This window comes from Drosophila eugracilis, unplaced genomic scaffold (assembly GCF_018153835.1).
Source record: "Drosophila eugracilis isolate 14026-0451.02 unplaced genomic scaffold, ASM1815383v1 contig_513, whole genome shotgun sequence".
Taxonomy (NCBI): domain Eukaryota; kingdom Metazoa; phylum Arthropoda; class Insecta; order Diptera; family Drosophilidae; genus Drosophila; species Drosophila eugracilis.
Window position 1 is genome coordinate 364,877 of NW_024573387.1, and position 138,626 is coordinate 503,502.

Below are 138,626 nucleotides of genomic sequence, written 5' to 3' on the forward strand. Positions count from 1 at the left end.
TAAATATTTAAAAAAGACAAGATGTCTCTTCATAGAACTCGTTTCGAGTCGATGAAGGCGCTGCTGGTTATACCGAAAAGAGACTATTTGGCCTGTTTCAAGTGAATTTTATCGGGTGTGGATTACTTTAAAGGAAATAAATTTGATTTATAAAAATATTATCCTTACTTTTTGCCCACAACAGTCAATGTTACAATGGCTTCATGGTTTTTCCTAATAGCAAAAGTGAATCCAAAAATCTTATCAAAATCTTTCCCCATTTGTATCTGAATTCGCCCCACGCGTTGTATGTCTTTGCGTCTCGCAGAATCAACACGGCGGGCAGGTGAAAGAACAGCAGCTGGATTTTTGAGATTTTCCACAATTGACAAATATTTGAGCTTGGCAAACGTCGGCGCTGTCTTTTAATTGTTTCTAATTTCTAATGTTGACTTGGCGGCTCTAGAGGTGGCCGGCACCCAAGACATCTGTCCTAGGAAGCCGCTTCTAGGTTGCCGCCGACATCCAGCGCTATCATCTGTTGACACACACCCACATGTGGAGGATGCGGCGATCCAGTTTAGCGGAATCATTTCCCACTGTTGACTTTGGGTGCTGCTCACGCTTCATATTTCTGAGCGGAGATCAACATTTTAATTAACTAGAAAATGGGAGCAGAGATTGGGATCTTTAAAGACGCCGCCGGTTAAGAACTAACCGTTTTTTGGTTCAAAGTGATTTGGCTGCAAAGTTTGTTTAAAGAATATCTTAGGGATGGGATTAGTTTGCTTTGGGATTTCTTTGTAATTAACTTTTGATACTTATAAATGTGTTCTATTGTTTGAGATACATTACTGTTTAAGGTGTCCAAAGGCAATCCCTTTCATCTTCCGCGCTTTAGAAAGTGTGTAAAGACTCTTCAGAGGTGTTTCTTCTCAAATTATTATAAATATAATAAATCCAACCTTTTTTATATCCCACTTAACCTTAAAAGCTTGTAAAAATTTATAATTTTGGCTATTATTATCCACTTGAAAAGCCTGTCATTATAAGTGACCCGTCACTAGAATCAGTTCCTAAAATGGTTTAACTAGCTTCACGTTCAGGTCACTGAATTTAAGCAAAAACAAACAAAAATCTACCAAAAATATGTTAGTAAAGTGAACTTCGAACGGCTTTGGGCCAACTCACGCAGTTCGTCTCGATTCGATGGCCAGATAAGATCTCAAAATCGATCTATAGCCAAGCTCTGTTGGTCATAACCCATAGAACCATCAGTGTCAGTTCGGCCGTCGAGTTAGTAGCTACAAGTAACAAGTTACGTCATGGATCACTCCCGCATTCTGAGAGCCACAAATGTAGTGCTTTTACTCACGGGTTACCAGATGCATTGGTTCGAGAAGAAGACGCAGCGGTTCCGGTTGTCCTTGCCCGGAGTAGTCTTTATATTCGTCCTCGGTTGCATCTATGCCGCGTGCTTTGCCCAACACTTTGACTCCTCGTCATCTCTCCTGAAAGTTCTGAGAGATGTGTCACCATTTCTGTTCGGACTGACCAGGATGCAGCTCTTGTTGGGAGCAAAAGTACTCGCCTATGCGGTCTACTGTACGGTCAAGTCAGTGGGAGCTGTGAACTCACTGGTGGAATCTCTAACAAGCAGGGATTCCGGTCTGAAAAAAGATGAGGTCATAGCCTACGTGTTGCTGGGTTCAACCTTTGCTATACTTTTCGGCTTTGTGCTTTACATATCCTTTGAAATGAAATTCGAGCTGCCCCCGTTGCAAGATGCCATGGTCGGAATGGCTCTGTTTCTGCCTCATCTGATTCTTGCTGGATCCATGAGGTTGTTCATAGTTCTGGCTTGGCTGAGTCGCGGACAATTGAAGCAGCTAAAGAAAAATGCTGAGGAGGAGTTAAGTGCCCATTTGAGCAAAGATGAGGACAATATCGCTTCCACGTCCTTCACTATTTCCACGAAAAGCTCAAGCGTGGAATCTTTGGAAAACCTGAAGAGAAAACTGGAGGTTCTTGGAACCAATTTTGGCTGTTTCACCCAGTCATTGCAACACTCTTTGATATTCCTGTTTGCCTTGAATGGAAACTGTCTTCTGGGAGGAATTTATTCGTTAACTTACTACTGGAACACTTGGCACGTCATCTTCGAGGAACGCAAGCGAAGGATCTTCTACGCGGCCAATGCATCCATTTATGCCTGCATTGCCAGTGACTACGTCTGCCTGATGTGGGTTCTTTTTACGATGGAGAAGGAGGTAAAGTACCATATACGATATATTATTAAAATATCTAAAAACGTAATGCCTTCTGTCCACAGCGGTTGAACTTTATTAAGTGCTTAGATTACTTTCTGGCCCAGAGGAGTTCACTAGCGAAGAAGATGCGACCTCTTACGAAAGATATCAAGAGCGTTCTCAAAAGAACTTTCTACTTCAAGTTCCACTCCCTCATCAGGTTCGATCTCTGTTACGTGGTTTTGGTAAGTTTTTCCTATTGATCAAGGAAACATTCCTTAAAGGATATTTTACAGATGGTATCCGCTCAACTGCTGATAATTTCCTTAGTCGTGATTTTCCACTATCTGAACGATGAAATTCTGCTGCTGAGAGAAGAGTTGGACAGCAAGAACGAGGAATAACTTTAGATAATATTTACTTGCTGTGGTCTCCATGTTTCGCAACCAATGATGTGCTGTGTATATCTTCCGGCTCTCCTCCGTCCGCTCTGCCTCCCCGGTAACAACTTCATATTAATTACCATCATATGCAAACTTCATCCATAAATTTATCCGTTTGCCAGAGCCAAACAGAACGGAGCAACAAATCACGATTAAGTTGCTAATAAAATGGTGCCCCAATCAAAGTAAAATGAGTGCGTTTTCTCCAGAGATGAACTAACTCCTTGAGAATATTGATTTTGGAATAAGTTTTAAAACCAATTTTAAGGAACCTTGAACAAATTTCTGATTTAGAAGACTTTTTGTGCAAAATTAACCAAGCTATCTCAACATATTTACTTCGAAATTCTTAAACCTAATAAACATTTACTTATGTTATAGAAAACTCTAAAAACATATATAATTCTTACTTGAAAAACACCCATCTCAAATGTGTTCTGAAAGATACCACACTGTGGACAATTTTCCTCACTGGTTTTTCATAAACTTTTCGCCCAAGCAGAGTCTTCCACTGTGGGATAACAACACGCAGAATGGCGGCAAATGAACATAATTCGTGTTAGGAAATCTACATAATATTTACTGTGATGCCAACACCCACCCATCTGAACATCCAACCATCCTCCCACTCACATCCTGGGCGGTGCACAGGCCATGGCCATGCATGCAAGTCTGTGGAGATGCTGATGAGCAGATAAATTCATTAGGCAAACCCATGTAATTGTTCCACCAGGGCGACGACGATGCTTGGGACAGATGGAGGGTGGGGCACCAGGATGCGGCGGACATTTGGCTCAGCTGGCGGAGCAGGCGGCAACGGCAAGCCAGACGACCGCAGATCTTAAGTTTTACCCCGGAGGATGGAGTTGGGAAGTCACGTAGTCGGAGTTGCCAGGCGAAGCGTTACTAAATACAAATTAAACAAATCCATAAATAATGTTTAATAATATTAACAAGGATATTAGCAGGGACTACAAACATATACGCACACTCCCCCAACTTGGGAGCTGCAGATGCGCTCACTTACTGCATCCAGTCGTAGTTGTTGCTGCTCCTGGAGCCCAGACTCCCAGACTCCAACTGCATTCCTTTGGGCGTGGTCGTTGTGGTTTATGGACATGTCGCCTCTGCCACCTGGCTGTTTGCCTGCTCAGAAAATGGGTACATGGATGTTTACACGGCACAGGAATTTATCAATCCTATTTAGCTTATAAGCTGCGGCTGTAGGGTCTCTGATTTAGACTTGATTCAAGTCAACTTGATAGTAGAAACATTCTTATAGTTGGTAAATAAGTTTTAGGAGTTTGATATAAAACTTCTACATTTAACGTTAATATCATAAACTTGAGTTTATTAGAGAGCCTTATTTGAAGTGATTATGATTAAAAAGCCTTCCTTCGCTGCCTCTTCTTCTCAGCGATTTGCTCCTCCACTCGTAGGATTTTCATCAGCAAGTACTTCTGTCGAGATCTTATCCTTTTGTAGGAACTATCCAAGGGGCTTCTGCACTTCTTGGGGGCACTGGGAATAACTTGCAACCGATTTTGAGCCGGAGTACATGAGGAAAACCGCTTTCGAGAGTTTGATCGACGTCTTGGAGTACAATTTTCTGAATAATTCGAAGATTTTAGTGTGCGCGAGAAATGCTTTTCCTCATTTCTTGATGGATATTTTTCCAATGTTCTGAATGACCGTGAGCTGGGTTTCCTACGTCGCCTGTTTCTGGTATCTGATTCAGATGAAGACAAGAACTCCTCCGAGCTTTCGGTGGTTGATTTATAGCTAGACGAATCAGAGGAGTCACTAAAATCGGGACTAGTGCTGTCTCTGAAACGTTTCGGTTCAGGACGTACGACGGTGGAACAGATAGTCGGACCGCGTGGCGGACCTCTTTTGTTTCTGTAAGAGGACCTTGGAGGGCTTGGAGAACGATGCCGTTTAATGGAGCACTTGCACGGCTTTGAAGGCGCTTCTGTTGCCCGATTAGCCGAACGTATATGCTTGGTGTACCTGGGCGTCCTTAAGGGAGGAGAGCTCAAGGGTGACTCCTGCATAGTCGTAGAGGGTGAACTACTGCTTAGGCGACTCTCCCACATTATGGGCTTTGGTTTCGAGGAAGTCGGAAGCTTCTGCGCTGAACGGTGTTCCGAACGCGACTTCGGATACTTCTGCGCCATCAAGAGTTCTCTGAATGTGGGTGTGGGCAGCAGAGGACTGCGATCCTGCACCTCTGTCTGGTTCGGCGAGTAATAGGGATCGTTGTCCATGTCGTTCAAGCCCGGGCTGCGTGGCTTCCGCCTCAGTTTTTCCCCTAGTGTCATTTCGAAGGCGTGGCCACTGGGTACGATATACGCTGGCCAAGCTAGTTCTTTAGTTTAAAATTGATTAATAAATTAATATTTGGATCAATTTTCTTATAATCAATATGTTTTTATCGGACTCACCTGTTGAGACCAAAATCTTATTTTGAAGCATAACATTTTTGCCCTTGTTGGTCGCCTTTGGATGACGGAAGCGACACATTTTGCCCCAGTGGCAGGTGTTAGTGACGTGAAAACGACAGATTGGCGTGTCACTATCCTCTTCTTCGGTCACATTCCTTGGGACTTCCACATCATCGCCGGATACTTCACCATCTTCCAGATCATCAAATCGAAGACGATCTCGACGCTCTTCCAAAGTTGAGTCCTCGCTTAACTCACCGGGCTCGAGCATATTGCTCCTTTCGATATCCTCTAAGGTACCTTTTCCTTTATAAATTATATTCCTAACCTGGCATAACGACTTTTCTTGCGGCATATCGTTTGGTGCATCATCTTCGTCAGATAGTTCGCCATATTCCACATCTGACGGTTGATTGCTAGTTTCGGATAACTCCCCAGATTCTAATGTGTCATTGTGTTTCCCTTTGGCTGAGGTCTTTTTAAGACCATTGGGACTGCTTTTGGTGTCCCCACTATTTTGTCCTTGACAGTTCATCGCATCCTTGCTCTTTTTGAAAGCCTTTGAATCTAAGGCGTTGTTAGCAGAACAGTCAATGTCTTCCAATGTGGTATTTTTAGATAGTTTTCCAGATTCCAAAAGTGTGTTCGATTCATTCTTCTGAAATTTCTGGTTACGTTTATCTTTACCAACAGTTTCCGTTAATTCTTTGGGGTTTCCTTTATTAGCTGGATAATTAAACGGATCTCTTTCGACATTTCCCAAATCTGAGGTCTTATCTTTAAAGCTATTTACCTTGGAGTCCAGCAATATATCGCCATCGATCCCCTTATCATCAATTGACTTAAGCCCTTCAGTGTTTTTAGTAGGATTTCCCGAACTTTTTATGTAACTATTTTCCCTAATAGAGTCTGAATTGCTGAATTCAGAAGCATCTACTAGAAATGCGGGAACCATGTTCTCTGGGTTACTCATAGTGGAGCAAAATAATTCAGCTAGATCGGCGTTTCTTTCTAGAGTAGCATCCCAATTTTCTGACTGGGAAGTTCCAGGACTTTTGATCGGATCGGCACTGGGATGTGCCTTGGCATTTACAGATAATTTTGAACTTTTTTTAGTTGTGATATCGAAAGTAGCATTTAATTTAATAAAAGAGGAAGTGTCAACTTTAGATTCTGATATGTCTTCTTTCCCTGAACAAACGGTCGATTCTTCTAAGAATTTTAAGTTAGGAAGGTTTTTGGGAAAAAACTTAGGGCTTACCAAAATCCGTAAGGCCATGGAGCGTATAGTCAAAAGGTTTGTATACAAAACTGGTTCGAGAGGAAGGAGTTTCTGAGACTTTGTTTGCCACTCTTAATAAAAGTTATAAGATTAGTAAAGGCTTCACGAAAATTAAAATAAACAAACCTCGTCTTGTTGGCGCTCTTATATGAGGTAATTGAGGGTGGATCATCTGGAAACAAAGAGAATTAATATAAGTTTATTAGAAATTTGAATATGTACTTTCTTACTTTCTTTAGATTCTTCGTTGGTTGACGAGTTATTTATATTCGATAGGGCGTTAGTAAATCCCTCTAATGAAACTTGCCTGGGAACGACAGTTGATGTTGCAGCGTCTGTTGATACAAAGGTATACCCCTTTTATTAATTCCGTTCACCTTAGTTATATATCTTACTGATACCTGCATTCCCATGGCGACTTTTGTAGAGTTCTTCTTTTCCATTTCCTTCATCCATCTGTGAATGTTGAAAGACAATTGTATCTGGATTGGTGTAAGGAGGCACCAACTTGTTGTTTCCAGGATCTGCTGGCATTCTACCTCAGCGTCTATTTTTAAGCAGCACAAACAACTTTACAGAGAATTTACATACCAAGAAATTAACTTACCTTAAAACTGTAATTTTAGATTCACGTTCCTCAGATTCAGGTCCTCTTTGAGCTGATCAACTCAGTAATACACATTTAATTTAATAATATTCTTTTTCATTCGCAAAATGATACAACGGGCACAATATTTTTTTGCCATCAAAGCTTGCTAGCTCTGCCAGAGTTGCCAGAGTTGCAGAGTTACCACGCTTCAAAATTGTAGTAAAAATAATGGAAATTAAGGATGGGAATACTATTGAGGTATAGTATAGTAAACCTGATAGTATATTAGAGATATTGCATACACCTTTTAAATTAAAAATATATAAATATACAATAAGTAAAATTTATAAAATAAATTAAAATATCTAGAAAAACCCAAAGATATAGATTATAAGGTATGTATTTTTATCTTAATAGGGGTATTCATAAAAAATAACGACCAACGAAAAATAATCTTGACTTAATTAATTTCTATTGAAACATTTAAGGTTTTTTAACAGAGTTTGCTATTAACTTTATTACAAGAGACTAACAGACTGGTCTAATACGACCCTTGGCATAATTGTATAAATCTTGCCCTGCAAAACTCAGTTCATCTATATGCTAATAATGTCAAATCAAACATCGGTGGGGTGAACTAAAAGCGAGAACACCCTTTGTACATTCAAATGAGTATTGAAATGCAGGTTGGCCGGGATAAAAATTAGACACAGACAATTCCCTCAGCCCCTAGCCAACAGCCGGGAGCAACAGCATCAATTTCCACAAAATTGCGCCACTAAATTACCATAACGGTTGGGCAACCTGCACACCATGCCCACCCTAAAGAACACCCAAAACTAACGGAAACATATTAGGGCAACTCCAGAATCCTAACAAAGGCGACAAGTGAGAGACGAGAAGCAGACGAGTCGAGAGACAAATGCCGAGGCCGCAAACAAAGAAAACGGCGCGAAAAACGCAAACATCAGCGCAATGCGGCAATGGAGAATGGAGTTACCTGGTGGCAGGTGAGTGGGGCGGGGCTGGGCTCAAGTGGGCGGGGATGTCCCACAGGACTTGTAAATAGCAACATGGCAAACAAGTTAAAAAGTTTTCCTCTTGTTCTTTGGCATTTCTTTATGCCCGGGTCGCGGCCCAAACATAATCGTTTCTCATTTCAATGCTGGCGGAGTCTTCTTCCTGGGCGCCACTCCCGTCCGCTCGAAATACACTAAAAGAATTTTGAACTGATAGAGGTAAACCACTCTTTGATTCGAAATCTTTCAAAATATTAACATTATTAATATTAAACAAACAGGCTTTTCAACTTTATGCATAACAAAGACATACATTTTACCCCATTTCGAAATTAAAAGTTATGATTTTTCCAAGTGCACTCATTGCCTCCTGGTTACACTTGCTCACCTTTCCCTCGGCCCTGGTCCGCAATTTAGTTTTGAGCGTAATTTCTTTTAATAGCGCCAGCCGACAGATAAAATTCCGCTGAAGTAGAGACCCGAACCCCACGAAGATGTCGCGCGTCCTGACACTGACATTGTAGTCTTCTCGTCCAACTCCATCGCGGGTCAAAGGGGCGTCCCCTTTGCTGGCGGATATCGCAAGTAAATTGCTTAATTTTGGCCATGTCTCGAGCTCTGGGGTTAGGCGTCTCTTCGGTTTGTTTTATTGGAGGTAAGGTCGTTTTTGGAGGGGGGAAAGGGCCCCTAAGGCCGCTCAGGCCGTTCAGGTTGACGTTTTCTGGGCCATGACGATTTCATTTGCATTTTATGATAATTGAACTTCATAAATATGTCACGGCAGCATCTTAAAAGTGCCAGAGGTAAGCACCCACACACACACTCACAGCGGAGCCAAACATCCGGTTCCTTTTCCGGTGCAGGACTCCTCCCATTCCGGGCGCCATGTGCTTCATAATTATTTTGAAGTGTCGCCATTAATTTGAAATACTTATGGTCGTGTGGGGCCGGACCATAAACTGCTGAGCAAAAGTGGATAACGACGGTTGCAATTTAAATATGTTAAATACATTTTATGTACAGGGTAAGACAGGGTCGTTAGGATGTGGATACTTTGTGGTGATGATGAGGAGGAGGTAATTCACTACTAGGGTAAGTACTTTCACTTTGCAAAGTATTTATCTTAAAAATGATTCTATATTTGAAGTCTAAAATTTCATCTAACTTAGCTTTTTTCGTTTAATAGGACTAATTTGGAATAAACCCCAAAGCCAAGTTGACATAAAGTACATAAACATCCTGTGAATCTCCACCAAGGAGTCAGAGCCAACTGAGATTCCTGCCCAATAACTCACCTAGTCAGCAAGTTGGCTTATTCACCCTTTCAGAGCTCGAAGAAAAAATGAACATTTAACGCCTCATTAGAATCAGGACATCCAACCATCCAACAAGCCGACGACGACGTCGACGCATCCATCTCCGGGTTGGGAAGACGACCACACAACTACCCAACAACACACTGAACAAGTCAACAACAGGACGGAGGCGATGAATAAACTCCGGCATAAACAGGATATATGGCCGCAAAATCCCAGCAGCGCCTTGCAGCAGCGGCAATGAATATTAATGAGATGTCATCAGTCTTTCGTCAAATTAAAACGCACAGCGCCAGCGGGCCAGAACGGTGAGCTGGGATAGGATACATCTCAGGATGGAGATGGCGATGGAGACGGAGTCCTGACAGGAGCAGACACATCTTGTGGGGTGTTGTGCGCGCACATCCTGCGGTAACTTTTCTAATTGTTGGCAACACAACGCGAATAAATCAGCAGGAACTAGCTGAAGGCCTTGAGGAATTTCGGCAATTTGTTTTCCACTAGTTGAGTGGAGTATTCCGAGATGGGGTTGCTTTAGGTGGGCTAGATAGGTAGGAAGGTACATGCATAGGTCGGCACTTAACCCTTTTGGGCAATGCGTCAACGGCAGTCACCGTCATCGTCACACGTCAGCGCACTATCATCAGCTTGTTTACACGCATAATTATGTGTGCCGGATTCCAGGAAATGTTCCAGTCTACAGTCGACTCACCCACTCCTACTCCTCGCCCTGTTATCCTTGCGGCTTTTGGGGTCTGCCGCGGCAGACGATTTAATGCCTCGTGACAGATTTCTCACTTGAACTTAAGATGACGGGCAGCGTCACAATTTGATGCTGATAATATGCTAATGAGGTTTGTTTATTTGATTTATATTCTCCTCGTCATGGCTGCCACGAGAAGGTGTCGAAGCTGCTCGGCAAACAGTGGGGTCAGGACCTTGAGCTTCACTCGAATCACAGGTAAGTGGAAGTTAATCGCCTGTCGCAGAGTTTTTGCCTCTAAATTGCATAAATTTGGATGCATTGATAGGGCCAACTGCTCGCCTGTGCTCAAGGAGATGAGGGAAGATGGATCTGGTTGGCAAGGTTAGTTACTTAACTTTTTCCCATTAAAACTGAATAATTAAAAAGCTTTTATTTATTTACGTTTTGTAGAACAAACAGCAATGGCCGGTATTATTTCAGCAGCTAGTGCTGTACAAAATAAAGGGAATACCAGGTCCCAATCCTGGGCCTCAACTAAGTCATTTTCCTGATGATAATCGGGATAAATCGGATGAGAGCACAAGTGACGGCGAATACCACCAGGTTGGCACGGACCTCCTCCTTGGATCGGTCCTCGACTCTATTCGGCTCAAGAGACAGTGTGCGAAACATCTCAACTGCGGCTGGACACAGGCTATTAGATGCAGTTCCCCAATATTTTAAACATTATACTTACATTGCTAACAAAATTTGGAACAAGTTGACGTTTGAAAAAGTAATGTGATAAACCCGCCTAGAACGATTTGTGAATAGTCTTGTGAACGAAATCTGTTTAATGACAGGCCTACAAAACTATAAAAAGAAAATCAAGGATAGGATGATGTTTCATATACTAGGGATCCTTTTGTTTCGGATAGAGTAAGACCTTGCTACGTTTGCAGTCAATATAATTTCTTTGTAAAGGAAATCATCCAAAAGATATTAACAAAAGATGGGAAAATGATCCTTTGTCCCTTAAAGTGAAAAAAGATTACATTGACTATGTTCTGAGTTAACTTATTTAAGTATGATCGTTACCCCACGATGGAGCATCGAACCTGGGACTTTAGGCTGCAGTTCCATTTCGGCTAGCATACTTTTGGGAGTTGGCTAAGTACAGGCCGAGCCGCTGGACTGGGCCTAAGTCAAATACCGTGTTGTGCGGCCATTAGTCCGGGTAGATTCCGGTGCACATTATTTCTGGCCACGGCACGTGTTTGAACCGCAAACAGATGAATTTCTGCAGTGCCGAGCTCCGCTCCGATGAGGACAACGAATTATGAGCAGGCGGCAGCCACTCAGGGCAGTTTGCGCATTCCAAGTCTCGGTTCAGGAGCAGGAGCAGGAACAGGAGCCCGAGGAGCACTGCAATTCGTCCTCGGGGTCTTTTTTGTGTTAATAATAAATAAACGGACGGGCCTTGCAGCCGGAGTCCGGAGTGGAAGCCCTGCTTGTGTTTTGGACACACCGGAGCGCATTTTAATGGACGAATGCAGCAGCGGAGTGGAAGTGGGAAATGGGTAGTGGACCCAAAAACCCATAACCCGTAGACGTAGCACACCTTTTCCCGGGTGCATGTGTGACACCCGGCCACCGTCCAACCCCCCTCCCCCCGTTCTTCGCCTGAAATACGGCATTTGCTCGTCCATCTTTTGATTTAGCACCGACATAAAAATGATTTATCAGTGACATTAAAATAATGCACACTGTGGCGCATTTTATGTGCGAATGGATTTTCGCGCCTTTTTGTTCTCGTTTTGTGAAGGGAGAAGGGGCTAGGGGCAGGGTGGTGCAGTCGCATTTACCCCCTTCCAGCAGTAGAGACCGACCCGAACCGACCCGAGGCGAACCCCATGAGGGTACAGTACATCGTATACGGTTCTCCCAAACAGCTATCCGTCCGTTCGTCCGTCCTCTGGTCCGCATCAGACTTTGTGTGCCGCCGTCAGCCGAATGTTTTACGGCGAGGTGTTTGTGACTGAGTCTCCGCTAGCTGCATCACCACCCTGTACATAGGGATCTCGGTGGGGGTTGGGGCCTGGGCCGTTAGGTGGCTGGATGCACCTATCCGGACCTAGAATTGCCTCGGGCTGCTGGAGCATCATAAATGTAAACTTTTATGCGATTATCGCGCTCTCTTTCTGGCTGTCATACCATTTGGAGGGCGCTGCGCTATGTGCCAAGTGCACGGAGAGAAAATTTAGTTAATAAGTTAAGGGTATTGCATGGAAAATATGTAAGAATGAATTCCAATTGACTCTTAAACTCAATAGTGTGAAATAATGATCTCTTTACATTTGGGCAGATCTACGAAACAGCAACAACAAATTTTGACTTAGCCTCCTAATCGCTGCATTAAATTTTGCAAGATCAAGTCTAGATTATTAAATACATATTTTAGCACTTGTTAAAACAATAACGATGTACTAATGTTTTTACAACCGCCGATAGATATTAGGTACTGCCTTACTAATCAGTGGAGTTTTATCTTTGTGCAGACATAACCTATTGGGAATTATAGATCTTTAGAGGCCATTGTCTTCTGCATTAAGAAGAAAAAGAAGACACACAAATTGCATTCTTCTTAATAATATTACTATTCATTCTTAATATTTATTCACAACTAAACAGAAATAAAAAATGCTGTTTTCCCCGACTTTTTCCAGTGCTCTTTTGTGCTGTTTGAAATGTGCCATAATTTGCACCCAGATGTGTGACACCAGCACTGCGAGAGCGACGAGCGGGCACACACTGGGAGGGTCCCGGTGCTGGTTACTGGTTCCTGGTAGCTGGCTATCAACTGGAACGCGGCTAGGATGTGCCCTGCCACCGAAATGGACGACAGCATATGCCCCCGTGCGGGGTCTGGAACTCATTAGAGTGGGTTCTGGGTGTGCGAGTTTAATGAGGACACCATAGGAGCGAGGAGATGGCACAGGACGCAGGCGCTGGATAGAGGCGCTGTAGATGGGACAGATAGGAGGGACATGGACGTGGACGTGGATATGGATGTGGACATGGGCATGCACATCTGCAGACGTCGCTGATTGCCCGGGTCCAATCTCAGTGGTCGTACGATTCCCATGCCTTGCCCATTCCGTGGCCAGTTGGCAACGTCAGCATAATTTCCTGATGCTAAATGCCAAACGCAGGACGAACAGGACGAACAGGACGAACCAGAACGGGCCAGCCGAGCACTTAAGCCCATCCGCCATCGACTGACCGACTGCCAGCGCACGAGTTTGCAAAATGGGATTGGGTTTTGGATTGGGTTCGGTTCGGGGCAGAACCAGAAGCAGAAGCAGCCCGAATGGGAACAGCCCAGCAGGATGAAAGGCTGGCAGGATGGCAGGATGGCTGGGCAGAGTGATATCCTGGTGTAGTTGTAGTGGTGGCTCTGTGTCATTGTCTCGCGTGGGCATGGCAGCAGGCTGAGGGGCAGCTGGCCAGGAGCATCAGGAGCAGGACCAGCATCAGCATCAGGGCAATTTAGAGAAGCACACACACACACTGACACACCTGTTTTTGGGTAATTTATCTCGAAGAATTATTATTTCAAATATTTTGAGGGGCTGGGGTGCACTGAGAGAAAAGTATTCTCAAACAGAAATGTAATTTTGTAATAAATTACTATATTACCTAGAATGCCTTGGCTTGTCACTTTAAACTTTTGGTAAAACGTTAAGATTGTTAGCCTTCTGATCTTTTTTTATTGTAACTTTAGTTTTGTTTCTTTCTTTCATATTGTTATTACAACCTATTGAAATTCTAACTGTGATCATATTCTTATTAAAAAGTATGAGGTCCAACAGTTTTTTGCAGTGTAAAACAAGCAGAGAGATGGAAGCCATGGCACACAGAGACAGGGCGACGCACCGAAATAAAAGGATTTTAAAATGGTCATTTGATATGAATTATGCGCGTTGGTGCAATTACAGAATCCCTCCCTCCTCTTTCACCGACTGCGCCCTGACTCCGTCCCTGAACCCACCTCAGCTGAGGGGGATTCCCTGCTCTGCACCCCCTCCCATTCCGACCGGACTGTGATGCCTTTGTCTGACTGTGATGCGGTTGTCTCGGCACTTAGAAGAGGCGAATCCGGCTGCTGTTCGGCTTGTTTACGGCTGGCCCGGCTGGTGGTCCCCGCCCGCTTCGGGACCTCTTTTGCCGCCCGCGACTTGGACTTCATCGTTAAATAATTAAATCAGCTGCTAGACTAATATATTTCTCTTAATTGCGAGTAACTCATGGCTAGCGCGTACGCAAAGTGTCCGGGCCATTTGGCCCCATTTCTGATTTATGCGCCATATAAATAGCCGCCCCGCCATAACCAATAGCTAATATCGCTGATGGGCTGCATATGCAGGGCGTAATGGATTGTCGGCCCAAACAGAAGGCCAAATGGCTGGCTGGCACCTCTCTAAATGGGTTCAACTTTTATTTGGTTTTGGAAGAGTAAAGGAATGGGTATATGTTGTGGGAAATATATTTGATTAACAAAACTATATACTACTATGGAGACTAAAAGGTTTTATTATAAATGAATACTAATAATACTTTAGAAAACTGATCATCAATACTTTGTATTTGTTTGGTTAATTTGTTCCATATTTCTTAACTATTTAGGAGATGTAATGATTACATGTATCCATGTTTGTTCTTCAAACTTGAATATTTACCGAAAAAGTATCTTTTTCACTAAAATAGATGAACTCTACTCTACTTAATCTTTCTCAGAACATATCCATGAAATTTTCATCAAAAGGGATAATGAAAAACTGTTTTCAGTATCCTCGAGCAGATTTCATGCTCGATTGAGCCCCTTTAGATTGTCTTCAAATTCAGACATCCAGAAGTTTGCATAGTTGGCCAGAAATGTCGTCGGCAAAGGGAACACCGAATAATCAATGGAAAATCAACAAAAATGTTAAAAATAATTGCCGCGACACCAGGAACACTTTCCTGCCTCAAAGACCCTCGCGCAGCCCAAGGGGTGGCAACAAAAAGGAAAAAATTGAAAAAGAAATGTAAAAATAATCGGCAATAAATTTAGCAAAAGTGTCGAAAACGGCACACACACCAGGGTGAAAGGGACGCGGAGGGGGAGAGTCAAACATGGCAGGAATTCGGCCACGCCAAGAACTCATAGTTCAATGTCCTGAGCAGGCGACGCCTTCCATGGGCGGAAGGACGGAGGGAACGGCGGGCAAGGAGGGCACGGCGAGGTCCGTGGCAACCGCATTTATAATAAATTGAATTGCAATAACTCAACTTCAATCAAAAATCATAATTCATGGAATTCGACAGCCCAGAACCGAGGCAACTTGCCCCGGACTCCCTTCGACTCCAACCCTAAGTTCCGAATGCAGTTTGGGTTTGGGCGCAGGCCATCCTTCTTCCTCCTTCTATCCTCCCGGATGATGTGTGCGAGTGTTTGTTTCCTTATCATGCTCGGTAGTATGGAACTCGAAGGGTACTTAGTAGTAGCTATTTTAAATCCCATTTACTTTTTTACAATAAATTACTGCCTTTTGGGATATAACACCATCACCCAATCTAAAGAACTTAACTAACTTAATATGCCTAAAATTGGATTTGGAATATCAGTTAAAAAAGATTTGATATCTTTGACTATTTATCATCTTAAGCTAACTTTCTTGAGTATATACTTTCTTAACTGAACCCTTTTCCAGGACTCCTCTTACTAAGTACTAGGTACTTGCTAGTCCAAAACGCTGCAGAGAGGAAATCCTCCTCGCCTTTTCCGAATTTTTATGTGCTGCCTGCAAGTTGCATTGGCGACGCAGCCGAAAATTATAAATCTACGATTTGACATGAAGACGCGCATGTGTGTGTCGGGCGATTGTGTGTGTGTTTGAGTGCTTCCAAGACATGGATTTATAGACGAAGACATAAATACAAGTGGCACTGTTGGTTGCAAGGGCAAGGAGGAGGTGCAGCAGAGGAAGGGGCAGCGAATCGACTGGCCAAAGACACTGGCAAAAACATTGAAAGTGCACCACCGCCCACGGCAAAGGCGGAACACGCTCAAAGCCCATAAATATCCTGCCAGTTAGCCAAGTGTGTGTGTTTGCTGAGGAGAAGGGGATCCTTCGGGGGCAAGGGCGGGGGCAACGCATTTTAGGTGAAAATAATCACCGCTTCACATGAAATCATTCTGGCCAAAACCGAATGCCAAAGGAAATGCAAGCGGCGCCAAATGGGATACTCGCAAGGACCCTTTACGAATCATCCGAAAAAAGGAAGCGCCAGGGGAAATAAATTCAAAGTTCGCCCCCATATCAAGGGCAAACAAATCAAAAGTGACAATTTTCCTGGGGTGCGGGAAAATCGTTTAAATGATTTTTAGCCTTGATTTGTGGGAAAGTGGAGAACACAAGAGGAACGACGTTTTAATGGTAGCCAGCCGAGCAGTTTAATGTGTCCAAAGATTGTCCAGCAAGAAATTTATTGGATTGAAGTGCGGCTATAAGGAAAAGCGAGTTTTGATTTCCATTTTCACGGATGGCTATTGTATAAACAAACTAGAATGCCAGCCCTTACAAAAGCTAACTCTGCTATAAAGAATATTTCCAGGAATAATGGAAAAGGAAAAGAACTGCAAATTCTCGCAGGTTTCCGTTCCTTCATGAATGGAGAAGGAAAAGCTTATTCAGCGAATATTAGATACTTTAATATTAGTTCGTCTTTCCTTAAAACATACCTTTTTACCTTGACTTTAATGTAAGTTATAAAAAATATGTTTTTCACTCCCTTTCACTTTTTAACCCCAATAATTAAATCTTTATCCGCATGGAAAGGGTAAGCGAATATTATGGAAAACGAACAATTTTTCAATGTAACCAATCTACTGGATCTACTACTACTCGGCTTAAACATATCTTCATTAAAATACCCTTTATTTATAATTTTATTAATCAGATAGAATACCATTTATTTTGAATGACCACAAAGATCACTAAACAATAAAAATATAGTCCATCAATTATCTCACATTTCTAAGATATGTACTCTTAAGGACTGGCACTATCAGTGCCCCATTAGGTATCAAATCTTCGAGAAACGCAAACAAAAAGTTCCGCAGACTTCCGACTTTTTATTCAGCCGCCAAAGTATTTTAATGTTTATTTATATGTAGATTTTTTTGTGTTATTGCAAAAAGGACAAGACCCCGAAGGACCCCGGCGAAAAGGTTGCGGATGCTCGTCGCCGGATTTAGGAATATTTTTTCTAGTGTCATAAAAAAGGGAGCAGGCAGTGAAGCAAGTACGCAACACCTTTGGTCCTGGCCAAACACTCAGTAATACACCCAGAAAAAAGGACATTCAACAAAAGGGGATGCGGAAGTAATTTACAATTTGGTAGAAGAAATGAAAATCAGACATAAAAGCAAACAGAAATTGCAGGATCAGGATGTGTCTGGCCGCGACGTAAATTGACAAGATTTATTTTCAATTAAAACAGGCGCTGCGCATTATCCTTTTTGCAGGATACACGACGACGACGCCGCCGCTGCTCGCAACACTTTTATTGGCAGCAGCGTTTTATGTTTCATCTCAATTGACGATAAATCAAAAGCGGTCGACGCATTTCAACATTTTGCACATTTCCCCCAATCGTCCTCCTTTTTTCGGGGAAGAAACCGGCTATTGCAAGGACGAGGCTGGAGTCACCACCCCTAAGCCGCAACCGCATACAGCGTTGATGAATGACGAAGGACATGCACATGCAGTGCAGCTGTGTGCGAAGTTGCCTTTGTGTCTGTGTGTATATGGCAGCAAGGACACGCACACCGATTGGCTGCACGTCGACGTGCAATAATTCCATGCGTCGTCCTGGCGGGCAACAATGGAAGGAAGAAGCCAGCTGACTGTAGTCGACTTAAGGATACGGTTAGGGGAATAGTTATATGGAGGAATCGATTAACTCTTTTCATAAAAAGCATTCTTAAGTACATATATTATTATTAATTAATATTTACTGATTACAAAAAGTCATTAAAGTTTACGTTTTTATTCGATCAGTTCGCTATTTCTGCTAAGATATGAGTACTAAGCCTTGAGAGATCGGTTAGCTAACACTTAAAACTAACTATTAATACCTTAGAGAAAATGATATAGTATATACCCCAGCCCCTTCTGATTATCGGGTACAAAATAGTATAAAAATAAGAGAGGAAAAAAGGTGGATGCAGTGCAGCCGCCTCATTGTTGTCCCGGTTATTTATGGCCCATTAAGGCAAGCGGCAATTGCACATGTGTTCTTCACACTGACAATCTTCCAGCCCCAGTATCCACCCTCCACCCACCGCAGGACCTCCTTTATGTGTGTCAGAGTCCTTCTTGTTCTTTGATTCGGGCTGCTTTCGCTTTTAATTGTTTTGCCCGGCACAAATGTTAATAATTACACCTTCTGACGGCCGAGTGCAGCGAATGATTCGCTACGTTTGAATGTGTTTGTGTTGGGGATCAGGGATGTCCTTTTGTCTAATAACCATAAGACATAATTCATTCGGAATCGTGTTCCTCCGATGGAATTTATGACACTTCACCCACATCCAGCACTTCTCCGATTCCTACGATTCACCCGATTCACGCACGCAAAAAACAATTATGTGTCCTCCAAGTGCCCGTGCCCCATTCCGTGGCACATTTAATTGCCTTTGGCCAAAGGATTCGAATGGAGACATTAGAAAAATCTGTCGCCGACGACAGGACACACGTCGTTCTGCTCAACTGAAGGTCGTTAAAATGCGAGAATTACATGTTGGCTCTGCACTTCGAATGGGAGGAGCTCCATTCCCACGTGTCGAAGGATCAGGCTCATACAAATCTCTCGGCCCACATGTGTGGCAAAAGTTTATTGGACTCGACAAGTGCCATGTAAAAGAGGAAGGAGTTGGGGGTTCCATTAATTTGGGAACAACTGAAAGTGACTCTCAATGAGAGGTAAAGGGGATTTTGTGTAAGTTTAATGAGTAAGTTTAACAAAGCTAAAATTATCCAAAAACACCAAAGTATCTTTAATCATTATACTTAAAATAGTAGAGAACGTTTAGAAAAACCCTTAAGAATTCATTTCTCCACTGAAGACTTCTCCACTTTCCCGGCCAATCAGAGTCGAGTCCAGAGTCTGCAACCCAATGCTTTGAGTTCTGTGAGGCGCCACAACAAAAATGTTGAAATCATTGCAAAGTGACAGAATAAATAACACAGTAAATAAATTTGAGCAGGCGCCGTCGAGGGAGAGACACGGACAGGACTCGCAGGATGCCAGGACATAAGCCACAGTAGCTCCTGACTGGTCTTCTTTGCTCTAGTACAATATGTCCTGGTCTGGTCACAAATTTATGCGACATCCAAGTGCGGTGCAAGCTGCGTTTGACTGCTCCTCCAGCAGCCAGGACAGCCAGCTGTCCAATGCATTATCCTTGTCAAGTGAGCGGGTAACAAGTTCGCTTTTTCAAGGAGCGTATCAAGGTCTCCCTGAGCTGGGCTCCGCCTGGCAAAATATGAGAGTCCTTAGAGGTCAGAAACTAATACTGACTGTAAGTAAAACAAAAGAAAAGCAAAACTAAACTAGATTTAATAGGTCTCAAGCAATTTTAGATAAGGAGTTAAATGGAAAGATCTAATGAAAGATTTCTTTATTCTCCATTTACCTAGTTAATCACAGTTCTTCCAAAGCTAAATATGAAAGCTATGTATATTGTACAGAAACTGTTGGTACAAAAAGATTATGAAGATATATCTTGTGATTTAGGTTAAGAGTACTTTTGGCTTAAATTGAAACCATGATGGGAGCTTTCTTTTCTTTCGAAGAAGAAAGCCTGCTTAAAATTCTTGGTAAAGCTCAAGATTTGTCTTCCGAGTTTCTGCATCTTGACCGGTTTATTAGTCACCGCAGCCACACCCATCGAAAAGGCAATGGCAATCATTACCGTACTGATCTCCAGGAGAAATAACTTAAAGCTATACTTAAGATCGGTATTGTATGTGACCATTATGATGACGTCCGCGAAGATGGTCTCAATGGTAAACCAGATTCCAAACATGGAAATTTCGCCTATTAAGAAGGCGACGATAGTCTCCAGGACAGACTTGCCCCAAGGAGGCACCTTGTTCCAGCGGCTGGGTATCACCTCGCAGTGGCACAGCAGATCCATCACCGACAGATAGAATATCTGGCTGCCCAAGATGGGGGTGCCCTCGAAAACAACCGGATCCAGCTGTACAAAGAGCGCGGTATGCAGCACGAGGTGCACGAAGCAGGCCAATAAAATGGGAAATGGATGAGTCATTTCTGTTGAAGGGAATTAACTCTGATATCGTTGATGTGTTGAAGATAACGCAAAAACTTACCTTGAGACTACTCAATAAACTACAAATTTAATGTTATACAAATTTTGGAATCAATCGAAATTACTAAATTGAACTTCTACATAGAATTTGTCTTAACTTAAAAAGCTTGCTGTGTCAGGGATATATTTTTAAAGACGTTTTTGAAAGTTTAAACGTTGACTTCTTACTGAACATGTGATAGTTTAACTTTAAAAGATGCATTAAAAATCTTTTTAAATAAAAAAAATAGTGTCCCACGGAACATTGATAATAATACTCTCTTTGTAACGTGTGATCTGTAAATCGTTTTGGAAGGAGGAGGGAGACCTTGTTCATTGTTCCGCCTCTGTAAGCCAACCGAAATCGAGGTGTACTCGTCTGGCTTAAGCCTCTTTAGCACTGAATGTTTAATTCTGCTAGCTGAAAAATGCATAAATACCGTTTTAATTAGAAAATTAGCTGGAAATATGCAGCTCACGTTAATCGCATGACGTCGTCGTCGTCGTTGTCGTGGCCCTGGTTGTTATTGTTGCCGCATGGAAACGGGGCTGACTGGCAAATGAAAATTCAGATGGAGAGGCACCAAACTCATGCAATATCCAGGAGATGCGACAACAACTGACTGCATGCCAGTGTCCTCGGCAATATCATCCTTGGCCCCATCCCCCGGCCCCCTTTTCCTGACACTCGAAATCATTGCCACTCCGGCTTTGGCTTTTACTAGAATACGGATTCAGATCCGGATCCGGATCCTGGTTTGGGCCATGGAGGAGTAGTTCTGCTGTTTGTTGCGACAAATGCCGTTATAATTATTTATACCGTAAGCACATTTTATGGTGTCGCAATTTTAAAATGCAATTAGAAGCGCGCCAGCTTCCTCTCCCACCTACCTTTCTCGACTCTTTGGAAGCCCAGCAGAATACCAAACACAGCGAAAAAGGAATCGGAAATGTAATAAAGGGGCAAATGTAATGTAATCGCAGCGTAATTCTTAATGGAGTTTTGTCATTTCACCGAAAAAAGGCTGCGAGTGTTCCACAGGCGTTTCCAGGTGATGCTTGTTTGGGTTACATTTCCCTACCCCCAACTCATCCACCTGAGAGCCAGCTTATTAGGTTTTCCTTTCCTTATTGAACAGCCGCCACCGATGATGATAGCAATATGGAAACTCATCTCTGGCCATGCCGAGGCGGAGCGAATCGAATGAGGAGAGCACAACAGCTGCGGAAACTCAAATATATTGGGAATATTACAAAATATGAGTGGCTTGAACATCCGGTAAATTTTGTATTTACCTCTATTTCCCACAATTTCCAATATAGTTGCTTGTGAGGCTTAGCAAAGCCAGTTTTTTCAGCCGATTTGCATACTATTAGGCTCCTTTTTATTTTTTTCCTCTATTTTTATTGAAAAACATAAGGGACTGCCTCCATACATATGTATGTACATACATATGTGCGTATGTATATATGTATGTACATATACTGATGAGACTTTTAATAATAGTCCGTTCCCATGAACTCGATAACTTAAAGCACATTCACTCATAACGGATTTATCGAAAGCCTATCGAAATATAATACTATTAAAATTTATTTTACATAATATAAACCAATTTGCTAAGTAAATCAAATAAATTTATACTTAATATTCCAACCTCTAAGTAAATTAAACTCTTTGAGCAAGACCGGGTCCGACTGCAGTATTTATCGACTGCGGTCGTAAACCATTTGCAGCAATTATCTGCTCCAAGTTCGCCCGACGCCTTGGGGGAAATATGCGGCAAATTAATATGGCCCAGGACATCTGCAGGACTCCTCGGATCCCATTTGCCCGGGAATGGTGGTGGGTGGTGGCACAACCCTTGCTGGCCTCCGCTGCCAATGAGTTTTTAAGCGCAAGTTTCGCTTAATTTATAACGAGGATTACAATAAACAAACTAATCTACGGCAATAAACACTAAAAATCCTCCGAAAAGTGCCCGTAGATGCTGTGCCTTATGGCTGGGGTGGACTCAGGGGAAGAGGAAGGGCAACAGGAGATGAGATTTCGCCACTATCACGGGTTGCGAGTCCTCCTGGGCATTGGAGTTGCCTTGTCGATTTTATAAGTTAAATCGCAGCAATCCTTTGGCCTTTTAAATATGCCATTTCCGTTGGGAGATTATTTTTCGATATCGTATGATTCGAGATGTTTACGAGTGTCCAGTGTCCACGGGATTCGGCCGATGGCCAGATAGGCATCGTCAACCCTAGTGCCACCACCTCGCAGGACCAGCACTCCGGCGATGGAGAAGGGTTTAATGTGCGTGCCTCATCCGCTCGATCCCTTTTTCTATTAACAATAAATTTGTACGATTTTTATTTTGACCGCAACGAGTTTGGTCAAGATGTGTGGACAGAAGATGTGTCGAAGGAAGATGGTGTAGGTACAAGTTTAAGGAGTAGAACCATTGAATGGTTATAAGTTTTCATTCTTAAGTTAGACTTTCCATTACCCACACCAAACCTCTTGAGTTACAATTGTAAGCCCTTTGTCCCAGGCATTCTAATTACTTTGCACTGAGCAAAGGAAAATGAAGAGCTGAAGCGGTTGGAGCAGCGGCAATGCTATCTCTTCATTCCATCATAGATACTAGACCCATGACCAATGGACCATGGACAGGGGGAATGTGGGACAGACAGAACAAATCGGTAAACGGGATGCGCGTGATGCCCAAAAGGATGCCATTAAGGACAACGGTTACAATCGTTAGTGAAGCCATTAGTTTGCAGCGCCAATATGCGAAAATCACATACACATTCGGCCCACATCCCACCCACTAGGGCCACCCGAAAAACAATGTTGCAGAGTAAGTGTATAATTGCAAGTGGCACAGCTTTCGGAAAAAGCGAGATATAACATGTAATAACTTTGGCCGGAGACCCACAGCTCCGAAATGTCCATCTTCTACTAATGTGTCCTGGCTGGGATTGGATGCGAGACTGGGCGAGTCACGAAGTTGCCAACGACAATGGCCCGGCCAGCGAAACAATAACAATAAAACAGGGCCAAGACCAGGACGGCCAACCAATGTACGAGCAACTGAAAATAATTTCAGGGATATTATCGCCACCGTCGGCAGATGTCCCAAGTGCGATATGAGCCGAGCCCAGTGGACCCGAGCTGACCAGGATCTCAGCCGGACATCAACATAATGTCTACTTTACAATGTGGATAAACTTGCAAAGAAAACGAAATCACATCCATATCGAGAGCCTGGGAGGAGGACCCACCTGAAGTGGACTTAGGGATGGCACAAGCTAAAAGCTCTTAAATATAGTATAAACAATTTTTGATAACTATATCTTAATGGTTAAGTTATAAACGTGAAATGTAAATATTTATTTTTTATTATACAGAGTTTAAGCAGCTAACTTAGCATAAGTTACATGCGATTTTTATTTATAAATATATTTCTGAGAGTTACATTAATGAAATAATTAAATAAATGTGTTACATTATCCAAGTATGAAATGCAAAATAGATCAATCACTAATTAATACCTTATTATTTATGTCTTCGATATTTATCTAAATCAAGCACATCCCTAACTGGAACCATCCAATTGTCTGATGGGCAGATGGGCAGCCACCCCCTTTGGAGCACTCGCTGGCCACTCGCACGCCACGATGCAATAAGTTACCACTGGCTCGGCCATTACGACGTCGTGGCAAATGGTGGCCGGTGGCCGGCGGAGCGACCTGGCACAGCCGGAGACAAATCCGAAATCCATACTCGTAAACAAATGCAACTAATCGCCGTTCATGTTGAACGTGTTCACGGCTAGGCAAACGTGAAATTGTGGTCAGCCACAGTTTCTAGTCCTGTTCCGATCCCGATTCCGATTCCTGCTCCTGCTCAGCATCTATGTACATCCACCTCCGCCTCGAGTTGCAGCTTTCATTTTGTGTGGGCTTATGGCTCTGATTTCGATGGCAGCTTGGACTGAAACTGAAATAAACGAACATGTGGATGAGCTTATGGACCAAATGAATTACGACTTGTAGGGTAACACTTTTCTTAGACTATCGTTACCACAGAATCACTTGTGTCTAATAATTTTGAACCTTTAATTATTGAAAAAATTATACTTCATTTTATGCTTAAGTAAAACTTGTTTGTGTTTACCCTTTAACTTACAAGTATTTTAGGATGTTTCGATGCTCAACAGGTTTTTTACAGATTTTTGTTAAAACTATAACGTACTTCTAGGGCTGGGATCGACTCAGTAAATTGCAGAAAAATGTATAAAGTTGGCACTGATGGTTGAAAGGTTGTTAGTTCCCAGTCACTGAGTTAACTATTTAAGGTTTTGGAACCAAAAATGAGGGATATTCGTAAGAGATCTCACCCTAAAGGATAATCCTAACACAAATCTTAGAGTAACACGTTGGTTGGATCCGCTGCCAAATGTATCTTAACCACAAACTATCGACTTTTAATTACTTATCGAGAACTTGAGTGATGCCTGACTTCAGTATATTGGCTAATGTACATATATACTATACGATATACTATATAGAGATAAAATAAATATAAGAAGTTAAAATGTTTGTGCTCCCTCACAAAACATATCAATATAATTCATTTTAAGTAATACAGAAAATTAGAAATACAGAAAGTTGTGACAGTAAGACAAATCACATTTCCAAAAACTTCACAATGTAAATACAAATGGGTTTCTTTGTAATCTAGTGGCCTTTTAAATATCTTTTATTAAGAAACTAAACTAGACGATTTGAACTTAAGACATAAGGCTTATTCGCAGCTAAGCTGAGCTACAGAGCACATCGCACGAAAGGGTCCTATAAAATATTTTAAAAAATCGAATTTTTTGTGTTTTTTGTTCTACAAAGTTTGAAAATGTCGGTTTACGAAAACAGTGGAAAAACTCGCTGTGTTGCGGCAACCAGAGATATGGATGATGGTGTCCAGAAAGACGAGCATTTCGATGATGGCTACGATGAGCATTTCTTTGGCGACGACGAGGATCGCGCACGACTGGAAAGTCTGAATGAATTCGAGCGGGAGCTCATTCTTTATGAGCGATCTGTGCGCAGGGAAGACCTCCGGCGCAAGTTCAACATCCGCTGTAAACTAGCCAAGAACGAAAAGCTACCCCAAATAGAAGAAGATCCCAGCGTGAAGAAACGCTCACAGGCCAGGCGACAGAACCTGGATCATCAGCGAGCTGGTGACAAGAAAGCCCATGCCTTCGGCCGCTTGATGGCCAGGCGGAATAACAAGCTGGCCAATAACAGTAAGGGGACCGAGGAGTACGTTAAGCAGAATAAGGGCAAAGAGCCACTGAAGCTTAACAAGGTGAAGCTGAGGGCAGCAGAGATCTACTCCGACGACTCTTCAAGTAGCAGTGAGGAGGAGAGTGGGGCCACAGCGGAGCCGGAGAAGCCACCTGAAGTTGAACCACGAGTGACCCTGCGGGAAGATCTAAGCCGAGCCATCCTAACACGAAGCATGCTGGAAGATTTTCTGGATAAACCAATTTTTGAGAAGACTGTGGTCGGTGCCTTTGTCCGAGTGACTGCTGGTCCTTCGTATAGTATTCACCAGGTTGTTGGTCTTCACAAGGATTCGAGGGACTACCAGCTGGGCAAGAGGCGTACCAATCTGATCCTGGCTCTGAAGCATGCCTCCGAAAGGCGTTATTTCCAGATGGACGTGGTTTCCAATCAGCCGATCACAGAAAAGGAGTTCGCAGTATGGATGGCAATCAATAAGCTCGTTGATAAAGGCCTTCCAACTCTCGCCGAGATCGCCAATAAGCAGTTGGAAATACAGAACGCCTCCGAGTACTCCTTCACCGAAGATGATGTGGAGAAGCTGATTCAAAGAAAGAGGGAGGCTGGGCAGATGCATAGAGCCGCGCACAGGAAGGTGGTTCTATTGATGGAGCGGGATATGGCTGTGGACAGGAATGATCTAGAGAAGGTACAGGAGTTGGAGAAACAAATCAAGCAGATTGACGAACGGCGCAAAACGAAGGACAAGGCTGCAAGTGAGCATCGGCCCCACGTGATCAGTTTGCCGCATGTTGCCCACGTGCCCACCATTTACAGACCCAGCTCGATTCTGCCTTCCGGCAGCAAAAGATCCTTCGCGGAACGAGCCGCCAAGTCGGGGGGACTCGACCTGGAGCAGTATATGAGACGGAAGTATAAGAAAAGCGCCGTTGTCAGTCACAGCCGCGTGGAAAATAGTGATTCGGCGGAGCGTGCTTCCACCGCTCCCACTGCTCTCACTGCTCCCACTGAAGTTCTTAAAGATCTCGACAAGGGCGGGCAAAAGGTGGATGATGCAGAATCGGACGAGGAGGAGGAGGTAGATTTATTTAAGTTAACGGACTTTAAAATTGAGATAGATACCTCCCGACTAGGTGAGTGATAGTTGCTTACTGTTACTGTGGAGAAACTAAAATCTTTGTTTTACAGTTCCTCTCAATCAAATCTTTCCGCCTGAAATGCTTGGAAAGTTTTAAAAAGGGATCATTGTCCCTATTATAGATGCTGTCATGCTGACTGCTATGCAACAGATTAGCCAACTCCCAACACAGCCACCTCTTATACTTGTTCGATGTTATATAAACACGATTGGAGCTTCAAAGAGAATAAAATGATTTGGTGATGAAGTCGAACTGAAAGTGGAGGAAGGAGCTCTACCATCGCCACCACAACTTGGCAACTTTGGGAGTAGAATCATGGCGGTTAGGAACCGTCTTGGTTTACCGCCCACAGAGGCCAAGCTGTGATGGTGATGGTAGATTTACTTAAGCCACAGTTAACACTGGACTCATCACCATTCGGTGCTCCTCAAAAAGCTTGTCTATCTTAATTCTAGTTTGGAAATTTAAGGGTGGCAAGTTTCGCTTTTTGTTTGATATCTATTATCAGAATGTGTCTTCTTCGTTTAATTATCCTATATTTGTGGTTCTTCTTTTGAGTAACAATAAAAATTAGAATATCCATCTTAATTTTTAACGAGGGGTGAGATGTGTTTAAAATGTGAAAGTCGTTGCAACTCAAAAAATGTTTCCACATGGAAATGCAGATTGTTGATCTAATTAATCATCCACACCTCACTTGTTCCAAGTTCCTGGCTCTAATGCCGCACTAAGAGCAGTGATTGGTCAACCTCGGACTGTGATGGTACGACTAAGTCATTAATAATACAAATAGAAACTCATTCGTAGTCCGGGCATCAAGTGGAATTGGAATCATCTGCGGGGCGGACGCTGGGTCATAATTGAAGATGAGCCCGCAGCCACAAAGGTGACAAAGGGCGCTCGACTGGCAATAAAATAAATGCCATTTACTGATGAGTCATCAACATAATTTTTACGATTCGCCCTATTCGATGAATAAACAAATAAACCAACTGGAACTGGCTACGAAAACGAATCCTGAATTCGGGAGACTAGTTTGAGCGTGTCACGCAAGCATTTCGCATGCATTGACTTTTTATGGCAGCCAACGAGCCAACCAGCCAACGGGCCATCGGGCAACGGATGAAAACGAACCTTGGAAGCCACAAGGACTCCAATCGACAAATAATGCAAAATCATTTAGTGGAACTCCTAGACCCAACACTTCTCCCAGCCCCGCCAGAGTCATAAAATCCCGCACCGAATGAAATTCTCATCAAGTCGCAAGTTGGCACAATTTCACTTTGCCGCTAAGCAACTGAATGCGGTCCAAAATGAGCTGGGCTGAGAGAAGGACCTTTGTCCTGGACATCGGTGATGAGCGATTTTCTGTAGAAAATAGTTGTGTTTTTAGTAAAAATATATAATTTTAAAAATATTTTTACCTTTGATTAGTAAGCTTTAGAAGTTATCTACAAAAATCTTTAAGCGCAGTTTATCTTCCACACTTTGACACTATCAGCTATTGAGGAAAGGTTAAAAACCGAATAGATTTTGCTTGTAAATACAGGACTGATAAATATATAAATCTTCGATTCGAACCATGCATAAGTTCACTATGTCAAGAAGGAAAGTTTTTGTCTGTAAATAAATTGAGAAATGAAAAAATAAAGTATATAAATAACGCAGATCTAAAATAGGACAAACCAAACAAAAACAGTCCAGTTGTACTAGCTAACCAGTCAGCACTGCTGGTCACTGCCACCAACTCAGCCGCCCACCTCAGCGCCCACCCACAGATCCCACTCCCCCGGCAATCGCGCGTGACTAACGTAATCAGCTCACGTAACGCCTGAACGAGATGAGATGAAATCAGCATACATACACTCAGGGCTGCGACTGCATAAACGTCGAATTTATACGAAAATGAAGAGGCCCGAACCGTTGGACCAGCTGTGGGGCATCATTCACGACCATGTCCTGGCATCGTCCTGGCCATCGGAGCCGTTTTGCAGATCTTTGACACGCGATAGAATCCCCACTTGCCGGCCTCGCTATGTGTTCATTGGTTAATTTGCAAACAAATGTCGGCCCAAATCTGGTTTCCATAAATCGAACAATGAGGCACATTTTGTTATAGGAAGAGGGATAAAGTCAGGGCTCGTACTTAGGTAGGGTATCAAATAATGCGATCTTTAACCGAGCTTAGCCTGATTTTTGCTTTCGGAAGGAGCCTTTGTTTAGGTTCAATGAAGCTTTCGATAAACCAATTATTTAAAGTCAATCTGAATATGCAAAACTATGTAGTTCGCTTTCTCTATTGCTCTTTTAGAGATGTTAAAGGTAAGCAATCCCATCTCTCCGAGCTATCTGCAATATTATCAAAAGTATTAGGCGGCGCAGTACAGTAGATAGAAATATAAATATGCCAGCAGTATTAGAACCGCCATAAAAGTCAAGCTGCTGTCGCAGGGCCATAGGGTCATTCGGTGGATTCCATTTAAATGTAAAACCCATCATTAGTAGTGCGAGCAAGTGACCCCGGGCATAAAAACGTAGAGAAAGGCTAACAAAAATCGAATGAGCCCGAGACCAGGGCCCAAACATCACGCATAAGTTTCATTTTATTTTGATTTTTACGACTGCACCACGGGCTGTGACACTCTGCAGCAGCAGTCCCACCTGGATCACTTGCTAAATAACCAACGGACAACGGACATTGGGCAACAGGAATCATGGGTGGAAAAAATGGGAGGACACGATGGTGGTTGGGGCTGGCTGACCCACCCCCGGTCATGATGTGTCCATGAGAACTAAAGCAGGGAAAATGCCTATTTACGAGCTTGCATGCTGCCGGACACATGGTAATCATATATTTTGGTCATATCTGTGGACCATAAAACCAGTGTCCTTATGTGCCTGTCAATGAGTTGTTTCATGACATTTATTTCGCCTGTTCCATCCCTGTTTCGGCCCTCTCCGAGAGCCCTGCGTGCAGATGGAAAATATTTTAGTGTCCATTTAATGTCCAATCTAAGATGAGCTCGTAACTTTTGATCGAATAAACGAGCTATCGCGCCCACCCCTCCTTGTGGGTCATAGTTGATGCCAAGGCAGTGGGAGGAAGGAAGGGTTCCGTTTTCGAACTGGGCACGCAACCTGAGTCTGCGGGTCTCTGGGGATAAGTCTCTAATTTTCTTGCCACGGCCCACAGCCGGCCCATCTGACTGATAAGCAGAAGTTATTTGCCAGGTATTTGCTTATTTTATTAGAGGATATACACTCTCTTCACTTTCTCCAAAAGGCCCTGCCCTGATTGCCAGAGCCTCCTCAAGTCATAAATATTTAATTAAAATCAAAATTAGTTTTTCAACAGCCGAGAACAACTTGAGGTCGACCGCGCGATTCCGTCAAGCCGAGGCTTCGGAAAATATCAAGACCGAATGTAAAGCGGGCGCAAAGCACCTGGCTTGTTAAAAATTAAAATCGCACATGCTCCCGCCCTCGAACAACCGTGGCCAGCCTCCCCAGCTATTTCCGCAGCTTTTGCGGTTTTGAGCGGCGATTTAAGCGACGGGCACACGCAATCCACACCGCTTGCATAACTTTCGACCTCCCCGAACGGCGGACCCGTAAAGTAGATTTGCATGCGACGCCCTAGAGACCCGAAGAGAAAGTGGTTTTCCACACCTGGCTGGCTTGCTGGTTGGATCTGGATTTGGATTTGGCTTGTGACCAATTGAATCGAGCAGAAACCACTTGCGAGAGCCCACTGATGCGGTGACAGGACCTGTAGTTTGGGGAAACGCCATTTGGAAACATAAACATACATTTCAAAAAAGGTATATTTCGAGTTTAGATATAGTTACATAAAGGACCATGAAAAGGATTCTTAGCTAAAGGTTCTTACCTTTTTCAAATTACTAAATCCGATGTTCTAATAGGTATCGGAATCTTAAATGAGTGAAGGTTTTGCGGATCTGTTAACTTTCTGGACCTAGCTGAGGATTTCTCCCTTTACTTTTTCAATAAATATGATTCCATTGTGCTTCAGTACATTTTAAATCTCTATTGAAGTTTTGAATTCCTTATGAAGTCCTAGTCCTACTGAAAACTTAATACCTAAGCACAGACGCCAAATGGCTTTGCCTCTTAAGCTTAATTCATCAATTATTGATTTATATTAGAATCCCATTCCTAGAATAGTTGGAAACTAGTGGGAAACTATCCTAACTAATCATACCTATATCAAATTATCGGTTCAAACAAGATTTCCTTGCAATCTTAATCTGTTTCCCATAAATGATCATAGATGCATCAGATTTCCATAGGGAAATTGAGTGTTTCCAGAGTTGCCAACTATTTTTATATTATTTCATGCCTAATAGCACTTCCGATTTTCCTATTCGAGATGTTGAAAGTTTACCGAGCGTGGCATTTTGCAGAACGTAATCCCTTCTATTAGAGTTTACTGAGTTGGTTTGTCATTTCCACAAAATTGACTTTGTCTCGCTTTCCGCTCCATTCGAACTTCGAACTCCATCCCCGCACTCAGTCAGGGCGAACCGATTCCAAAAAGTGATTAAATTTAACTGGCCAACGAGTTAAACTCTGAAATCAGGAATTATATGCAATGCGAAGGACAATTGCCAGTGGAGGACATAAAACAAAACAGTGACAAAGATGCGGGGAGTCCAGGCGGCTGGAGAAGCCGGTTCCAGCGACAGGATGCGGAAAGAATGGGGAAATGAGGAAATGGGGAAATGGAAGTGGAACTGGGACTGAAGTCCTGCAAGGACATGCGGCTGCTGACTGCGACTACTCAAAATCTGTGCGTCTGCACGCATTACAAACGAATTACGAGACTCGTTGGGCAATTGCAGTTCATTGTTATTTAATATGTCGCCCAGTCGATGGCAGGATGAGCGGAGGGAGCAGGAGGATCAGCAGCAGGAGTAGCAGGAACAGCAAGAGCACCAGGAGCCGAAACGACAACGAGAACATGGCTGGGAAATTATACTTTATGCCGCCAGGACACTGGATTGCAGGATACGGAGCCGAGCTGAAGCAGACGGCATGACACTGATTGCGATATAAACGATTGTCAACGTATCCAAGTGGATTATTACCTCATGCCAATTATCATATCAACGATACACAGGCCCAGGACCTGTAAAATGGCCAGGCAGGCGCACACACCGAGCTCAGCTCTCGAAAACGCAGGACAAGCCAGGACATGGCACATTGGCTGACAAGTGGCGGGCGGCAAAGGGCCGAGCCAATGAACAGCCCAAAACACCCACCGCCCGCCCACACACTTGACGAGGCGTTGATGGTGTCGGCATCTGGCAGCTCGTCCTTCTGCCACTCCCACTGCTCCTACTCCTGGTTCTGCTCGTCCTCCGTTCCTGGCCAAATTGCATGTACAATTTTAAATGGATTTTGATTGTTTATGACAATTCGACGAGCTGACTGGCCAGTCCGCTGCTGGCCACTGATAATACGGCATTTAAACGATGATGACCGGCTCCCACCTGGCATCCTGCCCCCTCTACTGACGGAGCCACGCCAATGCAATTTGCCAAATTAAGCCCAAGTATTTGCATAGACCATTTAAGTCATGGCGTTATATGGCAAGGGCTGATTAACTCGGTGGGTTTTATTTTCGTATGAATATCTGTAAAAGGTTATAAATTTCAGTTCGGATATGGTTCTGTTTAAGATTAAAATATCATTAGAAAATCCAATTCCAATATATAAAGTACATTTGCGGATCAGTAGCCGATGCGATTGAGCCACGTCCGCCTGTCCCTAAGAGCTTATTATAATCTTATTATAAGAGCTTGAAGATTGGGATTAAGCATGCATTTTTGATAGAAAAGCCTTTGGATGAGCAGGAAATAGTGATGTGATCGGTGTTGATAGTGGCTTAGGTACGATGGACGGAGTACGACGACGGTTGCAAACCTTCATGATTCTACTCCCAAAGTTGCCAAGTTGTGGTGGCGATGGTAGAGCTCCTTCCTCCACATTCAGTTCGACTTCATCACCAAATCATTTTATTATTTTTGGAGCTCCAATAAGAGGTGGCTGTGTTGGGAGTTGGCTAATCTGTTGCATAGGAGTCAGCATGACAGCATCTATAATAGGGACAATGATCCCTTTTTAAAACTTTCCAAGCATTTCAGGCGGAAAGATTTGATTGAGAGGAACTGTAAAACAAAGATTTTAGTTTCTCCACAGTAACAGTAACCAACTATCACTCACCTAGTCGGGAAGTATCTATCTCAATTTTAAAGTCCGTTAACTTAAATAAATCTACCTCCTCCTCCTCGTCCGATTCTGCATCATCCACCTTTTGCCCGCCCTTGTCGAGATCTTTAAGAACTTCAGTGGGAGCAGTGGGAGCGGTGGAAGCACGCTCCGCCGAATCCCTATTTTCCACGCGGCTGTGACTGACAACGGCGCTTTTCTTATACTTCCGTCTCATATACTGCTCCAGGTCGAGTCCCCCCGACTTGGCGGCTCGTTCCGCGAAGGATCTTTTGCTGCCGGAAGGCAGAATCGAGCTGGGTCTGTAAATGGTGGGCACGTGGGCAACGTGCGGCAAACTGATCACGTGGGGCCGATGCTCACTTGCAGCCTTGTCCTTCGTTTTGCGCCGTTCGTCAATCTGCTTGATTTGTTTCTCCAACTCCTGTACCTTCTCTAGATCATTCCTGTCCACAGCCATATCCCGCTCCATCAATAGAACCACCTTCCTGTGCGCGGCTCTATGCATCTGGCCAGCCTCCCTCTTTCTTTGAATCAGCTTCTCCACATCATCTTCGGTGAAGGAGTACTCGGAGGCGTTCTGTATTTCTAACTGCTTACTGGCGATCTCGGCGAGAGTTGGAAGGCCTTTATCAACGAGCTTATTGATTGCCATCCATACTGCGAACTCCTTTTCTGTGATCGGCTGATTGGAAACCACATCCATCTGGAAATAACGCCTTTCGGAGGCATGCTTCAGAGCTAGGATCAGATTGGTACGCCTCTTGCCCAGCTGGTAGTCCCTCGAATCCTTGTGAAGACCAACAACCTGGTGAATACTATACGAAGGACCAGCAGTCACTCGGACAAAGGCACCGACCACAGTCTTCTCAAAAATTGGTTTATCCAGAAAATCTTCCAGCATGCTTCGTGTTAAGATGGCTCGGCTTAGATCTTCCCGCAAGGTCACTCGTGGTTCAACTTCAGGTGGCTTCTCCGGCTCCGCTGTGGCCCCACTCTCCTCCTCACTGCTACTTGAAGAGTCGTCGGAGTAGATCTCTGCTGCCCTCAGCTTCACCTTGTTAAGCTTCAGTGGCTCTTTGCCCTTATTCTGCTTAACGTACTCCTCGGCCCCCTTACTGTTATTGGCCAGCTTGTTATTCCGCCTGGCCATCAAGCGGCCGAAGGCATGGGCTTTCTTGTCACCAGCTCGCTGATGATCCAGGTTCTGTCGCCTGGCCTGTGAGCGTTTCTTCACGCTGGGATCTTCTTCTATTTGGGGTAGCTTTTCGTTCTTGGCTAGTTTACAGCGGATGTTGAACTTGCGCCGGAGGTCCTCCCTGCGCACAGATCGCTCATAAAGAATAAGCTCCCGCTCGAATTCATTCATACTTTCCAGTCGTGCGCGGTCCTCGTCGTCGCCAACGAAATGCTCATCGTAGCCATCATCGAAATGCTCGTCTTTCTGGTTGCCGAAACACAGCGAGTTTTTCCACTTTTCTGGTAAACCGACATTTTCTAGATTTGTAGGACAAAAAACACAAAAAATTCGATTTTTTTTTAATTTTTACAGGGAGCGTGCGATGTGCTCTGTAGCTCAGCTTAGCTGCGAATAAGCCTGGTGGTCTTAAATACATATCGTCTAGTTCAGTTTTTTTCTGTAACACGAAAGCATAAGTCCACTAGACTACAAAAGTTCGGTCGGTTTTTCCAATACTATTTAAACAAAAGGACGGTAGATTACAAACACACTAGTACTAGGTATACATTTACACTATGAAGTATATAAATTTGTTTAAAAAAACCAGAAGAAACGCTATAGTCGAGTGCCGCGACTATAAGATACCCGTTACTTTTTTACACAATTTAAAAATATTCATTTTGCTAGTGGAGATTCACAAAGCGCCACCTATTGTCAGAGAAAGAATGTTGAGTAACTGATAGTGACCATGAGAGGCCTTATAACGTACATTTCTTAATAAATAGCGAAATAATGTTTCGATTTGAAAAATCTTTAGACATACACTATAACGCGGTTTGCGTTGTAGTGGGCGTGGCAAATGATGATGAAATAAACCTACGCTACGTACGGACCTCCTACGGACCTCCTTTATAGGGTCGGAAAAGCTTCCTTCTACCTGTTACATACTTTTCAAAGAATCTATCCATTTACTCTACGAGTAACGGGTATAAAAATAATGTATAAAGGTAGGGAATGATTATGTCTAAGCATCCATTAGGAATTGACAGTCAACACAGACAGACTGTATATATTATATCCTCTTTTGTTGAAGAAGGAGAAGTGAACATAGTTATAAAGCTTCTATATTTTTCATTTTTGAATTATCAATTTTAAATTAACAACAAAGAGGAACACCACACTTGAATGCCGGAGCTATTCTTGCTGCGCAGTCATCTCTACAATCTGAACTTTCAAATTTGAGTCTCTTATAGTTTCACAGATCTGAGCGATATAATTAACTCGGCTCTTGACCCCGCTGAAAATATATTGCTAATACCAAAAACAATACACCATTTCACTCTACCAGTAAGGAATGTAATTAGACAGATATTGGTTACTGATATTATATTTCTATTCCAGAAGCTATTCTTATAGAAAATACCTACTACACATCTAGGCTTATTGTTTTTAATCAAGAATTTTCTCAAGAAATGAATAAATTTCTATGGTTGGGAAATCTGAATAAGCATCTCGGGTACGGGGGCAAGAAGGAGGCATCTCTGCTGAGGCCAAGTGAGAGGATATGGTTGAATGGAGCTCGGCAAAGGGTGCAGAAATCCGACAAGAGATTGCCACTTCCCAAGCCGAGGAGAAGCAAGAAGTTCTATGGATATAGCATTGTGCTGGGAAGTCTCTTCAGCACCGTTTTGTGGGCCATCTACGAACTGGGTAAGCCGGAGGTGGATCACAGAGGACCCATTGAGGACGAGTTCAGCCACCTGCCCTGGTTCCGTCAGTACTTGATGAGGATGTGGCACTCGCTGCAGTACTACCAGAAAATGATGGAGGAACCGCAGATGGTGAAGTTGCTGCCGGACGTTCTGCCTCCTCCCTATATACAGCCTCCCTACTCGCTGGTCCTGGAGATCAAAGATGTGCTGGTTCATCCCGACTGGACTTATCAGACAGGGTGGCGGTTTAAGAAGCGTCCTGGCGTGGATTACTTCCTTCAGCAGTGCAGTCGAAACTTTGAGATCGTCATCTACACCGCAGAACAGGGAATGACCGCTTTTCCCCTCCTGGATGCCCTGGATCCCTATGGATACATCAGTTATCGTCTGGTAAGAGGAGCAACTGACCTGGTGGAGGGGCAGCATACCAAAAATCTGGACTACCTTAATCGGGATCTTAGTCGTGTGATCGTGGTGGACTGCGACCCGAATACCACGCCCCTGCATCCCGATAACAGCTTGGTGATGACGAAGTGGCTTGGCAACGATGACGACGTTCAGCTCTTCGACCTCACAGCCTTTCTCCAGTTGGTGGCCGAGCACCAGGTGAGCGATGTGAGGGAAGTGCTGCGATACTACCGCCAGTTCGAGGATCCCATCGAGCAGTTCAAGGACAACCAGCGGCGACTCCAGGAGCAGAACCAGGAGAATGTTAGGGTTTCCGCCAACGGGGAACGGCAGTGGAACCTCACTCTAATGGGGCGATCCTTTCGGAGTTCATAGTTCTGTGCTTTAAGGACAAAATTACATAAATTATTTCACTTTTGTTGAGTAAAATTCCACTTCTACTAAATAAATAGAAAAATAAAACCGAAATTAAAGTTTTAAAATTTAGAATATATTTTTATAAATCTTTTTTCTAACTTAACTGTATTCTGTCTCTCAAAAAAATGTAAACTATTGTTTAAAAGTTATGGTTTAGTTGAGATCATCCCTTTACAAGTTACGTTTAGTATTTGTGTGAAGAATATATTTGTCGGAAAACAATTTATGAAAACGTGTTGGGTGTCAGAGTGTTGTTTTGGCTATACTTTATGTTAAGGAGTAAGTTTTGTTAGCTAGAAACTGAGCCTTAAGCTGACTAGTGATGTTGAATGAAATCCAGTAATACGCCTTTCGGGTATGCAACATATTTTATAACAAGGCAGTTTAAGTTAATTTAAGTTTAAGTTAAGTTAAGTTTAAGTTAAACACATTTTATTACATGATTAGTGCACTGCTCCTCATGTAACAGGTTTTATTTTCTTTAACATTAGATCCTTTTATAAGATTAATATTAAACATAAATAATGATGAATTTTTGGGGCTAAGACAAGACCAGTCCGGTAGACCCTTGTTCTGGGGTCTGCAATGTTGAGAGCAGCAGTTCCCAGTTTCTCGGCATAGTATATAGAGCCTATTCTATCCTATGCCTCTCTTAGAGATGTCCTGTAGCCTATCACCAAGATCTCGCTATCCCTGTTTTGTGGTACAAGAAGACTTGACTTCCCGGCAATCTTGGTCCTGAAGGACTGATGTACGCACGTTTAATGCGTGCTGAGGGTAAGACATCTATCTAGGGTAACCCCAAAGTATTTATTTGACAGATGGTGCCTGATAGGATTTACATTTAGCCATTCCAATTACCTGACCATTGTTGAAACTTTTACATTTACATCTAGTCCCTACAGCAATCAGGACCTCTTTTTATGTCTGAAGCAAAGATGGAATACATGGTTGGGCAAAGGACACTGGCCTGGGGGAATCCATTGAACCGCTAAGACGTATAACTCGTCAGCTTATTGAATGCTCTCTTTCAAAATCGAAGCAGGAGATGTAAAAACTTGTTAAGTGCACGTAATTAAAAACACTTAACAAACTCCGATAAAATAATTATTATCGAAAGGCGTGCCTGTCATGTAGCCTGGGTTTTTATGGAGCTGGAAAACCATATTAGACACCGATGGCACACATGGATGGTCATGCGATCGCACAGCAGCTGCCCGTCCCACCAGTTTGGAGGACACTTTGCGATGCAAAAGGGCGAAAATTTATGCGCACCGAGCTTGGTGGATAATACGAGGAGGAACGAGGTTGAGGAGGAGGAGCCGGGACATCCGTTGGGAGTGAGCACCACTTTCGTGCTTGACCTCACTCACAGCGGCCTGCTTAGCCTCTTGACCACCGCTAACTTGCCCAGGATGGGTGCCTCTTTGGTGGTGCGTTGCTTTTTTATGGGATCTCCGCCACCTCCTCTTGCAATGAAAGCATTTCCGCATCCGGCAGCGGGGCTTCCCAGGCTGCCCAGCACCAACGCCAAAGCCAAGGAGCAGCATGGAGTCCACTTTAATTTTTGTTTTGTTTATAATTTACGCGACACAACATCAATTAAGTGCTTGGCCGGAAAAGCGCATACCTGCAGCTGAAAAAAGCAGTCATAAATTCTCGCCCTAAAGTGTTGGCGAGTGTCGGTGCGACCTCCATCCTCCAATCCAAACAGCACTGTACATCCGCCACTCCCCGGAGGAGCGGAGGATCCGGATCCGAAAAGGACCAGCGGTCAGGGGGAGTGCTTCTCGAGCAGACCAGCTGCAATGTGCTGGGGCATAAATAGCCAACGCCATTTCGGTATGCGTACTTTTTTATGTATCACACAAATCATTTTATTGAATACACACAGTATGCAGTGGTTGCAACTTATTTAAGCCCGCCAAAATAGTTAACAGCAGTGTCGGAGGAGGAGATTCTATAATATTAAACTGTTAACAGTGTTTATATTTCAGTTAAAAAGACAAACATTGCACATGACAATACAATCTTTTATTAATGTAATCATAAGTAGCTAGTGTGCTAACAGAAAAACACCTTAAGAGTTCTAAAAATTCAAATAATTGGACAATTGATATTAAAAACTTATCTTCAAAATCTCATTTTTCGTGCGCTTCTCTCGAGTGTCAAAGTACATATGTATATAGAAAATAGGCTTAGGCACGTTGTTACTGTTATCGATTCTGTAACTTCGGCGTTGCCAGATGCCGCGGGAGCAGTTTACCGTATATCGCAACATGTATGTATGTTTTTTAGAAATTCAGCTGATAGAAAAACAACGTAAAGTAGTAATTATAACGAAGAGAAAATGTCTACTAAAAAGCACCATTTTGGTAGTACTTTATACATATGTTCTTGGTGTATAGAATAATACCTTTTAGTAGCATTAAGTACTTTAAAGAAAGAAGTTCAAGTAGTTAGAAAAAAATAACATTTCACCTCCAGTAATGCGAATAACTTGATCAGAACTCATCGAAAGTCAAACTGATATCGCTATACATATATGTATACTAATATCCTCGCCGAAATAAGGGGAACTAATCAAGTCAGAAAATCGGTAAACTTTTCTTTAGTATGATTAAGGACTTCTATACTTTTAGGATATATATTGCTGCGAAAATATCCTATAAATCGCAGGAGAATAGCCCACAACCCCTGTTTCAAAATCAATTTTAAATATTCGAATCGCAAAGTGGCAAAAAATGGATGCAGGACATCCGGACAGGCATACAAGCATACAGACGAAGCTGCCTAATTGGAATTAACAAAAACAATTTATGGCCTAAGTTGGTGTGATTTGTTGGAGTGACATTACGATGCGGTAAAGGAGCAAGGACGAGCATCGGGGCCCCGGCAACTCCGTTGGCGAACGAAGCCGCAGTGGGGACAAGATGGAAAGGGCTTCGGGGTGTGCGATGGCACTTGCAGACGCAATTTGTTACAGCAAAAGAGGTCCAAAGAGTCATTAAACGGCAGTATAAACAAAAGTCCAGACGCAACCCTTTGGCAGTTGGGGGTAAGGCTAAGAAAGTGTCAACTGTTTTGAAAATTACAGCTCACTTAAAGTTAATTTAGATCTTTCTTTCTATGATAGTCACTTATGATAACTATTTAGTTATTAACAATATAGGAACAGATGTTTCAGACTGAACAACCCAAACGAGCATGAGAACTTCTTAAGAAACAATGAAATTATTTAGAGGACTCCCCTTCTGATATACGAAAGTTAAGGAGACTTTCTTAATCGCATATTGCTGTGATCATCTCCTCCTTATCAGTTCAATTAGTAAGTAATTTAAGGCCGTGAAATAAATAAAAATTAATTCAACTCGGAGAGCAGTAAATTTATTTATTAGCCAGACTGCAAGTACTCCTCCGGCAGTCCCCTCGGGATGCGACATTCAAATAATGAAATGAATGTTTTGCTGCACTCATCCATTTATTCACGCACCATAAACTAGGGACGAGTTTATTCCAAGGGACACTCGAACGTGCAACAATAAAAATAATAAAATTAATGGGGGCGCCATAGAGGGATCGACTTTTATTCACATTCGCAGAAAGCAGACTGCCGGTGGAACAGGTACCAGAATTAAATATACATTCCATTCGAAATTGGTTCACATTTGCCAGTTAGGCCAGTTAGGGTGGCTCTTTGGGGCTGGAGAACTTGGAGTGCTTGGGGTGGACCGCGACCAAAATAATTTCAGCCATTTGCCAGATTTTGAATGCAGCTGGCCCAGCATAGATTTTGGCATTGCCAATGCATTGTAATTTACGCGACAATTGCAATAAACATTAGTTCATTTGTTACGCAATGTACTGCACCCGAGCACCCACTGCAATTTGCCTGCCCCCCACCCCACTGTAGACCCCCACCATCCCAGAGCAGCCACGTTGTTTGTGGGTTTGCGGCTGGCACATTAAATTAATTACTCATGTTATTATTTTGGCCGAAATGAAGTACGCAACAATTTATAATCGCGACTACACGAGATTAGAAGTACCTGCGGTGGCAGCCCCGCCCCCTGTTCGGTGCCCCGTTTTCGGGCTGCAACCATTTTGCTTTATTAGTCAAAATGCAGGCAAAATGTATTTCAAAATCAAAATTCTACAATTTTCCACGAATGCGTCTGTTTGCAATTAACGCTAATTTATGATCAACTAATTTCCAAAATGCACCCTCAAAGTGCAAATTTCTGGCGTTTTAAACCGGAATTGCTTTATGTAACTCTCTATGGGATATAGAGGATATGATGAGCAGTTTCAGTATTAGTTTAATGCTAGTAATTGATATCAAGATGAAAAGCTCAAAACGAGATTACATCTCTCCCTTGGGATAGTTAGAATGCAATCAGAGAATCCTCCTTATGCCTCCCTCTAATTACCACTTAAAACGAATGGATTTACTAAATAAGCCGTGATTAATCCACACATGGCCCAAGAAAGCTAACAACTGCATTACGTTTAAGCCGAGAGCCAGCTAAATTTGGCCTGAAATTTATGGCAATTGCTCAAGCAGAGCATTAATTCCATTTAAATGGCCGCCTTATGAATCAACAGGCGGTTGGGACAGGCAACACAATCACATCCTAATGCATCCGCCAATGCAGTGGGCCGCCGCCTATGCCCCCACTGCCCCGAAGTGCGGTGTCCAAGGAAGGATGGCCGACTACCCGGATGTGTGGCAAGTCCCAGTTTCCCCCCAAACATGCCTCATCTCCGCACCGAATGCCTTACTGTTTTCGGCCTAATGTATGATTATGTTCAAAACACAAAGCATACGCCAAGGCGACAAGGACAACAGCCGCCGGAGGTGAAGAGGTAGGAGATCCGACTCCGATTGGGATTGGTCAACGAGGCGAGGCGAGGCAGGGCGATGCTTGGCGCCACCGCCCCATTTATTTGCATCGCAAAATTTGCACATGTTCAAATCGAGATTTACGACGCCGAGTGACATCATTAATCAAGCGCCTGATTGGTGATCCTGTTCCTGTTAATTAATACAATAATGGATTGCGTGCGGAGACTTTGGCCAGCACGCTACCCTTGGGAGCCGAAGACGAAGGCCACCGAAGGACGATTTACGGCCCGGAAGAAGCCGCAAGGATAATCTAGAAGCTACAGGGAAAAAAGCTGCCTCCTGCTACATTGATTTTAAATTTACAATGCTCGTGGCAAAGGTTGCTGCAACATAACCATATGTTGCATTGATTTATCATTGGCAGTCGGTGTGGCAGCCAAAATGGAAATCTCCTGCAGCTGCTGCTAGATAAATTCTAACCCAAAACATCAGGGCAACCTTGATATGGCTAGGGCTCGCCTTCTCCTTCTCCTCCTACTCCCAACTCCCACACAAATTTCAATTAACAATTTTACCCTTAATTTGGCCGAAGGCAACGCAAAAATCAGGTAAAGTCAACAGGCAGGAGCGGAGAATGGGGTTAGGCTGGCAAACTAAATTACAATTTGGGTGGACCAACAAACCCCTCCGCGTTTCCCCCACTTTGGCCCTTGCTCGAGCATCAATTATGATTATCGTCACGTTTTATGAGACGTTCTCTCGACAACTTTATGACTTGGGCCACGCTTGTCAAGCGCCCGAAAGTATGCACTCGTATAATGAATATTGACAAAGGATACCCCTGCTCCTGCCGGTGGATGGCTGTCGGTTCACCTAGCCAGTAACACTTGTTTGCTGTCCTCATTTATTCATTAGTCGGGTTTACTTATTCGATAAAACTAGTTGATAAGAGCTGGGAAACTAAGATTTTATAGGAAATCAACTTCCACTTTGGGGGCAATGCCTTTTCGAATGCTTTATTAACTTATTCCCTCTAAATGCCTATTTGTTAAGTAATTTAATTATTATAATATATGAAATCACGTAACAGGGTTTCATCTGTTTTAGATTTCAATTCACAGTGATATCTGGTAATCTCCTCTCCTTACTAGAAGTACTTGCATCGAAATCCGAGCCAGTTGCTTCTAATGACCCTACAAAAAAATATTAATAAGCAAATATCACAAGAAAAGGATAAGGGTAAGGGAGAAGTCTCCTTTTCCGTAACATCCCAAAGCCCAAGACCAAGCCGGGCCAATTAAAACTCTAAACGAAATTTCAATTAGCGGCACTTAGCGTCAGCTGCCATAACCCAGCGAAAAAAAGGGGAACCCCAAAAAAGATCTAATAACAACTAAATTAGCCGGAGTGAAAAAGTCAAGAAATTGAATGGCAAAAACCGCAGCCGAAGAAGGGACTCTCATCTGGCGTGTTTTTCCCGCTCTCTTTCTGGGAAAAACAATTTCCATTTGCAAATTGCGTGTGTTGTTCGCTTTGCATTTTTTTGCATTTCTATTAGATTTCACATTTTCAGCTTCAAATCGTTTTTTGACGCAATTTGGCTTTGTGATTTCTTTTGCATTTACTAATTGCTCTAACTGCGCTTTCCCTCTGGATCTAATGGAAATTGCAAATACGCAATTGAAATCGCAGAAGTAGTTTCGGGTTAAACAACTCAGTGGGTTTGGCCAGCAATTGTCATTTACATTAATGCCTTCCAGCAATTGCCTAATTATAAACAGAGCAATTTGGCACTTGGCTTAGGTGTTCTCTTCGATGGGCAGATGTTTAAGGAGAAACACTAATCGGTAGTTCACATTTTTGTAGCAATACAAATAAAAGATGAATGGGGGATATGGATATGTTCGATTAGAACGCTTGCTTTGACAATTCCTATAACTTCCTATCACATTGCGATGTAAGTTTTCTTTTTATTAAACATTAATGTCAACTTATATTATACGAATGATAATAACTTAATAACATCTTATGCTGATTGTGCTAGGAAAAATCGTAATGAAGCAATACACAAGCAAGGTATGTTTTAGGTAAGAGGACTTCAATGTTACAGAAGCGTTGTGCTTGGTCGTGATTGCTTACTAAATGGTAACACCTCCAATAGTTTAACTTGATTTAAACTTAATTTTAAACTGTCAACAGAGTGAAGAAAATACATTATTCTTCCATTCATAATAATAGTAAGGATAAGGATAGATGATGATGAATTTGAAAGCTCCAAAATGTAGAATAAAGAAACAATAAAGGAACTGCAAACCATTTTCCAAATTTAAATACAAAATAAAAATAATATATAATTATAGCAGGTTATTTGTCTAACCATTGGAATCATGAAATCATGCAATAAGCTGCAAAGTGAAGGCAGTTTCTAGAAAAAGAAATCAAATCAAAATCATATCCAGAGTACACACCATTTGCGATACTCATATCAGCCATTTACTATGCAATTTACAGGCATTAAAAAGGATACGAGTACATCCTTGCCATAACTCTTTTTTGAAACAAACTTTTGGGCAGGCATCAAAACATTCCATGCCATTACACAAATCCAAAGTATCCTTTATGAAAGCATCCTGTACTGGCCTGGCCCGTGTTCATGGGTCCAACGCCCATCTCCTCACCCCGTAGACCACCGTGTTGACCGAGTATTTTGGATGATTGTCGAGCATGTGAAACTTCTTGAAGATAATAATAATTTAGTGCTGTTGAAATGACTTTTGACCATCACACACAATTGATACGATCCAGGCTCCCACACGTGTTCAAACACCAGCACCCACATCCCACATCCCCTCCCATATTGCAGCAACCTCAGGCCGGAGCACCCCGAATCCCAGCCGATTGGCTTGGAATGCAACTGCAGAATGGAGTCGAGTAGTTTGCACAATCAAAACTGGAGGATGGGTAGCCCATTTGTTCGGTGCCGCATCTCAAAGAAATAAACAAAAGGGGCATGCCGCCAAAATGCCGGAAAATCCACACATCCTGCACGCTAGAATGGATCGGGATGGGACTCGAGGAAGCCACTTTGCATGCAATGCGAGCAACTTTCCAAATGTTTTTGTTGCTCTTTGCGGGGAGATTCCGCTGGCGGAAAGTCTGGGAAAAGTGCAAAATGAATTTGTAAAAATTCACTCGTAATAATTTCTCGATTTTTGGTAAATTATTTGATTACACACACGTGTGGAACGGCGCTGCACCCACAGGCCACCCACTCTCCACTGCCACTTGGCTGATGCAATGTCTGGCTGCTGGCTGGTGGTTGGCAAAGGGACTCCAGATCCTTCTTGGCTCGGCTTCCAGTTCCAGGGTCATAAAATAAACTTCATCTTCGGGTCGTGCTGGTGCTCCTGCCTTGCACTTGGCGTTTGTCTTCTTCTTCGCAGTCTCGAGTCGGGGGAACCCCCTGTACTCCTCATCCGCCAGAAATGCGCATTCGTTCGCAAAATTCACAAAACAAATAAAATATCTTGTGGGTGTGCTCTATAGTGAGGGCACTGGTAAATGGTTGTGGTTCTTCTGATTTGGCGAACAATAGCTAAGGAATCTCTCAATAGGAAGACTTCGATTTGCATTTATCTAGCAGAGGAAAAGAAGGCTTGTCATAAGTGATCCCGAAAAAAAGGCTGTAAATGGAAAGGCATCCCTAAATTTATTTACATTTTATTATATTACAATGCTTGACTTGACTTGAGGATAAGGATCAGGGTCACATAAGTCACATAAGTATGTACGGCAATATTTGAATAGAAATATAATTCAAAAACAATACTTTGATATTCTGTAGATTTTGACAGTAGAGTTTCTTTGACTTTTTCAATTAAAAAATTGTAACAATGTAAATAAATTTTCGGTGCCCAAATACCTAACTGAAGAGCTAATCTTATAGAGGTTGTTATTTTTAGAGGTGTAGAACTTTAAGTTGGCACTACTGTTCCAGATGGCGACCGATTTAACAGCTGTCAAGTGATTTATTCTCCGTTTGGTTTGGCAATTCATCATGAATAGACTCACACCCAATTTTATTTCGAAAATAATGGTTCATTTTATCGTCGACAACGTTCACGTTTTGAACTTACTTTCTGAGGGGCTATGTAAAGTCATTGGTCTATTCGGGTAAGCCACAAAAGCTTGACCATTTTGAAGACAATATTCGCGTTTTATTTCCGATATGGCCACAAATGTTGGAAAAAGTCATCGAAAAATTGGAGGTCCAGAAGTACATCCGATCCAGCCGTGGCGGTCATATGCCAATAATCATATTTATAATGTTCAATTTAAACTTCTATACCTTTTAGAAAATCGTTTAAACCCTTAAAAATAAAAAATATTTTCAATAAAATTGATAAACTTATTATATCTTCAAAAAATATCTGTTAAAATTTCTAAATAAATTAAATTCCTAAAACAGCGCAAGGCGCTGTTTGCGATTATTGCTAATCTAAGGGTGCTTAACATAGGGACATAGGGCGGACAATTTACTAACACAAATACAACAAAACGTTCACATAAGTGAGAATTCTTTTGTGTTGGATTGCAGATGCACACTGAGAGAAAAACTTTTGCTAACCAATTCATCACTCATTTCACTGACCCGCCAAATGCGAAATAAACTCTAAAGTGCAAACTAAAATCGAGGATGATGGTTTGTCGACAAACCGTCGACGCAATGAGGCGGGAAGAGGAAAACGAAAAATTGTTGGTGTTAGCTTATGGGCGAGCAAGTAGTCCGTATGCAGAGAGCATTTACAAAAACAAATGAGCACTCTGAGCATAGCGTTGAGCACCGCTGACTTAAGCTTAAGCCATAAAAAGGCTGAAAGAGATGACCCTTTGATAAGAATGGCTGTCAAAAGGAGCAGGAAAAACAAGATCGCCTTACGAAATGCAGTACTAATACTACTATCTATTAACCAATTCAAAGACTTTCTGCAGATGCGGCTAAATCTAATATGTTGTAACTTGCAAGACCAGCTAAGCACCCACCCACTTTGCAACATGTTTATTGACTACTCTTTCCAAGCAGCAGTTGAAGAAGTAATCATATCAAAGCGAAACTAGCTTCTGGATAATGTTTCTTGGACAATCTTCCGGGTATATTAACCGCACATTTTTATGAGCCATTCAGGGCCAGGCCGAAATGAAGTTCCATTTCAGGCAATAGGAACAGCCGCTAACGATATGAAAAAATTTTTAAAACGAATTTTCTTAAGTCCGGACAGGCAGAAGGCGATTCCTTGTCTCGCTGGAACTCAGTTAAGTTTCGCCTGTAAATTTGTGTATTTAAAGATTGCAGGGATCGGGCCTGGAGCAGGCAGGAAATAGATTAAACTGAGCAACACTTGCGCTATTTCGGTTTCCGTTTCCTGCCGCTTGTTAAATATTCACTAAGATGGAGATGGAGGACGGAGGGGAGGGAGTTTTCCTCTAAGCGAATCACACGCAGGTCGCTGGGGGCAGCCCCTTTCGGCTTCATTTTCCACTGCCTCGTGACAGCCAGCGGCATAAACTTTTCGAATCTTATTTGCTGAAAAAAAACCAGTGAAACCATAACAACAACGGCAATAACTGCTGCTGTTGCGGTTGCCATTTTCCCGCTTTCCCGTTTCCCGGCCTGGCATCGTGTAACAATTTCCGCCAGCAGGCCCATAGGCCAACCACGGCCATCCATGGCAACCACGATGCGACGGGTTGGCCCCAGTGGCTCTCGTCTCCGACCTTTTGCCTTGAATAACTTTCAATTTGAGCCAAGAACCCGCGGCTGTGCCTATTAACCGTGTGCTAGCGGACACTTCACCCCCACCAGCTCATACTCTGCTTTCAGCTCGACCTCTGACCTCCATAAGGGGTCGGTGCACAAGTCGACAATTTGTTGACTCGGGTTCCGGTGTGTTTATTAGTTCATTTCGGACTCGAAAATGCAAATTACATGCTCACCAATAGCCAACTCTTGATGGGAAAAGTCTGAGGTGATGGCAAGCTGATGGGGAGTATCCCTTAACCGGGAAAGTAAGAACTGTAAATAATTTTATACCAATTACACGGAAAACCACTTGTTTCCTCCACAAATGTTAAAAGTGCTCATTAAATGCACATTAATTTACATGTAATAAAAAGCTGAAATAACTGAAACATTTAAAAATTTCCACTTACTGGCAATGCGATTGAGTGAAAACTGCTACCTCTACTCCTTGTTGTCCTGCAAGGATTACCTCTTTCATAATTTATAAAATATTTTCCTATTAGAAAAGTTTGTTTTAATATAACTTTATCTTAGGGAACCCAATATTACTTAGACTAATTTATGTTTTCCTTCAATATTAAATTGGACTTGGAAATAATTTAGTGAAAAATGATGGTGACGCCGAATTAAATTTCGGCCTCTAAGACTCAGTGCTTCGCCGAAATAAGGAATACAACCTTGTATCTTCTATCTACAGCAGTATCTCCTCCATACTATCTAGGATTCGCCGATCGGAGTAACCCAGCGCCAAACTTCACCTAACTTGAGACCACAATAAAAGTGTGGCCAAATACAAAGAACCACAAATGCAATACTGAACTAAAAGTGGACCAACTATCGATATTTAACTGACTACCTTACCTGACAAACGGTGATGCATTCTTAGTTTTACAATAATCTGTAAAATGTATTGAGTTGTTAAATCGAGTTAGTCTTCGAATAAATAAACTCTTACATTATTGTATATAATTGTCGAAAACAACTATTAAATCCAAATTAAAATTAAAGAGACTTAAACTTCAACAATGTAAATTAAACACAATTAAAAACTCATAATAGTCAAGTTTCCCATCTTCAGAGATTCTTCGCTTCGTTTTAAGAGTTTTGTATCCTCAAGAGCTGATTCTTAGCCCATAAAAGACGGTGAAGAACTGGACAACTACTTTCATGGATTCCCAAAGCTGGGAACGTTCCTTGAGCTGCAGGAGACGGGAGGCAGCGACAATGGCTAGATATCCTGTTTAAGGACGCCCCATTCGCTCATATTTAGCTTGTCGCCTCGTATAGAAAGCGGCGGTGTCATAAATTAAAACTTAAACTTTTGGAAATGTCAAGTATAAAACGGTAAATCTCCGCACACACACACACACACACACGCCTGCTGAAAATGAATTGCAGCAGAAGAGAGAAGGCTAGCGGGGGTGGAAAAGTGGGTGGGAAAAGCGGCTTCACCCATTGAATGCGCATGTTTTAGTTGCGGGCTGCGTTTTTCACTTGCTGGCAAAGATAGACGAAGGAGAACCGAGAGCGGAGAGGCGGTCAAGGGAGCGGGAAAGCGCCCAGAGGGAAAAACTATACAGAGGGAGCAGCACCCAAGAAAAAGCACAACAACAATATATGGGGAAAACTCCACCCATTCGCCCATTCGCCCATAAATTTGGGCACAAGGCAAACTTACAGATTATCCGCATTTAGTTGTAAAGGTTTCCCCCGAAATGTGTTGTATTTCATTTTTGGCTCCGCCAAAGACGAAAGTTTGTCCGGCTTTTCTTTCGGTTTTTGGCTGTCGATGATTTACATTTGATTTACTTTCGCTGGACACATTTTGCCTCGACCTGGCACTCGACTCACTCCCCCCGAAAGTTTCTGCTCATTTACAATAAATTCTCATCGCCGGCACTAAATTTCTAATTTCTAATCATCATAAAATCTGATTATCATTTTCATAACTCCCGCAGATACTAAACACGGAAAACTTGACACATTAAGCGGCCATAAGAACAAATTTCCTGCGGCAGGCCCAATACCTAAGTAAAATTTATGAAAATTAAAAAGCGAGAACAACTTTTCTTCGGTCATTTGAAAAATTTAATTGATCGCATAAATTCCCTGTTGGGGCTACAATAGCTTCCATCTGAAGAGGGGGACTTCTTCGAATTTATGTCAACTTCCAGGCGTTGGGGGAGGCGGCTTTCAGGTGGTTGGATGACATCGATGTAACGAATGAAGTGTAACCGCGAACATAATCAAATTCCGCTTGGCCGCCGAGCAAAACATAAGTTTACCCCACTGCCCTGACAGGCCCTTAACTTGGGAAATTGCCATCTTAATTTAAAAACAATTTCCTTCCTTGCCCTGCCTTTTCCGGCCATCTTCGGATCACATTTTTCACGCACTTTTCATTTTACGCATAAACATTCATTTCCCGGAGGAAACAAAGTTTTTGCCCAAAAAATAACAAACTAAGTGCGGCAGATAAAATATTAATCTCAGAGCTTATTAATAATGGTCCAATTAATGAGTATTTTTGGGTAATCAGCGGCTGATCTCCCGGAATATCAAAACATTAAATAGCCTTCCGAATATTATTTTAATTTCCATTTAATTGCAATTTGGATAATCGCTTAGAATAGATTTATTTCCGCCTTTTCATGTTTAAAATGTTCCATTTGCTAATGAACTGACACTTTTTAAGACCAGGACCAGAACTCAGAATTGAGGATAAGTCCTTGGGCTTGCTGAGAGGAGCGACCAGCTAACAGCAAACAGCTCCGGCCTGTCCCCACATTCAATGCCAGCCCAAAGATGATGAATTTGGACATTTTGTGTGCGTAGCAAAGTCACTTGCTTAAAAGTTATTAGGGATTAAAGAGTCGAGGCAAATGCGCCGGCGGTATGTGCTTCATTAGGGCAGGGCCACATGGCCAAGGATTCGGACTGAGATCCATGTGTGGCTGGCTGGCAGAATGTGTGTCCCTGTGTGAGTGGGAAGAGTGCGATGTTTACTTACCTTTGGTGAAAGTTTTTGAAAATCCTAAAAGGAAATCACTTTAGACGCGTCCAAAGAGATGCAGTAAAGTTTCGTTAAACCATCTGCCCCTTGGCCCTCTCCTCATGGCCGTCAGCCACAAAGCCAAACTTGCCGGCAGAGGAAGTGTGAACGATTATGAGGAGCTGATAGAAGGAATTCGAGAGGCGTTGGGCTTACTTTACACCCACCCCACCCCATCCCAATCCCAGTCCCCAGACCATTTTGGGATCTCTCCTTGGATTATGTTTTAATGTGGCCCGCTGGAACTTTTGAGACATCTTAATTCCTTTCGAGATAAATCTCAAATTTCTAACCGGTTAAAAATTTGTATTTTTATTTACACAATTTTTGGGAACTTATGCATTTTTATGAGCTGCCACCCTCCGCCCTACCTCGGGGATCCCCCAGTCCTGCCTGCGCTGGGTTTATCCTTTCATAAATGGGTCCAACGGCCAACTGATTTATGCCACCGCAAGCTGGAGCTGTAGCTGTTGTTCTTGGTCCTGCAGCTCCTGCAACTGTTCCACACCGGGGCATCCTGATGTCGACGGCGGTGGGCAACAAAATAACAAAGCAACAAAACAGAAATTCCAGAAAACAACATAAAACCGATTGATTTATTTTGACAATGCTACCATGCAGTGGCAACCCCTCTTCGGATTGCCAACCCACCGATGCCACGATCCCCGAGTGGGCCAAGTTTCTGGTTTGAGCTTCAGTCTGGTTGCCATTGTTGGTCCTCGTCCTCGTTCTCGTACTCGTCCGCGTCCCCTGCCCAGTCCGTCTCTGTCTCGGTCCCACTCCACATCGACATGTTCATGTTCCGTTCGCATTTCGGACCGTCACCCACATCCACACCCACTTTCCACTCCCTGGCCAGGACAAAAAGTTGTCCTCGTTGTCCGCTTTGTAAAATATTTTATTTGCACATCTTTCTTATTTTAATCCTTCATTGCATTCTGTTTGGTTTGGGAGACTTGAGCCAACCAACCACCCACCTCTGCCATGCCATCCGGATTCCTATTCCTCCCCTGACGGCTGGGTGGGGCCACTGTGTGATGTGGTGGGCGGATCGGGATGGGTCGACGGTCGGCTGCGTGTGGCTCCATGCAGTGGCAAATGGCCATAAAACACACGTTAATTACCCTCAAGCAGTGTCAACTGCTCTGCTTCGCTCATTTATCTAAACATATAGCCTTAAAATATGAACAAAATGAGTTCTTTGGTTTGGCAATGTTTGAAAATGCACAGTAAGGCCATAGAAATAAGGTCACTTAGGATTGCCCAAATCGCTACGAGGTTTTGGTTTTAAAAAACGTTTTCACTTTTTTTATTAGTATTTTAACGGATTACAGTTCACCAATAGGAATTTCCACCGCCGGGCCTGCTTTGCCTATTGCTCTCTGTGAAAGAAATACTCGATTATATAAGGATATATGTATATTGTATATATCCTTAAAGGCTGTACCCACCTGCATAATTTGAATAGTAATTGGCATCTCCGCCGCTGTATCGCGCAGAGGTTTCCATAGGCGAACTAAACGAAATAGTTACTGCATCTGTATTAACTTCTTAAGACATATACTTACTATAAGCCATTGCGGGACATCATTTCCTTAGCTCTTTTCTGTTCCTTCATCATGCAGCGATATTCGGAAGGACTGGAGCATTGGTAGCGCCCTGGACTATAGGAACCTGCTTGGAGGCCATCGTACATGTCCGCAGTCCCATGATGGTACCTATCCTGGACAGGTGCTGGAGGAGGCTGATATGTGGACATCTGGCTGGATCCCCGATCAAAGTCGCCACCTTGCTGAGGCTGTTGCTGCATTCCGCCCCTTATCTAAGCACTTTCAGCAATCCAGAGGATTATGGAACAAGGATTGATTATAGTACTCACCTCCGGATAGAATTCTTGCGGGGTTGGCATTAAGGAAAGGCCGGACAGCTGAGCATACATGGAATAGTCTAAATCCATTTTTGGTATAAAAATTTTTAACAATACAATTTAGTTACAAATTTTTCTGGTTGTTGCTTCGTGAAAGATTAAATCGAATGAGCCTTCGAATGGCATTTTCGGAGTCCTAAAAAGAAAATATTACTAGATTAAGAAAGGCGACAAGTTCGTAAAAAAAGAAAACGTTTTTTAGGTCCAAGCCATACTTTCCAGCTACCAGTAAGCGAAGTCCCATTCTGACCACAATAAGTCTCCGCCTGAAAAGGAGAAAAGAGTCCTCGGAGGCTTAACGTCCCAAACTTTATTTTTCTTCTACCATTTACAAGTTTTGAAATACACGAAATGCTATCTTACCATTAGTTTTTAAGTATTCAGGCCAAGCCAAAAGGTACCGCTTTTACCCCACTTTTACTCTTCCCCCTCGTAGTACTCTAACTCTCCAACTCCCCGCTCATCAGCCCCCAAGTCTCCAAAACCCCCGCGCTTAGCTAGGCTTTGAACCTTTCTCACTACCAGCTCAAAAAGCCAAAGACGACGAATACATCGGAGCCGCTACCAAGGGGCCATTTACAACCACCCTACAGTCACTTCGGCCTCCAACACACGGCAGCAGAAGGAAGATCAACCCACAACCTCGAGCCTGCCAACTAAACATCCATTTCCACCCATACATCAGTATTAAAATTTATATTAAAAAAATCAAGGCCAGCCAGGGACTTAAAATTGAAATCTTTTTATTGAAACCACAGAACTTTTTTCAAATGATTTCAAACCTTAATTTGAAATTTACCCTTTAAGGTAAGACCGCCACTGTATTACTAAGTAAAAAGAGTTATACCAAACCTTTAAATAAACCAAACCGACCTTTTTCACTAATATTTCCGAGGAAATGGAAGGCTTAATAATTTGAATTCAAACTTTATTTAACGTGAGAGAGACGCCAAAATGCATGCCATAAATTCCACAAACTGCATGGGCACACACATTCAGAAGTAGGAGTTTCCATTGCCACGCTGCTGGTAGGCTTGACCTTCCGCTCCGCCAAGGCCGGGCAGGGTGTTATAGTAATCGCCCTGGCCAGCTCCTCGTTGCTGCTCCATTGGGGAACTATAGAAAGGAACATCAGACTTCATAGACACCAAGAGTAAACTAAGCTTACTAAAGTCCGTTGCGCGAGTTCATTTCGCGGAGGATCTTGTTGTACCGCAGTGGACTGCGGTATCCGGGACCTCCGAGAGCCGCCGATCCGCTCTGGTAGTTCCTTGACTCCTGCCCAAAGCCACCCTCCTGCTGGCCGTATCCTTGGCCACGGCCCATCTGGTCATAGTTCATCTCATAGCCCTGCACAAAAAAATCGTATAAGGCCGTAAAAAGCAAAGGTCATTTCATACTCACTTCTCCGCCCTGGCCATAGCCTTCGTATTGCATACCGTTTCCGTACTCCATAACTATTTTTTTTTTTAGAAAATATCACTAATTTGGAAATTTATACTATAAATTTTGTTTTTTTTTTTGTTTTTTGGAGGTCTTTACAGTCCGAAACCTGAATTTAAAATGAAATAATCTGGATAGAGGGTTAGAGAGTTGGAAAAATCGAATGACAGCTTTTCTCAAGGATAGGGCGATCGGAAAATTTGGCTAGAGAAAGTCAGAAACAAGAAAACCCATTCATATCCCCGATCGCGCCTCCTTAAGCTAATAAAATCCTTACCTCCTCCTCCAAGAAAATCGACGAAGTATTAAAATCACTTTGGAACCTCTTACCTTTATCTCTTTCCTTGGCCACTTTTTCAAACGACTCGGATAGCTTATCTGGCCATGGCCGAGACCACATTGCAGCCAAAGTTTCAGCAGGCGGAGGGCGTAAAAAATCTGTGAAATCGCCGTAATGGAAATCAAAGCGATGCAAGCCCGGGCCATATTTCCCGGCCGCCGTAAGGAGATCCAATGAATATGCAAACGGCTGAGAGTGAGAACGTCGCCGAATAATTAAAATCGAGCAGGAGCCCCTGTCTTAGGGCGGAGTGGGTGTGGCTTTAGCCACTTCTTCGCTGGCCGGATTAGAGATACCGGCAAACACTTTACGGCGGACAATTAAGTGCGGCCCGTAATCTGTCTGTCGTAATTATGGCGACGCGGCGTGTATTTATCTGCAGCAATTAACGCCAAGCCAGCGCCAACTCGCATATTTCACATCGCCAAAGATGCGCCATTGGCCCAGACACTTCCCAACTTTAATTAAAACTAGATAAAGGCAATTGCATTTGGGCCAACACAAGAGTATATGGTTTATTGGAGGGCATAGCCAAGTCAGGGGATACAGGGCATACAGATCAAGTGCCCGGAGTCTGCACCACAATGATTATGTAGTTCTCGGAGGGCAGGACGATCACCTCGTGCACCTTGGTGCGCAGACGCAGGCCCGTCAACTCGTTGCTGGCATCCAAATTGGTCACCATCTTGGCCGCCTTGTAGGTCAGGGTGCTGATCAATCCCGCGTAGTGCACCGTCAGTGTGTACTCCATGGTCGTCTTGATGGGTATGGCGAAGGGGTCCAAAATAATAACACCAACCACATTCGGGAAACTCTGATAGCGTTTGAGCAGCTCCTCAACTTCGGCGGACATCTTGAGGAAAAGCTATATAACTGGAGAACTGATTTTTATTTTGAGATGAAGCTAGTGAATGTGAAGTGATGAAGGCCGACCTACAGCTTACTAACCTGGGATTATGATTAGTTTTTTACAGGATGTTTAAGAGAGTGCTATGTTTCGAATATTTATACTTAGTTAATATCACTAAATGGCCAAGTTAAACTATCAGTGTAGGTATAAATTGTTTCATCCTTTTTATTTGTATTTGGCATAGTTAAATCACATTCAATGAGGGCCTACGACTACGTTTTAAATAATCTTAAGATTAAATCCAAGCTCACTGCTTTCCAAGGGCGAAGGGATCGCTGGACGAGGTCTTCACATAGAAAATGCCCTCCTTGTGAACCGACGGCTCACCTGCCATCGGGATGGACTGCCGCTGGCTCTGGTCGCACTGCCACCTGCCGTTGTCCCGAGTGCAAGGTGTGCCCCAGAATCCCACTGGCGAATTGATGGACTCGGCGAACATCTGGTAGGACCGAATGTGGGAGCAGCCCAGGTAGTAGCAACTGCGCTGGTAAGCTCCATAGTTCGGGTAGAAGGTGGCGCTGCCTGTGGGACGGCGGAAGCCGAAGTTGGCACTCGTATGCATGGACTCCACGAACTTGGCATCGGTGGGATCAATCCGGAACTCGGCGCTGCGATGACGGAACTTCGGACCAGCGGGATCCAATGCGAAAATGGTGTTTACCTGGTCCGGTTTCAAGCGCTTTCCCGCAGAGCCAGCAATCTGCGCACCCAGGGAGTGCCCAATAAGGTACATGCTATCGAAATCAGCTCCGAATTGACGGTTGAGGTTCCTGGTAAACTGAGCCAACTGAGCTCCGAAGGTCTCGATTAGATTCACCACCGAGAAGTAGTTGATGTTGGCTGAGCTTGCGCTCCAGTCGGCCACGATCACGTTGTACTCCCCCTTCTTGAGATAGGCGTTCTTCACATCCCGGTTGAAGGAGCCGCGCGACTGACTCATCCAGCCGTGGATCATCAGTCTGGTGGGCAGGGAGGCGTTAAAGCCAGAGTGCCTCCACTTGCGGTCGCTGGAGAAATCCAGTTCCCTGCCACACTCGGGGAACTCCCGCTTGAAGAGGTAGAACTGCATGCGCAGCTTCTTGCTGCCGAATGGATTCAGGTTGCTGGCTATCTTTTTGATGAAGGGCAGGTCCAGGAACTTGCTAATGCCTCGCGACTCGCTGAGATCCTTGTCACAGGTATTCCAGGCGCAGTGCTTGGCTCCCTCGTACTCATCATCCAGGTTGGCCAAAATTTCATCCGACTCCGGTTCCTCCGAGATATCCGATCGTTGACCAAAGCCATCAGGCGTATCATCGAGGTCCGGAATCCCATCCATGAACTCGCTCATCTCAGCATCGTAGTCGCCCTCGGCCTCGACTCCGTTTCCACTGGGCTTGCCTTGAGCTAATTGCAGGTAATTATGCATGCATTACTATAAGCTGCCACATTTTGTAAACCTCTTCAAGCAAACTCACCCAGTGTTGCCACCAAAAGCAGAACTGCAAATAGTTGAGTCCACATTCTATGTCGATTTATTGGATCAGCTGCAACTGGAGGAGCTATTGGTTCTACCGGCTATTGCACTCTGTTGATCTGTCCGATCAGGCTACCTGGTTTTATAGTCTGCCGCCAGTCCGAAACTATTTTTAGTGCGATGCATTCTGGGCTTTGATAGATCGGCTCTCCAGTCAGAGTTAGCACGTCATCTGCCTCTCTTGCCTGGCTGTGAAACGCCAACAAATCGCACTGATCAAGTGATTAGTTGCTAACTAAGAACAGGGGCGCAGCTTGAGAGGGGGAGTCTCTTAAGGGAAATCTAATGAAAAGCTCTTTGGAACCTTTCTACTAAGTAAAGACCAGTCCCCGACTTTTAATCAGTTTTACTAATCTGACATTAAATTGATATTTATTTATAATAATAATAGAAAAAATTAAACTTGTCAATATATTTCCTGAACCCAGCATTACACTCCATCATTATCTGCCCAACCTGACCCACCTGACTAGGAAATTCAATGAGGGAGACTTGAGATTTTCCCCTGATTAAGCCCAGAGGTCGGATCCCCCCGAAGTCAGCCCCTGATTACAATCTGCCCAGCTGATTGAGGCATTGCCCGGTGTTCCTACAGAGGCACGCGTTTCTTCCCACTGAAACGTGTTGAGTCTGAATTACCGGTTCTACATGCTCTCTGTGACGTAGCACTAGACCGAGTTGGGGCAGACATCGTAGACATGGGAAATTCTAGGCGTACATTTATGACATTCACGCAAAAAGTGGGCAAACGCTTTAGCTAAACTCGATCACAATTATCAGCTGGGCGTTTACAGCCGATTACAGAATCTCATTATCAGAGCCATGTCAACGACTCGACTGAAAATCAATTGGATGATCGCTCATCTAATTGACTTTTGTGGCTTGCGGCGGGAAATATCATTTCGCGAATCATTAACGGTTTGATATTTAATAAATGCCGCAAACTACGTACTTGGAGTTTTGTGAGGAAGTAAATGCCTTGGAATCGGATGGAGACAATGAATACGGTGGGAAACTCTTGTGAGTATTCATTCTTATTGTCCAAGAAGCCGGTTGAGTTTTCCCACTCTGCTATGGGACGACCCACGGTTACTATCATTTTACTGCTAAGATTTTTTAAAATTTTCAATTTATATAAAAATGGCATGAAGGAATTACGTTTAAGTTTAAATTACCTTCTTTTACAATATTCCCAGAAAAGCTAAAGCACTTTGGATTGCAGTCTAAGATCTTATGTCCTTATACACAGAGATAATTAATACTTCGTTTTTCGAGTAATATCATTCTTAAAAGGTGAACCTTTTGGTTTCATTATTGCGAGTATATATTTGGCAATGCCAAATTATTAAATTAAATTAAGGATATGGATTTAAAATGTTCAAGGACCGATTAATAAAAATTAATAGCTGTATTTAAACGACTCAAGATATATTTACTTTCCTCCTCCAAACCAACTTTAACTATATAAGATTTCATTAACAAATAAATTGGACGAAATCGTACTGAAACCAACCACCTAGGTAAGACATGATATCCTTTCCTAATCGCAGTTCATGGTCGACGTCTGCTGTCAACTTTCCATGCTAACTATATTAGTGGTGATAGAGTAGTTAACTCCGCTAGACTTTGATCTACCACCGCGGACACGAACATAGGTGCTACTCCAATCTTGGAAATTTTGATCGATTGACCATCAAACATTTTGTAGAAGACATTATTGACAACACTTTTAACAACGGACTTTAGTTGATTTTATTTACTTACATCAAAAACAAACATAAGCTGCACTCTCTTTTAAGCAGAAGTTTAAAAAACCTTTTTAAAATTAAATATCCCACAAAAAAAGGTAATCGAGATGTACATTTGAGAAAAATTATGTTCTTTATTTTTCACATTTCAAAATAACGGAAACGTTTTCATATTTCATATCAGCCAACTTTTGTGTACTAGCAAATTATTTTGTTTCATGCTTGTTTAGCGAAAACAACCACCTCAGAGTTGTTCTGGTGACAAACCGAGTTTGAACGAAAGTAAGAAGTAAGTCTGTTAAAATCGGTCAAAAAGTATGCTACAAAAATATTACATCGCAATTGTAGAAACTATAGAATTAGTATCATTTCCATATCTTAACTCAACAATTTTAATATATTAACTTAAGGATGCATTATTTTGCAGTTAATTAATGTTACATAGTTGACCGATATTTATAAAATTGTTTACTTTATTCTGAAACCGCAAATACTTAACCCAGAGTATTTTGAATATAGAAAGGTTCCCGCATAAAAATCTCAGCTAGAGCTAATTTCGAAAAATATCGCCGAAAGTCATCACTTAACATTTTTAAGCGATAGGTGGCTTCTCGCAGTTGGTCATCTGCAACACTGAGCGTCTGGTAACACTGGTTGCGCTGCATTCACAGAGAAAAAAAAACAAAACAAATCGAATTATTAATAGCCGGGAGTGAGTTCTCATTGACGACATGATCTGCCTGCTGGGCTGCATAGGAGCCGGCAGTTATGTGAAGAAGATCGCGGACGAATATTGAATATTTTGCACAGGCGTCGGCCCGTATTCTGTAGAGCCAGTGTTCTTCTGGGTATTCAGAAACAGGATAATCCTTACATGGAAACCATAAACAAAGTAGTCACTTTCCTTAGATCACAGATGGCTAAAACAAAGATTATACAATTGCCAGAGTCAATTGCCATTTATGCCTTACAAAAGTTAAAGGCCGTAGACTGAGGTCGTTTTGTAGCGAAATTAAATCAAATCAAGCCAAAGTGTCAGCTTCTCTCTTGACACTAGGTATGTTGAGATTCAGGCAAAGGGTACTGGTGCTGTTCTTATCCAGATAAGCCATCAGTATGATTTGGAGGAGAAGGAATACAAATAGGCGAAGGACTTCATCATCCAAACTGGAGCTAAAAGTGAGCGTGGATTTTGTGCAGAAGAGTAAGTTAAAGAAGTCCGGTATGGCCATTCTAGAGGTGTACCTACCCTCAGGATATATCTCGGACAAGTCCAGCTATAAACAAATTCTAGATATTGAACGAGTACGGGTGAGTATGATTTTTTAGTTAGTATCCATAATTAATTAAAATTACCTTTATATTCCTTGCAGTTTGTGGATACCAAGAATGAAAAAACCGTGGTAATGGTGTACTTTGAAAGTCTGGCCAAGAATGAAATGAAATGCATTCCCATCGAGGCGTACGGAGCATTTGTGGTGACCAATCTAAAGCCGTCCAAAGTTCTTATCTATGATAATTATGGCAGGAAGTCAACCGAAAATTATCAAGTCGAATCGGAGCTAAGCCACTTTTGACACACTCAAAGCTCCAATATCGAGTGGTATGCTTCGTAAATCAAGCACCTAGGCACCACGGATCTAATCGCTTAATATTTTACAGTGCTACTTGAAGTTAAATCCAATAAACCATAATCACGCTGAATGTCGGATCTTAGATAAATAAATAAACTGCTAACTCACCGTTTAATATTTGTAAACATTGTTCTAGATTACATCAGTTAAACTTACGGCGTGTGGCAGGTTTGAAATTGTGAAAATTGTTGGTGAATTGCTGAATATAAACATTTTGGTTTTGACTATTGGCCTAATGACATATAATAATATAACCTTTATCTAGTACTTGAGATTTTGCATCAATGCATGAGTGATAAAAAATCTTTAGGCGTCTTAATGAACGTGCTGTTCTCTTTGCGCAAAAAAAAAAATAAATAAAATAACAAGATTTTTCAATACAGGTTGCTTTTATAATGATGTTTATTACTATAGGAAGGTTTTTAAGAAAAGTGGGCGTGTCAATTTTTAAGTTAGAGGCCCCAATTCTGGAGTGGCTTTTGGATGAATGTCCTATTTTAAATATGTCCGGCAAAATTGGTCCAGATCGGATAATAAATATAAAAGTTATTCAAGAAGAACGTTTTTTTGTAACATTATTCTATGTATTCATTTCCAACTCCATCATTCTCATCAATTTCATTACTATTAAATAAAAAAATATATATTGTGGTCTTCCCTTGCGTCGATACCATTTGCAGACTAATCTCCGTTTGCATGCCTGGCTAGTGACCTTTGGCTTTGTCTTCCTGATGGCCGAGGGAATGATGTGTTTTTACCATAGCAGTTCGTTAACACTTTGATACTGCAGCCTTCGTTCTGCACCTGATCTCATTGCTTAGTGGTCTGCACCCCTTCTTGGCAAGGCCATTCAGCAGGGTCGTCTTACCGCTGATCAACAAGACGTTTCAGCTTCACCGAATTAGTGATCGCCACTTTTATGGATACAAACTGGGATTTTCAGTGGCCAAGGGGAGGACTTAGTTATCCTTATGCAGGTCGTGACTATGGTCTTAATGGTTTTAGCCAGAGTTGGCCAATTAGAGTACAAAACTCATATTATTTAAAGCCAGGCCATTAAGTTATTTCTAATTTCAAGTACTTTTAATAGAGTTAAATTGCTGATGCTAATTCAATTGTTGTTAGGACTATTATTAATTAATTAATTATTAATATTACAAAATAAGTTTTTTTGACATTTTCTAAGATCATAAGTTCAAAAGCAAATATCAAACAGACTTAACAAATGAGACTTTTATAAGCCAATAAATAACATATAACATCATAATCTTGACAGCTTAATATCCTCAAAATAAACATAGAGTTTGTAGGAATTAACTAAGATTTTTTGATAGGTAACAATGAAGTATAAATTGATTTTGTTAAATATATACAAGTGCATAGAGAGAATCTTTGACAGGCCATTCTCTTATTAAAGAAGCCACCAAATAATAATATGCAACATAGCCAAAGTGCAATGCAATGGAATCCAGAAAAGAGTGTCTAAACTAGAAGAACAGGAATGACTTGTATTGCAGGATGGGAGGTGCCACATCCTAAGTGGAAGGGTTCATCCCATTTGAACAGTCAAAGTTCTGCTGTGTATGCAGTAGGTTGCTTTTCATTTCTACGAAATCAATTAAAAATGTCTATCGGGCATAATCAAATATAAAATAATATCAAAATGAGTTTAATAATTAACTTAACAGTGATTGCTGGTGTTTTTTGTTTGTGGTTTCATCTTTTTGGATTCGCATGTGGCAATGGGTAAGTTTAAAATTATAGAAATATTACTTTAGTGGATGAAAAACTTAATATAAGAAATGAACTTTCTGTTAATACATATTCAACGTGTCTTTATTTCAACTCAGACTATATAGTATAGTGGCACCTGGAGCAATATTGCCCAATCGTGACTTCAAAATAACCGTTGCCATTTATCAGATCCAAGAGCCAGTGACCATAAAGGTTGGCATTACAGGACCCTCATACAATGGATCCCAGGAAGTGGAGCTCCACACAAGCCAAGAACTTAAAGGCGTCACCTTTAAAGTACCAGATCTTACCAAGGGGGATTATAGCTTGACAGCTGAAGTAATATCAGGACTAAAGTTTCAGGACTCAATTGGTCTTTATTTCAAGCGCGATGATCCACTCGTTTTTATACTATTAGACAAGGATGATTACAGACCTGGCGATAGAATAAAGTATCGAGTTTTGGTATTAAACGAACAGCTTCGCCCAGACTTATACGCCGATGAATTGGTTATCTGCCTATTGGATCCCGAAAGAATCGTTGTAGATAAAGCTAGAAATAGCAAAGTAGTAGACGGGGTATACTCTGGATACTTTCAGTTGTCTAAGAAAGCAGCTCTGGGGCAATGGGAGTTAAATATCGAAGATTCCGAAGGAGAAGAATACAGGGCCCATACGAGCACATTTATTTTTTTTGATGTAATTCCTGACGAGGTGCCAGGGTTCTCTATACAGTTAGATGTCCCAAAGTATGTCAGTATACAAGATGACGAAATGAAAATTGTGGTTAAAGCGAAGTGAGTATTGAAGGGTAAGTCTTTTTTTAAATTTATTATTTTGAACATCCTTTCCTTCTTAAGACACTCATACGGCAGCCCCGTAAATGGAAAAGGTATCATAAATATTAACCTGAAAACAGAAGAGAAAAGGAATCACCTATTCAATAAGACAATAACAGCCAATGGTGTCTTAGTCAAAGGTCAGGCTGTGTTTAATATAAATCTTGCGGATGTTGCCAAACATATAAGCCCTATAGAATCGACCTATTTGGCAACAATAAATGCTACAGTGAAGGATGATATCAGCGGTGAAGAAATCTCAAAAGTATCAAAGGTTTACCTACTTTCACATCGCCATATCATAACATGTGCCGATCAGTCATGCATGAGGCCTTGGAGGGAAAAGGATAATAAGGTTTTCATAAAAATAGCAAATTTAGACGGATCTCTGGTGAACGACACTCAGTCCGTTGTTAAGGTGATAAATTGTTATGAGCATAGAAAGACATTCGTTATCCTATTGTTGATTATATTTTCTAGTTAATTTACAGCGAGGGAACGGAAAAAGTTAAACCTTATTTCAGGAAATATATTGAAGACGATGCTAAAAAAAATGTTTATGAATTTGTGGGGCATTTGGATAAGTCAGGACTGTACGTCTTTACAGCTAACCTTTCTGACTTACCACAGGAGGAAAACAATTGGCCCTACTATGATATCTCTGCAGAATACAAAGGTGAAAGATACGAACTCCAGAAAACACACACACCAACCGTGGGCCTTATGATAGATGTGACAAATGCCTATTTCACTCCCCAAATAGATGTGAATTTCTTCCTCCAGATCCATGGACCGAAAAATAGCAAAGGATTCCCAGCTGCTTTGACTGTTGGCGATGAGTTCCTGGTGACAGTGAACTCCAAAGAACCGATCACGTACTTTATATATAACATAGTTGCCCGAGGTCTTATACTACACACCGAACGTGTTGAGTTGGCCGAGCCCAAGGTGGTCTACAACTTCACCCTGAAGGCTACGCATCTCTTTTCGCCCCATTTTTATATTTATGCGTATTTTGTAGATTACAAGGGAATCCTTCAGTACACCAACTCTCAATATATAGTCACGGTTACCCTTCCAAATGAAATCAGCATATCTGCACCGAATACTGGATGTCCAGGCGAAGAAATCGAGCTAAAAATTAAAACTGAACCGGATTCATTCGTCGGCGTTTTAGCTCTTGATGAGAGGATTTCTGATATAAGAATAAGAGACTTCAATAAGTTACGCGATATAGATTTGCATTTAGATGCTAACCAATTATTAAATGCCTTATCAGATATGAAGCTACCTACTCAATGGCCCAGAAATTATCATATAGATATCTCTAGGTTGGATGAGCATTTACGCGATTATCATTTGCACACCTATAAAAAAGTTCCCGGATCGAAACTTGGACTTATTACAATGACTAATGCTAAGATTGAAAAAAGACAATTTCGACCGTTCGATATAGGTAAATATAAATATAGATTAATGATACTTTTATAAAATACAACATTTTTCTTTAGACACTGACGTTTCCCCTCGCAAGAGATTTGCCAAAAATTATAGGTCCCTGGGTCCTCCTTTAGACCCTATGGAAACTTGGTTATTTACGGATATTAAAAAGACAAACGGAGAGGTGACGGAACTGGTTACGAAGTTGCCCGACTCCTTGGGCACTTGGGCAATCACCGGCATCTCTTTACACCCGGAAAAGGGATTGGGTGTCTTCCAAAGTAACGTTACCAAAATCAAAACATTCCAACCTTACTCCGTTTCTATGCGTTTACCCATCTCAGTGAAATTCGGGGAATCGATCAGTGTTCCGGTTGTGATCGTTAACCATCTTCCTGATCCATTAAATATTGAGATAGAAATGGACAAAGAATCTTATGCATATGAAATCGAAGAATTTGGGGCAAGAAGTGTGGATTTGGGATTTTCTCCAAAATGGTTCGGTTATTTTCCACTCGATTTTACCATAATCTCTTCAGCCAAAAATACTACTGTAGATGAATCACTTCGAGTTACTTTAGAAGGTAATACTCAATATAGAAACCGTGCCATCTTAATCAATCTCAAGGATAATGAGGAATACAGTAGCTCGTTCCACATAGATTTTCCCAAGGAAATGATTTTGGATTCAGACCATGTTGGATTTACTTTATTTGGTGATCCATTAGGCACGATCCTCTCAAATTTGGATAGCTCATTGCCCAGTGGTTCAGGTGAACTGACTATGTCCAAAATGGTTGTTAACTTTTTGGTGTGGGACTACCTCAAGGGAAACCAAAAGCTGGATGATGATTTGGACTCCCAAATTCAAAACAACTTACGAGAGGGTTATCAGAATATACTGAACTATCGACACGAGGATGGAAGTTTCAGTTATTTCGGTCCACCGACAGACAACGGCTCCATTTGGCTAACCTCTTACGTCGTCCGATATTTAACCGAAATCAAGAAGATCATATATATAGATGATAATGTTTTAACGACAGGATTCGAGTTTTTACTGAGCCGACAGAAAGATGATGGAAGTTTCACAGAAGATTTTGAATATTTTGCAGAGGCCGACAGACCCGTATTCTTTACAGCCAGTGTTCTCCTCGGTCTTCAGAAACAGGACAATCCCAACATGGGAGCCATAAACAAAGCAGTCACTTTCCTTGGATCACAGATGGCTAAAACAAATAATCTACAATTGCCAGAGTCAATTGCCATTTATGCCATACAAAAGTTAAAGGCCGAAAACTCAGGTCGATTTGTGGCCGAACTTAAATCCCTTTCCAAAGAGGATGAAGATCGTATTTGGTGGGCTGAGGATGTTCAGAAGCCCAGCCATCAAGATGTCGAGATCACATCCTATTCCTTGCTTTCCCTTATGGAATCAGAACAGATTTTGGCAGAATCCGCCATAAACACAGTACGATGGCTGTTGGCCCAACGAAATACTGACGGGGAATTTGCCTCCAGTCAACAAACAGTTGTGGGTCTTACAGCATTGATTAAGTTCGCTAATAAATTTGGCTATAAGGCAGATGGCTGGGTAATAAGCATCAGCGACGAGATTAGATCCAATAAATTGGTTATAAAGCACGATACAAATTTAATAAGCCAAAGTGTCAGCTTCTCTTCTGACACTAGGTATGTTGAGATTCAGGCAAAGGGTACTGGTGCTGTTCTCATCCAGATAAGCCATAAGTATGATTTGGAGGAGAAGGAAGCTAATCCAAGCTATAGGATTCAGACGACAGTTAAGCCAAGAACTTTATCATCCAAACTGGAGCTAAACGTGTGCGTAGATTTTGTGGAAAAGAGTAAATTAAAGAAGTCCGGTATGGCCATTCTAGAGGTGTCCCTACCTTCAGGATATATCTCGGACAAGTCCAGCTATAAACAAATTCTAGATATTGAACGAGTACGGGTGAGTATGATTTTTTTGTTAATATGCATAAATAATTACAATTTCCTTATATTCCTTGCAGTTTGTGGATACCAAGAATGAAAAAACCGTGGTAATGGTGTACTTTGAAAGTCTGGCCAAGAATGAAAAGAAATGCATTCCCATCGAGGCGTACAGAGCATTTGTGGTGACCAATCTAAAGCCGTCCAAAGTTCTTATCTATGATAATTATGGCAGGAAGTCAACCGAAAATTATCAAGTCGAATCGGAGCTAAGCCACTTTTGACACACTCAAAGCTCCAATATCGAGTGGTATGCTTCGTAAATCAAGCACCTAGGCACCACGGATCTAATCGCTCAATATTTTACAGTACTACTTGAAGTTAAATCCAATAAACCATAATCAAGCTGAATGTCGGATCTTAGATAAATAAACTGCTAACTCACCGTTTAATATTTGTAAACATTGGTCTGGTTTCTATCAGTTAAACGTAGGGCGTGTGGCGGGTTTGAAATTGTGAACATTTTTGGTGATTCGCCGAATTCAAATAATTTTTGTCTGCCCAGACGGTTGGCCCAATGACATATAGTAATATGTGTATTTTTCAAGTATGTGGTAACCTTTATCTGGTACGTGCGATTTTGCATTACGATAAGGCACCCGGTGACTTGACGATTCGACAGAAGGCATATACCTACGTATTTTGTATATTATCAATAAGTGGAACAAGAACAATGAGGACTACTACTTGAGTAACAAGAGTTTAATTAATATTAATAACCCCTCTAAATTTAGCCCCCGGCTTTTGTTGGTTTCAGGAAAATGGTCAACGTGAGCGTTAGCGCATATGCAGATGCCTACAAATGGTAATCCTTCCTGCTTCTATTCCAAAAGACCCAGACATCAATGATTGAATGAGTCGATGGATGTTGATAGGGACGTCTGATAAGACCATTTGGCCAATGATACTGCGAACGTGAAAATGCAACGGCCCACTCAATAATATTGTATAATCCTTTGAGTCAAAAGCTTTAGTATGGGGTACCCAAAATGTTTTTTTCCTGATAAACCGATAGCAAGCCAATAGTATGCCAGACTAGTGAAAGTGACAAGCCATTCTGAAGGCAATAAAAACCTCAGTCGCATATAGTTAGTTGTAATTGGCAATGCAAAGCGGATCGAAGTTTTGGCAACCGGCAGTCACCATAGAAAAGTCAAAGTCCATAAAAGTCCTTGTAAAGGATATTGAAAATAAAAGATTTTAGTTTTTGAGAAATTTCAAGGATTTGTAAATTCTGAAATCTAATATTTAGAGGGATTGTTAGTTACAATTTTTGTGAAATTAAAATTAACATATCCGTGATATTTAATTACAATTTTTGTGAAATTTCAATATCAATTTTTTGGCAATTAATATGAAAATCCTTGTGAAATTCTGATTTTTGTCAATTAAAATTACAATATCTGTGAAATTACAATAACAATCCTTGTGAAATAAGAGGAAAGTAGTGAGCACCAAAATGAGTGATGAAAAATCTAAACCCACCTCAGTGCTGCAGCATATAGAATCGACACTATATGTGATCAACCAGTTGTGCATAGGATTCGTTACCATTTGGGTTAGCTGGACTTGCTTGCGCCAGGACCTGTCGGGCATCCGTTTGCATGCCTGGCTGGTGACCTTTGGCTTTGTTTTCCTGATGGCCGAGGGAATGATGTGCTTCTACGATGGCAGTTGGCTAACACTTCGCTATTCTCGAAAATATAAGACTGCCTTTCATGTTGTCCTCCAGATTCTAGGAGGTGGCATGGGTGTTGCCGGCTGTCTCATTCAGTTAATACGTGATGATTGGTCAATAAGTGTTACACTACATGCCCGCTTGGGTTTTGCCGCCTTCATTCTATGCCTGATCTCATTGCTTAGTGGTCTGGTTGCCTTCTTGGCGAGACCCTTCAGCAGGGCCGTCTCACCGCTGATCAACAAGACGTTCCATGTGGTTCTCAGCTTCGCCGCATTCGTAATCGCCATGATGGCTCAGTTTTATGGATACACACAAACTGGGATTTTCAGTGGTCAAGGAGAGGACTTTGTTATCCTTATGCAGGTCGTGACTATGGTCTTAATGGTTTTAACCAGCATTGGAGCCATGAAGTCTCTCTACCAGAAATTTGGTAGCTTGGCTAGTTAGATACTGTGGACGGTAGTTCCTTAATCCTGTACAAAATTTTATATTATTTAACGCTTAACGACTAATTTATTTATGGTTTAAGGTACTCTTAATAATTTACAATTTCATACCAAGAGTGTGTTTTACAACTTAAGCTAAGAGAGAAAGAAATAAAACGACTGTAAACTTATTTTAAATGTATAATTATGTATTTTTTAAGAAATGACGATAAATAAATTTGAAGAAATTACATTTTCGTGTGTTTCATTTGTTTCTCATTCCAAAAGCTTTATTTTATTTATATTTAAAAATAAAATACAACAATAAAACTATTACAAACCTTACTAAATATGTGTAACATTTAGTTTTTCTTTATCTAAATTGGCTTATATTCTAACAGGTTTCTCAAGGGCTATTAAGAGTAAAACATAAAAATCAATATGGTAAGATAACTACTTAGAAGCCCTTAAAACAGCCTTTTAAGTATGCAAAGCTTTTAGTAACAGTACAACTGCAGTGCAACTTTATAGCATTCTTCTTGGTTTCTTTTGCTTTTTGGAAAAATATTAAGAAATAATGGAAGCAATGGAAATGGAAATGAAAACCCAAGATATAATATTTGAACAGGACCTTCGTTCGTTTAAATAAATTAATAAAGTATTTACTTTCTTACTTTTCTTACAAACTATCCCGAGTTCAAGCCCTTGTCTTTTTTAAATTAACTCATTTACCTAATGATTTAAATTTGCATTTGGACCATGAAATTCTTTTAACTTTTTGAATTGATTCCAAAATATGAATGGATTTTATATTCAAAAGTTAAAATAAATTTTATTCAATTAATTTATGCGCTAGGTAAATGACAATAATGAATGTTGTATTAAGCTGAATAAGCTTTGTTGTAATAAAACCAAAAGATTAAAGATCATATTAAAGAGCATTTCTTGTATCCAATTCAGATACATTTGTTTTAAAATAGCTATTCTGTCATCACTGGTGCATTAAGAAATTAAATTCCCTTAGTGTTGATAAGTGCAAATTAATAATTTACCTATCGCCACCAACGATTGCGCGCTATCGTAAATTCAAAAATTAAAAAAAAAAAAAGGAGGCACACGACTGAAGGTCTATTTGCGGTTTTGTCTGCACTTTGATAGCTTCCCGGAGCGTAAACCGATATGAATAGGAATAAAAAGTTTAATCATATTGTGGTCAAGTCCAGATCGGTTGGGTAAATGACGCTGCAAGAAAGGGTTCGACAGTTGCTCATAAAGATTCGAGCGAATGGTTTGACTAACAAAGATCAATGGGCGTATCGGTCGAGCATTAAACATTTAATTGCTTTAGTAGTTAGAGCACACGTCTGGTTTGGCCCAATAATAAAAAACTTTACCGTAATTTGTCAGTGAAAAGTGGCAGGCCATATTATCAGTCGACAATTGTATAAATGTTAACACGAAAATAACATTATTTCTGCGCGCTGATAATAGCTAAAGGGCAAACAAAAAAAATTGAAAATTGAAACTACAATGTCCGAGAATCAGCTGCCTATGGTTAGTAGAACCCAGACCGTCGTCGACTACGGCAGTACAATCCGAACGGAATCGCAGCGCCGTCCCAAATTCATTCCGCTCGAGTCCCCGCGTCGCTATTCGAAAATGGGCCACAATTCGCTTTCCGGTCATGAGTCTCAAAATCGTCTCCAGAGATTAGAATACTTTCTAAACGTTCTAAATCAGATGTGCATTGGCTTTATCACCATCTACATTTCCTACTTGACCCTGCGAACTGGATTAGCTGGAACCGGTCTACATGCTTGGCTGGTGACAATTGGCGTAAAAAATATTGCGATTACCACCTACTAAACGTGTACTAAAGATCATACTATTTCTGCAGTTCTCCTTCTTTATGGCCGAGGGAGTTATGATCCATTACGGTGGAAATGTTTTGACAAACGGATATAAACGTCAAACAAAGACCACAATACACTGGGTCCTACTGACATTAGGAGGCGGTTGTGGGGCAGCTGGTGCTCTTATCAAAATGATACAAAAGGGGTTTTTGCTGCAATCAACTCATGGGAGGCTGGGTAAGTTGCAATTGATAGACAAGGCATACTAGAGACCGCAGGCTAATGGATGATTAAGTTTAAATCAGGAGGTAGATTCAAAAGTTTTAAAGAAATTAAGAAAATCTTACCTAAAGAAAAAGAAAGCTTGGAAAACATTATATTTGCAGAATATTGTAGATCAGAGAACTGGGGTGGTTAATTAAAACCATTACCTTGCTAATATGACTATTAAAATGACGTAACTAAACCCCCGATTAATCTATTTGTTATTTATTTCAGGAATGACTGCTTTTGTACTATGCATTCTTTCCATGTCATCCGGCGTGGCTGCACTATACTCCCCTCGCATAAAGAAAGTGATCTCGCCGTTGCTAAACAAGACATTCCACAATTTTCTGGGATATGCCTGCTTTGTGATCGCGCTGGTGACCCAGTATTATGGCTATCAGACGGGTTACTTTAAGAGCCGCAGTGAGACAGACTTTCAAATCCTGATGAAGTGTCTCACCCTCATATCGTTGGTTTTTTCGAGCTACGGGCCAATGAAGGCACTCTATCAGAAATTTAAAAGTATATCTCAGCAGTTTTAGTCAAGAGAAACAAACTTAGCTTTCGAATGTACATAAATAGATAAATAAATTTAAATTCTGTTTAATAATAGAATGCTTTAAGTTTTCTTCATCTGACCTATCTAACAATTTTTAAAAATTAGCTAATCTTATCGTTTATTGAATTACGGTATATTTAATTTATAGTTCCCATAAACATGAGTAAATACTTTAACAATGCATCATTAGTGACTGTGAAAAACCCGGTTTACTAACTAGCGGTCAAACATTCAAACACACGTGCCGTAACCTGGTGGAAATCCCCCATATAAAAACAAAAACGAAAACTCATTTGATTGACAGTTGATAAAGGCCGATATAGTTTAAAGTCGACTATTGACTCACTCCATCATTAGATTTTTTTAGGGCTGCAATCGATTACAATCAGATTAGTTAATTGTGGGTCCTAGCACATGCCCAAAATTAATTTAACCTTTTAGTATATTGATAAATTGCCTCACATGGTAATTTGATTTTGTATACAATTTCCACCTTTTTTTAAATCGGAAACCAGGCAAGGTTTTTTATCTGATCAAGCCCTGACACATGGAGGCCGCATAATTGATAGTAAGTTGTCCTAAATAAATTTAAACTATTGAAACCCGCCGAAAAGAAAAGCTTAGTTTCCGGTATTTTAAATAAATAACTCGTGAATTTGCATGGTGCAGTTTCTTATGTTTATTTAGAAAAATTCATTTTTTTCTTAAATCTCTCTCGCAATAAATAATACTTGGCGCGTGTTTCGCGTTGTGTTTGTTTGATACGCATATCAGTTAGCAATAATAATAAATAGCTAGCATAAGGTGTTAAAATTCATAGTCATTTGGGTAATACAAGGCTGCCTGTGTTTAACCATTTTTCTGGGTGCACACTTTCGGTAAAAGAAAGTGAAGTTTGAGTGGACAGTTCGTTCTTGAGTATAAATTTAGCATTCAGTAAATAGGTATTATCAACTATCGACTAAAGCCCAATAATCATTTTTGTGTTGGGCAAGGCATATTCGAAATTCGGCTTCATCCATTTCGCTCTCCTCACAGCTTGTTGCTGCGTCGAATGGCGAACGACATCAGTGCGTGCTCCAGCCGCATGTGGTAGGGTAGCTTTCGCTCCAGAATGACCGGCTCATCACTGACCGGACAACAATGATCCCTGCAGCACTCGCACTGCCCGTCATCATCATCGTATTCCTGCTGCAGTTCCTGCTCTAACTCGTAGGCCTTCTTGGCTGCACGCTGCTCGAAGCGCAAATAGAATGCCAGACAGACAAACAGCATAAACACAAGGGCACACATGGCTCCACTTGCAATGCTAGCCTTCTCCAACATTGGGCGCGGCCTCTTTGGCAGATAGGTATTGTCGATCTCCTTATATTCGCACCGCTGCCCCATAAAACCAATGGCGCACTCGCAGCTGTAAACTGGCAGATCTGCAATCTTGACCGCAAAGCAATGGGCATCATTCAGGCAGTACCAGGCATCGAAGGTCTCTGGACATTTGTATGTGGGGAATGTAATATTTGGCCTGGGCGTGGTCGTTGTCGTGGGGCGCATTGTGGTGCTAGTTGTGACTGGAGCCTGGGTCGGTGGCAAAGCTGTGCCGGACATAGATGAGGAGATGGAAGAACGAGGCTTGGGCACCGTACGGCTGGAGCAGCCCTCGATGTACGTCGGATATGCCAGACAGCCGATCAATAGCAGGGCGGCAGCCGCCAACCCTTGTTGTCCACTCATTTTGGAATGCATTACAATTTGTAACTGTAGTTTTGGATATCTGCTCTTGTTTTTGGCGTGCAACGTTTGGTTGTTTAAAAGCTTAAAATACTAAAACTAGTAACTATCACAATAATAAATAAGAATATTCGTTATCCGCGGCCGAGGCGTCGTCAGTGCTCTTTGGAATCGGTTTTCTCTACATAGATATATGCTGCTGGTGGAACGTAAACGTTGAGTTAGAGGAGATGTGTGTATCTGTGAGAAAGATAAAAAGCATTAGTGGCAAGTAATTTCTTGGTACCATCGAGGGTATTTAACTCTAGAACTGTGTACTCAACAAAAGGGGAAAAAATCAAACTGCATAGAAAACATAAATATATTTATAAAAGAATATAAGTAAAATTTTGTGTGTGTTAATGAACCATTATGTTACAATCAGCAAATTTTACAAAGTTTTTCGAAAATCGTTGATATAAGTTTTTTTTTTGTTTAGACACAACCAATTCACTTTTTATTTTCAAATTCCATTTACGTTGTTTCCCGTTGATTATCCTAGCTCATCAAAGCTGGCTGTGATATGCGTTGGGTATCCATATCACAACCACTTGATGAGGCTTAGATAATCAACATCGTGCGAATGAAGTCGCCTTTTGTAAATATTTATGAATGGAGTTAGTAAGAATATTGCACCAGATATGTAAAAGTAATCAATTCGATAGAGCCCAAAATCAGAGATGAAAATCCAGTTACAAGCCATTTTTCGGTGTTGTGGCATGCATTGCTCCTCCGTCCTTCCAATTTTGAAATCTATTTGCTGCCCAATTAATTTTTTTTTTCTCGAATTTTACATTTCACCATAAAAATAGATTCTGAGCGGGACAACACATGTTTTATGACGTTTGTGTTTGCTGAACGTGTGAATAATGTGGCGGGGGAAGTATTATCATGATTGGATGTACGATACATTACGCTAAGCTCATCAAAGCTGGCTGTGATATGCCTCGCAAGGCGGAAAAATGCATTTCACAACCACTTTGTGAGCCCAGCATGAATGCGCCAATATAGTTTTGTTGATTGAGGTTTCGGGATATTTGACTGCGGGATTTTCAGAATTTCTTAATTTCGATTTTTATGCGCATGTAATGATGTAAACAAAATTTAAACACTTGTAACCGTTTTATAGATTCAATTTCACTTATTATTCAATTGAGTATTTTGACTTATTTTCAATAATTTTTTTGTAATTTTTAAATTTGTGATATTTTTTGCCTTGAGCATCGCGTCGCTCCTCAAAGCTGGCTGTGATATGAATAGGCATAAAAAGGCAAACATTTCACAACCACTTTGAAGAATGACACAATTCTCCTGCTTCGATTCGATGAGAGTGCCGAGATTCAGATTCAGATTGAGACTCGTCTTCTTCATGGGTTTTTTTAACGTTCTCACGGCCACGGGCTTGGAGTCTTGTACTTTTTTTTTGCAGCCACGGCACAATAAACAAATATGAAAAAATACAAAAATAAATGCGACGACTACAACAACAACAGGATGGTAATGATGATCATGACGATGATGATAGTGATGATGCGGCGCTGGCGACAATACACAAATATGAATTGACATGAATGGCGACAGAGCGCGAGTGAATGGAGCAATTTTCGTACATTTCTACGCGATAGGCTGGCCATCAATTCAATAATAATAAAATTCAGTAGGCATATACACACACAAACAAAACATCGAAGAACAACACAGAAAAGGGCGACACGGGCAAAAAGCAATGCACCCTAAATTAATATAATACAAATGTAAACATCATTTTGGCGCCAGCCTTTTGCAATTTGACGCCAAATTTGTTTTTATTATTTCTGAGTTCGAATTCTGGAATTTAAATTGATAAGGGAATGCACACGAAAAATCATAACGGAAGTGGATGATCGAATCAACAACGAAAAATAAATCTTAACCTCCAGAAGCAGAAATTTTAATGCTCAGCTTAAACCAAATTTATTTAAAATAAAATTTCGATTCTTAATACAATTATTTATTTTGCCAACATGTCATCATTAAACGTTGAGATGCAAAATAATGGTATAATTGAAATGAACATTTAAAAAAACCGGCACGTTTTATGTAAACGTTTACACTTGAAACAGCTACAGCTTAAGTTTCTTAGAAAATACTAGAGCATTCGATATTATTTTTAAAGTATAAGAAACAAAAATCGAGCTCACTTTATTACAGTGCAAAATAAAAACAGTTATTGGATGGGTGTGGGTAATTATTTATGTATTAGAATGCTTTTACAGTTAACAACTGCTGCATTGTATCCCCTTCTCATTCTCGATCACACTTGGCAGCGGGCGGGCAGCTTATTAAAATTTCCGTTATAAAAATTAAATACGCCGCCGCTTTTATGTACATGAGCATACATGTGATATGTGCGATTGTTTGTGTGCGAGAGGAAGTGGAACTAAGGTAATGTGCGCAAAAATCAAGTTGAATAGCCATATAAAATGCGCTGAACTTACGAGCGTGTAGGTCAAGATCAGTGGCGGCACTTTATAAAATATTTCTTTTTTTTTGCCAAAAGCAATTAATGAAAGTTCGATGATCTTTTAGTGAATATAAATGATGGGGAAATGAGCCAAACACAATAACAACAACAGCAACATACAAGCACCATAAAAATTACAACAGCAACAATATTGAACTATGTTAGTGTGTGGACGACAAAAAGTGTGCATACATACATGACAACAACAACACCAGCTAATAAAAATACTGTTGTGGCTGCTTCTTCTTGTTCTCTTCTGCGTCTTTTACAACTTCTTGGGCAAGCCAGTTGTTGTTGCTGTAATTTTCATGTTGCCTTGCTCTCTTTCATTCTTGGGCGTCGCTCGAGTTCGTTGGCTCTTCTCGTTTTGAGTATGTGTGTGTGTTTAGAAAACTGTAAGAAAAGCAGAGTGTGTGAAAAATATGGTAAAGTAAAACAAAAAAAAACCAATACAGGAACAACACACAGCACGCTCTCTTTTTTCAGCTTGCAGTTTAAAGAATGTACCGGTTTTTATGTTTTTGCGTTTGCAAAAAGCTCAAGAAACAAGTCCTACAAGTTTTATTTCATGAGAGAATTAAAAAGAGAGAGCAATAAGGCGTGTGAGCGATGAAGGCACATTTAGCAGAGACAACAACCTTTTGAGGTGTGTTGCGTATACGTGCATATTCACACACACACTCTGAGAGCAAAACTTCAGCTCTACTCTCTCTTTTCCTCGCTTTCTGTCTCACTCTTACTCCGTGCCTTTCAAGGGGATAAATTATATATGTATGTCTAGAGGTGTATGTGTGCGCGGGAATGTTGCGAGGAATTCTAAGAATTTTGCACAAGCGACAAACGAAACGGGGCGCGGACTATGTATTCAAAAACCAAACAAAAATTTTCAAAAGTATAGGAAGAAAATATTTTATGCGTCGTTATGGGAGAATAATTAAAAGAATCCACACCAATACAAACACAGTCAAAGCAAAAAAGACGTAGAAGGGGAAAATTAAAGACAGCGCGTGTAGGTGTCAAAAATTTTTTTTACAACAACCAATAATAATTAAACACTATTCACTTAAACACCAATTGATTTCGCTTTCTTTTCACAAATTATCAACAACTGTTTACATTTAGATTTGGACATTACTGCAAAACGCCGACAAAAATCACCGCGCACAGCAAAACACAACCGCACCGCAAAAGATTCGAAAACCGAATGCCGAACAACAACAAATTTAGTTCTAAAGATGGACGTGTTTTACCCGAGAGCTGCATAAGAGACTCTCTCCACAGAGATAGATAGAGAGAGAGAGAGAAACCGAGAGCGACGGCTCTTCACTAAAAATGCGGCATAATAACAATGCGGCCAGCGGCTTTGGAGCTCATGTTGTATGTAGTTTTACACCCGTTACTTGGAAAGTTAATAGGATATATTAAGTTAATTTGTTATATGTCTTAGAAACCAACAATTTGCATTAACTCATATTAAAATGGAAAATATTATGTACTGATAGAAAAGTATTTTTTTTAAGCATTTAATGGGCTAAGTCCTTATAAATTTTGGAAATATTTTCTTGCTTATTCTAATGATTAAAAAGGGTTTGTTATGTAAATAAATACCACACAATTTTCTGAATATTAAAATTAAGTAGCACACAGTTTCCTGAATAACGGGTATCTCTCAGTCTTTATAATTCAAAAGAAACGTGCTTTTTTGTTTTGTTTTTGTTTTGGTGTTGCCAGAAGACTTCGATGTAGGATCAACATGTTATTGACACGAAGCCACCGACGCCACCGAGTTCGAGTTTGGCGGAGCGAAAAGCACACAAACAAGAAGCGACGTAGAGCGGTGGTACGAAAAACCGCCGAGAGAACACAGAGGGCGGTCGGGGGCGCAAGGGCAGGGCAGGTAGCCGGACAAACGGGACGAACAGGATGAAACCCAGACGAGTTCAAACCAACTGCAGATTTCATGGAACTGGCTGAAGGTTGAGGATGCGCAGGCGCGCAAGTAAACAACATTCCATTCCTCGGGAAATTTCTTTCTTGCCGCTCAAGAAGCGCGCCAAAAATAAAGCCCCGCTAAAGTTGGCTGACGGTCGTTTCTGCCGTTGCCAGACTTATTGCGATTTTAATTTTACACAACCCAAAGCCCCCTTAAAATAGGAGTTCAACCAATTTTGACAACTTGAAATGAACTACAAATTGAATATGAAGTGCTTAAAGTTTAAAAATGAAATTATAGGACAACATTATCATTTAAAATTCTTATCCTAAATCTAGTTCTATAGCTTTTCTATTTAATCATAAAACTTAAATTTAGTGCTTATATTGCATTTAATTTAACTAAAAAGTATTGGTTATCAGAACTCTTTCGTTGCATATGTCGATTCGACTTGTGGAAGTTCGACTGACTTTATAAAAGCAGCACAACTACTCGTTTCCGGTGGGTTGTCAGTCCGAAATGTGGGCCGCCGACACCATTCCAAAGCCAATTGACGTCACAAGCGACACAACAGCAACAACCTGGCACAACGTTTTCTGGGTTACAACAGCTCACGGATGTCGGAATGCATCGACAAAAAAAATAAGGAAAATAAACCAAGAGTCACCGAATGGCTGGTTGATTCAGGAGAGTTTTGGCCAATCAATCGAATAAGCTCGACAACCCAGAGGGACTCGAATGTCACAGGTTCAACTGTACAATAATACCCATATGATGACGATATGATAGGGGATGGGCGACGGCAAAACGTTAATGGATTGCCCTAGGACCTGCCCTCGTTCCGTTTGCCATCTTTGTTGCTTCGCTTCTGCACTTGTGCATTCCCAATCCCTCCATCAAGTTGCGCTTCTTCGTCACCACCACCTTCTTGCCCCTTTTGCTGTGTTCTGTTGCTTTTGTTGATGTTACAATTGTTGCACTTGTTGTGTGCGGTTTAGGACATTGAACCACAGCCGACAGAAATGCAGAACTGCACGCAACTGAATGGCAAGTGTACAGCTGTGGTCAAAGACTTAGCAATGCATTATGTAGGGTTTCCCTAATAAAATTATTTGAAAACTTTATTGTATACAACAAATATCTTTTTAAATCCAATTATATATAAATAAATTCCACCCTAAATGTTGTTAGAGGAACCAAAAGTATATTTAAAATTAAAACGACAGTGCATTTTTGCAAATTGCTAACAGTTCTACCGCCATTGTTATTGTATGTCTACATTTTTATTTTCATTTGGAAATCTAACGCAGTTGTATTAAAAAATCAATTCACAACATTACTGTCATATGTATGTCTTGAATGTCCGGCTAAAATGATGCCGATAAAAGGTCATGATGGAGAATTTTTGCCAATTGCCTGGTGGGTCGCACAGTCTGGGTCGCGAGACGTCTGACTAGACAACATGCAAATAGTAACGGTAATCATTAGACACACACATTCGCATTTCATTTGCATGTACACTCTCTCTTTTGCTCTCCCTCTCACTGCTTCTAGCGCTCTCTTTCTCTCTCCCATTTTCTATGCTGAGTTCGACGGCCTTCTTACGTAAAATCAACAACTACGCTCTGCGGTATTTCTCTTCTAATAAGCGGGCGCTTGGAGGTGGGGGATATGCACTCAACTGCAGTGTTGCCATATCGAGCCAGACATCAAACTCGTTTTCACTGTTTTGACTCCATTATACACACATGTATGCACTAATGTGAGTGAGTGTCTTTGCAACTGTACAAGAACAATAAGTATGTATGAGCTACGGGAAGCATAAAAGCAACACAACACGGCGCAGACGCCAAGCTAACCTCTCCCCTCCTCAGACATTTAATGTTTGTCTGTCTGATGGAACGTCTCTTTATGTATGCTTTAGGTGTATGTATGCGTGTGTGTGTGTGAGCAATTTTTATTTTTCTGAATGTAAAGGAAGTGGCACGTACTGTACTACTCAACTCACCGCTGCCGCTCCACCAACAACAACAACAAGAGCAGTGACAGCCGGATCAGGCTGGGAATTCGAAATTGGAAATGGAATGAGAGCGGAGGAGCGAGTCGCATTCGTGTTCCAATTCCGCGTCGTTCCTAAGCAGCGGTCAGAGGCCCGACGGCACAGTGGTTGCGGATGCGAAAAGTGAAATGCAACGAAACCGAAATTCGTTGATCGTGGGCTGGCAGCAGATACGGATAAGAGGGAAAGTTGACGGAAATCCGTTTAACGAGGGTGAACAAATAGATACGAAGTTGTACCCGAATAATTATTTTATTAGTTAAGCTCACTGTAATAAGACACATATTTCATTTTTTCTTTATATAGTTAATTATGTTGAATCATATTCATACAAAAATTAATAAGATGGTTATAAAAACTTAAATAAATATATCCTTTCCTATTTATTTGAAACATATTTATATAAATTAATCTTAATGTATTTGACAAAAAAATATTTGTTTTACTAAATCCTAAGAACCATTTTTTTTAAGTAATTATTTTATTCATTAAATTTTATTAATTCGCATGTGTTTATGTTTCTTGCAAATTAATCCTCACCGATCGATCCATGGTGCACGGTATTAGAGAGGAGCGGAACAACAGTGGAAAGAGAGCCGGTTGGTTTGGGTCTCCGCTGTGCCGTAGACGGAAAAGACAAGACACCATGCGCGAGCCTGGAAGGAAGCGGCGGATGGAGGGGGTGTGGCGCAACATTATAAACAGGAAATGGAATTTACCCACACGGATGAAGTGGCAGCCCCAGTTGTGTCTGTGTGAATTGGTGAAGAGCCGACAAACGGACGCGGTGCTTAATTGACAAATGAGAACGAAAGAGAAGGAGAGAGCATAGCAGACCTCCGAAAGAGCGATAGAGACCCTAGCGCGCTTACAAAGTTGATTGAAATCAATAGTGTGCGAAAGCCCATAGACAAGTGTATCGGTGTGAGTGTGTTAAGACTGCTCGTGGAATGTGTGAAAAACGCGGCCAATGACGGCAATCAAACGACGGGAAGAGCAAGAATGTTGAACTCTGGAATGCGGCTGGAAGTGGGAAGAAGTTTCTGTAAATAGAAATGGAATGGGGAGATAGAGGCTTTTGCACCTGCCACGCCCAGTTGCCTTTTGGAAACTATTAACATGTTGCACAATTGCAATGAGTCCGATGTATATACACACATATATTTATTACGCACACATAGGTGAAATTGCAGATGGCGACGAATATAGCGTGTGTAGTTTTTTTCTCGGAAATGAGCAATGAATGAAATTCGGTTGTTTTCAGCGTGTACTCACACACGCACACACTTGCAATTTGGAGCAAGAGAGAAAGTCTGCACGACATGCGCTCTGGCATTTGTGTGTATACAATTTGTTTACTTTTGCGCTACAATTGCCAACTAAAACAATAAAGCAATTTTATAAAGCATTTTAGCGTAGTACCCTACATTAATGGTTCGACAAATAGGTAAATAGCTTTTATTTGTAATAAAGCCTTGCATTAACAAAAAAAAATGTCGGCAAAAAAGACAAGGCGCAACTGTATTGTTTGCTAGTGTGTGTGAAAAGGAGACAGCCATAGTAAAAAAAAAAAAACACATATATACACACACAGGAGAATTTACTGCTGCTTGCGGCGGCCACACACATTTACACAAACATATTTAGTACAGCTACTGCGTAAATTAAATAAAAATAGTTTTCTGGAGTGAAAAAGTTTGGTTTCCTGTCTTAATTTCCCCTTTTATTCACCACAAGTACATACTCACTGGTTTTTAACACACACACTCGCGCAAATATATATTAGCCAAGTTTATATGATATAACTTAAAGATTTATTAAAGTTTTTTGACTTGGGAACTTACTTTGGGTGTTTAGCTTCGTTTGTCGGACGTTTTTAGGCCGGTTTTCATGCCATTTTCGTTTGAAAAATATAAAAACTATAAATCGTTCTGTCGCGTCTTAAATGAAACAGTGTAACCAGTATATTCTGAAAGAGCTGGGGATGGGACTATCGGGAATTGCTAAGCACCAGTGTTGTTAAGTGGCGAATCTACAAATTAGTATATTTTAAATGTTGAATAATGTTTAATTTTATTAATTAAAAGGCCAACATATATTTAAGCGTATAATTTTATTACAAAAAAACGTGATGAAAAGAATAAAATCGAATAATTTGATTTTACTATTTTAGAGACAACAGTAGGTAGGAACTAGTAACGAATTCATTTTGTGAAACTCTTGAGGAGACTTTTTGTCGCTACCCTAATGTTTTCCAATCAATATTTCCAGTCCACATTTCCAGTACACATTTAGTGATCTGGCAACTCCAAGCGACGCCATTTCAAAACAAATGCGCGGCAACGATTTTTATTTCATATTTCATTGAGTGAAAAGTTGTGAAACAAGGCAGATAAAAAAGATATAATGGGAGCAAAGGCAACGAAAATTGAGGGTGAATATCTACCAGATACGCCAACACTAAACAAAATGCGGCAGGCAATCGAAATGCAGGAAAAAGTTGAAATGACGACGCCGACTAGAGAGCAAAACAACGCTTTGCTCGATCCTCGATCACCAAATGGCTGTCGAACCCCTTTAAATGTAAGTTCTCTAGGTTTTCATTTATTTAAGGGGTTTTTAATGATGGTGGGATGTAGTTTTTGCAGACAGGATCGCAAATGCAAAGGCCTCGAATTCTGGAGGAGGAGCAGCAGCAGGTGGCCAATCCTGATAACGCCTTTGCAGTACTGCGAAGGCGTCTTCTCAAAGGCTTCACCCTAAATGACCCTCGCTCTCCTCAACTGAATCGCACTCCCTTGGTACTCGACGAAGTACGTTCTCTTAATCTGGACGACACCTTTGCCGACCTCTTTGTAGACACCAGGGTGGGTACGGCCCAAAGAGCAGTGCCTACCACTCCTCCTCAAGTAGACTTGGAGCAGAGCTGCGATAGTTTCGGTACACCACCGTCTTTTGCTCACAACAATAGTTCACTGGAGATAGTTTCTCTGCCCTATGATGAGGAGGAGACTTTGCCGTGTGACAATCCGCTGTTGCAGCATCAGGAGATGGATCAGGCGAAAATGGCGACTCCACCTCCTTCACAGCAGCTTCACTGTGATCCTCGTTCGCCCAGCTTGGGGGTCGACCGCACACCCATTATCTTTTGCGATGACGAGGAGGAAGAGGCACGCGAAGCCCAAATGCTGGAACACATTTTGGAGACACTCACTTTGAATCTTAGCACCGGGAGTAGCATGGCTTCCTTTGTAGCTACTGAGGAACAGCAATCAACCGTACCAGCTAACAAACATCTGGAGCGCGTGCGATTGGGTCACAAGAGAAGGGTTCCGCCCCGAAAGCCAGCAAGGGCCAACAAACCAAAGATTTATGTTGACCAGGAGGAGGAGTCATCAGCGGCCAGTGGAGTCATCACACCTAAAACAAATAGCACACCTGTGTCCGCTCAAAAGCGTACTCCACTTAGTTGTGTTAAGAATAAACCCCATCTGCGTTCACGATCCGTGGAAAAAGATCTACGGAAAACGCCGAATCCACAAGGGCAAAAATTCAATGATCAGATTCGGCTTATCTCCGGCGGCGAAGGTCTAAATGGACCCATTTACTAACACTGTTTAGTAGTTACACTTGCCTTATGCCCACCTTCAACCCACCAAATCATTATTCATGTTCACATACTCACTTCATACATATTTTAATAAAACATTTTATTAGTTTGCTTTTAAATATTTCGGGTAAAAATATTTGGGTTAATAAAGGTTCTTTCGTTATGTATAGGAAATGATTCTTAAAAATAACAAGAAAACTAGTTCGATGTTAGTGCTTTAATTTTTCATGGGAATAGATTTCTACCCTTCAAAGGCGAGAAACTCGATTTGATCGTCGTTTCTTGAGGTATCCTATCTACATATTTAAAAAATTGTATAACCATGGAAAAATACAAGATTTAAACTTAACATTTTAATAAAACCGTCACATAAGCTCCTTTTAGTACTAAGAGTATTTTAAAGGAAATATATTGAGTACAAACTTAATTTCAATAATTGTATTGTGAAATATTTTTTGTGAGGATCCTCTTTCGGTTTCAAAGGGACCATGAATACATGATACATACATATATCAAAAATACATTTGTTCAAAAGCCTTGATTGGAGTAATAAGGTAAAGCTTTACTGATACTGTAGTTGAAGCTTGTCTAGCAGAGTGTCAATGGCCTCCTGGTCCAGTTCCTCATCATTGGCCAGCACAAAATCAAAGCCATCTGGCATATCATCCAAATCACACTCCGATGGAACGTCATCGATGCCAGTGGTGAAAGTCCAACCTCGTGCACATCGTGTTTCCGGACGAGATGTAAGTCGCAGGGTAACGACTCTTTCCGAGCCGTAAGTTTCTCGAAACCATTTAATGTCGTTTTTGCGCCTCACGTCGCTGACCAGGATGTAGGGCGTCTGATGGTGAGCCAAAGCTTCCTCCATGGCAACGCGGCAGAAGTAGCCGTAATCCTGTGCCCTTACCTCATCACTCCACACGATCATGTCGCGGCGATACTTCTCCTTATAGGGACCATCGCTGAGCAGGGCAGTCAGGTCCAGCTGCAGTTTACGGGCCCACTCCGACTTAATGGGCTCTGAGATTCGAACGATCCGCGATCGGGAACCTAATCTGGAAAATAAGGGTTTTGTGGACTTGAGATTTTCTAAAAATTTTAAATGTATTTTCCAGTTTTCTTGGCTTGATAAAATTGTAAAAACTAAATATTCTTTAAAACTATTTTTATGAACACAGCTGTATTGCAATTAGCACTTCAATAATAGGTCTAAGTTTTTAGCATTGAAAAACTTTATATACATAAATGGAACCACTTTGAACCAATTAATGTACCTCTGCTTTAACCTTTCGGATACGTAATCCTTGCCGCACTTTCGCTTGCCACTGATCAGTACAATTTTCATCATTTTCATTCAACTTGCAAACTTTCACTTTTGGTAGCTCGCTATTGCCGCTGCCTTCTGCTTCTGGCCTCGATTCTCTGAGTTCTTCGTAGAGCTCATCAGATATCCAGTATTTTCTTTGGCCTACGACTTGACTTTGGTGATCCAGGCCTGTTGTTTTTATGTTAATCTTCCGTTCAACTATTGTGTTCAGTTTGGAGTCTTATTTGTTTACCTTTTGTATTCCGCTGGTGGAGCAGCCAGCTGGAGAGTTTATCGTTATCACAAATATTCGATTGTTGGTTAATCGAGCGGGCTTTTTAAATGTGGCTTTAGATTCTCAAATTAAGCTCCGAATAAGTGGGTTATTAAATTAAAAATTTATGCAATTCTGGAAAGACCCATTTAAAGTATATTTAATAAACTTATTGAGAATATTACAAAAACCAATAACATCTTAGTTTAATGTTATTTAAAATTCAATTTAGCTACCAGTTATTAAAATACTATATACTTCAACTTTCGGGTTCGTTTAAATCCGTAAATTCCTTTTAATAATTTTCTCTTAAAATACATTTAATTCACTTAATTAAAAGCCGTGCCTGCGTAAAAATCTGCTGCCCCTGTGGATTTTGAGTCTTTTGGCCCCTTGGTCCGCCCCTTATCTGTAATATTGCGATTGCTGCCAGTTGCCACTTGGATTAATAGCTGACGTTTCTACAGAGCCACCCATCTGGACACTTGAGCAGCCGGGAATTGAGTTAGCCGGGGGTCCGGTAGCTCCCACACCCGGTGGCCCCGACCCCGCACTACCAAACGAGGCAAGCACGCTGCTGTAGTAAGAGGCATCCGCCACAGACTCGGACTGATGGGGCGGACCCTTCTTGAGGCTGTGGTGTAGCGAAGCCTTGCCCTGGTGACAGTCCTGTGCATTAGCATTGTTAATCCTGGCCAAATTGGCCAGCGTGAGCGTCGAGTGGCCGCCATGAATGGCGTTTTGGGCGGCGGCGCATCCTGGCGGTGGTATGCTACCGATGCCTCCGACACCAGTCAGTGGCCGTGACAGAGGGCGGGTAATGGAGGCAGAATGGGATACAGGGACAGACGACTCGGAGAGCTGCAAGGGGCAAGCGGTTTTTTATAGACAGGACAGCTTAGTTTAGGAGCCATAGCTACCACTCGCCTTGCGCTGCTTGTGCAACTCCATGCCCAGACCGACGCCGCCCAGATCCGTCATTTTGGGCTGCTCTGCCATGGACGCCAGCTGTGGCAGTGGCTGCAATGGTGGCGGTTGCGGCGCCACATGTCTGTGGTTGATGTGCGCTTGCAGGTCGCGTTGCGAGAGGTAGGTTCGCCGACAGCCGGAGCTCCCGTACCGGCTTCCGCCGTGAGTGCACATGAACACGGTGCCCAGTCCACTTTGCTCTACACGAAGAACTTTGTCCGTACACCGAGGACAACTTTTTATGGGCTCAGCGCGTGCGCACTTAAGGCAGAAAACATGTTTGCAGGGTATCATCCTGCCGTAGACGAGGATCGGCTTGTCGCACTGGTCGCAGCAGTGGATCATCGGGTTGAGTACCTTCTCGCCGATCAGGCTCACCTTGTGGTTCCATTTCAGGCGCAGCATCGGTTCTGGAGGTCCACGAGAAAGTGTAGTGAATGTGGGTGCCTCAAGCTGAGAAATGTCCGCTTCCATGTCAACTGCAAAGGGAGATATTGCTTAAATATTCGCACAACTTCAAATATGAGAAAATGGTTAAGGCACAGATAATCTTTGGTCCATAAATGTATTAAAGAATTATTGAAGAATCTTACTTGTTTGACTGAGCACAGGAGGTGGCACCTGCTGCAGAACCTGTGGTTGCGGCGTGGCTAGAGTCGTGTCTGCGTTTGTGGCGATTGAACCTTGTGCTCCCTGAGGCTCTTCCAGGGCATTTACAGCTTCCATTTCGCCCTCCTTGTCGAGATCCTGCATAACAGAATCTTCGGAGGGCTCCAGTCTTCCCGGACTGTCCTCCAGGGCTGCACAATTGCTTGCAGCCAGGGCTGCGGCGGCATCGGCGATACTGGTGTCGTCAGTTTTCTTGCCACGACCGCGTCCTCGCCCCCGCCCACGACCACGCGCCCTTGTTCCACGTCCACGTCCTCGGCCGCGCTTCACTTCTTCCGTGTCCATGGTGCACTCGTAATACCCTGGGTTTTTCAGTTTATTTTTCAGGTTTTCGGTTTTGTTTAGCTCCGCATTTGCGCCCGGGCAGGGTTGTCAACTCTTTTGAGGAACTACACAGTTTTAGGGTAGCCATCCCGAGAGGTAATAATAATGGCCGTGTGGCAACTCTGGTCGCGTTAAAATTTTTAATATTTAGGAAAAAGAAATTTCAAAAATAATTACCAAAATTAATTAAAATATTTTCTTCATTACTCTTGTTTTTTACTTCTTAGTTGATAATCGATGGTTGGAAAAAGTTTATTAAATAAACTTAATATTAAAATAATTTTAGAATTTAAGAATTAAGAATTTTAAATTCTTAAGTTTCATGTACATATGGGGAGATCTTTAATAAGGTTAATTCCATACGAATATCCATTTTTCTTTTGTTATTTATAAAAAATCGATTAAAAATAGGTGACAACATTTAATATATATGTAAATTTGTTACGAGTCGGGATCATCAACCCTGGGTGCGAGATAGTATCTAATATATCCGAAGTCTTCTATGGGGTATTCCACAAGGAGCGGAACCTCGGGGGCCAAGCAAATCTTTACACGATCCGTCAGTGGAGTGGCTTTGGTAAAGGTGTTCAGGTAACGACCGGCGAAGGTCTGGGTTAAGGGTTCTTTCACCTCAATATTAACGTCCATTTTGCTGCCCTCAGTCAATTGAATATTGGCGGAACCCAAATCTCCATTGGCGGAAAACTTGATTCCCTGTTTGGAACAAGCGATTGTCAGAGCTTCACTAAACATACTCATGTCCCGACATATACGGGCAAATTCCATCGAAGGCAACTGTATGACGCAGGCATAGTCTGTTTCTGGAATCCCTAAGTGATCCTGGTCTAGATTCAGCAGCTTGAGTTCGTAGTCTGCTGTTCTTTCATTTCCATCAGATTCGAAGCTCAGTTGAATCTTGTCCGGCTTGTCAATGGCCTTTATTGTGACCATATCGTCACTGTTGGCGCATTTTAGCACCTTGGCCAGGGACTTCAGATCCAATCCCAGGGAGACATTGCGGTCACATCGGAATTTCTCAAAGCAATCAGATTGAAGACTTAGCGCCACTAGTGAGACATGCGAATTGTCCATCGATTGGAGCTAAAATAAAAAATATGCGTGGAAAAAATTAAAAATAATCTGAGAATATCAATAGCATTCTAAAAGGTAGCTTCCTTATTTTGGTCGACTTTTGTATTATATTTTGGGGTTCCCAAATATCAAGTCCTATTTCACCTGCAAGCCTGAATCGCTGCAGTCCAGCGTTCCTTGGTCGATTATCTCCTTCAGGGCCTCAATGATCTTCTTAAGCAGCAAGGTTTTACTTAATCGCGCCTCTAACATTTTTTAAAAAGTAACAATCGTAGTCCCGTTAATTTCACAATTGGAAATAAACAATATGAAGTTATAATCAGCTGTTTGGGCTACCAGATTGTATAATAAAATCCTTCAACCAATATTGGGGGTATTTCTAAAACTTATTTAGATTTCATTGTGCAAGCCTTTATCAACGAAATTAATATTATTTTAAAAAGTAATTTTTCTTTCAAGAGAACTCAAAATCCCTGCTGAAAAAATTATATTTTACGTAATAGGGATATATTTTTTAATGTTTTCTATCGTCAATCAGGTAGCCCAGCAAATTGTGGTTCTGGTTCCGTAAAACCAATCCATTTAGTTCCAGTTCCAATTTGGGTCCAATATGTTTACGCTGCATGGACGTTTATTTATAACTAATTGCTGAGCTGTGCGATGGCCGCCGCTCAGTTGGAGGAGCGTGCTCCTCCTGCTGATCTGCATCCTGATCGAAATCCTTACAGCGACTGGCGGCTGTGGTGTCGCCTTTGCGCCAAAGACGACTTGCGGGGAAACATGAATGTGTTTCTTAAGAACGAAGATTCAGGAGAAGCAACCTCTTTGGAATTGGCCACTGCTATTGGAAAGTACTTCTGGGTGAATGTGAGTGGCCTAGGATATGTTTGGAAACACCGTTTTAGTATATCATATATGTTTCCTTTACCAGATAACTCGGGGCGAGGAACTGCCGGAGATGATTTGCAATGACTGCCTTTCGTTGGTTACCTCGCTAGTGAATTTCTCGGATCGGATTACCAGGGTGCAAAAACTCTATTGCATCTTACAGAGTACGTCCAGCCAGGAGACCCTAAATCTTCAGGAGCTGCGGGTCAAATTCGGACTGATTGACGAGGAAACGTTTACAGAGGTGCACTATGTGGATAAGAAGCCAAAATTAGACGAACAGCTTGCTTTTTTGCCAGAAGAGTCGGCTTTTGAGCAGGAAAACCCTCTGACTCCAGAAGGGAAGCAAGAAAATGAGCAGGAGAACGAGGAGAACGAACAGTCTGAGGAGATGCCTATGCAGGAGGAACCAGTTGATCAGGATCCGGACTATGAAGCGGATGAGGATGCTGTCCTGTTAAAGCTTTGTGACGCGTATGGCATCCAAGAGGAAAATTCCAGTGGCAGTTTGAGTGATTCCTCGCCAAGACAAGAAAAAACTGAAAAGGGATTATGTGACTCCGACAAAAAGCACCAGTGCAGCGAATGCTTGCGAACTTATGCCACGGCTAGGACATTGCAACGTCACCTTCGGCAAGATCATGGACAGATTGAACCCTGCTCAGACCAACTGCAATGTCCGGATTGCCCAAAAAAGTTCAGCCTCCGTTACAACATGGAGCGCCACATTAAATGTCATGTACCCTTGCCCAAGAGAAAACAATATTCCTGTAATAGTTGCGACAAGAAGTTCGCTACCAGTGCATCCGCCCAGCAACACGAACAGTACATGCACCTAGATGAGCGACCACGGCCGGTGATCTGCGAGCAGTGCGGCGTTGGTGTACACTCGATGAGTGCCCTAAAGGAGCACGTCCTAAAGCACACGGACTATGCCCCGTTTGAGTGCGAGGTGTGCAAAAAATGCTTTAAGTCGGCAAATCGACTTAAACACCACAAGGAGACGCACGATCCACACAAGTACATCTGCCCGGAGTGCGGCATGCAGCTAAATTCGAGGACAACTCTTAATCGACATCGGCTGGTGCACACGGATCAAATGCAACATAAATGCGACTACTGCGGCAGAGAGTTTAAGCGGGCCAAGGCCCTTAAGAATCATCTCATCCTCCACACTGGACTAAAGCCGTACTCCTGCGACTTTTGTGATCGCACCTTCGCCAATGGCTCAAACTGCCGTACGCACAAGAAGAAGTCGCATCCCGAGGAACTGGCTGCCCAGGAGGCAGCCGGTGGTGGCAAGCCCCACAATCGAAATATACCAAAGCTGGAAGCTCTCAAGGCATTGTGAGTTTTCTTAATTACTTTTGTTTAATAAAAATCCTAAAGCTTTATCATTTCCTTCTGCAGCACCAAGAACAAAGACAACTTGTCGCCGGTGGCCACCAAACAGAGCGGTTGTTTTGCTTTCGGGAAAAAGCCCAAGCCATCCAATAAGGATACTACCGGTCTCACTCCTGCTACGAATCCAGTTTCCCCTCAAAATGCTCAGTCTGATCCAGCGCCTGACCCCGGAGGTGAAAACATTAACCCACCAGCTCCTCCAGCAGCGGCCATACCCACGATAGACAATATTTATAACCACATCATGATAGACTATCGGTGATGGCAACGCAGTTTTAACAACTTAACTCCTTTGCTTTGCTTTGTTTTATACAACAATTTTTTTGTTACAAAATTTTAATATATTACTTAAAAACGTGATATTGTTAAGTTGATTGTTTAGAAACAAATAGAGCACAAAAAATGAAAGAACATTTCATGATCTGATAATATAATTAAAATGAGAGCTTATGAGAAAAAAAAATATTAATATTCTGCAAAAAATATAAGGAAAAGTTTTAAAAATTTATTTCTTAAAAAGATGTATAGTAAAGATGTTTTCTATTAAAGCACTGCATTGACTGAGCGGGAAAATGGGATTTAAATGGATCCGGCGATTTGCGCATGTGCTCTGGGGTTCGGAGTCGGAATCTTAGGCGAAGTCAAGTCACCCCCATTTAAATTCTATCCTGGTATAAAGGAATTTAGTTCAGTTGACAGCGTGCGCCTTCCTCGTGTCCTGCTCTTCATTAAAATTTGTTTAAATATTTCTACTACAATTAAGTGAATTGGAACATTAAGATGTATGAAAACCCATAGGATATTCCTTGAACTTAAAACATGGCCAAAACGGCAATAAACAAAGTGCAAGAAAAGTTTGAATGGTACTTTACTCCGATGTGGGAGCCGAAAAATCAAAAAAATCGATTTATCCCCCAATAAAAACAAAGTGCATTAAATGGCCATAAACGCCCGATGAATTTCAAATTAACCAAACTGTGCTTAAGGCGTAAAATTGTGTGCTTTAAAACGGAATGCTTTAAGCTTGAACACCAAACAAAACATTAAATATTAATTAAAATAAGTAATAAAAGAAAATATAAGAGCAAGGCAAAGCACCTGACAATAGCAACTGAACTTACACATTTAAAAATATAATAAAGTGTAAGTAATTTTGCATGGCGAAAATATAAAAATAAAATTATTAAGATTCCTAAAAGTTTAAACAAATTTAAAAGTGCCTGTGCAGCCCTGGTTGTCGATTCCACAGCTGTTTCTTGTCCACCGCATCCCTGGTTTGGGTTTTCGGAATCAGTTCGTTCGCGAACAACACGAAAGAACAACACCAAAATCTCTTTGGCTGCTCGAAATTACCCAAAAAATTCGTTGTTTTTCTATATTCCGGGATAATATTAATTGTGGAACATGATTGTTTCGTTTTGCTGTGTTTTAAAAAAGTGACTGTTTTGAAATCGCCCATTGTTTTTCAAGAGTTTTTGTCGGCGTTTTTCCCACTTGTTTTTTACGCACACTACGCGCGACTTCTCCATGTGTGTGTGTACGTGAGTGTTCGTGTGAATAAAAAAATCGATTCTGTTGTAAGTTTTTTGCCCATTAATTACTCCGCCACATATTAAATCCATTCTGCCAAATCGATGAAAATGTATAACATGTGTGTTCGACCAAACCCAACAGCTAAAACAGATCTTGTCATGCTGGTCGGAATTGTTGTTTATAAAGACAAACCAGTCCTAAAAAAAGTGGCGTGGGCGGGCTTGAAGTTTGCCATCAGAGACAAAGTCCCAAAGTTGCCACAGAAATGTGCATGGTATCTGTAATCCAACTAACAGTCCATTCTAAAATCGGTGCAGCACAGCCCGGTTTTATTTACCGTATACGGCGGTATTTCATAAAATGAACTTTAAACTTCGTTTGGTTCCAAAATCCAATTGGAAAACATTGAAAAATTCGGTTTTATAGGATCAAGGGCCTCAAGACAAACCATTTTTTAACCCAGAAATGTTTTTTCTCTAAAACAGATACTGTAATGTTTAGTTTAATAGGAGTTTTTGGTATTTGAGTTATAAGGATTAACGACAGAGTTCCCAGTTACTATATTAATAATGTTTATAGTTTATTATATCAATAATGTTTACATTATTAAAACACCGTAAATTAGTTTTTCAACGCACGGAAAACTCCCACTACTCCATGAAACCCTACTTGTTTCTAAAGGTTTTCCAAATTTTAAGATAAATGGCTTTAATCTAGATCATAGCAAAGCTGTTGGTGGACTTAGAGATAGAAACTATTAATGACAAATACAACTTTGATTATTCCTAAGGAAACAGTTGGTTTTCTTTATTTCAAGTTGGACAGTGTGTAGCTTCCATCAAAATCTTTCGCCAAATATATTAAATATATAGTATGGTATAGAAATGCAGCAGATTAGTGCAATATCTGGAAACACAAATTTGCATGAATTATTGGACATAACCATTTAAAGCAGAGTAAAACTTCCTAAAAGTCGTTTATATGTGCACTTGTAGCACTGAAAATTTGAAGTAATAGGTTTATCTAAGCTTACATTATCTTAAAAAGTCTTGATTTAAAATTTAATAAACATAAACTCGTGAAATTTTACTTGGAAATTAAATTCTTAAATTATGGTAAACTTACTAAAGAAAATGCTCACCGAAAGTAAGAAATAGAACATGGCGTTTTTGCGAAATGGAAGATGCAAACAAAAGTTTCGGTGGCAGGGAAAAAAAAGAAGAGAAGCCGCGAACCGCATTATCTTTTTGGCTTGACCCAAATTGCAACTGCAACCTCTGAACTCCCGTCTGTGGCCTTTGCTTTGTCTTTGTGCCTTCAACTTCATTGTCCTTCTGTGTCCTGGGTCTTTTTCCTTGCCACCCCCTTAAAAAGATTCTTACTCCAACTCTGTTTTTTTGTTTGATTTCATTTCTTTTTTTTAGTATTTAATGTGCGGCAAGTTAATTGCCGAAAGAACTTTGCCGAGCTGTTGCTGCTGTCGCCTTTTATCTGTGGCAAGTTTTTAAAGTATCTCACACCCCAGCCAAACTCCTTTTAGCCGGGTCGAAATTAAAAACTCGCCCGCCAGCCTCATTAGTTGGCAATTATGGGGCCAAATGGCTTGTCAAAGTAAGAATTTCCTTATTGAAATTGTTTTGCCCTGCGGAAAGCGGGGTAAGAATCTTCACTTCTTTCAAGTTATCAATAGGTTCGCTATTTCTTTTTTGTACTCTCCTCCCTATTCCCATTTGAAAATGCTCATTTCCTCCCGCTTAAATGACTTTTCATTTCTATTTGACGAAGGCGGCATTTTAATTAGATGTTTTAGCTGAATACACACGACATCCGATACACCCTAGTGTGGAAACTCTTGGCTGATTGGGACGGGATGCATTTGGCCTTGGAAAAGTTTGCAGTTTTCCTCTTTTAGGGTTGCTCCGAGTCCATTGACCAGGCTAGGCATCCCTTTAATCCTTGCTCCAGTGGGGGTGGAAGGAAATTGATTTCCAAGGGGATTCTAATATTGGTTCGCAACCCTGCACTTCCTGAGTTTAGGCAAAAATGCAATTTTCTTATCCACATTTTGATTAGTTTAACAACTGTCAACAAATTTCTTAGAAGTCCAATATAGCCTAAATCATATTTAATTCAGGTTTAAACTTAGTCAGATATGTCAATATTTTAATCAAAATTGAAACCCAGGACTTCTTATTAAGAAGAAATGGCTTATAATCCCAAAATATTCTTATTTATTGAGATATACAACCTATTCGGCCTCGAGGGAACATATTTAATATACATTTCATGATAACTGTGTAAATGATAAGGCTTTAATACTTGTCGTATATGATAAATGGCGAATAAAACTTAAATGTCTACAAGGAAGGTGTATCTAATTAGGTCACCTTCTAATTTTAATTTAATTTTCATAAAATATTTCGCTTAATATGATGATTTCGAAAAAGACAGTAGGACATTATTTTATGTTCGTTTTCATTTCCGATACTTAATAACATTTTCCTATCTGCGTACAAAATAATTTAAGTGCATTTCTTATCGAAATTAAATGTTCTTTATTCTTGTCAGCTACTCAACTGGCGCTCCAATAAAAGTTGGGGTAGTCTCTCTCTCTCTGACCCATATCAATACTCATAAAATGGAAATAACTCTTGACAAACGCGGCCAACTAGCTTCATGTCTTGGCCGTTAGTCAATTTTATTTGTTATCTACAGTATATGCCTCCATGGCTGGCTTATTTGGCTTTTTCGAGAGCTCCTACGCAAAATGCTGAAATATAATCCACTTGGCCTACGCATGCTTAAGGGCCTCCTTTCATTGATAAGCTTTGGTCAACTTTGTGTCATGGTTTTTGGCCATGTGAAAAAATTGGTTATAGTTGTTTACTTTGCTTTAGTGATATGGTGTTATGAATGGAACTCAGTTATGCAGGTTGTTTGCATTAAAGTTGGTGGAATGGCTTATTTAGGAGAGATAATGTTTAACAGCAGAGTTTCTTGTTATATTTAACATGGCTGGCTTTAAGTTATCGGTAATGTATTTGAATAAGTTTATTTGAAGTTATATATTTCATACTTTTACGACTCTAAGCATTTTTTATTTTAAAAGGAGGTTTGTAAACAAAACACCATACACTGTATCTTTTCCTAATTATATATATATATTTATCTAGAATCTAAAAATGCGGAGAACTAGGTATAGTGTTTTTTATTATCATTGTAATCATTGGGACTTGGAAGGTTAAATTATTGCCGCATGTTATGTTTTTAACATCGTTTCAATTTCTATGTTATAACCGCACTATAAAAGTTCAAAAATCCTGTGAGCTTTTAAACTTTTCAAGAAGCTTTTAGGCCAATGTGTAGACTTACAAGATAAAAGTTTATTTCGTAGTTCTGGAACAAATCCTAGTGGAAGCTCCTGCTTTACTGTGCCTGTTCTGCATATAACATCAGGACCCATGATAAATCTGTAAATATAACTGTTCGTTTAATATTATTTTCGTATTCAAGTTATCTTTGATTGTTATATGAAGTTGTATAATCAGAAAGCTCGACCTGTTAGTTATTCCTTTCCTTATATAACAATCACATATATCGCGAAGTATATAGTATTCTTTATTATACACTGAATCTTCCTTTCTATTATAATTATAACTCTAGGGAATATAACGATTTGCTGTATAAAAGTATTATTTATTATACAATCTTTCAGTTTATATAATAAAGCTATAAAGCTATCCACGTCTGAGTATAACGTCTGAGTAGACACTTTACCCCTCAACAGACAGAATGAACAACTATCACGTAGTACACTCTGAGTCTTCACCCCTATATGTTCATTTCTGCTATAAAGCACCCCCGACAACTCAAATGAACAAACACAGTTCCCCTTCACTGATGCCAATGTGGATTGAAATGGCTTTCTTGTTCACTCAGTTGCGAAGCTAATGAATGAGCTAAATGAGCATATTCCCCTATTCCAAATCCTTAGAGTGCCTTGCTTTTGCCATGGTTTTCTGTGGAATAAAAAAACCTAGTGGCACGCATATAAATTGCACGTTATTACCCGGTGCAACTGTAGAATCGGACAGACATTGCATCCCTTGACGGTCACATTTTTTGCAAGTTCTTTGCATTTTGCATTTGCATTTCGCACTAACAGAAAAATAAGCAACCCATGGAAAATGAGTGGCTGAAAAAAAAGCAAAGCTTTTACTTTAATTAAATGCGTGCGTGCTGGGAGAGTCCCAATTTAGATTTGCTCTGACTTTGTTCTATATCCCCCAGATGTTGCTTCCTTGATTAACGGCAGCTCCTTTCCACGATGCTCCTCCTGGCTTCTGGCTCCTGGCTCCCCGATGATTTTGCATAGCACACTTTTATGCTGATTGAGTGCGGCTTATCTGCATTGCCATATGCCATATGCTATATATGCCATAAGCTACAAATATTCTGTATGTGTGTGTGTGTGGGAGTGCGTTAAGCCCCTTGAGTTATGACATAACTCAACCGTTGGTCGTTTATGTCAATTGTAAGCAAATCAGCGCTCGGGCATAATCCATAAAAAAATGGTGAACGTATATAAGAAAGTAACCGCAGCGAAAGCCGAGACAAATGTCATTATTAAAATGGGCATAAAAATAACAAATGACAATTCGGCGAATGTAGTGCGAGGGTGGATTGGTGACTCTATAAAAGAAAAATAATATTTACATACTCAAATAGAGGCACTCATTAAACTGAAATTCAAAATTTTCAAAAGAATATTAACTTAAAATTCAAACAGAATTACCAAGTCTACACAAAGACAATGGGAACCTTTAAGCTCCAAATTTATGCAATAATAAATGCTATTTTGATAACATCCCTCGCATGTTGATGGTCAGACGCATCCTTTAAGCAATAAAATACGAAGCTAAAAGCCCTTCAAAATGACACAGAGAGTGGTTTGTTGTTATTGTAGCTGCTCCTGCTGCTGTTCCTGCTGCTGCTGCTGTTGCTTCTGTTCGGAGCAAGTGCTATAAATTTGAAGTATTAAAACAGATATCGAATGGATTATTTTTAATATATGACCAGCCATATATTCGAGAGCAGACATACCATACAAAACCCGTAGACGCAAAGCTGGCCACCGAAAAACTGCAGCCTGTGGCAGACGCAGCAAAACCAGGCGAAAGCCCATTGATGCTGGTGCAGCCAAGGCGAACCGAATCGCAATTAGCCTGCTGCAAGTGCCACCAACAAAGCTTCATGTTGCCCACTCCGCCCACACCCACATATCGTTATCCTAGTCGAGTGTTGCTACAAATTGCCATCAGCAGCATCCTCTGCCCACCAACTTTCTCGTCCTCGTCCTCATCCACAGCCTCATCTTCATCCTCATCCGCATCCGCATCCGCATTAGCATTGCCAACTCTCGAAGCATCACAGCTGGCATTTTCCGCTGCGTAATCCTTTTATTAATCCCCTTGGCTTGGTCTAAAATCCTTTACACTGCTGTTGGCACTTTTGCAAATCATGAAAAAGAAACCGCAAGCTTAAGAAAAATATGTACTACAAGTGCAGCCTGTGGGCTCGACTATTCTGTGCTCAGGTTTTGTTCTTTAAGTGATTATTCGAAAAAGCGTATGAATTTATGATGCCTCGAAAGCTGATTTGGAAAGAGACATCTTATCTTTTGAAGCTGTAATATGATTAACTCAATGATGAACTGTTGAACCTAAAAGAATTTAAAATCGTTTTAGTCCATTAGATTGAGTATTTGTGATCATAAAAAATCATGATAGATCATATCATAGGAAGGCATATTTATATATTCAAACTAAAATTAACTACTGGGACTAGTTTCAAAGTATCTTACTTTTCAAGAGCTCTCAAGATACCCTCTAATTATTCCCAGATAACATTTAGCAAACCTAAACAAAACTCCTTAGCCACTTAACTACAGCTCCCTCTGTGCTTAATTTTCAAAAATTTGTTGCAATGTTTAGCGTATATTAAAAATTAATTGGCCAAGGGTATATATACCCTTCACCCCCAGAGCAGTGCACCATTCCCAACGCTACCAATTTCTCTTACCCACTGCCCGTGTACCCCTTTCCTGCTCAGACAGCGTGGAATATTTATGCCCGCCGTGTAATTTGTGTTGATTATTTTGCCTTGTTTGTTGTTACTGCTGAGTGGCAGAGCAGCAGCTGCTGGTCCCGGCCAAGTGCTAAAAAGTATTACGCATTTCTTGGCGTATGGTTTTTTAATAAAGCGAATTAATCAGGACCTTGCCAGGGCCAAAAGGAAAAGCAAAATCCCGAAGACTGCGACTTGGGGTCTCATTTCTCCACAAGACCATCCCCTTTCCATCTGCGCGCTCAACATTAAAAATTCAAAATGCACTTAACGAAGCATAGCGCGTAAACCGATAGCCAAGTTTTGGGTAGCCAGGGTGAGTGAATCGGCCATGGTGTTGTCCGTTGCGTTAAAAACCCTTTTTAATGCTATTGGCAAAAGGTGCTACGTGAGCATCTTTTCAGGGAATCTCCACTGTCAGAGGTTAGACTGAGATTTGCCAACGATGATGGCGAATGTTTTACCCTTCAAATTCTGTTTGATAAGAAAAAAAGATAGGATAGTAAGAAAAATTTTTAATCCCACGATTTGATAAGTACAATCATAGAGTTATGATATTTAAGGTTTGTAGATCCTCTAAATTTCAGCGAACCCCTAAATTATGGTTCTGGATTTCGTTGTGCATTTGTCTTTATTGAGAACTATAAACTTTAAGTTGAAAAAGTTATGATCTTCAATCTATATTGTAAAATTTGTAAGACCTTCTTGAAAGGGCATTTTTGGATCCATCCCAGCCAGACCTTGTCCATCACCATCTCCTGCGGACGTTTTCTGTTTTTTGTCAAAAATATTGTAAAATCTTTTTGAGTTGGTGGCACTTTATCAACATTAACGTTTCTTGTTGCCTTTTCATCGTTGTTGTTGCTGTTGTTGGGTTTTCGCTGCTGCTTTTTTCACGCACCACGCGCAAACGGGGTTTCGGGCCAGGCTAATTCAATTAGCTTGACTTTGCCACTTAAGCTTTGCCTTTTAATAATAAGCAGACGGTTAAGTACTTTACTTTACAGGGCAGGGCAGGGCAGGACAGGGGAGTATGGCAGGGCCAACAAGCCGACTTGGCCAGAATACATTTAAATTACAAAGAAAAGAAGGCAAAAAAGTGAAAAATAAACAATTTAGTGCTTTTAACGTATCGTTTAAATCAAGACTTGAATCATAAATCATGGAGCAGAAAAAGAAACAACAACATGCCATGGATGATGGGGACAGTGTGTTAAATGTCAATAAAAGGAAGGCCAACTCCTGCTGAGTATAAATGTCAGAGTCAACATGCCGTATGCGTAATAAATGTCATTAGTTTGTATGTTTGGGCGCATGCTAAGTGGGCGTCATATTCCATTTGCTTGTGCAATTGCACATAAATCAAATAAACAACTCAATTGAAATGTTAGAGCACTAATTTCATAATTATATTGTCATAGCCATTATCCTCCATCCATCCATACATTCATACATTGCCATTGCCATTGTGTGCTGGCTGTGCTGTGCTGTTTATGGGCGAGAGTGAGGTAAATAAGGCAAACAAACAAAGGCGCTGCATACTTTTCTGGGCTTCGTCCGCTACGTTTTAACCTTTAGCTTAATGAGTAAATCGTAAACTAATTGCAAGATAATTAATTTTAATTATTTGTGTATTTTACTTGTATATCTTGGACTGCTCCTCCGATCCTCCGCTCCTTCCACCCTTCCAAATGGCATAATCAGGCGAGCAGCCCAAAAAAGCGGAACACCAACGGAACCATTAAAAGCACATTAGCTTGTTAAGCGATGGTTCACCTCTTCTCCTTCACATTTTCCCACCGCCAAAAATTTGTTCGTTTATAGGCAACGGGAATAACATTGGCCAACACACGTGCAACTTTCTCCTCTGTTTGTTGTCCTTGCCTTGTTCATACATCATTATCATTAAAGCGTTAAATTGTTCTGTTGTCTTAGTATATATATTATGTATAAATTGCTTGTGCGTTAGTGTTGGAGTTTTTGGAAGTTTCACGTTCAACAGAAACAACTCTCATAATTTAGTTTGATGATTTTGGGCAATTATAATTGTTTATCGGTTTAGCGGATGGTATCGTATTTCTAATAGACTGTCATGGGAATTCGCAGCGTATTCGATTTTTGATTGAGGGTTTTAGTTGTGAATTGGTTAAGTGTGATGGCAACATGTTGATTGTGTGCAAAATGGATTTGGTTGCCTGTCATTTTTGGTTCTAACTGGTTTTAATGTGAATATTTAATGATCATATCTGTTTCTACAATTCCAACATGATTCAAAATAGCTGTTAATCACAATAAACTCTTGCTCTTTCCAAAGCTTTGGAAAGGTTAAATTCAGCATAAGAAAGTTTTATTTCTATTTTAGCCTAATTTATTTTGGTTACCAAAACAGAAACAGAAACCGAATAGAAGTTGTAAAGATCCTGACTTTCTACGCTCGATTTCACCAGCAAGGTTAAGGCAGGAAAAAAGAAAAATTAAGCCGCACAGAAAAAAAACGGAAACTTTCTTGTTACGTTTGTAATTTTTCTTGTCATTCGCCGCCGCTTTTCCTCCCTCTTCCATGTTGTTGATGTACAGTTACAAGTTTTCGTATATATGTGCCATACTTTGTACATGTCAGCATTAAATATTCATGATGGAGTCGGTGGACGAGCGACACACACAAACTGGGGGAATGGGATATGTGTAAGGATAATACAACATCTTCATACGCAGAAAAGACGGCTACACTTTTATGCCTAAAACATTTCGTCTGCAAAATGTTGGTATTAGTTTATTTACCGTTACACGCTCAGTTACGGCTAACATACATATATAGGGAGTAGAAGATAGAGTCATTTGGCACTGCCATTAATGTGGCCGCTAAGTGGCTATGTCATGCTAGGCTGGTCGAGTGTATATAGGTATATGTTTGTACATATACATATATATAAAAAATAAGTGGAAAAAAAAAGAAAAAAACTGAACCGCAAAAGGCAAGGCAATGAGTGAAGAAGAGGCCCAAAAGATTTCCGGGCGAAAAGGGTGCGTGCCTTCTTCTAACTGAAAAAAAGAGATGACGACGAAATGGAAGCTTTATGCATATTTCATAAGCAATTACTAAGCAAACCCAGCGGAAACGCGTAGGCGGCTTTTAGTCATTTGTCGTTGTTGCGTTGACTTACCAAAAAACAAAGAAAAAAAAACATAAACAGGCAAAAAATTAAATCGCCACTCGTCCAACTGAATTGGCGCAGATGACAAGAAGTGCTTAAAAGTAGGCCACATAATTTATGATTTCATTTTATGACAGCATACACACTCACACACACGCACACGCAACCCTCTTTGCTGGTGCCTTTGTCTCAGCCTTTTTTAAGTCATTGCTTCCTATTATTTTGTTATTAAATTACATCAAATTGCTTTCACTTCAGCAGGGCGTGTGTCTGAGTGTGTGACCTTTCAAAGTTCAAAGCGATTGACAGCCTCCTCTCAAATTCCATCCCATTAAAAGCTGATTTTGTCATATTACATGTGCCAAGCTCTGAGCTTTGTGATGACTTTTTATTATTAATTTTTGATTTTTGATTGTTTCTTTCAAAATGGATAATAAATTGTGGTAGCAATCCCATTAAAATGAATTACCTTTGGAAATAAATAAGATTAACAATATTTTAAGGTGCACTGAACTAATATAAATAACAATTTTCTTACTATACTTATTCAAGATGATTGGTTAATCATTAATCAAGAAATAATAATACCCTTTGAAATTTCAAATTTAGCCCTAATGTAAGCCTTTCTTAATTAAAATTGGATCTCACTGCAGTTAGCTTAGGGTCCTTACCATAGATCCTGATTGATTTGCTGCTACATTGTCCACTATACGTCCTTTTCAACTGTCCTTCGATCCCGAAACAACTGCCACACACATTGTACGCCAGACAGTATGGTATCAAGAAGCCGAGCGACACATTGCCAAATTACGGCTTGATTATCTCGCCTAGCCATCGCTAAACAAAAGGCAACAATTATCTTAATGCCAGGTGCAAGAAATTAATGTCCTGTAAGCACATTTCAACACAATATAACTAACGAAGACTGGGACTATGACTGCGTCTATGAGTATAACGATGTCATCGCACTTAATCTCCGATAAAGGCGTGCGTCCTTTGTCCCCCCATTTCATGCCATTTCATATAGGCTCTAGGCTCTCTATGCCCCATCTAAGGGCAGCAGCAAGTGAACAACAAAATATAGATTAGAGAAAAGGTAGCAACAAATCGCTGTCTGCCAAGTGGAACTAGGACATGGCTTCAAATGCCTCAAACCCATTACAAGTCCTCTTTTTTCTGTTCTTTTTGCTACCTTTTCTACGCTTCGTTGTCGCTGGGTGTCATCTATTTGTATTTTTATGTGCTTACTGTCAACGAAATAATTGACTAACATTGTGCTTCCCTGGGCTAGCCAGCACACTTAGTGAGTGAGTGGTCTGAGGTGGCCAGGCGGCAGGTGGGTTGCCGTTGACATCTTAAGTGAAAAGAGGAGTAAGCGACAGGAAACCGGAAAGGTTTTAACTTTTATATTCAAACGGCAAAGGAAGATGAAAGTTCATATAGAGTGATACTAGAGGTTAACATAATTTACTCAAAGAAATAAAATCATTATTAAAGATCTAAGATTATAGATACATTTAACAGAGTAAAACCAAGGCATGTTCATTCAAATGAAAATCAAATGCAGGGATAGTTTCCTAATAAACTAAAGGACTTCCAACAACAAAAGTAAAAGAGCCCTTTGACTCAAGATTGTTGGAATTAGCCTTTAAAAAGGAGGTTAATAGTACTTTGCTTTAGCATACTTTCTTTTTTATCATAATCTCTGGGTACCCAATATTTCTTTCAGTCTTTTTATGGCTTAAATGCTGGCAAACTCTTAGCCTTTATGCGTTTCCAATGCATTGAGCCAGAGCAATATACAACAGAAATCGGTGAAACTTTTACGAGTTTACCAGTGAAGTCCACCTGTTCAGCATACAAAACTAGGAGCAGTTTCCCCGTTGACTACCCTCTATCATATCATATATATATATATCCATACATACTACCGGGCATATTTGGTGCGTGGGGAAACCAATTTCCTTGGCGTAGCACTTACTGCTATTTTGGTAATATGACCATTTTATGGCTCACGCATGTGTAGGCCGTGCTGGGAACTGGAAATTCGGGAATGAGAGGAGGTGCTAAAGCTAAACACGTACTATAGGATAGGCAGCCTTCAAGGCGGGATAGGCAGGATGAAATATGTGCACAGCAGCAGCAGCACCTGCTTTTTTTTTAATGAAACAATCTCTGCAAATATGATATTTTGTATGCAAACATGCAAAATATTGTTACGGCCCGCACCAGCGCCAAAAAATGAAGAAAGGTAGAAAAAAGCGCACTCGTCGTAAAAATAAATAAGCCCGGGCCCATGCTGAGTCATGCTGGAGGGTTGGAAACGTTGGTCTACCTGTGCCTTACGTAAAAAAAACGATAAATAAATAAATAAACAAATATTTGCGTTGACAATAAGCTGAGTGAAGAGAGTAAAAATGTATGGCACCCTCTGGAAAATAATTTTCCCGGAATTTCAAGAGATTAACAAACGTTTCAAGGAAATACTCTGCCGGGAAAGAAAAGGGGACTTAATAATATTGCAAACTATTTCTATAACAAGACATCATTATAAAACCTTTGGAAAATCAACTTTGCAAATGCGAGTCAGTTAGATGAAAAGTGAAAAGCCTGAAGTCAAAAGATTCACATTTTTAATACATCAAACCTTTTGCAGTTTTTACATCGAATATTGTCATCTGAATTCTAAATAAGAACCCACTTATATAGGTATATATGTGTTTTATTTTGTCATTTTTATGTATCAACCTACCCCCCAGAAAATGATAAAAAAGAAGAACCTTGTCACTTTGTGTGCCGGCACTCAATACTCGTTTGAGATATTGTATATCAATAATTCAATATTTATTTTCATTTTTGTCGCAATTTTCGGTTTCTTATTTTCAGCTCAGATGAAAGTCGTAACGAGGAAATTTAATCTTTTTTGTACCTCCACCTCCTGGCTTTTCCACTTCCTCATGCTTTTCCCACTCTCTCCATCTCCATCTCTTAAGAATGTACGGCAATTTTTGTTTTTTGTTTTCGTGGAAGGAGCCGAAAACCCAATTAGTTGACGATGGCGACGTTGATGTTGGCATTTGACATCACAGTAAACGGAATTGACTGACTAGACCTTCTTACCACCAGACGACACCAATGGAAGATTCCACTTCAAATTGTCCAAATTGTATTTACACAAATAAAGTATAAATAACGGTCATCTATATTTTTGTATTTACTCAGGTTTCTCTGATATCAAATTGATAATCAAATCAGGAAGTAATGCGGGGAGTAAACTATATTTCCCTTTATTGATATTTTACTTTGTAGGTGCAGGGTTTTTGATTTCTAAAACTGAAATAGGGATAGGTTGTCATAAAATATCAAAGTCAAGAGTATATTTTACCTTTTTACATATACAATTTTTGAGAAAATGATCCCCAAATCCAAAAATATTCAATAGATAAAATCTCCACAACTGTTTCCTTGTTTTTTTTTTGATTTTCCAACTGGCTATTTTGCATTTCTTAACGGATGTCGGTATCTGCCGCCCACAAATCTATATGGAATGTCGAACATTGTCCGCCTACTGCCCACCCCACTAATTACAATTTTGTGCCCTGATATTTCTCAGGCTTTTCTCTTTGGTCATTTGCACACTTTACATGGCTCCGGTCTTGTATTCCCAGCGGAGAAGGACATTTGTCTGGTTGTCCACCAATGTGTCCTGCAGCCATATTATACCGCCCAACGTTTCCGTTTCCTTCTTGGTATTTTCCCACAAACCCCTCCACCCCCTAACAGCCCGCTCTACCAACAAAGCTGTCAACAAATTAACTGTGACGCTTATGGGGAAACCGGACATATGGATGGGGGGAGTTTGTATGGTATGAAGGCGGCGGTAAATTTGGAACGGAGAACGGAGGAGACTGTTTTCAGGGCGATTGGGCTCGACATGCTTGGCATGTTTTGTTGCCTAGTTTTAGGCGGGAATATGTGTCGTAAATTCACCCACACATTTCCCAAAGGACTCCAAGTGCCAGCTGCTTTTTGGCCACAAATATTGAACAATTAGCTCTGCCATGGCCAGCATTTGCTGGTGATTTAAATTTTTCTCTCCTTTATTTATCTCCAGAGAATTCTTCAAATGTCTCTTAATCTATCACTTTGGTTGGACCATTTTTATTATGTTTTTAAAGAGCATTTAGTATTCGTTTTTGGGTCTTAACAATGGCTGGCTGGGTTTATAAGCGATATATATTTTTTATATAAATAATTCTGGTACGTGTGGTAATGATGCCGACACGTGACAAGGCGACAACAGGGGTAGAGCAAAAATAACCAGGAGGAGAACGTCGCAGAGTAGACAAAAGGCGCTGAAACCAGATATATTTTTCGGTAATATTTATTATGGCAGCCAGCCCGGCCTGCAAAGGTGTATAAATTTGCATGAGAAACTGCCTGGATGAAAGAAGCTCTGTATGTTGTCGTATATGAGTATATGTGTGTGTGTGTGTGATCCTTGAGCAGGAGAAAAGCACTGCATAAACAAATAAACAAACAATACATAAATTTTTGAGAACAACATGGAATGTAGGTGGGCTCCTTATGCCGAGCACGTTCTCATCTCTCCATTCTTTGCCTTGTGACAATGTTCTTGGCTTTTTGATTTTCTCCCGCTGAGCTCCTTGACTATTGTTCTTGTTTTTTCCTTTCCTCCTTTGCGGTGGCTTGACATTGGCTTTGATAACAATAATAATCATAATAATAAGAGCCTATAATAACAATCATTTTGTGACTCCAAAACGGCGTACACCTTAGCGAAGTTCCAAACCCCCTTCTTATTAACAAACACAATTCAGTGGGTTACTTTTTTATAGATCCCATTTATTTTATATTTTTTCTTTTTACAAAATTGCTTTATTTATGTCAATATTTATGGATGCATATATCACAATATCGATAGGCCACACATCGTCTTCATTTTGGGGGTAACTGGAATAAAATGGGAATAAAAATATTTATAAAATTAGACCAAATGTTCTTTTTAACAGTTAATAAAATGTATATTTGTTATTTCTTTTATTTATAGGTGATGCAAGTTAACGGATAATTTCTGCTGAACTGAGGTGACAACATATAAAAATAATGGCTATTTTTCAACACGTGAGTATTGTGTTTCGCATTTCGATTTTCTAGAACTAATGCTTAAAGAACTCTGATTCAAAGGTAATATAAAAAACTAAGGGATATGCAGTTTTTTAACATAAAAATATACAAAATATAAAAAAGAAGATACTTTATTGTTTTTAGCAAATAAACATAACAAATAAAAATAAAAAGGGCTTCTAATTGACCTTAAATAAAATGTGTAAATTCAATTACTATTTAGTCAATGAAATGTTTGTCTATCAATATTAAAATTATTATAATGATAACAACATTTATATAATTATAAATGACTAAAAACAAAAATAAACTAAAAAGTAAGCTTGCCTTATGCGTTAAATATCCAAAAATATGTTTAAAATAATAAAACTGGCTTGAAAGGAACCCTCTTTTTGCAGTCCTTATATAAATATGTTTCACTCACAAGGAAAGAAAATTAAAAAAAAAAAACAGTTCTTTTTGACAAAAAAGTAATTTTCCATTTGAATTAGACCCTACAGGCATATGGAATAACACCCTTTCAATAACTATTTGAAAAAATCTACAACTAAGCATTAGCTTTTCCTTATATTGCTCAAGGGAGAAGTTTTCCTCCCTTGGCTATCACATTTCCATCTCTTGCTCATTTGTCAGGACTTGTCAAATCCGGTCAACAACTTAGCACACCCTGAGCTCATCCCAAGGAATTTATATTTTACTATCCCTTCGTTTTTTTTCGATTATCAATTCGCATATGTACGTGCCAAGGCAAGTTGGAGAAAGCTTTTCAAGAGTCTAGACTTCTGGCAACTATGGAATGAATGCAGTAAACAGTTGTCCAAGAATATTTGCCTTTCACTCAAAGTACCAAGGCAATGTGCGATGGCTAGAGTGATTTGGATCTGTTCAGAAAAGGACCATGTATCCTGGCTTAATTACTGCGTTTGCTGAGAAGAAGAGGCGGGGGGTAAAAGGAAGTTAGAGAAGGTTTCCCCCAATCGAACTGATTTGATTGTGGGCCGACTCGTTTAATGCAATATTCCCCATAAAGCTGCCTTTGTGGGTGAGTGTGCCAGTGTCCCCACTGTATGCGGGTCCTTTCAAAAACTTTGTAAACCGGTCAGGGATATCCTTGTCATACAGCACACACAGCCAGACAAAAGCAACAAATTAAACTGTTCCTATTTGCAAATGAATTGTGCGTGGCGTAATTTCGCAGAAAACTTTCTATGGGATAAGGCAGGATAGATAGACGGGATCGGGATGGTTTGCACAAGGCACACACGTTCCTTCCGCTTGAAATAAAATAAGTAGTATAATACAGAAGGCAACTTGCCTGGCATCGAAATTGAAATGAAAGAAAAGGATTCTTGAGAAAGACAAAAAAACCCCTTTGTATCTCTGCTGATATCTCTTTGTGCGTGTTCGCAGGACTACGGTGTGTGTCTGTGTTGGTGTTTGTGATTCTGGCGTCCTGGCTGTAGGAAACTTTTTGTGAGGGCTCAGGTCCTTTCTGGCGTTTCATACGCTCAATTGCTGGTGGTTAGCCGAGCCCGTCTGCGTGTTCTGGTCGACAGTCAATTGAAAATGAAATTGGTAAAAGTTAGCAGGAACAGAAAACAGAACCCCCGAACCCAAAACCCCAAAACTCTTCTCTGTGCGTTAGAGCATCTGTTCTTTTGAGATGATGCCGGGGGAATGCAGGATTACGTGCGGACAAGCATGCATAATGAGCCCCACGATCCCTTTTACCTGGATGCGGGTTACCTTTTGCAAATTAATACTAAAGAGACGCGTAAAAGTATGCAACGCCAAGTAGCAAACCATCTACGTGCCTGCTGCATGGGTGTCCTTTCTGGTTTCTCTGTTCCCCACTGAACTCTGGTGTTTTTTTTGTACTTTTCTGTTTTTATGAATACTTTTCGCTACTTTACTCTTTGATCGTAAACAAGAACAAAAAAATACATACGAAAAGTTGCTTTGTTTGGCGCATATTTCATCAATGGACACGTCCTGCTGTTTGGAATTTTTATAGATTCCAGTTTTGAGTGCATTTGCTTGTTGCGTTGACTACGCACATTCTCCTACAATTTTGTTTGCTTTGTCATTTTTTTACGATTTATCAGCGAACATTTTGTCTCACACACCCACTTTGTGACAGATTGTTGAAGATTAAGTTTGGCGCGGAGTGGAGACTCCCAGGGTTTATGTTTGCCAAAAGGGATTATCGGGGAAGTCTCTTAGTGGGAACAAAATATGTGTTTAGTTCGCAGTATGGTGGAGATAATTGAAAAACGCTATAAATTTGTTTATTTCATGTTTCCCTGCTGTGTATTAAGTTTAGAATACGAAAATTCTTAGCACTCTTTCAACTACCAAAAAACTTTAAAAAAAATTATAAAATCTTTAAGACGTTTTTAATATAAAATGTTTTTATATAAAACATTTTTAAATCAACTACAATTATTTAATTAATATTGTTAAACAGCCCACAAAGTTTACAGGTTTCTTATTAAGACAAAAAGGAAGTAATAAAACTAAAATGATAAATCAAGTTCACTTAACATTCGATTTCAAAATACCATAAAATCATTAAGTACTTGGTGTTTTAATAGAAGAATTAAAACCGAAATTAAAAATAACATATTTAAACCAAAATTCAAATGTCATTAAATTTAAAAGAGAATTTTACTTTTTACAAATATTTTTTAAATCCTGAGAATGAATAAATTGTCTACAGGAAAATCGTGAGTTTTTTGAACATAAGCCTTCCTTTTAATCAGTTAAATTGGTTTGCCATTGTTATAATGAAAAAAAAACACTTTTAATATTTCTTACGAATAAGTTTTAAAAAATGTTTTTAAATATACTTACATTTTATAAAATTTCATACCGAGAATAATCAGTCATCATTTGCAACACCTTTTTAGACATCTTCTCAGCACATCTAAAAATTTGAGAAAGAAAAAATTCTTTATTAAAAAATCTTTTAAAGTAAAATCTAATAATAATTGAAGAATTTAAAATATTTTCATTTCATCTGTTCTGTCACTTTTTTCCCTTGATTTCTGCGGCGAATTTATGGCCCAGCTAATGCTGTTTGCCTTTCCATTTGCCTAATTTTGTTTGCATTCGATAACGGAGACATTTTTTCCCTTTGCAATTCAAACTTTTTAGGTCTGAAATGGGCAACAAATGCAATTGACGTTTTTTTGTTCTAGCTTTTTCCTGAACTTTTATGCAAATGCATTTTGATATCGAACATTTTCATCTGGAATTTGATGTTAGTTTTTGCTGAATTTCTCCCAAGCGAATATCCATGAATACGCCTATTGGTTTGGCAGAGTATTTAATCCTAATAAATGGTGTCCTGGTAATTGTTTGTCAATAGTAAAAGCAAACAATAGGTTGGTCAGAAATAATTAAATTCCCTTATTGTTGTTTGAACGTTTTTGGTTTGGCCTGATTTAAAAGTAAACTCACTTGTAATCGATTTGAATTTCACTTTATAAGTTCTTTTTTTTTTTGGGAAATTTGTTTGGTTTTGTTGTTGGTGAAATGACAATCTGGAAGGGCTCTGTATTATTCACCAGGCACTTTCATAAATTAATCAGCAGCAGTTTTATGATTATTGCTCTCTAATTGCATTTATTGTGTGGTTGGCATTTTACCGACTATCCCGCAGCTCCTTTATTATTTTCATTGGCATTATTAGCAAAGGCACTCGCACACACAAAAGAAATCGCACATAAAAATTTATTACGCCACGCCTACCACTCTAACACCTCCCCACTTGTTCCACGTTAAAGCCGCATAAAAATAAATAAAAATCCAAGAGAAAGGAGGCACCAAAAAAAAAGACATAATTTCTTTGTTCTTTGGATACTTACAGGATGAGCAACAAATGCAGTTCATCGGCGAATCCCCCTTCATTTCCTTGGCTTTTTTTCTGCTTTTGGTTTTTCTGAGTTTTTCCCACGGTGACTACTGTGTCGTTTACATATCGTTTTTGGCCCTCATCTCCTTTTTCTGGGCCACGTTGGGATGTCTAAACGATTTACGACACTTTTGCCAACTGCCTGACGCACACTTTTGCAATATTGTTTGTTTGTAAGTTTGTGTGTGTGTGTGTGCGTGTGTGTGCGGGGGCGAGTGTCTGTGATATTAGCATTAAACAAAACCCGCACACACACAGAAGTTAACTTGGCCAAAAGGCAACACAAAAATGCCGCACACGTTCATTTTTATTATGTTAAATGTCTCCTGGGGCCTCGAACATCAGCATCTGCAAGTTCTTGTTTCCATCTGTTTGGTTGCTTTCTCTTTTCGCCCTTCTACATTGCTGTTTTATTTTTTTTTGTTGGCTTTTGCTAACTGTCACTTGGCTTGTCACATTTCACATTCACTTAGACTGCAGGATTAAAGCGGGAGCGCGCCAAAAAGTATGCTACCCAGTCGAAATTAGCACAGGCAATTTCTCGCTTTTTGCTCGAATTCTCTGCTCTGATTGGGTTTGCTGCGAGCGATATCCTAGCAGCCTGGCAGTGCGTCCTTTTAGCCGATTTCAGCTTACTGCCCGCCGCTCCAGTTGAAACTGACGACTGGCTAACGACGGTCAAAGTCGATGGCGGGCTTTTCGTGCGATTTCGTTTTTCACCTTCGGCGGTGAGTTCGGTTTTGCTTTTAAAAATTCCGAACATTTCCGATTTATCCAACTTGAAAGCTCATTTTCCCATCTCGTCCGAATCTCTTTTTGAGTGAGTCCTCGCTGAGAAGGACTGAGCTGATTTAATCTTATCTCTGGTAGTTCTCTTAGTCTCGAAATTGCACTTTGAGTTGAATTTTAAAAAGATGTGATGAGCAGAACTTCTCTGTTGAGTTGCAGGCATTATCTGTTAGCTTTGAGTGGTGTAAAGGCGTTTACAGAGCTCAGTTTTAACAGTTTTCTGGGACTCTGCTAAAAGCATTGCATATCTCAGCTGTCATGGCTTGTAAATGTTATTTTGAGTTGAGTTGAAATGAAAACGTTGAAAGTTTGCAGTGAGTGTTTCAGTGAGTTCTAATATCTAAGAGAATTGGCTGCTGTTATGGAAGGCAAGGCCTCAGTATTTAGCTCACTGTTAGAACAGCCAGCTCTGTTAACTAACTGAGTCTTTTTTTAATTTAAAAATTTATGAGTAGAATTTGAGACTGAAGATTAAATGACTTTTCTTATGCTTCAAATAAAATATAAAGGCCGCTTTTAAAAAATAATAATATTTGTTGTAATTTTATGTAAAACCTAGAAAGTAAAAATGAGACTGCTTGGTAGACAAACTTATTTGGGAAATGTTTTTAAGCTGCGAACTAATAAAATAAATTTAAAACAAACTGTTTGGAAACATATAGTTATTAAAAACATGTTAAAAGGTTTTTCGTTTATTGAGAAATCTTTTGAGTTAAATTTAAGAGCTGAACTCGAACTCCACGTTAATGGTAAACTCTTCCTTAACATTTTGAGCTCTAGAGCTCATTTTAGTTGAAATAAAAACTCACTCGGATTCTGATGCTCTTAGCATTTACCCTAGCAGTTTTCAAAATGAGCTTCTTTCCTTGAAAAACTCAATGTTGAGTAGATGACAACGTCCATCTCTCCTTCATCTCCGACAACTTCGGGCTGGCGAAATTAGCTCGGCCTTTTCTCTCTCTGTTGAAAATCCACCACACAGAGCTCGTTCGGGGCATCATCGTGCTCGCTGAAGGAGCCTTCGGGTCGAGTGGCGACACACAAACGCACACACTTGACTCGAGGAAAAACACGAGCACGGCAGCTCCTAGCCTTAGCCAATCGTAAAAGTTTTGTACGTATTTAGTACAATTTCGGGATTTGGCAGGATGTAACGAACGTGTAAGAAACAGAGCGCGTCCTCCTCAGCCGTGTGTGCGATAATCGAACAACAAGCAACGCGACAACAAATTCAATATTCATAATAAAAAAAATCGTAAAAAACCTAACAATCGCTTGAAAGCAGTTTTCAAGTGATATAACAAAAAATAACGTAATTATAAATGAAATAGCAAAGAAAAATCAGTTGGAAAATCCCGGCAAAGTGATTTTTTAGCCAAGTTAACCAGAAACCAAATCGTCGAAGTCTTCGGCTTGCCTCGGTTCAATCCCTCTCGCCCCCGCCTCTCCTTCCTACACTCGTATGTGTACTTGTTTTTGTGAGCGTGCTTAGCCGCAAGCCGGTTTTAAATAAGAAATTTTCCTATAATTATACCACCCACCCAAAGGATGTGGGTTAAAATTCGCCATGAAACATAATTAACGAAGAACAACAACTGAAAAGGCCGCCGATAATACCCTTGGCTGGATAAATCGGTAAAATCTAAAGAGAAGAAAAATTAACAGAGATCTTTGTGTGCGTGTGTGTGGTGGGCCTTTGTGTGACCTGGAATTTTCTTATGAATAACGATAAGGTCCTTATCGCTTTTGGCCCAGCTAATAAGAAACGCCAATCTTGTTCTCCATTCGAGATGGAGATTGAAACGATTGCCAAGGAAGGGAAAGGAATATCCTTGTTGGTGTCCCTTCCTCATTCCTTTCTTCGGTAATAGTGTCGTTTCCTTTATTTGTCCTTTTATGTTTACCTTCTTTTTTTTGCTGGGGTTTTCCCCAGTTTCCTCGTGGTTTGGCTTAGTTTGCTCGCACACAATTGAAAATTCAATTGATTTACAAAATGAAGTTTACTGGTTGGGACGACAGATACTTTTTATCTATTTTCATTTGCAGTTTTACGAGCGACTAGCAAGTTTTTTCCCTTCAGCCTGACTTGGTTTTGGCCTTAAAGCGAAAACCGTTGGCAATTTTTCACAGTTCTTTTTCGATTGAGGTCCTGGTTTGGCTGTTTTTTTCTTTTCTTTTTTTTGTGCAGTTTTGGTGCGAAAATAACGCTGCGTCCTGGAAGGATTGTTGTGGCTGATGTTTTCGTTGGTTTCCGATTCGGGTGTGCCGAGTGTGTGTTTGTGATTGGAGCGGCCTAAAATCGTTTTAGGACCAGCTGCGAAGTGATTTTCAGCTAAGGAAAAAAAAGAAACTAAAAAGGGACTGCAGTATTTGTGTGTGAGTGTGTGTGTGTGTGTGTGTGTGGAGGGAGAGTGGGCTCTGCAGATTGACATAGTTATGTTCTCAGCGAGTAATGGGAAATCCTTGGCACGAGCTCAAGAAAATTTAAGTTTCCTTCTTTTAGGCTGGTCTTTCAAGTGCTGTGTTAGTTTTTATTTCAAGCTTCTATGTCAAGCAGGGTTTATTTTTATACATTTCTTGGTTAGCTAGAATATTTTTAAAGATTTCAAGATTGTTCATAGTGCGAAGATCTTTTTTGGAATGCTTTTTAATTTCATATTTTCCAACTGAAATTTAATCTTTAAATACTTTCAAAGTACATTTTAAAAGCACTTTTAAATCCAACAACATAAAACATAATAATTTTCCTTAACTGCTTTGGCAAGTACTTACCGTATTTTTTGAGTATGAACTTCAAGCCTTCGCCTGCTATTATACAACCCAAGTCAACCTCAAATGTCTCTCACCACTTGCCTCGAGGAACTTTCCTCGTTTTGGTGTCAAGTGTTTTTATTAGAACCGAAAAGCGAAAGGAAGAAATATAGCTGACAAGGGCGGGGGAGTGTACAAATTTTCTTTTCATTCCAACCAAACTTGAAACGAGAGGTTGAGAAGTTCGAAACAGAAACGTTTTTCCCCAAGTCAGTGTAAAATAATACGCATACGTCGTGTATGACGAATTCCTTAAATAGATTGCATATTATATACCCCAGCTATTCGTTGGGGACAATCAGATATCATAGGATCTTGTTGTCAACGACTATAACATTTGAAACCAATGGCTAATTTATGGCCTGCATTAGCCTAATTGAAATTATACAACTTGATATAATATCATTTGTTAGGCCTCATAATCATATGGGGTTAATTAGGTGCTGACCAAGTTGCGATAACTATGCAATTTGCTTTAATTATAATAACATGTGAATGGTTTTAGTACATGAGAACATTAGATGGATAAGCAGCGAAGTAGAACTGCAATTTCTCATTGAGATTTGCTAGAAGGAATAGCTACTAAATACCTGACTTTTATGGGCCTGACTTAAAAGTGGCTCTCTTCTGTCTGTTCAAATAGCGTTTTACCAACCTTTCGTAATGCCATGGATGGCTTTATAGTATATAAATTTATATATATATAGCAGGCCGATCGGCCACACCCTCGCTTTTTCCGGTTGTTGTTGACGTTTACAATTTGGTGTTGAAAACTTCAGCTGGAAATTGGGTAATACTCGCGATGATGGCGTTGGTGGGTTGGATGACTGCAGCAATCCTGCATTAAGTACCCTCCTGTGAGTGTGTGCTCTGTCTGTGCTGTGTATGTGTGTATGTATAAGTGAAGGGGGTTTTGCAACAAAGAAATTTTAATTTATATAGAATGAGTTTGGGGGCGGTGCAGTACAGCAGTATGTCAGTTTCCTACCCACTCCTGCAGTCGTCGTCAACATTCCGATGTTCGTGTTCTGTGCTCACAGTGCACTCACTCACTCATCCACTCACTCACATGCACAACCAAAAAAAAATCCAATTATTTTAAAACTTTTGACAACTGCAACAACAACAACAACATCAGCAACAACAATAACTCCAGCAGCAAGGCGATGTGAGGCTATGAAAACAATAAGAAAGCTGAATGAACAGCCAGCCAGAGGCAACAAAAACAATATATAGGAGAAAGTCGAAAGTCCGCAAAAAATCAAGCAGAAAAAATGAGAGTGTGAGTGGTTGAAAAGGGTTGCCAGCCATTATAACTTCACTTGAAAAGTTTAATTGATTTTTACAAGTGCATATATATACATATATATATATATATATAGAGTGAGAGAGAGAGAGAGAGAGTGAGTGCGAGGTGAGATAGAAATACATAAGGATAGGGCCTACCTGGAATCGTGATTTTTATTTGATTTTTTGTAGCTGTTCGTTTGTTCGTTCAGTTAAGTGGGTCTATAACTTGGTGTAAACAAAGTAGATGCAAAAAGGGGTTTCAGAAGGGTAGAAAAGAAATCAAAAGTAGCTTTGCCACCCCTCTAGGATTGAGGTGCAAATTTGTTAGGCTGCTACAATTGGTTTGGCTTTTATAGTTTGTTCAATTCTTGCCTGACTTTTCGGTTTTTTCATTTCTATTTCTACATTTTCCACCCTTCTGTTGACTGCTAAAACTGACTTTTTAATTGCTGCTGAGTGTGGTCCTGTTACTGTAATTATTGGGTTTGCCTTTGAGGGATTTGCTTTTAGGTGATTGCCTTAATGAGTCCCCCACGTTAGGCGAAAGAACTCGGAACCAATGCACTTTACTGTGATTAACTTTCGTTTCGGGAACAAAGAGTTTGACTTCTTGGTTTTTCATTTTACAGCCAATTAAGGTGACATCTCAAATTGGATTTCCCATATTATGGTTTAAGAGAAGTTGCCTTGTTGTTAGGCAAATTACTCAGAAAAAGCTTGATTCTAGAAACTTGTACGGTATTTTCTTTAAAAATTAATTTTATATTTGCTATTTCTTTGATTTAACATCAGAAATTATTGCTTTTACAATTTTAAAGCATTGCAAGGCTATTTGGAATTTTGTTTGCTTTGCTTAGAGACAGAAAAATATTGTTAAAAATATATTTGTTGTTGAATTTTGCCAGCTAAACGAGTTCAACGGATTTTCCACTTCTCCCCTTTGGCCACAAAAACCGCACACAAAGGTCTCTGACAATTTAAGCCAGGTCGACAGACTTTTATCCTTAACAATTGTTTCTTTTTCTCTCCCCCCTCCGGCTCTTCCCTCTTTTTTTCCAGGAACACAACCGGCAAACTACGACAAGAAAAAAAAAAAAAAACATAAATCAATAAGAGAAAAGAATAAACTGCATATCTCAGATTATATTTTAGATATAAATGATATATACATGTATAAGAGTTATTTAAGTATTAAGTTCAGGCTTAGGCAGGTAAATGTATTTTGGTCAGATAAGTAACAACAGCTTCCCTCCACATGGTAACCATAAAATGATGCGACGACTGTAATTGGATTTGGATAAATCGGAACAACTTGCAACAAATACAAAATGTCGACAACAATCAATATGTGTGATCAACAACGACAACAATTTTTACAACCGAATGCAACGTGACGACAACAATTGCAAATTGTAATAATAATATTTATAACGCATACGACATGTTGCTTTCGTCATGCCAATAATGATGATGACATCGCATTTACTAACACGTCTTGTAATATCCGATGATTTTCGGCTTTCGAAAATGTATTTAACGAACGATTGATCGAAACACTAATAACTACCAACTACGACTACAAAATATTATAAAAAAATCAACAAATTTTACACACACAAACACCTTCACTATCCCCACAACAAAAAACAACCCACACTTGTGTTGATTTTTCCTATTGACTTTTTGTACTGGCAACTGCAGCAAAAGCTTAAGTGCCATTTGGCGAAAGAGTGAGTGAGTCAGTCAGCCAAAGAGTAAGTCTGACAGAGACATAGCCTGTGTAAATAAAACAACAACAAAAACAAAAACAAAAACAAAAACGAAAGCATTTAAAATTAGTTATTGTTGTTAGCAATTGTCGAACACCCCAATTTCCGGCGAAAATATATACAATAATGGGTCTGCAGATGACAGCAGCCAGTCCTATTGCAGCTTCCAGCCTATTTGTGTTGTTCTTGCTCACCTGGAACCCCACGAACGTCGATGCAGCCCGTAAGTATTATCATTCTCCAAGGAACTGAACTCTTTTTTTCTCTTCTCTGAAGAAGAAGACACCCAACTTGACATTTTATTTTTGTGGCATATTTATGCCGCCACTTTACACGCAAGTTAGCCTAAGTTTACGTTAAGTTCGCTCTTAATTTTCAACATTCTTGCCTTGCGAGCTCAACTTTCAAGTGGAGTTGAGTTTACTTGGATTTCAGGAAAAAGTTCGTTCGGCTCAAGTGCTAAAATTAACTTGGACGAGCATAATATTTATAAGACTCAAGCATTTGAAAATTGAAGAAAAGAATTTTAATCAGTTGAAGCTCAAATTAGCCAAAGCGGAAAGTGAGGTCGGGGGAAAAGGCATCTTGAATATTTTTAATTAAAAGAAAAAGGAGAATGACGAGCAAAGGGGTTCTAGCCAATATTGCTCTTTAATTTACTTAACTAATAAGCGCTGAGGGTAATCTTTTAGCTTATTGACAGCATTGATTCATTTCTCAATGAGATTAAACCTAACTTTTTACCTTAAAAATCAAAGATGATAGCTTTTTTAGAAGATGAACTTTTTGTTACTAAATAATATCGTTTATTAGCAACCTTTAAATCTAAGGAGTTCTTAACAGAAAACGGCACACATTTGATGAGTTTGATGTAGGCAAAGCAACTTTTTAAAATATTTCCCGAAAAAGAACCCACATCCAACCCTAGAACTCCTCTCATTCATCATACTTTCTAATTAGTGATCAGAAAATGTCATATTTTGCTTTGCTTACATTTCGAATTCAATTACCAATTCCTTGCCCCAACCAAGTCCGCCCCCGGTGGAAGCCATTTTCGTCACTTAAGAGAAAGGAAAAACAAATAACAATCAAAGTGTTGACATTTCAGAATTGCAGTCAAATGTGGCTCATATTTTGCGCCAAGGCCTTTTGTGGAAGTGTCGAGGCTGACTTGTGCCTCCTGGCGCTATCCACTCGCTGTGGCACTTACCTTTCATAGACGCTTCATTTCATTTTCAGAGAGGCGAGAGAGGGGTTTCTACATCAGAGGGTAAGGGGAATATAAAGTACGGGAATGGAAAATGGGTACGTGGAGCGATAAACAACAAGCTGCAGGGGACAGAGTCAGAAAAACAGGCAACACAAACATTGCACATCCTGATGTATTTTCTGGTTTTGTTGCCTTTTTATTTGTTGTCGTTACTGGGTAGCCGTATGCTTTTGCTTTTCCCTGGTTTTTCCCTGCTTTTTCCCATGGTTAGCCTGCAGTTTGCAGTTTGCAGCTTGCAGTTTGTCGCACCTCTTTTTGTGTATGTGGCATTAAATTGAAATTTATGCGGCACTTTGCCGCGTGAAATGTTTGTACAACTCGTTGCGGGTTGCGGCTTGCTGATGTTTTTTTTTTGTTTTTTGGTTTTTTTGCTTTGTTTTTAGTGCCGAAGCTCTTCGGGCGTTGACAGACCGACAAACTGTTGGACAGCAGCATTGCAGGGGAAAGTATCTAAAAACATATGCAAAACTGTTTGCTGTTTGCCATGTAAATGGTTTTTGGCCTCCTCATTTCTGCCTTTCCCTTAGCCTTCCTTACCACCGAAACTCCACCCACTTTTAGCCAGCTAATTTGTCGTTTGTTGGGAAATTATGACACTAAAGCCCCGCTTGGCAATTGGCGACTTAACTCAGCTCTGTTTCGGTGCTTCTGTGTCCAGCTCCGAAAAATATATATTATATTTCACGCAAAAAGGGAACTTATTTCACTTTTGGTTTTTGCAACAAGTTTTAATTAATTTGCCGCAACTCCAGGCTCCTCCAATGCTCCAATCTCTTGCTTTCCTTTCATTCCACTCATCAGTGGCATACAACAAAAAAATAAAACGATGGCGGAGGAAAAAGTTGATGCTACGATAATTTGAAAAGTTTTCGTTTAGACAGCAAGCGCGGGCAGCAGCAAAAAAAAAAAAAAAAGAAAATAATGTAGGGAATGTGGAACAGCAAATGTCAGAACACGGCCTGGGAAAATCGCTTCCTAAAACTAAAGGCGAATGGCACTAAACTATATGTGCTGCGTACACACCCGTAACACCCATTACACCCATCACACCCATAACACCCACATATATATATGCTCTATTAAGCCGCAAATAAATGCCGGGGCCATAATTAACATATAGCAAAAGTTTTACCTCATCCTGAGCCATCCTGAGTTAAACTACGCGGAGGGCGGAAGAGTGTCTAGATGAAATATGGTTTAAGTCGATTTTCGGTCGTGTTTGCTTTTGTGGGTAAAAGTAATCCGAAATTGATAACTTTCGGCTTGATGGAGTTCGCCAAGCGAAAGGTAATTAAACAGCAGACGTGAGAGTAATCGGTGGGGCAAGGAAACATTCCAATCACAAATCAATTCCAAAACTTTTCAAATAGATTTATTAATTTTGTTGTAGTTAGTTTTTGTCTTCTTATTTTGGAAAGACTCAATTAGAAGATGTCTGTGGGTTGATAAGAGTGTTTACGTTGACTAAGATCAGGTTTTTCTGATGTGAGTTTAGGGAAAATCTTCGAAATACAGAAGTAAGTCACTGAAAAATAGAACTTTTGATCTTACAAGTAGCAAGTAAACAGAAGACCTATCACCAAAAACAAACTGAAAACGCCTATCCATTGTTTTCCTGGCATTTAAGTAAATGGCAAAATGGCAAAACAAATGCGTGTGCAACTTGCTAATGCCGCATATCATTATATTAGCAAACATCGCATATAAAAATACTCACGAAACGCATATATCTGAGTTCTTCAACAATAATAATGTCCTGGCATTTATCACATTTTTTCCGCTGTAGTCCTTGCTGCCGGACAAGTGACCAGCTAAAGTGGCTCTAAAATTTCAGTGCCCAAATGAGTGGAGCAAGCAGCATTCCCCACACCTCCCACTTAGTGGGTTACAAATATATATATAAAAAAAAGTAACGAAACGACGGAAGAAAAGACGGAATGAAAGAAAGATAAATAAATGTTGGCAACAACAAAGAGCAAAGCGCCATAAATCTAAATAACAAATTTTTACGAGAAACGAGACCATAAATAAGATGTTTGTTGCGGCCTAGCGCAAAAATAGTGTAGAACTGCGAGAGGGGGGAAGGGGGGTCAGGGGTCAGGGGCGAATCCCCCCCAAAATGGTTAGCTTCGGACCATTTCCCCATTTCCCAGAGGTTGTCTCTGGCCAAGCGGCAACAATTCACCAGAGTTCTGTTAATTTAATATTATTACTTTTCATTACAACCAAGGCGGCCTTCGTCTCTTTCCCCCCTAAATGCTTGCAACAAAATGCTGTTAGTTTTTTTTATTTATATGTTTTTTGGTGGGGCAATGGGAATGGCAATGCTGCCCTTAAATGTCAACACATTAATGCGAAAAGAGACGGACGCCTTGAGATAAATCAGCATTTATCTGCGGCCATTTCTGACAATTGAAAATGACCGTCTATATCTTTTGGCTAATTACGGCCTATTAAAAGCCCTAAATGTATTTTTGGCAAAAAGCCCATATTTATCAATGTTGAAAGGAAAACCAATGTTGGAATGTAAATGGACATTCTTGAGAATGAAAATGGTTTCGAATTTTTGAAAAGCTGCAGAAAGAAAGATGAAATAAATCAAAACACTTATTATTTATTTAAGAATATATCAACTAAATGTTAAAGTTTGTTACTTATAAAATACTTTACTAGACTTTTAAATAAACAATTAAATGTTACTTTTACCAATACTTTGCTAAGTCTACGAACCTTAAAAACTTTAAACATTTTATGCAAATGCCATGCACTTTGCTTTTAACTGTCTCAGGGAGAATATTGTTTTTTTTTCGACTACTTTTACTGGCCACTTTAATTAGAAAAAATGTTAATTTAATGCTTGGCTGAACTCGTAGTTAAAGGGGTCGGGGTTGAATTGGCGTGTTTTTCGGTGAATTTGTCACTCGTTCATTTGGTTTTTACTGCTGCCTTCTGACGCTGGAAAGTATGCCACAGTATGAACGACCATGAATACTCATACACAGATAGCTACACTCACAACACGATGACAATTGTTTGCCCATATGTCCCAGTCATATTTTCGACAAGCCGCAAAAAGCAAAAAAAAGAAAAAAGAAAAAAAAAAAATATGCAAGAGTCCAGGAAAAAGTGAACATTTTGCCGCGAACACTTTTCATGTAAATGGCGAAAAATAAAAGTTTGCCGGCCGAGTGTGTGCTAAATGATTCATGAGTCATGTGTGGACCGCTCGTAGAGATTGAAGACTGTGGACGAGAGAACTATATGTTTGCCCTGGGCAGAAAAGTGCTTAACTCGTAATTTTTGTTAGCGTTACGTGCAAATAAGGCCACTGAGGCCGCGCTTTTCCCTTTTTCTCCTTCTCTCTTTTTTCCCTAGCTCACTGGGCTTTCTCTTGCTGGCTTTCTCCTATTCTCCCACAGCAACAATTTGAGTGCATTTTATTGTACTAGTCTGTATGTGTGTGTGTGTGTGAGGGGTGGCGCATGAATATTGCAGCTGATGAGCCCCTGAGCAACGGCAAAAAAGGGTCAAAACTTTTAATTAATGTTTATGGCTGCACTGCGGTAGCCAGTGACTCGCAAGCCTTTTAAGTTCAAATTTATGAAAACATTTTTTTTCCCTCCGGCTCGTTTTCCATCTTTGTCTTGGCTTCGGCCTAAGATCCTAGAAAATTTAATTAATATTTTTTAAAGAAAAATTTGGAGAAATGCCTCCATGTACAAATATGAGTCAAGGCAATCTAATCGATTTGGAGAGTTTGAGGTGAATAAATGAAATATTCAAGGCATACTTTTCGGGGGTGCTGAGTGTGGCGTAAAAAAGGAAAGTTTTCCTTCAATTACTAATTACAGTAATGTCATGTGATTAAACTTTAAATTATTAATAATATATGCGGGGAAACTACACTTGAATATATATATTTTCGTAATAAAAAAGTTTAAATATAATAACTTTAAGAATAGTACTTGAAAATTCTTTAAATAATTAGTAATGATTAACAGGAAAACGGAAAGCTTTCTTTAAGAAACTGAAGATTGTTATGGCCTAGTCAACATAATTAAATTTCAAGACCTATGGCCCTTTAAGAATATTGGTAGCTCAGTTTTAGGTAAACAATCGTTCCTGTAGCAATCTTAACTCATCTCTCCACTGTTGCCATATTTGGCCTAGACATGCGTGTGTTTTAGCTCAATTTTGTGTTGTTCTTTCCGTTTCTTTTAGTTTTTTTTTTTTCGGTTGGACTTTCTTTCCGCACGCAGGGGAATAATTACAAAATTTATGAGCACGACAAGGGGCGTGGTCGGTCTAATAATTGTCAATGTATGGGGGTGGAGGTTTACGGGGGGGATATTTCTGTTTTGGGTGAGGTTGGAGCTCATAAAACTGAAGTAGTTGTAGTTATGGCTGTTATTGTTGCTGCCTCCGTTTGCTGCCTGATTTGCATGTTGTTCGTTTCATTTTGGGGTTTGGTTTGCCTTTGACTTGGCTTTTTTATATGGGGCACACGCCAAGGGGTTAAGCCGGCACGCGCTGAAAATTCTAGAATTTTGTTTCCCTTCTGTATTTTTTGTAGTTTTTTTCTGTTTTTTTTTAATTTAATGTGCATTTTAATGTCATTATTTCTGCTTTGCTTTAAGCTGAATACGGGAAAATAAGTGTGGAGAGGGAGGGGGAAAAAAATAGGTAGAAAGCCACCAATGCAAATGGTAAGCTTGAAAGACCAAAACAAATTATACCGAAAAGGAGAGAAAGCGGACAATGCTGGGGTAAAAGTGAGCTATTTTTGTGGGCACATAAAAAAAATTAGAAAAAAAGCGACAACAACAAGGGCGCCACAACCACCTTGCCACACTTTCGTTCTCCTTTCAGTCAGACAAAGCAACAGCATTGTCGCTTTTGTGTTGCATAGTTGACATTGTTGGATTTCCACAAAAGGTGTAGCCAAGTCGAGCATGCCAAGGGTTGGGTGTTTTCGGTATGGTCTTGGATGGCAGGATGACAGGATGGTGGGATGGTGGGATGGCGGGATGGCAGGATGGCAGGATCGTTGGATGGATGGAGCGACCACAAAGCACACACCGACTGACACTCGCCTACACCGGGTTTTACATTTGATTTGGTTTCGCCTTAGTGCGATATTTGTTTTACGCACACACACACACACACACACCCATAGTCAGAAAACACAAAAAAGAAAATACAGAGAAAAAAAGCGAAAAGAGGGAAACTGAAGAGGCAACGCTACAAAAATACCCAGTCAAGGCAAGAAGATGTCCCATGTCCTGCTGTCCACCTGTTGTCATGTGCGTAGCTCACAGCATTTGCATTCCAGGGGGGATTCAACGTGGCTTTTGCGGAATTCCCGCGAGAGTTTGGTCATCTGAATTGGACTCGAAGGAAATTTGAAAATTAATATCCTAAAAGGTTTTTATACGATAGGACAGCTTGATGGCTTAAGAAAGAAATGTCTTTGCTATAAGACTTACTTTAATTTGACTTTAGAAGGGAATAAATTTCATTGAAAATACATAAAAAGTGAGAAAGGAAATTAAAGATAGCTTAGCCTAAGAATATGCACCAATTCTTTCAAAAGACTTTTTAAAGAATATATTAATAAGTAGATTTGCAAGAACGTGAATTCTTGAAACATTCTTTCTCAAATATATTGGCTTAATATTGATAAAATTGTCTTAAATTATCCATTGATCCCCCTTTAAGTAAGCCCATGGGCATGGGTATATGTGCATTCAACTGCAGCTACAACAAAGCCGTTAGACAATTGCGACAGTTCATCTTCACACCTCATTGCTCTGGCAAGGTGGCTCAAAGACCCGAATGGCAGAGAATGAAAGCACAGAATAAAAAACAAGAGGAAACGCTATAGTCGAGTGCCGCGACTATAAGATACCCGTTACTGTTTTACACAATTTTAAAATATTAATTTTGCTAGTGGAAATTCACAAGGCGCCACCTATTGTCAGAGGAAGTATGTTGAGTATGCTTATAGTGACGTCACTCCCCATGTAAGGCCTTATAACTTAATTTCTTTATAAACAGCGAAAAAATGTTCCGATTTGAAAAATCTTTTGTAAATCGATAGATATTAACAAAAATAAGTTACACAAGGTCAAACGAAGGCATTCATAATAATATTATAGACTCCACAGTTTTCCGCGGTTTGTGGGCGTTAGAGTGGGCGTGGCCGGATGCAACTTCGTGGAACTACGTGTTCCTAAGCAAAATTGTGTAGCTTTTATAGTTTTCGAGATTTTTGCATTTTTGGTTTTTCGGGTTTTGTGGGCGTTAGAGTGGGCGTGGCGTGATCGGAAAAAACAATTCGCATTGGGAGCATCATAGAAACATACATGCATGATCCGAACTTTCTATCTCTTATAGTTACCGAGATATCAGCTTTTCTAGAAAATCCGAAAACCGTCTTTTGAGCCTTGTGGGCGTATGGGTGGGTGTGGCCGGATAGTAGTAGCACTATAAGATGCGCTGTCATCTAAAGATTATACTTTCTGAATTTCAACTTTCTATCTACAATAGTTCCTGAGATTTCAGCAATTTTAGTTTTTTGCTATTTGTGGGCGTTAGAGTGGGCGTGGCAGGATGCTGTAATAAACTTGCGCTGTCCCGGGACCTCAAGAATCTTCATGCTTAATCTCAGCTTTGTATCTGCTATAGTTCCTGAGATCTCAGCGTTCATACGGACGGACGGACGGACGGACGGACGGACGGACGGACGGACGGACGGACGGACGGACGGACGGACGGACGGACGGACGGACAACGGACATGGCTCAATCGACTTCGCAATTGATCCTGATCAAGAATATATATACTTTATAGGGTCGCAAAAGCTTCCTTCTATCTGTTACATACTTTTCAACGAATCTAGTATACCCTTTTACTCTACGAGTAACGGGTATAAAAAAAAGGAGAAATCACTAAGGGAAGGACTTACCTCTTTCTTGGCCACTTGCAGAGCGCATAAAAAAGCTTGCATAGTTTGTTTTTAGTGGCATTTTCCTTCATTCCGCTTTCCCTTTACGAGTTTTTTGGTGTGCTGTTTTTCTTACTGCTAAACCTTTAAACTTGATAGCGTTTTGGACGGAATTTAAAAAATAAACCTTGCCTTTGCTAAAAATACTAAAAGCAAGTATTCTTTTTATGTAGATTCACTTTGCGCATTGTAAGGGATTATGATTAATGACACATTCCCGGAAATGTTAAACTTTATGTGATTTTCAAGTCTGGTCGATTTCAGACGAAAAATCTGAAAAACCAGCTTACTCTCACCTCAATCTTCCACTTTGACACTCAGTACACTTTGAGTTAACTACTTTGGGGAGAAGCGCTTTTAAGTTTTCCTCGTATTATTCTTCTTCTTTTTTTTTTTTAGTATATTTTTTCACACTGCGCCAGCCATGCGAAGTTTTCAATTGTTAAAACTTTGCACTTGAGCGATTTTTGTGTAGCATATTTTTTGGCATATTTGCGCGCTTGTATGTACCAAGCACTTTGCAAAGAAAACTTTTCAATGTGGTAAACACACGCAGGCAGCACACATGCAGAACTATTAAAAGCCAACAGCAGCAGCAGCATCATCACCACCAGCAGCAGCAGCAGCAGCAGCAGCCGAGAGTAAAATGCATAAATAATGTAGACAAGAGGGAAAAAATAAAAGAGGATAGTCGCACGGGAAAAGGAAAATATTTATTCCTTCAAACTAAAAGGAACCCGAAGATGCAATACACTCGAGACAAGAATTTTTAACAGAATATTGGTTGTCAATTAGGGAAATGCAATTATAAAATATTTTATTATATGGAATGCCATTTCTTATTTGATTTTCATAGCCGAAAAAGATATTCAATATTTATTATTCTAGGAAGTTGTGAATGGATTATTATTTAGTTTTTTTTTCGTTCTTACAATATATAAAATAATCTAATAAAATCATAGAATAAACATAAAGTTATATGGAAGAGGCAATAGAAAAGTAAACTTAGCTAGACATTAATTGAATTGGTAAACATTTTTCTTCAAGTTTTTCCCTTTCTTTGCATATTTAGCACCTTTTTTTTTTGTAAATACGAGTAAGTAATTTCATAAACTACCAAGTTTGAGCAAGGAACTAGTTAATCAGTTATATCAAAATCATTATTAAGCATATTAAAAAAATGTTTTCGTTGTTAGAAAACCCTGAAAACCTTCAAGAAATTTGAATAGTTGACAGTTTTGTCTTTTCTTTCGTATATTATTTTCCACGCAAGTTTCTTTTTTGCCACACATTATGGAAAACTTTCTACTACAGCGCACTGATAAAGCTCGGCATCTCGTGGTATATATATGGAAGAAATATATATATATATGGCGTAGTTGTGGATGTGGTGGTGGCGTTCTAACTCAACGCTAACAAGCGGAGGAGAGTACTCCTGGTACTCTGGCCAAATGGCGTGGCGGTGGTGCGTGTTTGCAGCGCGTTTTGAGTTACCTTTTGGCCAAGTTGTTCGCTGTCATGTTACGGCAATTTTACGCCCTTGCCATTTCAGGGGCATTTTCGACGACAAGAGACAGACAACGAGTGCGGGAGTGGGACAAAGAAAAAAAAAAAGAAAAGGACAGAGAACAGAGAACAGAGAACAGAGCACCGAGAACCAGCGAGAAATGTCAAAGCATTAGAGACATTTTTCATATTCCAGCGCCAACGCCTTAACTTATGCAGCGAAAGTTTAAAGCCATGACCAAAATGGCGCTCATCGTTGCATTTTTCGTGCCACAGACCATGGCTGCTACTTCTTTTACCCCTTTTGTTGGAATTTGCCGAGCTGCAGTTGCAGAAATTGATGCTAGCTTTTTTGGTAGCCAACCAACACCATCACTACTATGAGTACTACTACTACCAACCAACACCACCGACAAGCCACTGAAATTGGTGGCCAGCGTAAGCACTTTTGCATTTTTAGCTGAAGCAGCTGGTGGTGAGGTAGGCCCGACACATTTTGGCCATGCCCAAGCCCCTTTACCCTCCTCCCCCCAAAACCCATCTCGTCCTATGTAAATATGCAGGACGAAAATGTAGGAAAAGTAGAGAAACCATAGCCATTGAGTGCATTAATTTCAAATTATGCCGAGGTAGGCAAATATGCGAACATTCTGCGAAAGATGGGTTAGCGAATGAATTGGTTTCGACTTCCGCCATGGAAACAATTTTAAAGAGTGAACAAGTTTGGAGTGCCAGTGAAACTATGTTTTGGGTACTTTTTGGGTAGGTCCTTGGGGTAGAGTAAGGGTGTCCGAGTATGCGTCATAAATAAGTGGCCAGGCTTAAGTTGATTTCGGGTCTTAAAATGTAGAAATGAGCCATTAAGATGGGGAGAGCCTTTAAAGAGATGAGAAATAAAGCAATTTAAAGATTTTTCTAAGGGAAAATGATGAAAATATTGAAGTTTCTAAGGTATTTCCCATAATTCCCATTTCAATCCTTAACACTTGTTATTTCATTCCCTGAACTTGCCATGTTTGCCATAAACTCATCGTTAACCCCATATTTCCGCTCATTAAATGCAACCAACTGGAACATTAGCGAAGCCCACGCGGCGTGGCGTTCATGTTAATGGGAAAACCCGGCGTATTCTTAAACCTAATCAGTACTCCGCAAAGGACTCGGCTTTCAATTAAAAAGCAAAGCAAAGGCGCGATAGCAGGGAGCTTAAAAGGCATCGTTGCTTTTGGCCAAGTGTCAATAGCAAAAAGTGGCTCAAACCAAGATGACTAATTACGAGGCTTGTCAGCGCAAAAGAGAAAAACAAGGAGAGAGACTGAGCGGGGGAGAAAAGGCTACAATGCAAGTCAATTAAAGGCGTTGTCAATGGCAAAATACTAGGGCTAAGGATAGGGACAAAAAAAGCATTGGGCAAATGTGTTAAATAGTTAAAAGGACCTAATCCATGGCGCCTTTAAAAATTAAGAACTTAAAGATTGAAAGACAAAAGGCAAATGCAGGAAGGATAGTAAGTGGGAAATGGAAAAGCCGGGAGGGACAAGGAATCAAAGCAACAGAAGCAGTTACAACTGTCAGCTAAAATGTAGCCACGTTAAGTAAAACGGACTTAAAGTTTTAACAAGCTCTCATCCAAGTGCTCTGGTAAGATGGAGATGGAGGCGGAGATGGAGATGGAGTTGAAAGTGGAGCTGGGGCCTCCATAAGCTCCTTCCGTTCCCCATTCCCGTTCCCCAGCCAACAAAAACTACAAGGCAATGGAGACGAAGTGTTGCTTCTTGCTATTTACTTATTTTGTTTGCATTTACTTAAATCGGATGAAGGGATTTGCTGCTTAGAGCGCGACAAACTTCCCATTCTCAGTTCCACAAACTTGGCTTCCTTTCTTTTTTATTTCTTTTTTTCCTTCTCTAAAATAAAAATGAACTCCCTGGAATTTTTCGTTAAGTGAAACGTGCAAAATTCCAAAAGCTGAGTATTTCCCTTCGACTTGTGATCATTGACCATTGTATAACAAAATAAATCCAATAAACAGACCACCATTATACCCATCATCACAATCATCGGTCAAATCATCATCATCATCATCTGTCGCCTGGCAACCTTCTCAGGAAAATCGGATCGCTCACCAGCTTAGAATAACAAAAGAAACGAATAACCAAACAACAAATCACCAAGGCCAACCCCTCTCTCACTCTTATTTGTTAAATCCTTTTTATGTAAATAAATTCTCAAGTCCATTTTCAACATATTTATGCGCCATTTTACACACCACGTCAATGACCCAAGAAAAAGAATTTATAAACCCTCGAGAAAAGAAGAGGAGAAAAGAATCTCTTCTGTAGACATTTCGTTCTGTAAATCCCATTAAGAAAATTTTCGTTTCAAAATAAGAAAAATGAGCTTTCGCCGCATTAGAAAGGAAAATAATCAAAGGCCAAGCTAAGGGGAGAGAAAAAAAAGAAAAGGGAAAACTCGAAGGTAAATTTACTGTTGACATTTCATTTTGTCCATGGAATTTGTATGTCGTTCTTTCTCCAACGACTTTGATAGGATAAGGGAACCAAAAATTAACTTCAGTCCGTTACGGGTTTTTGTCGTTCGAAAGGGCCAAAATGAAGTGTTGCTTTTGGGTCAAGAGACAAGTGTTGGGCGGTTTCGATTCGAAGACCTAACAAGCAGAGCAATAAGCCACGATTTTCGATTTGTCATTGTTGGGGCAAACGGTGGGGTTTTCTTTTAGGATATCAGATTGTCGTGAAAAGAGTTTATCACAGCTTGCGACAGGTTAACGGGCATATCTATTCAGTTCAGGAAGATGTTATGTAATTTTAAAGTTTAAAATAATGCAAGGCAAACCAAAATTGCGGTTTAATGTTTAATACCGAAAAATGCCATAAAATGGTTGCCCTCATAAATAAGTAACTTCCATAGAGAAACAAACATCAGAGCTTTTCAACCCCGAACTCCAATATAATATTTCAAACTATCCCCAGTCTGATTTATGTGCCTAATAAGCCCTTTTCCCCAGAACTTAACCCTTTTTGCGCTATTTATAATGCTTCTTTGCCGCGGCTAATTGAAAGCTCTATTCGCCGCTGACCTTTTGGCTTTCCCTTCTGAGAGAGAGCGAGCCAACTTTGGCTCTTATCAGTTACGAAATGGAAATTAATATTTAATGCGCTCACATTTTTGCCTTTTTCCGCTTTTATTTTTTCCCCTCCCTCGCTCCTGCCACTGTGGTTCCGGGTTGCCATCCTATATCCGCAGGCCATGGAGAAAGCTTTGAAATGTTAGACGCTGCTTAAGCCTCATTAATAAATAATGCAGCGAATATTTAGAGATGAATACCCAAGTAGTCAGTAGAGAAAACGACAGGTAGCTGAGTTTTCCGCTTTCCCATTTCCTCACCACCCCCAAACCTCTCCCTGCTTGTTTTCAATAAAATAAAATTCAGCTGATCAATGTGAAAGCATTGATAAGCCCGTGGAAAGTTTCGGCTTGCCACCGCACAAAAATTTGTTTTTCAACCGTAAACTTTTCTTTTGGTTGCGCTTAAACGCAGACAGGAAAAACTTTTGTGGGAAATAAGAAAACCAAAAAAAAAAGGAGAAAAGTTTTTAACTGGTTGGCCTGAGCCGCCTTCTGGTCCATTCTACTTGTTGCCTGCGAAAGTGTTGAGGCTGCTGGATGGGGTAGTTGGGTAGGCAGAGGCAGCATCTGCTAAGACAAACATAAATTAGATGCCATTGTCCATTGGAATCGGCCATGGGCCCTGCAGAAACCGCAAACTTTGGCGCGGCCCTCTAATGATGCCACATTCAGACGGAGACGGTGGCGTTGGTGGTATAAATTAGCCAAAAGCCATTTCCCGCTAGGTGGCTTCAACTCAAATTAAATGTTAATTTCATGCCATCATAATCACCAGTGCCGTCGTCCTTAGTCGTTGTCGTGGTCGCTCGCCACACATGACCTCATTAAGGCCAAAACCGTTGGAACAGCATTGTTGCCGCGTCCTCGTCTTCGTCCTCCCTCCCATGGATATATATATATATATATAAAAAGGGCAGTATGGCCAGGCAGGGTCCAAAAACCACATCCACATGCCCACAAATATATACAACCAAAACCAATGTTGGGTGGCGTCGCGCCGAGGCAAGTCCAGTTGAGGCGAGTCGCGTTTCCACGCTTTCCTCTCTCCAAATAAACTGTAAAAATGTGTTTACCGACAATTTTCTACACAATTTTATATCCCGCAAGACTCGGATTCGGTCTCGGTCTCCGACTTTTTGTTCTTTTTTTTTCGCCTGGAATTTCAGCAAATTAGGGTGCGCATGAGGTCATATTAATGTGGTTAATTACAATAATTAGAAATTTAATTAAGGTGTGTGTGTGTTTGTGTGTGTGTTTGCCTTTCCGAAAGGGGCACTCAAATCGAATTTACATGTTAAAGCGCTGTAAAAATGCAGGGGAAAGCAAGAGAAATTATACGCCATATATAAACCGTATAAATACGATATAATTATGTATTCTTGTTGTGACAGGGGAGGTTTAGGGGGTTAACCGGGTGAAAGCGACTACTGCTTATAGGGCTTCTGGTGGCTTAGTTAGTTACTAACAGAGTTGTTGTGGTAAACGGAGGAATTGTAACCAAAAATTATGCAAATGGGGCCAACGGAAATAAATGACAGACATTAATTTAAGATGCTTTGTTTTGCTAGCTTAGTTGGGGAATATTTCAAATGATTTTTGTATATTAAACTGTATGCCATAAATATTCTCTTGTAATGATTGTGTTCTTAGAGGGGCTGTCTATTTAGCCTCAGTACTAATACACCCTAATACCATTCCGTTCGTTGGTGTAATCTAAATACAGTCATAGATCATATAGCAAGTTCACTACCCTTCAATTATATCTGCCCTGAAAAAGGCGAAGCAAATACCAGAAACCAGAACAGAAACCCCTGCTCCGCAAAACCGGAAGGAAGGAAACGGTCTGGTGTTTACGAGGGGCAGACCAGTTTATGACCCTTGGCCAAATACCACATGGCCTCCGCGTGCCGGTGGTCTAAGAACCCTCCTCCGAAAATTTGAACATAGCGCGCCAGAAATGTGCGTTTAATTAGAGCTTTTACGTGTCATTGATTTGCCACATATATTCGAAACAGTCATATACAAACATTCCATCCGGCTTGCCACAAATTGCTGTTAAGGTTTGGATGTACAATTTGATTTGTTGCCCCGTCGTGTTGGTTTAATAACTTTGATTGCTGGGAAAAAAGGCATAAAGGGTGTTGTTATGAAAGGACTTTATTACTACATTTTATGAGGTATCCAGTCTTTGCTTAAAGTCAAAAGATTAAAAATAAAGTTATTCAAAAGCAGACTAAATATTAATAAGCTCATACAGTTTAGCAGTTACAAATCGCTTTCATATTTCTCACTACGTGCCACCACCGCGAATGTTAACTTACCTTGGTATGGGCGCTGAAGCTAAGTCTGTCGTTCTTGACTTCAGAAAATCTCGGAGCTGAGCAGGATTCTCACATTTTATTTAGTTTATTATGTAATGAATATTTGCAAATCTCGCCGTCTGTAGCGGGGCGTGGTCGAGGAAGGCGCGAGGCAGGAGGCTAGAGAAGGCGCACATAGCTGCAGACTTGAAGTAGATTTAATTTGCGTATGAAAAATTCCTTTTGCAGTGGCAGTAGTAGTGGAAGCAGGAGCAGCAATTCCCCAAACGAGTTAGCTTCAGAGTTCCTGGCTGCTACTTTCTCCTTGCTTCCTTCTCTCTTTCATTCTATGTGTTTCTCTCTGTGTGTGAGGCTTTCTCCGGGTGCCTGTGTCTGGTTGTGTTTGTGTGCAGTTGTTTAGAGGATATGCATAAGAATGCCTTGCATTTCCGCTTCAGCTTAATGCGAGTGTGTTGGTGAGCTTTATTTTCAGCGCTTGTTTTTCGCAAACAGTGATTTCCCTATTTGAGCCCCCTATATCCCCTCTATCCCCTATCTCGAACCATTTCCCATTCGGACTCCCAATCTCCCGTTGCCATTCCTTTTCACCCTTTTGGGCGGCAGCAAAAGTGGAATTGCTGCGAGTTTATTTTATGCTTTGAGCAAAGTTTCGTTGCATATTTTAAGGCAGTTTTGCCGGCTGCAGTTATGTATGTACTACTAGCAGGGGTAAAAAAAACAACAACAACAACGAGAACAAAAACAATCAACTGCGATTTGTTGTGGAGAAATTGCAGAATTATGCAAAAGTCAGGCCACCTTCTACAATACCATGCCATACCATCATACCATCTCCTCCCTCCCCTTTTTGGAAAGCATATTTTCCGTGCTTGGCGGGCGTTTGTCAGTCCGTTGAGACAGACAAGATAGTTCAGGCATTTGAAATAATTTGATGTTTTCATATTTATTAAATTCCACCCGCCCCTGCCCCGTTGTGACCGACCTTTGGTAAACAACAAAGTGCCAGCAAATCAATTACAAAGCACACTCTCGACACAGGAACTGCATACAGATGCACTGCACATACATACATATATAGCACTAACACATGTGCATGTGCACATTCTGGTTTTCAATCCTTTGGAGTTCGTTGTCCGTAGTTCCGCTCGATTCCATTCCTTTTCAGTTGAGTTTGCATGTTTGATGCCTATCTTTAATTAGAACGGTGCTAGAATTGATGACGGGCCAAGTCAGCGGCTCGTTTTGTTGAATGGCTAGAGAGCCTGCCTCTATCACCGGGTAATTACCTGACAGGAAATGCAAATCTAGCCAAAGGATACGATTATTTTTCATTCACATCTACACTCGATCGCCCCTTCCTGTGGATAAGGAAGGCGTGTTTTTGAGTTCTGTTTATGTATTTGGATGTGTATGTGCGTGTGTATGTGTGTGCGTGTGCTGTATATACCCATTTTAAATAAAAGTTTCGACAGCTTGGCACAAATTTGTAACGAAAAGGGATTTTCCGAACGGCCTGTCTCGGTCTCATCATAATCAGCGATGGCTGTCGAGCAGCTGCTGCCGCTGCTCACTTCTTTGGGTCACATAAACGGCAACATGTCAACCTCAAAAACCGCAAAAACTTGGCAAATAAGTTTTTTTTTTTTGGGAGTGGGTTTTCCAAGGGTTTTTCTGGGGTGAAAGAGGAAAACCGGAAAAGCGGCCCGTTGACTGCTTCTTCGATTGAAAATCAACGCTCACACGCACGCCCAGGCTTACACACATGTGTGTGTTGATTTGACGCCGCCAAATGAAGGTGCACAGTGTCCTTAGAAGTCGAAGAAAACGTTGATGTGTTTGGTAAAAGAGGAAACATTTTTTAATTTCAAATAACTAAGCAAGGGAGAGAGAAAAAAAGAATATAAAATTTAACATAAACAATGTTCATCTGTTTCCCAAAAACCTTTGTTTTTTTAGTAAAGAGAAAAGGTTTTAAAATTCAAAAAACTTTTCAACTTGATTATACCACTGTGTTTGGGTTTTAATCCGAACAAATATTGTGTTTCCTTTCCTGCTTCGAGGGGGAATCTGTAGCCAGGCGTTATTTTCAATTTAGCTGTTGATAAGCATAAAAATCACTGGGTTTTCGCTTTAAATTTTTATGTAAACAAGCCAGACGACACACAGGCACAAAATCTGGCAGCTTCCTGCCTGCCTGCCTTTCCTACATGCTGCTCTTGCCCCACTATTTTGATTCCAGTCACTTCAATGTCAAGCACCAGCGAGTTCCTCCTGCCATGCCATGATGATTCTCATCAGCATATCAATGGCGTCGGTGGCCCCGAAAAGTGTGCCATGATTTTTTCCCCATTTTAATTACGCAACGTCTGCCGCGCGTCCGTCCTTGTTACTCCTGTTTCCTGCAGCATTTCTAATTTTACGCTAGACAAATTTTATATGACTGAATTATGTTGCATGAACCATGGCCAAGTGGACTGCCCGTTAATAATTTGTTTTCACAAAAATAGAAAATCAGGAAAATGACAAAAAAAAAAAAAACTTTAAGCGCTTGTGTTTGGTTTCTTGAAATTTGCTTTTCTGCTTTTTTAATTAAGCCACACCATGGCAGGCTTTAAACATGGCCCCAAATCAAAGTTGTCTGCCGCAGTTCCTTCAAGTATCATCAGCCCAGCATCACTTGCATACGAAAGCAGACTTCCTCCGAATTTATGCTAAGCATATGCTTGCGATGGGATGATGGGATGACGGGATGACGGGATGTGGACGAGGAGAGCAAGGAGCAATGCCAAAAAGGACGTGGTCCGTGTCCTGGTAATGACAAGGGCTCGCTCAACTTGGGGACGCACGGCTACGCAGCCATCCAAAAAAGGACAACAAGCTTTATTAATGTTTTATGTGCACTGTGTGCCGCATACTAAATAGCAAAGACCTACGCAAAAAAAAAGAAAGGAAAGAAAAGAATGTACTAGCAGCGAGAAAGTTTTTGTCCCGCCATCGGACAATGTCAATTGAAAAATCTCATCCATGGACTACCCCTGAAATGGAGACTGGCATGAGGGTCGGTCAATAAGCAGGCGAAGGCAAACTAATTAGTTCCAATGAGCAAACAAAATGGGCACCATTCAGCACTAATAGCTGTAACTGAGGGGTACTGAAAGGTAGGTGAAGGCAGGATGAAGTACACAGAAGAAATATTTCCTAGGGAATTCGTTCTTCATGAAGAGATTGTCTGGCAATATACATGTTAGTTATATCAGTTTTCTTTAACTAAAAATCATAAAGTCAAACAATTTAATCATCAATTTTGATCTACAAGACTCAGTTATGCTCAAGAATATCATCTTCGTTGATAATTCCAAGGGGTATTAATGCCACCATTCGCATGACACTTTTTCCTTAATTTTCCTGCGGCAACACCTGGCAAGAACAATGAAAATGCACTGCCAGAGAGAAAGAAAAAGGCAGATACCGTAATGGGAAGACCGCAAAGCATTTTTAATTAAACAGCCGCGCGAGGCGAAGAAGTAGAAGAAGCCAGCGAAAGAGGAGCCGAGGAAGCACAGCTTCGACCATAAAATAAATCCACGCCAAAAGTATGCAACAAAAGTTTGCAATTAAAATTCAAATAACATGCAGGGTCTGGTGGGTTGGGAAACTGAAGGAAGATTTGAGACTGCGCGGGGGGACGTACATTCGTACGAACATAGAACAAACAACTCAATGTGTTGAAAAGCGGCAGACAATTCTTAGAAAACCGCCAAAGCTCACTCACACATACCCACACCCACACCATCAACAACCAACTGAGACATATGTGCCATGAATCACATACACACTCGTATACGCGGGAAATGTAATAAAGCTTTGCTATGCCCTCGTCCTTTTCCATCCGGCTTCCCTCCTCCCCGACTCCTTGCCACGCAAAATTCTCACCCGCTTACGCAATTCCATATCATGTTCACCATGCGTTGTGCACTTTTGCGGGTAGAAAGGGCGGGGAAGGGCGGGAATAATATCGGGGACTTGCCGCCGCGTGGCAAACATCATCATATTCATTATTATGACAGTTGTTGTCACAATTAAAACAATAACAAAAACAAAAGTCGTAAGTTTACATGGTAATTAAATATTTTAATATGCCTGCGTGCTGCTGGGAGACTGGTGGATGGGCGAAAAACAAAACTCCTACCCGCCATTTAGCACTCAACTTGGCTCCCATTCGGAGGCTTCGCAGTTTGGTTTTTGGTCTCGGTCTTGGTTTTTGGCTTTCTCGGTTTGGGTGTTCTTCCTGTTTTTGGCGACTGTGGGAAATGAAGAGATCCTCGCTGGCGGTGATGGTTAAAATTGCCAACAGCTTGCCAAGTCTGCAGAACGCAACAAATTGTCAGCCATTGTCTGTGTGTCTGTGTGTGTTTTTGGGTGCTGCTGATGGGTGGTGGTACACTTGAACAAAGCTCTAAGAGGCTTTTATGCTTCCGCAGGGTTATTCCTGGAACGAAATAATTAATTATGTTACTGGGAAGCAATTTCAGTAAGAAACTCAAAGATAGCAAAATAACTTTTAAAAAAAGATTTAATTAATTGAAAATGCTCGAAGGTGCAAAGAAAATCACGAGTTTCCACGCGCTGTCTAAAAGTATGCAACACTTTATTTAGATTCCTCAAGGCGAACTAAAAAGGAGTCGATCTTAACTTTTATGAGCTTACAAATTATGATTTCAATAAACAGGGTAATTTTCACAGTGTAATTTTAATTTTCTAATTGTAAAAGTTGTGCGTAGCCACCGTTCTCAGTCATTTCCACCCACAATATCCACATAGACTCGTACATATAGTCAACCACTTGAACACTCATCATCCTTTAGCTTCAGATGTCATCGTATGAGTGATTTCCATTCTATCCCAACTGTTGCTCAACTTTATAACCGAAATGAACGGAGTGGAGTGGAGTGCACGAGCGTTCTGTGGCTGTGAATGCGGTATTTTGCAATGCATTTAATTACAACTTTATTTAAATATTTTCTGCGCCATGTCGCGCTGTCAACATTTTCGCCTCCTTGGCGTTGTTGCTGCGTGTGTTGGTGTGTGGTGTGTGGGTGCTGTTCAGCAGCCGCTTAAACTTAATTTCCTCCGCTCCTTTTCATCGGTTTGGCATTAATTAATTCAATTGAATGCTGCGTCTGTCATTTCCGCTGGATTCGTTTATTTCTCCATCTTCCATGTCTCTCGGCGTCTTCGTTTTAATCTGATTTGGGGCGCAACGCACTTTGTGGACATTATTGAATTTAAAGAAAACAGAAAAAAGAAAGTAATAATACAAAAAAAAAACTTATGCCGATATTGGTTATTTCGGTTAAATAAGACAATTCATTCAATTTGTGGCCACTAAATCAACCATAATAATAACCACAACAAATGGTCGGCCGCAGAATACAACAGAAGCGTACAGAGAGAAGCTTAACGAAATGAAAGGAAAGTGGAGGGGAAAACACCAACCAGGCCGCAAATTCAACGCCCAATTTGTGCCGCGCTGCTGCTTCCGTTGTCAATAACAATTTACGGGATAAGAAACAGGACGATGCGAAGGACAATAATCGAAAACAGCAGCAGCAGCAGCCGGTCAGTAGAAAATATATTTCCTTTCTCTTGACTTTTTTTTTGTTGCGTTCCTCTAATATTAATAATCCGGCATACGCAACGGAGAGTCCAGAGCACCAGGACCTTTGAGGACTCTGGGTCCAAAAGCGATCAGCCATCTCTAGTCCGGGGGCCAACAAATGAGTTTGGACAGAAGGAAGAAGAAAGGCGATGGTGGCGGTGCTCCTAATATGTCACTGTTGGTGCCAATAACAATAATAAGCAGCAAAACAAAGCCTAAAAGCTGCCAACCATAAATTCACTTGGCAGTTGGGGAAGGAGGCTGGGGTAGGCGTGGCAAGACGTTGACAATGTCAGTATGGCTTGGGAAAGGAATAGGGCATGAAGTTGAGTGGATTGCCGCTATACTCCCCCCTAAAGAAAACCCTCCTCGGCCAATTTGTGCTGAAAATTTATGAAAAGTTCAATTTATTGTGCGACATTATTTCAGCACATAGTTGTTGTTTCTTAGGAGTTGGGCTTTGGCCTTTTGAATATATCCTTGGAAATATTTCGGGCTAGGGGGCTATTAATTTAAAATCCATAACCCATAAATGATGGCTAACCGAAGGAGAGTTTCATAAATTACTTCCAAGGCTCCATTATACTTCTCCTTACCCTCAAGATCAATCACTCATAGGGTAAACATCAAGTCAACAATATATATATAGAAATATATATAGTAAGTGACTTTCTTTCTTGTGTTCTCAAGCCACTTCGGCTATATTTTATATTTTATTTAAAAAGTTTCTGCATTTTACTTGTGAATTACTCACACATGAAAGAAATGTTGGCATATCAATTTTTATGCCATACGCATATGTATTATTTTAGCATTTACATACGAGTGGGCGTGTGTATGTGTGTTAGAGTGAGTATTGTGTGCATGTGTGTTAGGTAACATATGCCATAAATTGCCTGAAGTGCTCTGCTGACTTTCTCTCGGCTGCTTCCATATTTCTACTCCCAACCATTTTTCAAGTGGCGAACAAATGCCTTGGCATTATTGAAATTTCTTGTTATATTTTTTTGTTCTCCCTTCCGTACTTTCTTTTTGTTGTTTTGTTTTTACTTATGGTTGTTTATGCGGGCCAGACAATAACCCTCTCTGCGTCGCATCAATTTTACATCAATCCATATCGAAATGTAGGGCCGTCCCACCCACATTGACTCAACTTTTGGATCAAGTTGATTTGCATATTTTTGGTATTTCTACTCTGTTTGTTCTCTGTTCTCGATTCTCGACTCTTGATTCTTTCACAACATTAGCCAACGCATCTCGACTTTGCAGCCCTACTTTCGTTTTTGACTTTCACTGCAAGGAGGGAAATTGTATACAATTTATGAGGCAGTTTGTCTTACAAAGCATGTTGGGTGTGTGTGTGCGTGTCCCATTTATAAGTAATTTGGATAATTTTTCATAAGCCAACGGAATTTGCGTGTGCTTGATATCATATTGCACCATTTTGTGGCATTTGCTGTGCATTTTGTATGACGGCTTAAATATTTTATTGCCTGAGTATTAAATTCACA

At 40.6% G+C, this 138,626-nt stretch overlaps 21 protein-coding genes across 31 annotated transcripts in view; 9 read left to right on the top strand and 12 right to left on the bottom strand.

The window, feature by feature from the left end:
- Positions 1–1,171: 1,171 nt before the first annotated feature.
- On the top strand, positions 1,172–2,813 carry LOC108114797. The gene is made up of 4 exons (XM_017225909.2): positions 1,172–2,249; positions 2,312–2,473; positions 2,525–2,729; positions 2,794–2,813. Exons 1-3 carry the CDS (start codon positions 1,305–1,307, stop codon positions 2,630–2,632), a joined length of 1,215 nt encoding a protein of 404 aa, XP_017081398.2. The 5' UTR covers positions 1,172–1,304; the 3' UTR covers positions 2,633–2,729; positions 2,794–2,813.
- Positions 2,814–3,994: 1,181 nt separating this feature from the next.
- LOC108114758 lies at positions 3,995–6,931 on the bottom strand. Its single transcript, XM_041819279.1, has 6 exons — positions 6,793–6,931; positions 6,628–6,732; positions 6,524–6,569; positions 6,377–6,468; positions 5,116–6,327; positions 3,995–5,039 (listed from the first exon to the last, which is right to left on the bottom strand). The coding sequence occupies exons 1-6, from the start codon at positions 6,929–6,931 to the stop codon at positions 4,054–4,056; spliced, it is 2,580 nt and encodes an 859-aa protein (XP_041675213.1). The 3' UTR covers positions 3,995–4,053.
- Positions 6,932–10,445: 3,514 nt separating this feature from the next.
- On the bottom strand, positions 10,446–10,724 carry LOC108114804. The gene has a single exon (XM_017225918.2). It carries the CDS (start codon positions 10,697–10,699, stop codon positions 10,562–10,564), a length of 138 nt encoding a protein of 45 aa, XP_017081407.2. The 5' UTR covers positions 10,700–10,724; the 3' UTR covers positions 10,446–10,561.
- An 8,992-nt stretch (positions 10,725–19,716) lies between these two features.
- LOC108114793 lies at positions 19,717–20,560 on the bottom strand. The gene is made up of 2 exons (XM_017225905.2): positions 20,449–20,560; positions 19,717–20,389 (listed from the first exon to the last, which is right to left on the bottom strand). The coding sequence occupies exon 2, from the start codon at positions 20,385–20,387 to the stop codon at positions 19,851–19,853; it is 537 nt and encodes a 178-aa protein (XP_017081394.2). The 5' UTR covers positions 20,388–20,389; positions 20,449–20,560; the 3' UTR covers positions 19,717–19,850.
- A 4,826-nt stretch (positions 20,561–25,386) lies between these two features.
- On the top strand, positions 25,387–27,174 carry LOC108114759 (RNA polymerase-associated protein RTF1 homolog). The gene is made up of 2 exons (XM_017225872.2): positions 25,387–26,863; positions 26,919–27,174. Exons 1-2 carry the CDS (start codon positions 25,387–25,389, stop codon positions 26,963–26,965), a joined length of 1,524 nt encoding a protein of 507 aa, XP_017081361.2. The 3' UTR covers positions 26,966–27,174.
- A 5,053-nt stretch (positions 27,175–32,227) lies between these two features.
- On the bottom strand, positions 32,228–34,490 carry LOC108114761 (RNA polymerase-associated protein Rtf1-like). The gene is made up of 2 exons (XM_041819280.1): positions 33,116–34,490; positions 32,228–32,256 (listed from the first exon to the last, which is right to left on the bottom strand). The coding sequence occupies exons 1-2, from the start codon at positions 34,488–34,490 to the stop codon at positions 32,228–32,230; spliced, it is 1,404 nt and encodes a 467-aa protein (XP_041675214.1).
- A 1,267-nt stretch (positions 34,491–35,757) lies between these two features.
- LOC108114785 (mitochondrial import inner membrane translocase subunit TIM50-A) lies at positions 35,758–36,873 on the top strand. The gene has a single exon (XM_017225897.2). The coding sequence runs from the start codon at positions 35,774–35,776 to the stop codon at positions 36,794–36,796; it is 1,023 nt and encodes a 340-aa protein (XP_017081386.2). The 5' UTR covers positions 35,758–35,773; the 3' UTR covers positions 36,797–36,873.
- A 14,942-nt stretch (positions 36,874–51,815) lies between these two features.
- LOC108114800 lies at positions 51,816–52,569 on the bottom strand. Of its 2 annotated transcripts, none has more exons than XM_017225912.2 (4): positions 52,416–52,569; positions 52,105–52,358; positions 51,988–52,052; positions 51,816–51,918 (listed from the first exon to the last, which is right to left on the bottom strand). In XM_017225912.2, the coding sequence occupies exons 1-4, from the start codon at positions 52,491–52,493 to the stop codon at positions 51,872–51,874; spliced, it is 444 nt and encodes a 147-aa protein (XP_017081401.2). In that variant the 5' UTR covers positions 52,494–52,569; the 3' UTR covers positions 51,816–51,871. The 2 variants fall into 2 exon arrangements, with proteins under 2 accessions (XP_017081401.2, XP_017081402.2); XM_017225913.2 differs by having other exon boundaries at positions 52,105–52,353; positions 52,416–52,508.
- Positions 52,570–53,374: 805 nt separating this feature from the next.
- LOC108114791 (heterogeneous nuclear ribonucleoprotein A2 homolog 1) lies at positions 53,375–54,032 on the bottom strand. The gene is made up of 3 exons (XM_017225902.2): positions 53,868–54,032; positions 53,632–53,813; positions 53,375–53,579 (listed from the first exon to the last, which is right to left on the bottom strand). Exons 1-3 carry the CDS (start codon positions 53,916–53,918, stop codon positions 53,459–53,461), a joined length of 354 nt encoding a protein of 117 aa, XP_017081391.1. The 5' UTR covers positions 53,919–54,032; the 3' UTR covers positions 53,375–53,458.
- A 698-nt stretch (positions 54,033–54,730) lies between these two features.
- LOC108114802 (dynein light chain roadblock-type 2) lies at positions 54,731–55,172 on the bottom strand. The gene has a single exon (XM_017225916.2). The coding sequence runs from the start codon at positions 55,097–55,099 to the stop codon at positions 54,806–54,808; it is 294 nt and encodes a 97-aa protein (XP_017081405.1). The 5' UTR covers positions 55,100–55,172; the 3' UTR covers positions 54,731–54,805.
- A 138-nt stretch (positions 55,173–55,310) lies between these two features.
- On the bottom strand, positions 55,311–56,720 carry LOC108114773 (phospholipase A1). The gene is made up of 2 exons (XM_017225883.2): positions 56,614–56,720; positions 55,311–56,542 (listed from the first exon to the last, which is right to left on the bottom strand). The coding sequence occupies exons 1-2, from the start codon at positions 56,657–56,659 to the stop codon at positions 55,404–55,406; spliced, it is 1,185 nt and encodes a 394-aa protein (XP_017081372.1). The 5' UTR covers positions 56,660–56,720; the 3' UTR covers positions 55,311–55,403.
- Positions 56,721–59,565: 2,845 nt separating this feature from the next.
- LOC108114762 (alpha-2-macroglobulin) lies at positions 59,566–66,415 on the top strand. The gene is given in 12 exon segments (XM_041819281.1): positions 59,566–59,731; positions 59,794–59,951; positions 62,058–62,368; positions 62,371–62,471; positions 62,524–62,585; positions 62,649–63,045; positions 63,108–63,521; positions 63,600–64,083; positions 64,139–65,271; positions 65,359–65,759; positions 65,850–66,039; positions 66,101–66,415. Coding segments are annotated over 12 exon segments (3,942 nt in total). The 5' UTR covers positions 59,566–59,644; the 3' UTR covers positions 66,305–66,415.
- A 1,124-nt stretch (positions 66,416–67,539) lies between these two features.
- On the top strand, positions 67,540–68,261 carry LOC108114805. Its single transcript, XM_017225919.2, has one exon. It carries the CDS (start codon positions 67,540–67,542, stop codon positions 68,206–68,208), a length of 669 nt encoding a protein of 222 aa, XP_017081408.2. The 3' UTR covers positions 68,209–68,261.
- A 1,199-nt stretch (positions 68,262–69,460) lies between these two features.
- On the top strand, positions 69,461–70,910 carry LOC108114774 (cytochrome b561 domain-containing protein 2). Its single transcript, XM_017225884.2, has 3 exons — positions 69,461–70,022; positions 70,084–70,276; positions 70,538–70,910. Exons 1-3 carry the CDS (start codon positions 69,717–69,719, stop codon positions 70,846–70,848), a joined length of 810 nt encoding a protein of 269 aa, XP_017081373.2. The 5' UTR covers positions 69,461–69,716; the 3' UTR covers positions 70,849–70,910.
- A 610-nt stretch (positions 70,911–71,520) lies between these two features.
- On the bottom strand, positions 71,521–81,105 carry LOC108114836 (protein spitz). 3 transcript variants are annotated; one of them, XM_017225977.2, is made up of 3 exons: positions 80,972–81,105; positions 75,332–75,528; positions 71,521–72,833 (listed from the first exon to the last, which is right to left on the bottom strand). In XM_017225977.2, exon 3 carries the CDS (start codon positions 72,606–72,608, stop codon positions 71,898–71,900), a length of 711 nt encoding a protein of 236 aa, XP_017081466.1. In that variant the 5' UTR covers positions 72,609–72,833; positions 75,332–75,528; positions 80,972–81,105; the 3' UTR covers positions 71,521–71,897. The 3 variants fall into 3 exon arrangements, with proteins under 3 accessions (XP_017081466.1, XP_017081467.1, XP_017081468.1); XM_017225978.2 differs by lacking the exon at positions 80,972–81,105 and adding an exon at positions 76,252–76,331; XM_017225979.2 differs by lacking the exon at positions 75,332–75,528 and having other exon boundaries at positions 80,972–81,103.
- A 319-nt stretch (positions 81,106–81,424) lies between these two features.
- LOC108114835 lies at positions 81,425–82,856 on the top strand. Its single transcript, XM_017225976.2, has 2 exons — positions 81,425–81,710; positions 81,767–82,856. The coding sequence occupies exons 1-2, from the start codon at positions 81,534–81,536 to the stop codon at positions 82,736–82,738; spliced, it is 1,149 nt and encodes a 382-aa protein (XP_017081465.2). The 5' UTR covers positions 81,425–81,533; the 3' UTR covers positions 82,739–82,856.
- Positions 82,822–84,317, bottom strand: LOC108114837 (probable phosphomevalonate kinase). Its single transcript, XM_017225980.2, has 2 exons — positions 84,015–84,317; positions 82,822–83,795 (listed from the first exon to the last, which is right to left on the bottom strand). Exons 1-2 carry the CDS (start codon positions 84,092–84,094, stop codon positions 83,300–83,302), a joined length of 576 nt encoding a protein of 191 aa, XP_017081469.2. The 5' UTR covers positions 84,095–84,317; the 3' UTR covers positions 82,822–83,299.
- A 274-nt stretch (positions 84,318–84,591) lies between these two features.
- LOC108114834 (E3 ubiquitin-protein ligase Hakai) lies at positions 84,592–86,351 on the bottom strand. The gene is made up of 3 exons (XM_017225974.2): positions 85,883–86,351; positions 85,248–85,768; positions 84,592–85,181 (listed from the first exon to the last, which is right to left on the bottom strand). Exons 1-3 carry the CDS (start codon positions 86,241–86,243, stop codon positions 84,726–84,728), a joined length of 1,338 nt encoding a protein of 445 aa, XP_017081463.2. The 5' UTR covers positions 86,244–86,351; the 3' UTR covers positions 84,592–84,725.
- A 244-nt stretch (positions 86,352–86,595) lies between these two features.
- LOC108114811 (proliferating cell nuclear antigen 2) lies at positions 86,596–87,884 on the bottom strand. The gene is made up of 2 exons (XM_017225932.2): positions 87,519–87,884; positions 86,596–87,383 (listed from the first exon to the last, which is right to left on the bottom strand). Exons 1-2 carry the CDS (start codon positions 87,624–87,626, stop codon positions 86,724–86,726), a joined length of 768 nt encoding a protein of 255 aa, XP_017081421.1. The 5' UTR covers positions 87,627–87,884; the 3' UTR covers positions 86,596–86,723.
- Positions 87,885–87,948: 64 nt separating this feature from the next.
- LOC108114809 (zinc finger protein weckle) lies at positions 87,949–90,074 on the top strand. The gene is made up of 3 exons (XM_017225930.2): positions 87,949–88,241; positions 88,306–89,609; positions 89,673–90,074. Exons 1-3 carry the CDS (start codon positions 88,035–88,037, stop codon positions 89,926–89,928), a joined length of 1,767 nt encoding a protein of 588 aa, XP_017081419.1. The 5' UTR covers positions 87,949–88,034; the 3' UTR covers positions 89,929–90,074.
- Positions 90,075–105,581: 15,507 nt separating this feature from the next.
- LOC108114807 (tyrosine-protein phosphatase Lar) overlaps positions 105,582–138,626 on the top strand; it is a 103,143-nt gene continuing 70,098 nt past the window's right edge. For 4 of the 8 annotated variants that reach the window (XM_041819270.1, XM_017225922.2, XM_041819272.1 and 1 more), the window contains exons 1-2: positions 111,448–111,968; positions 115,494–116,426. In XM_041819270.1, the coding sequence (XP_041675204.1) occupies positions 116,330–116,426 (97 nt within the window). In that variant the 5' untranslated portion in view covers positions 111,448–111,968; positions 115,494–116,329. Of the gene's footprint in view, positions 105,626–111,447; positions 111,969–115,493; positions 116,427–138,626 lie in introns of those variants that run through there. The other 4 variants (XM_041819274.1, XM_041819273.1, XM_041819275.1 and 1 more) reach the window with 2 other exon arrangements.

Bases quoted from the DNA above. Each gene is read 5' to 3' on its own strand.
- LOC108114797 (XM_017225909.2), top strand. From the start codon at position 1,305: ATGGATCACTCCCGCATTCTGAGAGCCACAAATGTAGTGCTTTTACTC. The intron at 2,250-2,311 runs GTAAAGTACCAT...TTCTGTCCACAG, and splicing joins TTTTTACGATGGAGAAGGAG to CGGTTGAACTTTATTAAGTG. The intron at 2,474-2,524 runs GTAAGTTTTTCC...GATATTTTACAG, and splicing joins ATCTCTGTTACGTGGTTTTG to ATGGTATCCGCTCAACTGCT.
- LOC108114758 (XM_041819279.1), bottom strand. From the start codon at position 6,931: ATGCCAGCAGATCCTGGAAACAACAAGTTGGTGCCTCCTTACACCAAT. The intron at 6,469-6,523 runs GTTTGTTTATTT...ACTTTTATTAAG, and splicing joins AAGAGCGCCAACAAGACGAG to AGTGGCAAACAAAGTCTCAG. The intron at 5,040-5,115 runs GTGAGTCCGATA...TTTAAACTAAAG, and splicing joins TAAGATTTTGGTCTCAACAG to AACTAGCTTGGCCAGCGTAT.
- LOC108114804 (XM_017225918.2), bottom strand. From the start codon at position 10,699: ATGTTTCGCACACTGTCTCTTGAGCCGAATAGAGTCGAGGACCGATCC.
- LOC108114793 (XM_017225905.2), bottom strand. From the start codon at position 20,387: ATGACTCATCCATTTCCCATTTTATTGGCCTGCTTCGTGCACCTCGTG.
- LOC108114759 (XM_017225872.2), top strand. From the start codon at position 25,387: ATGGATGATGGTGTCCAGAAAGACGAGCATTTCGATGATGGCTACGAT. The intron at 26,864-26,918 runs GTGAGTGATAGT...TTTGTTTTACAG, and splicing joins GATAGATACCTCCCGACTAG to TTCCTCTCAATCAAATCTTT.
- LOC108114761 (XM_041819280.1), bottom strand. From the start codon at position 34,490: ATGAATGAATTCGAGCGGGAGCTTATTCTTTATGAGCGATCTGTGCGC. The intron at 32,257-33,115 runs GTGAGTGATAGT...CAATTTGGCCAG, and splicing joins GATAGATACTTCCCGACTAG to GAACGGAGGACGAGCAGAAC.
- LOC108114785 (XM_017225897.2), top strand. From the start codon at position 35,774: ATGAATAAATTTCTATGGTTGGGAAATCTGAATAAGCATCTCGGGTAC.
- LOC108114800 (XM_017225912.2), bottom strand. From the start codon at position 52,493: ATGGATTTAGACTATTCCATGTATGCTCAGCTGTCCGGCCTTTCCTTA. The intron at 52,359-52,415 runs GTGAGTACTATA...GAAAGTGCTTAG, and splicing joins CGCAAGAATTCTATCCGGAG to ATAAGGGGCGGAATGCAGCA. The intron at 51,919-51,987 runs GTGGGTACAGCC...TTTCTTTCACAG, and splicing joins TTACTATTCAAATTATGCAG to AGAGCAATAGGCAAAGCAGG.
- LOC108114791 (XM_017225902.2), bottom strand. From the start codon at position 53,918: ATGGAGTACGGAAACGGTATGCAATACGAAGGCTATGGCCAGGGCGGA. The intron at 53,814-53,867 runs GTGAGTATGAAA...TTTTTTGTGCAG, and splicing joins GCTATGGCCAGGGCGGAGAA to GGCTATGAGATGAACTATGA. The intron at 53,580-53,631 runs GTAAGCTTAGTT...TCCTTTCTATAG, and splicing joins AACTCGCGCAACGGACTTTA to TTCCCCAATGGAGCAGCAAC.
- LOC108114802 (XM_017225916.2), bottom strand. From the start codon at position 55,099: ATGTCCGCCGAAGTTGAGGAGCTGCTCAAACGCTATCAGAGTTTCCCG.
- LOC108114773 (XM_017225883.2), bottom strand. From the start codon at position 56,659: ATGTGGACTCAACTATTTGCAGTTCTGCTTTTGGTGGCAACACTGG. The intron at 56,543-56,613 runs GTGAGTTTGCTT...ACCTGCAATTAG, and splicing joins GCTTTTGGTGGCAACACTGG to CTCAAGGCAAGCCCAGTGGA.
- LOC108114805 (XM_017225919.2), top strand. From the start codon at position 67,540: ATGAGTGATGAAAAATCTAAACCCACCTCAGTGCTGCAGCATATAGAA.
- LOC108114774 (XM_017225884.2), top strand. From the start codon at position 69,717: ATGTCCGAGAATCAGCTGCCTATGGTTAGTAGAACCCAGACCGTCGTC. The intron at 70,023-70,083 runs GTAAAAAATATT...CTATTTCTGCAG, and splicing joins CTTGGCTGGTGACAATTGGC to TTCTCCTTCTTTATGGCCGA. The intron at 70,277-70,537 runs GTAAGTTGCAAT...TATTTATTTCAG, and splicing joins ATCAACTCATGGGAGGCTGG to GAATGACTGCTTTTGTACTA.
- LOC108114836 (XM_017225977.2), bottom strand. From the start codon at position 72,608: ATGCATTCCAAAATGAGTGGACAACAAGGGTTGGCGGCTGCCGCCCTG.
- LOC108114835 (XM_017225976.2), top strand. From the start codon at position 81,534: ATGGGAGCAAAGGCAACGAAAATTGAGGGTGAATATCTACCAGATACG. The intron at 81,711-81,766 runs GTAAGTTCTCTA...GGTGGGATGTAG, and splicing joins GCTGTCGAACCCCTTTAAAT to TTTTTGCAGACAGGATCGCA.
- LOC108114837 (XM_017225980.2), bottom strand. From the start codon at position 84,094: ATGAAAATGATGAAAATTGTACTGATCAGTGGCAAGCGAAAGTGCGGC. The intron at 83,796-84,014 runs GTACATTAATTG...CTTATTTTCCAG, and splicing joins TCCGAAAGGTTAAAGCAGAG to ATTAGGTTCCCGATCGCGGA.
- LOC108114834 (XM_017225974.2), bottom strand. From the start codon at position 86,243: ATGGACACGGAAGAAGTGAAGCGCGGCCGAGGACGTGGACGTGGAACA. The intron at 85,769-85,882 runs GTAAGATTCTTC...CTCCCTTTGCAG, and splicing joins TCCTGTGCTCAGTCAAACAA to TTGACATGGAAGCGGACATT. The intron at 85,182-85,247 runs GCGAGTGGTAGC...TGCCCCTTGCAG, and splicing joins AGTTGCACAAGCAGCGCAAG to CTCTCCGAGTCGTCTGTCCC.
- LOC108114811 (XM_017225932.2), bottom strand. From the start codon at position 87,626: ATGTTAGAGGCGCGATTAAGTAAAACCTTGCTGCTTAAGAAGATCATT. The intron at 87,384-87,518 runs GTGAAATAGGAC...TTTTTATTTTAG, and splicing joins GCAGCGATTCAGGCTTGCAG to CTCCAATCGATGGACAATTC.
- LOC108114809 (XM_017225930.2), top strand. From the start codon at position 88,035: ATGGCCGCCGCTCAGTTGGAGGAGCGTGCTCCTCCTGCTGATCTGCAT. The intron at 88,242-88,305 runs GTGAGTGGCCTA...TTCCTTTACCAG, and splicing joins GAAAGTACTTCTGGGTGAAT to ATAACTCGGGGCGAGGAACT. The intron at 89,610-89,672 runs GTGAGTTTTCTT...TTCCTTCTGCAG, and splicing joins CTGGAAGCTCTCAAGGCATT to CACCAAGAACAAAGACAACT.